Below are 144,179 nucleotides of genomic sequence, written 5' to 3' on the forward strand. Positions count from 1 at the left end.
AGGATTACATCACCTGGGCAGGGAGGCTGGGATCTGCAGTTCCCTGTCTGCAGGTTTGGTAAGCAGCTAGCCATTCTGTGCCACACCATGTTTTGTGTTTTGTCATATTTGTGTAGCATTACATGGTGCCTTTGAGGATTTTGCTGTACCTGAGTCTTACAAGTACTATTATTTCCTTGGTATGTTTTACATTCACTTGCTTTTTATATTTCAAAAGATTTATTTAAAGAGAAAGCTATTAAAACTGTAGTTGGAAAGTCAAAGTGAAATATCCATGAATAGGACTTAACTATAAAAATAAATGTACTGAAAACAAAAATTTGTGCACATGGTGAGGAATGAGAATGCTTTTTGTAAAAGGGAAAGGAAGTTGGACAGGTTGTCTTAAAGCATTCATGGCTTTTCATTGGCTGAGTCCTAGCTAGGAAAGTATGGTGTCTTTCTTTTTCCTGTTGGGTTCTGCCATCATTACCATCATTACAGGCTTTGAGAGCTCCCCCTTCTGATCTTTAGGCTGTATTTTGATTGAGGTTTCTCTTTATTAATTTTTAAATTTGTCACCCTTCTCTCTGTGACTTTAAAGAAACTGAAAGTACTTAGATAAGAGATTTTCAACAACTTGATTTTTGAGTTCTTCAAAAATTGTTTCTGATTACTTGTTGCCAGATCCCAATTATGCGCATATGGATTCCAATCAGCTATTTAGTTCTCAAATACGAATGAGCATCTATGAATCACTATCTACTTAAATAATGTTTCCAATTAGGAAGAGATAGATTAAATTTAAGCAGTCAAAATAGAAGAGCCTGGAAGAAAGAAAGACAGTGCAAGAGCAGAAGAAAGCTTTTAAAACATTAGTTGTCACAAGATAGAATTCTGCAGTCATACACCTGAAATGGGGTGCTATGAAAAGAAAATGTTCAGAAAACAAGATAGGGGTCTTAGAAATCAAAAACAGGATGGAATAAATGAAGGAGAATAAATTATCAAAGAAATAATATGAATGTAATACAAAATAATATGTATTCCATTTGTTTCCTTGGAGACCTTCTTTCCTTGCCCTCTTTCCTTTTGTGCCAACCTGAACCTGTTTTTCTGTAGATTCAATACAATTGTTATTGTTCAGTTGCTAAGCTGTGTCCAACGCTTTGTGACCCAATGGACTATAGCATGCCAGGATCCTCTGTCCTCCACTATCTCCCAGAGTTTGCTCAAATTCATGTCCCTTGAGTTGGTGATGCTATTTAATCATCTCACCCTCTGCCATCCCCTTTGCCTTTTGCTTTCAGTCTTTCCCAGCATCAGGGTCTTTTCCAAAGAGCTGGCTCTTTGCACCAAGTGGCCAAAGTATTGTATCTTCAGCAACATTCCTTCCAATGACTATTCAAGTTGATTTCCTTTAGGATCAAAAAAGCAAGAGAGTTCCAGAAAAACATCTATTTCTGCTTTATTGACTATGCCAAAGCCTTTGATGTGGATCACAATAGACTGTGTGCATCACAGTAGACTGTGGATCACAATAGACTGTGGAAGATTCTGAAAGAGATGGGAATACCAGACCACCTGACCTGCCTCTTGAGAAATCTGTATGCAGGTCAGGAAGCAACAGTTAGAACTGGACATGGAACAACAGACTGATTCCAAATAGGAAAAGGAGTACGTCAAGGCTGTATATTGTCACCCTGCTTATTTAACTTACATGCCGAGTACATCATGAGAAACACTGGGCTAGATGAAGCATAAGCTGCAATCAAGATTGCCAGGAGAAACATCCATAACCTCAGATATGCAGATGACAACACCCTTATGGCAGAAAGTGAAAAAGAACTAAAGAGCCTCTTGATGAAAGTGAAAGTGGAGAGTGAAAAAGTTGGCTTAAGTTCAACATTCAGAAAACTAAGATCATGGCATCCGGTCCCATCACTTCATGGCAAATAGATGAGGAAACAGTGGAAACAGTGGCTGACTTTATTTTGGGGGGCTCCAAAGTCACTGCAGATGGTGACTGCAGCCATGAAATTAAAAGACACTTACTCCTTGGAAGGAAAGTTATGACCAACCTAGATAGCATATTCAAAAGCAGAGACATTACTTTGCCAGCAAAGGTCTGCCTAGTCAAAGCTGTGGTTTTTCCAGTAGTCATGTATGGATGTGAGAGTTGGACTGTGAAGAAAGCTGAGCATTGAAGAATTGATGCTTTTGAACTGTGGTGTTGGAGAAGACTCTTGAGAGTCCCTTGGACTGCAAGGAGATCCCATCAGTCCATCCTAAAGGAGATGAGTCCTGAGTGTTCATTGGAAGAACTGATGTTGAAGCTGAAACTCCAATATTTTGGCCACCTGATGGGAAGACCTGACTCATTTGAAAAGACCCAGATGCTGGGAAATATTGAGGGCAGGAGGAGAAGGGGACGACAGAGGATGAGATGGCTGGATGGCATCACTGACTCAATGGACATGAGTTTGGGTAAACTCCAGGAGTTAGTGATGGACAGGGAGGCCTGGCGTGTTGCAGTCCATGGATTGCAAAGAGTTGGACATGACTGAGTCACTAAACTGAACTGAACTGAGGATTGACTAATCTCTTTGCAGTCCAAGCGACTTTCAAGAGTCTTCTCTAGCACCACAACTTGAAAGCATCAATTCTTCAGTGCTTCTTTATGGTCCAAGTCTCACATCTGTACACGACTACCATAATATTGATTATACGGACCTTTCTTGGCAAAGTGATGTCTCTATTTTTTAATATGCTGTCTAGGTTTGTCATAACTTTCCTTCCAAGAAGCAAGGGTCTTAGTTTCATGGCGGCTCTCACCATCCACAGTGATTTTGGAGCCCCACAAAATAAAATCTGTCATAACTTCCACTTTTCCCCATTCTATTTGCCATGCAGTATTTTGGCTGCCTCATGCGAAGAGTTGACTCATTGGAAAAGACTCTGATGCTGGGAGGGATTGGGGGAAAGAGGAGAAGGGGACGACAGAGGATGAAATGGCTGGATGGCATCACTGACTCGATGGACGTGAGTCTCAGTCAACTCCGGGAGTTGGTGATGGACAGGGAGGCCTGGCGTGCTGCAATTCATAGGGTCGCAAAGAGTCAGACATGACTGAGTGACTAAACTGACCTGATCTGATCTGATTTGCCATAAAGTGATGGGACCAGATGCCACGATCTTTGTTTTTTGAACATTTTTTCACTCTCCTTGTTGTTGTTGTTCAATGACTAAGTCATGTTTGACTCTTTGTGACTCTGCTAAGAGTCACTGCAGCAAGCCAGCCTCCCTGTCCATCAGCAGCTCCTGGAGCTTGCTCAAACCATGTCCATAGAGTTGGTGATGCCATCCAACCATCTCATTCTCTGTTGTCCCCTTCTCCTCTTGCCTTCAATCTTTCCCAGCATCGGGATCTTTTCCAAGGAGTCAGTTCTTTGCATCAGGTGGCCAAAGTTTTGGAGTTTCAGCTTCAAATGAATATTCAGGACTGATTTCCTTTAGGATGGACTGGTTGGATCTCCTTGCAGGCCAAGGGACTCTCAAGAGTCTTCTCCAACACCACAGTTTAAAAGCATCAATTCTTCAGCACTCAGCTTTCTTTATAGTCCAACTCTCACATCCATACGTGACTACTGGAAAAGCCATAGCTTTGACTACACGGTTGTTGGCAAAGTAATATCTCTGCTTTTTAATATTCTGTTTAGGTTGGTCATAGCTTAAAAGAACAAGTGTCTTTTAATTTCATGACTGCAGTCAGCGTCTGCAGTGATATTAGAGCCCAAAAATATCAAGTCTTTCACTGTTTCCATTGTTTCCCCACGTGTTTGCCATGAAGTAATGAGACCGGATGCTCTGATCTTCGTTTGTTGAGTTTTAAGCCAGCTTTTTCACTCTCCTCTTTCACTTTCATTAAAAGGCTCTTTAGTTTTTTGCTTTCTGCCATGAGGGTGGTGTCATCTGCATATCTGAGATTATTGATATTTCTCCTGGCAATCTTGATTCCAGCTTGTGCTTCATCTGGCCCATCATTTCGCATGTTGTACTCTGCATATAAGTGAAATAAGCTGGATGAGAATATACAGCCTTGATGTACTCCTTTTCTAATTTGGAACCAGTCTGTTTTTCAGTGCCCCTTTATAACTGTTGCTTCTTGACCTGCAGAGAGATTTCTTAGGAGGCAGGTCAGGTGGTTTGGTATTCCCATCTCTTGAATTTTCCGCAGTTTGTTGTGATCCACACAAAGGCTTTAGTATAGTCAATGAAGCATAAATAGATGTTTTTCTGCAATTCCCTAGCTTCCTTTATGATCCAGCAGATGTTGGCAATTTTTTCTCTGGTTCCTTTGCCTTTTCTAAATCCAGTTTGTACATCTAGAATGTCTCAGTTCACATAGTGCTGAAGCCTAGCTTGAAGGATTTTAAACATTACCTTGCTAGTGTGTGAAACACGGGCAATTGTACAGTAGTTTAAACATTCTTTTGCACTGCCCTTCTTTGGGATTAGAATGAAAACTGACCTTTACCAGTCATGTGGCCGCTGCTGTTTTCCAAACTTGCTTACATATGAGTGCAGCACTCTAAGTGCCTCATCTTTTAGGATTTTAAATAGCTCAGCTGGAATTCTGTCACCTTGCGTAGCTTTGTAGTAGTGCTTCTTAAGGCCCATTTGATTGCACAAGCCAGGTACATCTAAAAGTGTGAATTAATGACTACATGGAATCTAGTTTTCAATTAGCAATAATCGCGCCTCGGATAAACCTCATTGGCTATGATACTGCCACTGCGCAAAGCTTACATGGAATCTAGACATGAATTTCCTACTTAAAACTCTTGTGATCTCACAGTGAGTTGATAATATTCTGTGTTAGTCAAGGAATAGTTGTGCTATTCTTAAATAGCATAAAAATCCACAAGGGAAGAAGATGAAAAAGCATCAGAGGAGAAAAAGGAAATCAGATAGGAAAGAAAATTTAGGGACTGATGGCCGTTGGTAACAGGGAAAGACTGTATCTTATTTGTTTTGTGTTACTATTATACTAAGTATTGGGTTGGCCACAATGTTTGTTCCATGAATGTGGAAAAATGTGAAGAAACATAGTGGCCAACCCAACAGTAAAGAAACTACTGTTGTGCTATGGGGGTAAGCAAGGAGATGTTAGGTCATCCCCTAGTAGAAAAAGAGTATTCAGAAAAATGTTCATTCCACAATAGCAACCTTCATGGAGAGGAACAGAATTAAATTACCAATGATTATCAGACATGGAGTTCCAGTCCTGATATAGTGCTGGTTTTCTGAAGTAGGATATTAAGGTGTTACATAGAGAACCTACCCAGTGATATTTTATGACATTCATCTTATTATCCTTACCTGACAGATTAGGAAATACCTACAGGGTTTTAGCAGTTTAATATTAGATTTATATTTGTCATAGTTATTATTGAAACATTGTGTAGTAGTCCTTATAACTGCTGTAAAAAACTAGAAAATTTAGGCTATTTATAGAATACAGATACTAAAGTCATAATTTTGAAACTGATTCCCCATTACATACTTAGAAATGCATAACTTGGGGAAAAGAAAATGACTTTACTTTGTAAATATACAACTAAATTTTATGAAGGTAAATTTTAAAGAATTTAAAATGATGTATAAAAATATTTGTTCATCTATTAAAATTTTTTAGTAATCTCCTTAATAAGGTAGATGAATTATGTGATATTGCTACTCTTTACAGTTTGGATATAACTGTTATGGTAGCATGTTTCAATGAAGTCTACTATTTATTCTATGTGTGTGACACAGATAACATGTGCTTGTTTTAAGTCAACATACAAGAGTGTGTAAAACAAGGTAAATATTGCCCCCAGCCCCATTCAATACCACCACTTGTTAGTAATCTTAATCTGAATCATCTGGTGTATGTTTGTTTTTTTTTTACCACATAAAAACATATTGTGCTTTGCATAACATTGTTTTTCTCCTCCAAAATACACTTTGTATTTATATGTGCGTGTGCGTGTGTGTGTATACATATATATAAATTTAACATTGTGTCTCTTTTAATCTATTCTTTTAGATCACTCGAATAGTGTCATGATGGTGGGCTGCCATCTGTGGGGTCGCACAGAGTTGGATATGACTGAAGCAACTTAGCAGCAGCAGCAGCCAGTACTGCTGGATTCATAGCACTTGCAGTTTTTTTTATGATTATAATATTAAAATGAACTTTTAACGTGTATCTTTATACATTTGCTATTTTCTGTCTGATATATTCATAAAAGTGGAATTTGTTAGATTAAAAGGAATGCATAAAATTATTATTACTACTGAATAGGTACTAAATGAGCATAGTAAGAAAAAAATAAAGTCACTGTGTTCTATTACATATTGATTCCTTGTATGCTTAAACAGACAAGATTGTAGAATCTGTCATCTGATATATGCATCAACTCAGGAGGTTGGATCATAATCATCATTAGTGTCTAATCGATGAAGTACATCAGTGACTATCTTGACATCCAGTATTCAATGACACTTGATTTATCATGGGCATTGCAGGAAAATGTGGCAGGTTCTTATATTACAGGCATTTATATTGGTTGGTCCCATTGTTGAATAGGGCTTCCTTGGTGGTTCAGATGGTAAAGAATCTGCCTGCAATGCAGAAGACCCTGGTTCTATCCCAGGTTTGGGAATATCTCCTGGAGAAGGGAATGGCAACCCACTCTAGTGTATTCTGGCCTGGAGAATTCCATGGACCGAGGAGCCTGGTGAGCTACAGTCAGTGGGGTCACAAAGAGACATGACTGAGTGACTCACACTTTCACTTTCACTGTTGAACAGATTTTAATATAGAAATTCATATTTTATGGATAAAACACACTACCAGATTTTCAAAGGATATGAAGACAATTTGAGAATTTTCATTTTTATTGCTTCTGTACAAAATAAGACTGGGACAATCAAGATAAAATCAATGATAAGTGTTTTGTTGGTAATTTACTAGTCTTACAAGGAATTGGTTTAAAGAGGTTGGCTAGAAAAGACATTCGCTCTTCCACTCTTCTGCCCCCATCGCTGTGTTGTGGCAACAAATCTTTATTTTCTCTCATGTATCCCCAGTGGCTAGAGTAGCTTCAAGCACACGATAAGAACTAAGTACTAGTTGATTGCATATTACTCATGTTTAACCAAGAACTTGAAGCCATGAACTTTTATGATTCCAATCAAGAGTGCACCAAGCATTCATCCTAAGTAGTATGCATATAAAACAAGTGAAATCAAGTAACATGATGGAAGTCATGCCATACGTATAAAATGCATGACAAGTCCTGTTCTATTTGCTAGTTTTAATCTTCACTGGGCTAGGTTAGCTAGTCTGATCCCAGGAACATTTTTGCATCATGAGATACCATATTATAGGTGCATGCTGCTGCTGCTGCTGCTGAGTCACTTCAGTCATGTTCAACTCTGTGTGACCCCATAGACGACAGCCCACCAGGCTCCCCCGTCCCTCGGATTCTCCAGGCAAGAACACTGGAGTGGGTTGCCATTTCCTCCTCCAATGCATGAAAGTGAAAAGTGAAAGTGAAGTCGCCCAGTCGTGTCTGACTCTTAGCAACCCCATGGACTGCAGCCTACCAGGCTCCTCCATCCATGGGATTTTCCAGGCTAGAGTACTGGAGTGGGTTGCCATTGCCTTCTCCGTTATAGGTGCATAATACAACTCAATTTACACAGAAAAGGAACTATTATGAAACTCAAAAGCACATACATTCAATTGGTTTACATTTAATAAAGGTTATGATGAGATTCTTTAGGCAAAATGAAGATAAGTCTCTGATGGTTTGGAGATACTAAACTGGAAACAAGAGTATTGACAAATTTCTTAAGGCCCTACCTACCATTTTGACTTCAGAAAAAAACAAGTCAATTACTTTATAAATTCACTGAAAGTCGAAGTCGCTCAGTCGTGTCTGACTCTTTGCAACCCCATGGACTATATAGCCTGTTAGGCTCCTCCATCCATGGGATTTCCCAGGCAATACTAGAGTGAATTGCCATTTCCTTCTCCAGGTGATCTTCCCAACCCAGGGATGGAACCCGGGTCTCTCGAATTGCAAGCAGACTCTTTACCGACTGAGCTGCCAGGGAATCACCAAAAATATAAATTCATTAATATTTTACAAATAGCAGTAAATAGGACTATTTGCCCTCAAAACTATGTAAAATAAGACAGTTTCCACTTCTATACATTTTCCTCCAGTGCTGAATAAGGATATAGCAAATCTTTCAAAATCCCACTAAAACTTATGAGATGCAAATTAGGACCTTGTCTTCCATTGTTAGTAGTTCTAAAGGTAGAAAATTATAGTATGTTTCCAATTAAAAGTACTGATTAAGTGTATTTAAATATTACCTATATAATTTTAGGGGAAAGGGGCTATCTGTAGCTATGATGTGAATTTGATTTGACAGAATGTATGCTTTGATACTGGGGGTAAGGACCAATAATCCTTCAGAGATGTAACTAGTAGGAAAATAAATCTATACTCATAAAATTTTATTATCTGTTGGAATTATGAAATATATGCTGCTGTTGCATCGCTTCAGTCGTGTCCGACTCTGTGTGACCCCACAGACGGCAGCCCACCAGGCTCCCCTGTCCTTGGGATTCTCCAGGCAAGAACACTGGAGTGGGTTGCCATCTCCTTCTCCAATGCATGAAAGTGAAAAGTGAAAGTGAAGTCGCTCAGTCGTGTCCAACTCTTAGCGACCCCATGGACTGCAGCCCACCAGGCTCCTCCGTCCATGGGATTTTCCAGGCAAGAGTACTGGAGTGGGGCTATTGACCCACAAAACAAAACATGCTTTCAAAAAATTCTGAAATAATTTTTGAAATTTATTTCTAAAAGTCACAGAGACAAAACTTTAAAAGCAACAATTTATAGTAAGTATACATGCATGAGCAAAAAAAATAAGCAAGGGAATACACAAATGAACATAGTAAAATTTTAATGAATACAGTATTCTGGATATAAGTAGAATACCACTACGTAAGAACTGTATTTACCTCAGAAATCTATGGTAGTATGGATTGAGATAAACCAGGCTTAGGATAGTCACTTCACTATTCACATTTTAATCAGGGTGGACTAGAAGCCAAAACATTTTAGGCTAAGATTCTCAATTAAATTATAGAATGAATTTTCTATTTAATAAACATGTTTGAAAGTCATCTGTACTCATTTAAAGGCAGCTGGGGCAAGTCAAACCACAGAGAGCCCTTACAAAGACTAAGCACCAAATGACAAATTGTGGCTTTTGTTTTGGGCCACCTTACAGTTTTTTAAAATGTATTTTCCATTAACATTTACATACAGATTCTTTTCAGGCAAAAGATCTGACTGTGGAACTTTCTGCTTGAAGATCTTGCCAACTGTCACTTACAATAGTTTTTAAGCAATGAATACTTCTGAACAATCCCAAGCCGATACTTAATTGGTTAGTTTTAAGATGCAGAACTTTAAAGTATTTTGGTCCCTGAAAAGTCATTAGGGCCAAATGCCTTAACTGGAAGTAGCATTTGTTTAAAATAAAAGAAGTCTTACTCAAAGATGATAATGAATAAAATAACTATTTAGGCTCCAATACGCAATCTTTCTAAATTTTCACCCTGTAAGAAATGATTATAATGTCTTTCAGGCTTGCTATATGCCCCAGAGAATCAAAAGAAACCAATAAGGAATTTAACATTTCAACAAGTTAGGAACTATTTACTGTAAGCATATAGTGAAATTCTGGAAGACATACTACCATACTTTGAGAAAACGCTATTTTAACAGGTAAGCATGTGTTGAAGGCAGTTTATAAACGAAACGTAACAAATCTTATCTTTATGCATACAACTTATAAAATAGAAAAAAATGTGCTATTTTTTTCCAATAGTATAGCATCACACTAACACTATAGTTAAGATTGAAAGCGTCTGTACACATGTCCACTACACGCCACTGCAGCATATGCCTCTTAGATATTGTTTGTTATCCAACGTATGCCAACCATGGTTTCACAGATTTGTACCAGTTTGAGCAGGCTAACACAATCATTCTGCCTTATCTATTTAACTATGAAGTAAAGTTAACCAGTTTCAGGGAACGAAAAATTTCACAATCAGTAAAGAAACATATTAAACCTCCACAACAGGATGGAAAACGCTTCTAAGGACATGATATAATTCTAACAGGATAGATTATGCCTCTAGATATAGTGAATGTGTGAAAAGTTAGGAGCCTGGAGAAATACATCAAACTATAGGGGACCTAAATGACTACCAAATTAGGTTTAACTACTAAATACTCGAATGTGAACTACTGGTGTTTTTCTGGTACATCCTCCAGTTTACTGCTGAGGACTACTCAGAGCTGTTCTGCCACTACGTGTTTGCTGTCAGTGCAAACTAGCATCTACATAGGGAGCTGTCTGATTCATGAGTCTTGAAAAAATCAGAATGATTGTTTATCTAACCTTATCTTTGTATTCCAAAAAGAACACTATAAAACTCAATTATTTTCCTAGCTTTGTAGATCTTGTACCATCTTAGATAATTCAAATCAAACATGGTTGCCTGCAAACCTTTTATTAGAGGAAGTAAAAACAAAGTACATTTTGGTTAGGTTTTGCTGCTGGTCTCCTCTTGCATGTGCTTTATCAAGGAGAGCACTATTCTGGGCATTAATTGTGCTACTTTAACGTAACTGAACATGAGAAAATCTGGTAGCTCAAATTTTGACAAGTGATTTTTTTTTTTTGGTGGCAGGCTTGTTTAAAAACAACCAAAAAACCTCACATAAATCTAAAATCAGATGGGCACTTTGACAATCCAAACTAGGAACTTAAATCTACCAAAAAAGATATAGAAAGCTGTTTCTGAAAAACATCTTTTTCTTACTCACTTTGGCTTTTTTAAAATGAAGATTTGCGGTAAAATGATCTCAAGGATAGCTCCCTCTACATCACATAGGGCATCAATTATCAGTGCTTTAATAGAAATATATTTTATAAACCCTTTTAACTTGAATGTTTTCAAAGAATTTAAGACTTTTTTCTTAAAGCTCTAGTCCAAGTTTTCCGCTGTTCAATTTTTAAAAAATATATTTTGGGTATCCAACAAAGATGACAACTGGGCTAAGCTACTTTAATAACCTTACAGGATAGTGAAGTTCAGATAGAGCTCATTTCCTGAACATGGTTGACCTTTAACAGAACTGATTTATTTCCTCACCCAAACAGTTATGCAGGATACTGCCAGATCGCCACTACAAAAAAACCTTGCCAGTATTTCTAGACAATGGTTTATCATCTATGTTTAAAAACCTTGTACCACCAGAGGCAAAGCACATAGAAATGAAAGTAAGTACACTTATTTCTAGTCTATTTATCTAAACTTTTATAAAATCATATGGAAAATTAACGCATAAAAAGTAATCTCCTTATTATCTGATTTGTCAGCCAAAAAGTAATTGCTAATTCTCTGTAAAAACAGGAAACTCAATCATAGAACATCTACTTGTTTAAATTAAAATGCCAATCTTGAAGTTTTTTAATACCATGACATAAAAAAAGAAGTCTGCAAATTAAGGATGACACTTGAAATGAAAGCTATGTTTCAAAAATCTGTTTATAGTTAGAGACTAAAATCGTATCACTGCAAAATTCCCAGTGGCTTTGGCACTGCCAGTAAGATTTCAGTCTTTTGGTCACTTGAAGCTGCTACTAAATACAACAAGAAGCCTTAAAAAAAAAAAAGGGGGATAAAGACAGTGAGGAACTGAAGGATAGTTAAGGTAACTATATCATATACAAGTAAAGCACAGTCTGCAATAAACAGTCTTTTTCTGCTAGGAATCTGAAGATGTAAGAATAGTTTCCCACCCTCCCTTCTTTTTTGAGGATCCTCTAATCAGGGAAATAATTTCTTTAAGTTACTGTGAGTGGTATTGCCTGGCAGCAGCTTCAATTTCCTAAGCTAGTCGTCAATCCAAGTAATTAAGTAATCTCACAAGGAATAATTATACATGGCAACAGGGTAAAAAAGCAGGGCAGTTCTTCCATGCACAAACATTTCAGGAGAAAAACCATCAATTTTAAAGATAACCATCAGGTTCCAGGTATCCTAGCACACTCTAAACCCTAAGTTTTGCTTTACACCATTGGTGACTAAAATTAACAATACATTTTGCAGTGAGTTTTTTTTTTTTAATTTTTTGCCTGCCACTGTATATACATTGCAAAACTATTCTGCATCACATGATTTAAAATGAAATAAATATAAAAATGAACCACACAATCAACACATAACTTTTAATACTCCACATTATTTATCTTGATCACAATGGTGGTAACCTCCTTGTCAACAATCTTGTGAGTTAAGGAGCTGATTCTCATTCTCGTATCCATCAGGCAGGTATGCTCTCCTCAGTTGGTCTGACTTGGGTATGGAGCCTCCATTCTTCACATGGCGAGACAGGAAAGCACGGACTGCTGGATGATCAGCCTTCTCAAGTGGGATATTGGCTTCCAGGCACATTTTCACAAAGTCCTGGATAACACTGACTTTCTCTGTTTGCGCAGTACTGTTGCACTGAAGCGATGCAGTTAGAGGCCTCTGCTTCTTTCTCACATTCTGCTCTTCAAATTCTGCCTTCCTCTTGGTATGAGTCTTTGACTTGAGGTGGTCACTAATGGCAGACTTGCGAACATGATTCAGAACCACATTGCAAGAAGTGCAGAAGAGCTTTCCTCCATCTTCGTGCAGCTCACCTCCAAACTCAGTGACTCGATCCAGGGGGGTCACATACAAAGCAGTCTTAGAACGGTTTCGAGCAGGTGGTGCTGTTACTACAAATCGTTCCATTCTGACTTTGAATGGGGTTCTTTTAAGATAAGAGAAACAAAGGTAAGCGTTATAACACTTCATGCAGGAAGCAAAAATAAAAGGTAGGTTTAAACATTTTAAGATTAAAAGCTTCAGAAAATTTAATTCAAATTATTATTAATAGACTTGTCTATTAAGTTTTAACTTACCTGAAATATGTTAAGGGAAGGGAAAACCAGAGCAAATTACTAGTAACAACTAAGTCCATTCCTTGATTTTGATGACATTAAATTCTAACCATTAAAAAAGAACTCCAACTATCATAGATGTCACTATCCTTTAGAAAAATCTAACCACAGGTCTACATTAATGGTATCAATTGTATGAATCTGAGCTAATTTAGATGTGTGTTCAATTTTAAAAGAACTTTGTTCCTGTCACAATTCTGGAACGACAGATTTTAGGAAAACAACTGCAAGGAATTATGTACAAAATTTATTCAAACAGGTGAGCCATTAAGCTGGTATAATTCTATATGGAGATGAATATAATTTCTAAAGTTGTTCTGAGAATAAAGAAAGTAAAAGTCAAGAAAGGACACAGGCCAAATGTGATTAAAAGCAGCAACAATGACATTAAATTTTACAGTCAAAATATAGAGCTCAAATTAGTCTAATGTATATACACCTCTACTAAGACACCTTTCCAAAAAGTGATAGTCAAGCTATGCAAAGTAGCTTTTCTAACACTTTTGTTTACATCAAAGAGTAATGTTTATATTTGCTAATATTTCATTTATTAACTATTAAGTTAGACCAAAACTAAGAACTTAACACAGTATCTCATACATGATGGATGCTCAATCACAGTTTGTTTGATATGGGATAATAAGTGATCATTTTCACAAATATTTAACTCAGAAACAACTTAATAATTTCTCAATTTATCCCAACAACAGATTTTTCTGATCATTGCCAAAATCATAAGGTTATGGCCACTGAAATCTTGAGATAACAAAGGTTGTAAATGATAACCATTTGTTGGATTAAACTCTTAAATTAGTCCAGATAAAAGAAACTGAAGTGAATTTCATAGATTTCAGGACGGAATTCTGTTCCGTTTAAATAAACTAGAGAAAAATTCCCAGGTGTGTTCTGAAGAACTATGCTTTATAAGCATAATAAAAAACATTGGAGTATTCCATTAATCTATGCTACAGAATTCATAGCTGATTAACATGAAATATCTCAAAAGAATTTATGTATTAGACACCTGTGGACATAACCTCAGAGAACTCAACATTTCCCAGTATTCTTGGAAAGTTTAGGCTGTAATAGGTTTAATTTTTTTTTCCAATAAAAATCTGTTAACCCAAGGCTTTCATGTGTCAAATATTATTTAGGATATAGGTTTTCAATTGCAGAAGACAATTCCTGCGTACTTAACAGTGAATTACCACTACACATATTTGTACTTTATGGTATGTGTTGTAGAATCTTATACCAAGTCAGTCCCAATTATAATGAATGGTTCCAACCTCTTTATGGAAAACATTACATATTTGTGACTAGTGATGCTTAAATCATTCTATGTTTAAAGTCTATCTTTGGATTTCAAACTGTAAACAATTAACCTGTTCGTTATTCTCTGAAGCATAAAACACGCAATCACTTGTGTTAATATGAAAGGCCTATTCATTACAAAATCTTGTAAGTTTTTTAGTACATTTGTGTTACTGCAGAGGCAAGTATCTACCCAGTAGAGGTTGCTCGAGTTTACAGAACCGAAGAACAAAAGTGTTTACCATAGAAGTAAAGATATTTTAAACGAGGAAGTTAAAAAGTTAAGGCCAGTAATTGGCCAACAAAAGAAAAGAAGCAAATCATTTACTGGATAAAAATAAAACTCATCAGAAGTTTTCAAGTTTAAATGTTTACCGGATGAGTTTCCAGTTTTTTTCGTCTTGATACCTAGCAGTGAAGGGTCTCCAGCGCAAAACCAAAGACGCATTAAATCCTGGCACTTTCCGTTTGTTCAAACCCGGATATGCCTTCAAATCAGTTTTTCAACAAGTGGTGATGGGGAAACAGTTTCTGGGCTTGCACCCTATTTTCCCTGAGGTGCTGGGAAGTCATGCCTTTACTGTAAAACACGAAAAACAAATGGAAAGAAAAAATGGAGGGGGGGAAGAAGAGTGGATGAAAAAAAACGAAGAACGTCCACAACAGCCACCACGCAGGTGTGTTTAAAATCATCCTAGTTAAGTCCATAAATCCGGATCCCAACGTTTACCCCAGCTCTCCTCAGCCCAGTCCCTCCTCAGTCGTCCGCCCCGATCTGAGCCTCCTCGAGTGCCCCAGCCCCAGGGATCGGGAGGAGGGAAAGGCGGGGCTCGCGACGCTCCCGGCGTCTAGACTCCCTCCTCCCGCGCGGAGCCCAGCACGCCGGCGTCTCACCGCCCCTGCCCGCTAGCTGGGTAGGGCCGAGTCCCAGCTGCCGGCCGTGGGCCCGGGAACTCAACAGCCGAGTTGGCGGCAGTCTCAAGGGAGGAGGCGGCAGGCGCCTGGCGGAGGCGGCCGCTGTCAGGTTTCCCGTCCCCTCCCTCTTCCTCCCGCCGACAACGGCGCCCCGGCCCCGCCCCCGGCTCCCGCTCGGGACGGAAGGCCCCGGGCCCAAAGCCCGCACCAACGGCCGGGCCCACCCTCGGCCTCCCTAGCTTCTCGGTACCGTAGGATCTGGGCCGTCGCTAGGGGAAGTGGACGATACACGGCCGGAAAGGAAAGGAGGAGGAAGAATAGGAGGAGCAATAGGGAGAGGGAGGAGGACCAGCCGCCGCCGCCACCGCCGCCGTCGCCGCCGCTGTTGCACGAACGAGCCCCGCGGCGGCCGCCGTGTCCCCCGCCGCGCCCCGTCCTCCTGTGCCGCCAGTGGCAGAGCTCGTAGGCGGCCCCCAGCAACCGCCGAGCAACATTGACCAACGGACTCCAAGTCTATCAAACAGACGGCAAATTTGACCAATAGTGGTAGAAGGGCGGACATGTGCATGATTGGCGGCTAGCATCCTCCAATGAAAACCGGGGGCGTGGGTGGGCGGAGCCGGAAGTAGAGCCAGCCGAGAGGCCCCTGTCCGGCTGGGGAGGAGAGAAGGGGGAGGGAACTAGAGGAGGAGGAGGAGGTTAGCCGAGGCAGCTACAGCGGCGGCGGCGCAGGGGTTGGTACGCGCTGGGCGGCGAGAGCCTCATGGCGGAGGAAGAGAGCGACCAAGAGGCCGAACGCCTCGGAGAAGAGCTCGTGGCCATTGTGGAGTCCCCGCCAGGCCCAGCCGGGCTTAGAGCTGCGAGCGACGGCAGAGGCGGCGCTGGCGGCGGCAGCTGCGGTGGTGGCGGCGTCGGGATCAGCAGTCGGGATTACTGCCGACGCTTCTGTCAGGTGAGGCGCCCGTCGACCGCCCGCCCGGACTTGTCAGCGGTCCTGGGCCTCCCTGCCTCTCCTGCTCTTCTCGTCTCCGAATCTGGGCTGTGTCCGGCGCTCGCGCCACCGGCGCAGCGAGGAGCGTTGAGGATGAAGCTCCCCCCTCCACCTATCCGGCTTGGGGTGGGGGTTGGGGGGCGGGGAGCGGGTTCGGGATGACCCGCGCAGGTTTAGGGTTGCGGAGAAAGTGAGAGTTTGTCCCGGGTGGAGGGGTTGTACCGGAGGGTCAGCTGGCAGGAAAGCTCTGTACTGACATGCCTCCCCTGCCCCAGACAGACCCCTTTCTGCCCGAGGGTCCCGCCTTTCTTGTGTTTCCTATCCTGTTTCTTGTCACCTCATTTGGAGTCTCTGGCAACATATCTTGCCTTCCCTTCTCCGCCCCTTGCCCCCCGTATTCTCCCCTTTTTCGGATATGGAAGGCGTGCCATCTCTCTACCGCCCCCTCTCCTGTCATCGCCACCCCTCCCCCTCTGCTAGGGTCTCCTGTCATCCCCTCACGAGATCCCGCTGGGCTAGTTCTCCAGTTGGCTTAGGCGCTGACCCACAGTGATTTAGTTACTTTTTTGGAAGGTGGGGCTAAGGCCATGGGATTGTCATCTTTCCTTTTCTTACTCCTTTCCCCGATACACACAAGCTCTTTTCTAATAAACTGCTAATAGAGAAAGTAGCTTTCCTGAAACTATTGCTCTGGTTACATCACCACCACCCCCTCTTCCTTTAAATTATAGTGTATTTTATTTAGCCTGTGAAAAAAAACAACAAAACAGTGTCTGAACAGTGACAGTAAATTACTTACTTGGTCGACAGCCACAACGATTTGATGTATTTAGAACGTTTAAGCATAATCAAATATTAAAGTACCATATTTGTGCAGGGGTAGAATTTATGTAACGTATACATTTACATCTGCATATATTTATAGTTTAACATTTTGTTCTCTTTCATAGCACTATTATTTTGCAAACTCTTGGGAAAAAATTTAATTGCTCCTTTTCCATCTCATTCCTTTGTTTATTATCTTGGATGTATAGGATTCAAATCTTGGTTCCACTACTAGCTGTGTTATCTTAAACAGATTACTTAACCTCTTTGTGCCTTAGTTTCTTTACCTTCAAATCCGGATAGTAATTAAACGAGTGAATATGTGAAATCCTTTGGATCCTTTACATATTAAAGTTAGCCATTAATTTCATTCTGGTAGCAAGTAAGAAAGCTAAGCAGAAAGGAGCATCATGTTTGCTGAAATTTGATTTTATGTCTTTCCAAGCATTGAGAGATTGCTTAGAAAAAAGGGTGGGGTTGACATTTTCAGGGAGATTTCATCCCCTTCTTCTCCAAAATAGATAAGTTTGTTTGATGGTGGAAATTGTCTTGTTATACGGGATATGTGAGTTTTCTTTGGCATTGCTCTCTATTTAGCAACTTTCTTAAAAAAATTTTTTTTTTGTATTGGCATTCAGAATTTAAAGGTTGTATCTTTACAGAGCTTGTCCTCTATATTTTACATGTAGAAACCATGTTTTCAGTAGATTATTTACCTGCAGGAGTTTTAAACGGCTGTAAAATTGTTACAATTGATCTTTTTAATAGCATCACAGACAGAAAGTATCTTTATCTATATTTTGCTTTTTATATCATTAATGAGCATCTTGGCTTTGGTTACATTTAGCTTTGTAAATTTATTTGCTGTAGAATGCAAAATTTAGTTTGAGGGCCAGAACATTTTTGGAGAACTTTTAATTACTTTCCTTCTATTTCTTGAAACTAACTTTAAGAACAAATGAATAAATTTAGCTTGTGAAATACAGTGTCTGAATAGTGACAGTAAATTATTTTAAGAACAAAAGAAGTTGACTATTTTATAAAACCCCACTACATCCTAAAATATCCAAGGAAATAAAAGTAAACAGGAAGAGCTTTATATTGCTAAATTATGAGTGTTATACTGACATACTTTCATGTTACCAACTTTTACCTGAAATCTCATAACATATTTTATAATACTCTACATTACCAAAAGATCTCTTCTTAGGGTTCCTATCCTGGTTCCACCTTGGAGGTGAGCTTTGTGAAGTACTTTTTTGTGTTAAAACTTCAAGATGGAATAAAAGATTACCTGAATTAAGTTGCATTTTAAGACTGATTAATAGAATTCTAGTATAATAATTATGCTTTATTTGCTAGTAAGGAAATACAGTGTAATTCCTAAAGATTGTTTATTTTTAAATATTTGGTTTCCTAATATTCGCTAAGGGTAACTTGCCTTCATTAGTAAATTACTAGTTGTGAGTAATCCATAAAATGGATAACACGTACTTGAGTTGGTGACAGTTAACTCAATACATGAATTAAACACACAGCCTTGTAAAGTTGAGAAGAAAGGCTCTAATTTTTCTTCCTCCTATTAGAGAGAAATATGAATCAAAATTTCTTGGCAGTTAGTTGTGTGGGTGAAAGGAGAGGAAGGAACACTTCTTTTCAAGAATAGTTTTGTGTCTTACCACAGGGAAGAGTAAAACAGAAGAACTGTAGATAATAAAAGTGAAAAATTAGGCATGCATTCAATGCATTTGATGATAAACTTTCTATTTGAGAAACAATACTAGTAATTTAAAATCTCAAACTAAGGGGATAATCGCTTAGCCTATAACTGATTTTTGAGATGTTGGATTTGGGAGACTGAAAATGTTCATTTCCAGTTGCATTGGAATTGGCCCTTAGCTGATATTTAATTTGAGGATGAAAGGAAGAGAAATGTAATTTTTATTGAGGGCCTACTAACTCTTAAGGCCTTCATATAGGTCTTGTTACGCAAGTTACATTGTTGAAATTGAGGCCTGAGCAACTTAATTTGTCAGGTGAACAAGCTGGGATTTTTGGACCCAACCTTCGATTTTTTCTGAACTATAGATTGAAATTACAAATGAATCCTCAAATAATTATAAAGTGACTTTTATTTTTTTTTGGTCAAGTTGTACAAGAGAGAAGAAAAACTTACTGAAGAACTCAGGGAATAATGGATGGAAAATTTTTAAGGTATTCTTTCATTATGCCACAGTATAAAAAATATTCCAAGTAACAGTTAATTATCTCCGATTTCTTAGGGGCTGTGAACATTTCCCCCATACCTGAAGGCTGTGGTAATTCAACTTAATTTTGTTGCTAGATACATTGAAAATTTTTATCACAAATTATAAATTAAGTAAGTTAAAGATACCCTTCTTAGTTCAGTGCTAGAATGGATATAGTGAATGATATATAAGTATTTCTGAAAGCACTTCAATATGTTGATTAAAATAGACTTTAAAATCCTTTCTTATTATAGTGGGGTTAAATAGCCATCCCATGAGGATGTCATAAGTATAAAATGAGAGAGAATGAACGTGAGGTTCTCAGTACTATACCTAGCACACAGATAGGCTTAAATAGATAGAGGCTATTAATATTTCTCACATGTGAAGTCCTCTGAAGGTTTAAGAGGAACATTAGAGATAATCTAATCTGTAGGTCACTTAAAGTTTGTATCCTGCAGTAAACCTGAGAGGGAATTTAGAAATGTTATAATTCTAAATTGTTAATTAACTAGAAAAGCCAAATGTTCCTAATGAAGCACTAACTGATTTGCAAAAATGAGTATATTGTTTTTCAGATTTTATTTCTTGTAGCAGACATTGGGCAACATCTGGAGCTATTTGTGATTGTCTTACTTGGGGGCTTGCTATTGGCATCTAATGCGAAGAGGCCAGAGATTCTGAGCATCTTGCAATGTACCGGGCAGCTCTAACAGCAAAGAATTATCTGGTTCATAGTGGTCAATAGAATCATCGACAGAACTATCTGGTGCCAAAGTTGAGAAACCCTGCTATAACATTACTTTGGAACTCTTAGTGGATACTCTGTCTTGAAAGAAAGTATTTAATCATCTCATCAAATAATTTTAAGCAGCTAGCGTGCATCCTGGGTAGCAAGAAGGGCTTCCCAGGTAGCTCAGCTGGTAAAGAATCTGCCTGCAATGCAGGAAACCCCGGTTTGATTCCTGGGTTGGAAAGTTCCCTTGGAGAAGTGATAGGCTACTTATTCCAGTATTCTTGGGCTTCCCTAGTGGCTCAGATGGTAAAGAATCTGCCTGCAGTGCGGGAGGCCTGGGTTCGATCCCCGGGTTGGGAAGATCCCTTGGAGGAGGGCATGGCAACCCACTCCAATATTCTTGCCTGGAGAATCCCCATGGACAGAGGAGCCTGGTGGGCTACAGTCCCTTGGGTCGCAAAGAGTCCCACCCGACTGAGCAACTGAGCACAGCACAGTGTGTAGCAGGCACTTTAAACAGATAAACAATCTAACAGAAAAAGAGTTCACTTCATAGTTTTACAAACTACATGCTCATGCCTCTTTAAATTAAAACTTAATTGTTTTAGGAAAATACAACCCTATCTCTTAGTCTTGGTATAAAGTTCACATAATATAGTTTCTTGAGCAGTTACTAGGAGTATAATAATACATTTTTACTATTCCTGGAATTATTTGTTGATTTAGTTTTAAGTTTTTGCATGTGCTTTGTTTATTAATAAGTCATATAAGACTTAAAATTGAGTTATTGCATTTTGCTGCTAGAAGAAGTTCAGTTCAGTTCAGTTGCTCAGTCGTGTTCAACTCTTTGCAACCCCATAAACCGCAGCACGGCAGGCCTCCCTGTCCATCACCAACTCCCGGAGTTTACCCAAACTCATGTCCATCGAGTCAGTGATGCAGTCCAGCCATCTCATCCTCTGTCTTCCCCTTCTCCTCCTGCCCCCAATCCTTCCCAGCATCAGGGTCTTTTCAAATGAGTCAACTCTTTGCATGAGCTGGCCAAAGTATTGGAGTTTCACCTTCAACATCAGTCCTTCCAGTGAACACCCAGGACTGATTTCCTTTAGGATAGACAGGTTGGATCTCCTTGCAGTCCAAGGGGCTCTCAAGAGTCTTCTCCAACACCACAGTTCAAAAGCATCAATTTTTCGGCGCTTAGCGTTCTTCACAGTCCAACTCTCACATCCATACATGACTACTGGAAAAACCATAGCCTTGACTAGATGGACCTTTATTGGCAAAGTAATGTCTCTGCTTTTGAATATGCTATCTAGGTTGGTCATAACTTTCCTTCCAAGGAGTAAGCGTCTTTTAATTTCATGGCTGCAATCAAGATCTGCAATGATTTTGGAGCCCCAAAAAGTAAAGTCTGACACTGTTTCTACTGTTTACCTGACTTAAATAGTTTAAATGAATACATATTTATTTCTCATATGAAAAGTCTTGAATGGTTAGTAGGAATGATATGGTAGCTTTATCATCATTTGTTCTTTCTTACTAGTCATCTTTATCGTCTATCCAAGTTTGCCTCATGATCCAAAATAGTTGCTGAAGTTCCAAGCATCAAATCTCAGTTCCATGTAGCAGGAATGGGGTGTCTCTGGGGTAAGCCAAAAACATCTTGCTGTAAATTCTACTCAGTAGCTTTGATTTCCATCTTGTTAGCTAGTGCCATCTGAAAAGAATGTTACGATATATTTTTGTATTTTTCTCCTGGATAAACACATGCCTATGATTCCCTTGTGGATCAGCTGGTAAAGAATCTGCCTGCCATGCGGGAGACCTGGGTTTGATCCCTGGCTTGGGAAGATCCCCTGGAGAAGGGAAAGGCTACCCATTCCAGTATTCTGAACTGAAGAATTCCATGGACTAAGTCCATGGGGTTCCAAAGAGTCTGACAGGACTGAGCAACTTTTACTTTCACATGATTCTGTTAATAAGGAAGGAAGAAAATAAGAATGGATATTGTAGAGGCAACCTTTTTTTGTTTGTGTTTTTATTTTTCTTTTTCCTATTTTGCCACAGATTATAATAAAAAAATAGCGGTCATACTCTTGTCCTGTTCCTTCCCCACATAGTCCCCGGAAGTAGTCACTTGGCAATTCTTTTAACAAGTATGATGTTTACCTCCATGTTATTTATTTATTATAATTATTGTAATAATGAAAAACAAAACAAAGTGAATCCTAGACCTTGTTGGCTATATTTAGGGAGCTAAATACTTTGCTATTTTTTATGCTTTTTCTTTCCCCCTGGAGAAGGAAATGGTTACCCACTCCAGTATTCTTGCCTAGAGAATCCCATGGACAGAGAAGTTTGGCGGACTATAGTCCATAGAGTTGGACACGACTGAAGCAACTTAGCAGTATGCTTTTTTTGGTTGACTTTCAGGTTGACTTTCAATTCTTTCAATTATGAAAGGTAGACTTTCAGCATTCAGTTCCGTTCAGTCGCTCAGTCGTGTCCGACTCTTTGCGACCCCATAAATCGCAGCACACCAGGCCTCCCTGTCCATCACCAACTCCCGGAATCTACCCAAACCCACGTCTATCGAGTCGGTGATGCATTGAATACTACTAATTGTTCATAATGACATTATTTGTAATAGCACATTATTAAAAATTAGCTAATAACAAAAGTTAGGAAAATGTTAAATTTAATGGAATCCTTTCTCCTAACAGTCATGTGTTGTTGTTTAGACTCTTGTGATCCCATAGAATATAGCCTTGCCAGGCTCCTCTGTCCATGGGATTTCCTAGGCAAGAATATGGGAGTGGGTTCCGATTTTCTTCTCCAGGGTCTCTTCCTGACCCAGGAGTCAATCCATGTGTCCTGCCTTGGCAGGCAGATTCTTTACCACTGAGCCACCTGGGAAGCCCCTAAGAGTCATTGTTTAAGGGATATTTATTCATATGGGAAATTGTTAGTCGCATTATAACAACAGAAAAAGACACTGAAGGCAGGTGATATCACTTTTGTAAATAAAAAGACCAAAAAAAAATCAAATTGTAAACAGTGGATAATTTATTAGTGATATGTTTATAGATGAATATTTTTCTTTACATTTATTTTATTTTTTTGTGTTTACTTCATTAAATCTACTATCTTTATAATCAGAGGAAAAATAAAATATAAAAAAACTTTTTATTTTCTCCCTATTTCACAGATTGCTTATTTTCTGTGAATAAATGCAAGAATATTTTGAGCATGATGAAATTTGAACTCCTTTGTTTCTCAAAAATATGTGAAATGCTTTTTTAAAAAAAATGAATTGGTTTATAATTTTAGGTTAACCAATGACAGCCTAAACTTAAATAACTTCTTTATATACAGTCTTGCATTAAAATATATATTCATTACTGCTTTCTAATAATCACCCATAACATTGGGTTAAAGAAATTTATTTCAGTTTTTGTAGATAAAATGGTAGAAGAAAATACTTTTAAATGAAGTCATTGCTTTAAAACTTCGAGTGATACCATTATTTTACAGTTCTGCCAAACAGACGTTAAGGCACTAATTGTACTGTTATTGTTGGCACTGATCTTTATTTTCTTGCCAAAATTTGATAAACTATACCTTTAGCAATTACAAATAAAAGCAAAAAAGAAAACTTTAAAGAAAGATATGGTAAAAGGTGTATATGTATTTGAAAAATAAAATATGATCAATAAAATATGGTCAATTAATATGCTATTTAAAATGTATATTGGGATTCCCTAGCAGTCTAGTGATTAAGACTCCATGCTTCCATTGCAGGGGGCATGGGGTCAGTCCCTGGTCAGGGAACTAAGATATCACATGGCTTGCAGCCAAAAGTTGTTGTTTTAATAAAGTATATATTAATATGTAATGAGCAGGATATTAGGCCATTTGAAATCTAATATAATTTATTAAAATACTAACTCTAGTTATATTTTTACAATATCTAGTCTGATTTGGAGAGTATTTTTACAGTTTGTAATTTCAAAGGAATCTAATACAAGGAAGTCTTCAGCTTCCATGTAATATGTATCACCTTTATTTTTTAGCTTATCTCTGACAGGTTGGTTCATCATTTCAGCTGTAAACTCTGTTCAGTAATAGGTCAGCTCTCTGGGATGAGACCCAATCAGCATCACCTGTTTAGCACTGTGGTGGAACACTTGGTGGCAACTAAATATGAGAGGAGGTCAATCTGTATAATGTGTGACATAAGATCCTAAAGTTCAGTATATTGACACTCATATACCAACCACTTAATACCTTCAATTCCCCAAAGCAGTGGTGAACATGAAAAACAGTTGAAAGGCTTTGTGTTTAAACAGTAGAAAAAAAAGTGATTGATGTTAGGGTTGATGCTTATTGTTTATAAAATTGGCCCTCCATATCCATGGCTCTTTAGCCCCGAGTTCAGCCAACCAGAGATGAAAAAATATTGGGGGGAAAATTCCAGAAAGTTCCAAAAAGCAAAACTTGAATTTGCTGCACACTGGCAACTATTTACATAGCATTTACATTGTATTAGGTATTTAAGTAATCCACAGATGATTTAAAGTATTTGGGAGAATATGTGTAGGTTATATACAAATACTATACCATTTTAAATGAAACACTTGAGCACCTACAGATTGGGTATCTGTGGGTGGGGTAGAGGTTTTGGAAATGATCCTGGAACCAGTCTCCCAAATCCTGATGAATGACTATATAAGGCATTGGTCATATAGTGATAATCAAACAGGCACTGTCCCTGTTTTAGTGTATAGCTATAACTTTGATCAGGTCTATGAAGAAAAAGTATATATAAAATGCAGGCGCCTGCATTCTCGGGCAAGTTGACTTTGACTGAGATTCTTTGCTTTAGTTTGTTGAATTTAAGGTGTCTCCAAGGAGAGATCTTAAAGATGATTGGCTTTACATAATCCGGAGCTCAGAAGTGAGGTCTGGTCAGTCATAGTTGTGTGGATGGTATTTGAAGCCATGCATGTGAATGAGCTCACATAAAAAGATAATACAGAGAAAAAGACTTAGAAGTGAAGAAACTCCACAGTTAAATGGCCTATTAGAAATATTGAGACTTGTTAAGTCTGAGAAAGATTAAAGAGCTTGGAGAAAACCAGGTAACTATGGTGAAACAGAAGATAAGAATGAAGGATGAAGTGAATGGTAATTGGCATCGAAAACTATTGAGGTCCAACCATTGAATTAACATGGAGATCTTTGGTGACTTTAAGCAAAGCTCTGTTTTCATGTAATTGATGGGAGCAGGAGTCAGACTGGAGTAGTTTGAGGAGTGGGAAGCAAAGATGTAAATAGTAATATAGATATAAAGGAGATGGGAAGATATGGGTGGAAACTGGAGAAATTGTGGCTTGAAGGTGAAGTTTTTTTTTTTATTTTTCCTAAAATAGTTGAGAATTTGTTGTGCTTAAAATTGGATGAGAATGATTCATTTGAAAGGAAGAAATAATGAAAGAAGAGATAATCTGTAAAATAAGATCCTAAAAGGGAAAGGATGATAAGATTCAAAGCACAAATGGAAGAGGTGCTTTGTATAGGAGTTTTGGGGTAGGTGGAAGCTTCATCTCTTGAGAGTATATGGGGGTGGTTAGAGATTTAAAGTGAACAGAAGTCTAAAATGGTAGCTTCTTAAAGAGATAGATTTAATTGACCTGCAGAACCATTTGAGTTTGCTGATTTTGAGAACAGAGTGACCATTAGTCTGTATTTTTGTTCCTCAGGGCTTGTCTGGGTAGGTAAAGGCATGGAGAACTTGATGAGCTGTATTTATTCAGTGTTGAGTGATACACTAGAATTGATTAGTTAATTAACTTTGAGAGAGAAGGGGACATCCTCCTTTTCTGGCTACATTTATGGTAAAAGAGAAGTGAAAAGAGAAAGAAATTAGAGAAGTAGTTGTATCAGTAGATATTAATAGATGGGTACACAACATTGTTCTTTGTACCTTATATATGTGTGTATGTATTTGATACTCTGATAAAACATGTACACAATTTACTAATACATAGTTCTATAACTGGAGTTTACTAAAATTAACCCATATCTGTTTTAGTTACCCTGAAGTTAAAACATTTTAAATATTCACTAACCACTTGTCAATGATTTGCTATGTGTGTGTTATATTTTTAGTTATCAGAAAGGTTTACTTATTTTATTGAAGTTTATGAATATAAGTGCTATTTTGAGTGTTTTATGTGTGTCAGATACTGTGATAAGTGTTTTACCTCTTCTGTCTCATTTAATCCACTACCCTATGTGGTATGTGCCATTATTCTCATTTTAAAGTTTAGAAAATTTTAGACTAAGAGAGATGAAATGGCCTAAGTCAGATTGGAATCTTGGCCAGTCTGTCAAGAGCCTGTATACTTAACCATTCAAGTATACATATATATTATATCTAGGAATAAGCATTCAGTATCTATTATAGTATCTGTGCATATATATCAGTATATACTATACTTAAGCAATTATTGAGTGGAAGTAGTGATTTAAAAATACTCAAGGCAGCAGAAACTAAAGATGTTCATGAATGCGAAAGAGAGAAAAAAACTAAACTTAAGCTATCAGAAGTTCTCTCTAATAAGTGATTTTCAAACTTTTTATTTTTTCCCCCAACCCACTTGAATGGGATATGCTTCTCTCTGAAGCAGTGGCTCACTGTAGTGGTCATTTTTAAAATGCAAGAGTTAGTGATGATTACAAACCTAGTAGTTTGAAGGCTGGAGGGTTATGGAATATATTTCAGATGTTTTTCTTAATGATTAAAATTTTAAAGTTTGTCTCTCCATATTATTTAGATTAACCTTGAATATCTTGAAATTTTACTAACGTAGAGCAGTGGCTGTGCATTTTTAGACTTTATTATCCTTTGCCATGTTTTGGAAACTTGCCAAAGATCTCTCAGGTTATAGAACTCATCAGTAAAGTCATATTCCATACACAATGAGGGTGTGGTGAAATGGATATCTCATGTTCAAATGATGGGAGCAGAAATCACCACAAGCTTTCTGAACCATAATTCATCAAAATAGATTAGAAACATTAAAAATAATTTGTACTTTTTGACTTACAACATTAATTTCTGAGAAATATAAATTTGGATATAAAGCAATTCATTGTAATATTAACTGTAATTAAAGGAATGAGTTGAAAATGAAAACGCAACCAGAACAGCTAAAACAGCTGAACATTTTTCAACCTCGTAAACTATTCAGCCTTAAAAAATGTTCTCAATGACTATATAATGACCTAGGAAGATAAAATATAATGACTAAAAAATTAGGTGGAAAAATTTGTTTGTAGGAAGACTATACAGTTTGAATATAGGCTGGTCCATTCTCACCAGATGCACTGTATTTTAGAGGGGGGTGGTGCTGTAAATAAAAATCAAATGAGCTACTTCACTAGAGACAGGATTTCTTGAAGATAAACTATAGGAGTCATTTGTGACTTCAGGAAGTCTGTGAACTCTAAAAGTATTTGCAAAAGAAGTGTACTTGCATTTCCTTGGTGAGCAAGTGTAAAGTTTTTGTTTTTTTCTCAGATTCTCCTAAGAATTTCAAATCTTACTAAACAAATACAGACCACAGTCATTCAGATACACCAACAAGTTATGAACCTTTGCTGCAAGCCATTGTGATATAAGCAACACTGCCTGCTTTTGCAAATAAAAATTTATTGGACTTTGCCCGTTCACTTCTGTATTTTCTATGGCTGCTTTCATGATATAACAGGGTTAAGTAGTTGAGATGGACAATGTGTGGCTCATAAACAGCTTTCTGGCCTTTTCAAAAAAAAGTATCTCAGCCCCTGTGCTACTTTCTTATTGATTCTTTTCTATAATCCTGTGAGATAGGTACTGTTTTTAATCTTCATTTTATGAATGGCACAGATGAGACTCAGAGAGGTTAAGCAACTAACCCCAAGTCACACGCTAGAAAAGAGAAATTACCAAGATGTTAATAGTGGTTATATGTGGGCAGAAAATGATGGATGATTTTTTTAATAATCCAGATTTACTACAGTGAGTGTATATAATTTATCAAGAGGGGAGGCAGTTGAAAAAAAAGTAGAACTGAGTTAGAATCTTAAAACTCATTCATCCTTTTTTATTATTTTAATTTCCTCCATTTCATCCCATGCTTGTGAAGAGCAAATATTCAATTTCTGCTTCCCTTTATGGGACTTAACTCTTACTATGCAGTCCTTTCTTAACTTGATTTTTTTGAAAAAAATATTCTATTTGTAGTTTCTTTAAAACTCTATATTAACTGAAGCCATTTTGTCCTTTAACTCCTTTTTTTTATTATTGTTTTAAAATTTTATTATTTTGAATTGCTAGTCTTTTCTTTTATTGAAGTATAGTTGATGTACAGTGTTGTACCAATCTCTGCTGAACAGCATAGTGACTCAGTTTTACACATATATACATTCTTTTAAAATATTATTTTCCATTATGGTTTATCCTAGAAGACTGGATATAGTTCCCTGTGCAATACAGTAAGACCTTGTTGTTCATCCATTCTATATGTAATAGTTTGTATCTACCAACCCCAGATTCCTGGTGCACTCCTCTCCCCTGTCCTCTCCCCTACTATAAGCCTGATCTCTATGTCTGTGAGTCTAGTTCTGTGTTGTAGATAGGTTCATTTGTGCCATGTTTTAGATTCCACATGTTTTGCCCTTTAACTCTTGAGATTCTTTGTATTCTCTTTATATTTTGAACTTAACTTCAATAACTAGTAAGTGCTCATAACTCAATAGGTATTTATAAAATGCTGCATATATGCCTGTCTGACAGTATATATATATATAACTTATTTTTTCTTAGTATCAATCTATTGAATTATCCTTAATTATCTTAGGCATAGATCTAGGTACATAAAGTGTTGTAGAAGGTATTCCTAAAAAAAAAAAAAAAAAATTGGCTGTGTACTATGTGGAAAGTTTCATCCTAATGATTATAGGAGATTAAAGAAGGAAAAGTTCACATCCCCTTCCTTCAAGAAACCATATCATCTAGTAAGGGAGAAAAAGTTTATCTGACTGCTGCAATCACTGTCACGACCTTGATCCAAGCCATAGTCATCCTTCCTCTGGGAAATTTTATCTCCCTGCTTCTAGTTTTCTTGGTTCTTTTCTCCACAGAGCCAAGTGATCCTTTTTTGTGTGTGTCGGGTTATATATTTATTAGCTTGTAACATATTGTTTTTCTTGCAAAAGCATGAACATTTTGGAAATCTGCATTTAAAAACATAATATGTTCAATCATTTGTAAGTTTATTTTCCTTTTAATGCTGTTACTGTTTGATACTACTTAATTTTTTTTTAATTTTATTTTATTTTTAAACTTTACAATATTGTATTAGTTTTGCCAAATATCGAAATGGATCCGCCACAGGTATACATGTGTTCCCCATCCTGAACCCTCCTCTCTCCTCCCTCCCCATACCATCCCTCTGGGTCGTCCCAGTGCACCAGCCCCAAGCATCCAGTATCGTGCATCGAACGTGGACTGGCAACTCGTTTCATACATGATATTATACATGTTTCAATGCCATTCTCCCAAATCTTCCCACCCTCTCCCTCTCCCACAGAATCCATAAGACTGTTCTATACATCAGTGTCTCTTTTGCTGTCTCGTACACAGGGTTATTGTTACCTTTTAAAGACATAAGAGTGAGGTCTCTTCTAAACTAAACCTTCCATGTTTTTCTGTCTTAGGGTCAAAGCCAAAATTCTTGGAGTGGACTGCAGGGCTTCATGATCTAGCCTCTGTCTAGCTTTTTAACTTGTCTCCTATTACTTTTTGTCTCTGCTACTTACCTTCAGCTACTCTAGTGTTTTTGCCCCCTCCTTCAGCTTGAATAAGTATTCTCCTGCCTCTTGTTATGTCTGCCAGAAACACTTCATTTGGATCAAATGAATGGTCTCCTATGATTAATTTCACTAAGAGAAATTAAAGTCTAGAGTCCCAAACAGGTTAAGATACCAAATTTCTGCCTTCCTGGAATATTGCTTAATCAGAGCCATTGTGCCTGTCTGGTTAGGGCTGGGGAGTTTTCAGGAACTGTAGCTTGGTTGTCTTCTCACTGGGAGTGGCTTCTTTTGCACCTCAAAAGGAAAATCATTTAACCTCCAACCATACTTTTTTAAGAATCCAGAAGGTCAGTAGGGCAAAGGCTCCTTACACTACCCAGCCAACACCCGTTAAACTGAGAAACAGTAGTAATTCCTTGAACTTAGTACATAGTACAGTTGACTCACATCACTTTTGCCAGTAGGATTTAGTGGTATCACTAAAGATGAATATTAAAGGAAAGATGGGTGCACAAAAATCAAGGTATCAAGTCAGTTTTGGTTTCAACCTCACCAGGGTGCTAGTCAGTTATAGCAACTGCCAGTGTCTATAACTTGTAAAGTTTTACTGGGAACACTCATCAAACAGTTGTGCCACTCTATGCTTATGATAATTGTTTGAGAGGTGGAAGCACTTTACCTGAACATTTCTGCTTTCTTGAAAGCTGTTTCTGATCTTCTGTCTTGCAAAGTTATATATTTCATGAATGACAGCCCCAGGCACCAGGTCATACTTGATGTCTCTTTCTTAAGGTTTCCTTCATATTAAAAACTTTTAATTTCTGTTTTTTTATGTATTGTCCTGGAACTCCTGTGCTACAGTAAGTATAGATTCTGTTTAGTGGTATAGCTTCTTTACTGCCTTTTGTAAAGAGTATATCACTTACTTGTAGTGTGTAAAGCTCAAAGTACAATCTCTGCAAGGCTCCACAAGACTCGAGCCTTGCCATTACCATAGCTCTGATGTTCTGCCCTCGTCTCTGGATTTCTCTGTCCCCAGCCTGTGCCAAAACATTTTTAGCCTTGTGTTACTATGACTTTTGCCACTTGCCCTGAAATTCTTAGGCCTATTGAGCTAAAATCATAAAAGCACTCCTCTTGTGCCACATATTTGTATTATTTGGACAATAGCCATAATGAAATAAAGCTACTTTTAATATTTCTGATGTCTGTACTCATTGAAGATAGTATGTCTTCTGCCACTTGCTCCTCTAAATCCTTTCTTTATTCTGCTTTTAACTGTTCTGTTGTTGTCGTTCAGTCGCTCAGTCATGTCCGAATCTTTGTGACCCCACGGACTGCAGCACGCCAGGCTTCCCTGTCTTTCACCATCTCCTGGAGCTTGCTCAAACTCATGTCCATTGAGTCAGTGATGCCACCCAACCATCTTGTTCTCTCTCGTCTCCTTCTCCTCCCACCTTCAATATTTCCCAGCATCAGGGTCTTTTCAAATGAGTCAGTTCTTTGTATCAGGTGGCCAAAGTATTGGAGCTTCAGCTTCAGCATTAGTCCTTCCAATGAATATTCAGATTGATTTCCTTTAGGATTGACTGGTTTGATCTCCTTTAACTGTTCTAGACCTTGCATGATTTGTTCTACCTCACTGGCAGTGTAAACATTCCTTTTTGTCACATTCCTTTCAGCAGTGATTGTTGTTATTTAGTCACTAAGTTGTGTCTGACTCTTTTTGTGACCCCATGGACTGTAGCCCTCCAGGCTCCTCTGTCCATGGGATTCTCCAGGCAGGGATACTGGAGTGGGTTGCCAGTTCTTCCTCCAGAATTCCTGATCCAGGGGCGTTTCCTGCATTGGCAGGCAGATTCTTTACTTCTGAGCTACCAGGAAAGTCCTTCAGCAATGATAGGATATGCCATTTCATATAAACATTGTTGGTTTCTGTTTTTGTTTATATTTTAGCCTATTCTTAAGTTGGTTCCTCCTGTCTTCCTTTCCCTTTCTGTTTGCTTTTGGGCTTAGGTTTTATTATTCTTCAGTTATCTGTTATCTTCAGTAAGATCTCCTGTAATACCAGAGATGAAAGTCAAGGAATAGGGAATTTACTGAAAAGCATTCACCATGAAACAGATTTTGCCCATTCTTATCTCCAAGATTTAAGGAAATCTTACCAGCTCAACATCAAACCAAGGTTTAACCTCTTATTTTGCTTTTCTTCAGTTTTGCTTTTCCTGTCCATTCCCTGAGGCCTAACTTTGAATTCCTGGGGCATTTTTCTTTGTGACACTGTGCCATATCCTACATTGCCTCCTATAATAACTAGTAATTTGAAACGCATCTGAAATGCTTCAGGTATTCATTGATAATCTCTCAGTTGTTTTTTTTTTTTAACCTTTCACATTTGTACAGATTTTATGTTACTGAATAGCAGTCTCAGTCTTCATGGTGTGTGATTTTTACACTTACTCTTATTATGTATTTTCTATTTCTTTAAAATACTGTTTTACCATAATTGGATTTCCATTCTGATTCACTGCGACTTCCACGCTTCAGTTTACCTCCTGTACCTCTGTTAGATACTTTTGGAGTCAGTCACTCTTCCTTTCTGATGAGTAACAGCTAAAATACATTTCCCCCCCAATTCCATCTTTAAGAATGCATAGTTCTGGTATATATCAGTATATTCTCGTTTTCTTTTTTCATATCTGACTAGTTTAGTTTCTGAAATTGAATTCATTCTTAAGAAAGTCCCACTTTTCTTCCATCTTAACATGACCTCCTTTTATTTTATTTTTTTTAACTCTTTCACTGTTATTTTGATTGAAAGTTAGTCACCTTTTAGAAACAAATTTAGTTCTTGAGACTAACCATACCTGGTATCTAAAGTTATTGTTAACCCTTTTTAGTTTCTGCTTTGAATGTGTAGTAATTCCATTGAGTTTTTCTTTTGCGTCAGTCTAGGAAAGTGATTTATGCCCCAAATAACAATTAAGATTGACCTTTCTTTATTTCTGCACTTAATAAAATCCACTGGACATCTTCATTGAACTCAAATAAAAGTTCATGTACATATCATTCTCAGAAGTTACTAGAGATCATATGACAGTGACTCTAGAAGCCTTTGGGCAAGTCACATGAATATAAGAGCTTTTCTCTGAGAACAAAATTAACAGGGATCAAAATAAGTCAGCTCATCTAAGACTAGTATTAATAATTTAAAGTCTAGACATTCACACACTAGTGTTCTAAGACCCATATGGAACTTAACTGGTTTTTCAGTTTAATTCTTTGGCTTGTGGACTTTGTTGAGAAACCAGACAGAAGGAACAAAAAAAGATTTCCACCTACTAGTATCTAAGAAACGTGTATAACTAAAGGACATTTGAAAAATTCAAAATATAATTATTGCCTCAACAACACCTGCAATACCATCATGCCAGGTCAGGCTGATTTTTTAAAATTGTAGTATAGTTGACTTAACAGTAGTTTGTGATAGTTTCAGATGTGCAGCATGATTCAATATTTCTGCAGATTATATTCCATATAGGTTATTACAAGATAATGGGTATAATTCCTTACACTTTATGGTATATTCTGTTGCTTATCTCTTATATATAGTAGTTTGTATCTGTTAATCACACACCCCTAATTTGCCCCTCCTGCTTTCCCTCTCCCATTTGGTATCTACAAGTTGGTTCTATATCTGTGAGTCTATGTTTTGCATAAACATTCATTTGTATTATTTTTTAGATTCCTTATATAGTATTTGGAATATTATCATATAGTATTTGGCTTTCTATGACATATTTCACTAACCATAATATTTTCTAGGTCCATCCACATTGCTACAGATAGCAGTATTTTTTTTTTAATATTTTTGTGGCTGGGTAATATTGCCTTGTATATATATGTCTCATCTTAATTTGGTCATTTGTTGATGGGCACTTGGGTTGCTTTCATATCTTGGTTACTGCAAATAGTGCTGTGGATATTGGGGTGCATTTATCTTTTCAAAGTAAAGTTTTGTTTTTCCTTTCCAGATATATACCTAGGAATGGAATTGCTAGATCATAGGGTAATATGGTATTCTTATTTTTAGTTTTTCGAAAAACCTCCACACTGTTTCTCATGTTGGCTACATCAATTTACATTTCCACCAAGAGTGTAGAAGAGTTTCCCTTTCTCCATATCCTCTCCAACATTTGTTACCTGTAGACTTTTTGATGATAGCCATTCTGACACGTGTGAGGTGATACCTCATTATTGTTTCGATTTGCATTTCTCCTATAATTATCTTTATTGAGCATCTTTTCATGTGCCTGTTAGCCATCTGTATATCTTAGGAAAAATGTCTATTCAGGTCTTCTGATCATTTTGTGATTGGATTTTTGTTTTTAATTGAGTTGTATGAGCAGTTTGTATATTTTGCATACCCCTTGTTGGTCACATAATTTGCATTTATTTTCTCCAGTTCTGTAGGTTTTTTCCTTTTGTTTATGGTTTCCTTTGCTGTGCAGAAGCTTTTTAAAAAGTTTAGGTCTCATTTGTTTATTTTTGCTTTTATTTCTTTTGCCTTAGTGGCCATGCCAAATTGAAGTCAGATGCAGGGTTCTGCTTAGCCCATGCTAGTTAAGACTTTGTCATGTACACACACATCTGTGGATATCACCAGGTGCAGACAAATGAAGAGGTCTGTTCACTCCACATGTTAATTTGATATTCATATACATTTCCACATATTTTGGAGTTCCCTTGTTTTAATGTTTACACAGGAAGTTTTATGCCAGTTTTCATGTTTATACAGGGAGCATTTAGTATATTGCTTTCCCTAGTGAGTTTGGAATCAAATGAAGAATTGAAAGGTACCAAAATCTATTAATAGCTATTCAGGCATGAAGTTATTTTATTTGTATTACTGTATCTAGGATATACTTTATTTGTCAATGAATATTGAACAAAATAGTTGAAACTCAGCAATAGCTTTTGAATAGGTTTTATTTGTGAGTGACTTATATGCTTACTAATAACAGTGAGTAAAATTTGTTGTAATTTTACATCTGGAAACAGTTAACCAGTTCATACTGATGCATTGAAATAGTCACCAGAGTAAGCTTAAGCTTGCTGGCTATTTTTTGAAACAAAGTGTACTGGTAATAATAGCTATTTGTTATTATCCTGGATTTTGACATATTACCTTAGTTCTTCAATAGCTCTGTGATTAATATTAAATTCATTTTACTGCAAACTTAGATTGAAAAGGTTAATAACTTCGCTAATGTTACACAGCTAATAAATGACAAAGCCTAATCTGTCTTGATTCCAAAACCTGTATTCTCCCCACAGTGCTGGCAATCTACCTGATTTATTTTTCTATCTGACTACAAATGAAACCCATAGGTGAGGGTAAATCTTGGTGTGTAGTTAGGTAATAAGATAAGGAAAGTAAATGTATTTATATTATAAAATAGCATCCAGAAAATAAGTGAGAACATTGAAATCTGAGGGGAAAGTTTGGAACAAAAAATTTTGTTTTTAAACCTAAAAAGTGAACTAATTTTATATTTGTAGAAAAGAATACACTTATCAAGCTCAGGAAAGTAACATTGTATAATATCCAGTAAATTACAGCCCTTATTAGAAAGTTACCAGTTTTGCCACTGTTGCTCTTTTTTTCCTTTGTTTCAGGATGTTATTTCTGATCTCGCATTGTGTTTAGTTATTAGTGTCTTCCACTCTCTAGCAGTTCTTCAGTTTTTCCTTTCATGACCTTTGCATGTTTGAAGAGTACTGGTCAGGGTGGTGTGTTTTTTGGTTTTTTTTTTTTTTTGGTAAAATATCCTATAGTTTGGATTTGTTTGAGGATTTCTCATAATTAGAATTAGGTTTTTGCATTTTTGGCAAAATTACCACAAAAATGCTTTTGTCTTTCTTGGAGCATCATATCAAGAGGTTTATGATAGTATGCTTTACTAGTTATTGATGCTGTTTACCTTGATGGCTTGGTTAAGTTTGTGAGGTTTCTCCACTTAAAGATACTATCTTTCTGTTTTTAGTTGATAACAGTCTTGTGGGAATTGCTTTGAGATGGCAAATCTTCTCAAATTTTTCACCCACTAATAATAGCATAGATTTGTGGTTCTTGTCTGCAACATTCATTGCTATATATAGTATTTGCCTAACGGTGATTCTCTGTTTCTCTCTTTTTATTGATACGTATTAATTGGTATTCTGCTGTGAGGAAAAGCAGTCTCATCCCTAACTTTTATTGATTAATTAGATTATTTCTATCAGTAGAGACTCATGGATACCATCATTTATTTTGTTGCTCAAATTGTTCTAGCTTTAACTGCTCAGAGCGCCTTCAGGTTGGCTCCCATCATCTTATATTCCATCACTGTTTCAGCATTTCAGTACTTTCTGGCAGCACAAAGTGTTCAGGTCTTATCTTGATATTTTCCCTGTTCCATCTCTCCTGGAGGAGGGCTTGAGCAGCCCAAGTTCTTTGTGCGTGAGGAGACCCAAGGATATTGGAGAATAGTGTTTAGAAACAAAGATTTGGGTCCTAAGTATGTGTACTTCTACTGAGGTGTCATTGCTCCTAGGCCCTCTCAATGGACAGAGCTAGGAAATATATTTATATATACACACATAAATATATGTGTGTATATAAGCTATATTATAAATGAATAACCTAATGATACTGAAAGGGTTAGGGAAAAGACTATTTGTTACAATGTTTATTTTAGGTATTTAGAAGATTAAAAGATTTATTCAGTGCATAGATTGGGATGTATTATAACCATTTTTTGAAGCTCTTAGAGTGATTGTGATGTGGCTTAATCACATGACAGAGTACTAACCACTAAAAGATCATGGCCATGGTATGTTAGATTTAAAAAGTGGGTGGATTCACTGTAAGCAAGTAATGAAATTAACATTAGTGAACAGCTCTGTTGACACCTGTGAAATATATGAAATAATGTTGATGACAGTGGGAGGTTTCAGGTAGGAGAGTGACATGGGTGCGAATGGCCAGCTAATAGAAGTAAAGTCATCCTGGATACTGTGTTAATGATATTAGTCTATTATAACCTGGATTTAGATATTGGGATTCTTTTGCTTAGTGACAAACTAGTGTTTGGCAGTCTTCACTGTTGTGTTAGAAAAAAGGAGAACTCAGTTAAGAAACATAATCTTATTTTAGTTGATCACCTTATATTTTAGGGGTTCTTAAACTGCTGCGTTTGTGTTATTTTTATACATTTGTGTGTTAGGCAGCCCTGGCTGCTATAACAAAATATCCTATTTCTAAATACAGTCACACTGGGGTTAAGACATCATTCAATACATGAACTTTAGGGGAACACATTTCAGACTGTAGTAATTTGGATGATGTATTTTAATGTTCTTAAATAAAGTATGTAATTCTCTATACAGCAGTTCTTTATAGAGTGACAGTAAAAACAGTTACTTATTAGAATACCAAAGAAAATGACAAATATAATAAGGTGTGTTCCTCGCTGCACAGTAGCTGAGTAGAGTACCTTCATATTATAATGTCATGGGATCAGCTCTCATTAGTTAAGTGCTTACTAATAAGTTATAGTGCAGGAGAAACATTTCAGAATAAAAAGACAATGTAATGTAAAGTTTTATATATTTTAAGGAAAATATTTATACAGAAGTGTTACAGTGAATATTATAGTACAGTATTAGTATCTGGCATGACATTAAACGGCGTAAGAAGATTGTCAGTCCTCCATATCTATGAGTTCCACATCTGTGGATTCAACCAACTGTGTATTAAAAATACTTGGAAAAAGACCCAGAATGTTCCAAAACACAAAACTTGGATTTGCTGTGTGCTTGCAACTATTTACATAGTACTTACACTGTATTATGTATTATAAGTAATTTCAGAGATGATATGCAAATACACTTTTATATAAAGGACTTGAGCATCTGTAAATTTTGATATGGGGTGGGCGATCCTGTCATCTGAGTTAAATTCACCCATTCCAGTCCATTTTAGTTTGATGATTCCTAAAATGCCGATGTCACACTTGCCATCTCCTGTTTGACCACTTCCAATTTGCCTTGATTCATGGACCGAACATTGCAGGTTCCTATGCAGTATTGCTCTTTACAGCATCGGACTTTACTTCCATGACTAGTCACCTCTACACCTGGGTGCTGTTTTTGCTTTGGCTCCATCTCTTCATTCTTTCTGGAGTTACTTCTCCACTCATCTCCAGTAGCATGTTGGGCACCTAACGACCTGGGGAGTTCATCTTTCAGTGTCCTATCTTTTTGCCTTTTCATACTGTTCATGGGGTTCTCAAGGCAAGAATACTGAAGTGATTTGCGATTCTCTTCTCCAGTGGACTATGTTTTGTCAGAACTCTCCACCATGACTCATCCATCTTGGGTGGCCCTACACAGCAGTTCATTATAGGGGACTTGAATGAAAAAGTAGGAAGTCAAGAGATATGGAGTAATAGGCAAATATAGCCTTGGAGTACAAAACAAAGCAGGTCAAAGGCTAACAGAGTTTTGCCAAGAGAACACACTGGTCATAGCAAACACCCTCTTCCAACAACACAAGAGAAGACTCTAAACATGGATATTACCAGATAGTCAATACTGAAATCAGATTGATTATATTCTTTGCAGCCAAAGATGGAGAAGCTCTATACAGTCAGCAAAAACAAGACCAGGAGCTGACTGTGGCTCAGATCATGCACTCCTTATTGCCAAATTCAGACTTAACTTGAAGAAAGTGGGGAAAACCACAAGACCATTCAGGTATGATCTAAATCAAATCCCTTACTATTATTCAGTGGAAGTGAAAGATCTATTCAAGGGACTAGATCTGATAGAGTGCCTGAAGAACTGTGGATGGAGGTTCGTTACATTTTACAGGAGGCAGTGATCAAGACCATCCCCAAGAAAAAGAAATGCAAAAAGGCAAAATGATTGTCTGAGGTGGCCTTACAAATAGCTGAGGGAAAAAAAAGATGCAAAAGGCAAAGGAGAAGAGAAAAGACATACCCATTTGAATGCAGAGTTCCAAAGACTAGCAAGGAGAGATAAGAAAACCTTAGTGCGAAGAAATAGAGGAAAACAATAGAATGGGAAAGACTAGAGATCTCTTCAAGAAAATTAGAAGATACCAAGGGAACATTTCATGCAAAGATGGGCTCAATAAAGGACAGAAATGGTATGGACCTAACAGAAGATATTAAGAAAAGATTGCAAGAATACACAGAACTATACAAAAACGATCTCCATGACCCAGATAATCATGATGATGTGATCACTCACCTAGAGCCAGACATCCTGGAATGTGAAGTCAAGTGGGCCTTAGAAAGCATCACTACAAACAAAGCTAGTGGAGGTGATGGAATTCCAGTTGAGCTATTTCAAATCCTAACATGATGCTGTGAAAGTGCTGCACTCATTATGCCAGCAAATTTGGAAAACTCAGCAATGACCACAGGACTGGAAAAGGTCAGTTTTCATTCCAATCCCAAAGAAAGACAATGCCAAAAAATGTTCAAACTACCACACAACTGCACTCATCTCACATGCTAGTAAAGTAATGCTCAAAATTCTCCAAGCCAGGCTTCAACAGTATGTGAACCATGAACTTCCAGATGTTCAAACTGGATTTAGAAAAGGCAGAGGAAGCAGAGATCAAATTACCAACACCTGCTGGATCATCAAAAAAGCAAGAGAGTTTCAGGAAACCATCTATTTCTGGTTTATTGACTACGCCAAAGCCTTTGACTGTGTGAATCACAACAAACTGTGGAAAATTCTGAAAGAGATGGGAATACCAGACCACCTGACCTGCCTCTTGAGAAACGTGTATGCAGATCAAGAAGCAACAGTTAGAAGTGGACATGGAACAACAGACCAGTTCCAAATTGGGAAAGGAGTACGTCAAGGCTGTATATTGTCACCCTGCTTATTTAACTTATATGCAGAGTAAATCATGAGAAATGCTGGACTGGATGAAGCACAAGCTGGAATCATGAAAGTGAAAGAGGAGAATGAAAAAGTTGGCTTAAAACTCAGCATTCAGAAAACTAATATCATGGCATCTGTTCCCATCATTACATGGCAAATAGATGGGGAAACAATGCAAACAGTGAGAGACTTTATATTTTTGGGCTCCAAAATCAGTGCAGATGGTGAGTGCAGCCATGAAATTAAAAGACACTTGCTCCTTGGAAGAAAAGTTATGACCAACCTAAATAGCATTGTAAACAGCAGAGCCATTAATTTGCCAACAAAGGTCCATCTAGTCAAAGCTATGGTTTTTCCAGTAATCTAAATGGATGTGAGAGTTGGACTATAAAGAAAACTGAGTGCCGAAGAATTGATGCTTTTGAATTGTGATGTTGGAGAAGACTCTGAGACTCCCTTGGACTGCAAGGATATCAACCAGTCCATCCTAAAGGAAATCAGTCTTGAATTTTCATTGGAAGGACTGATGCTGAAGCTGAAACTCCAATACTCTGGCCACCTGGTGCAAAGAGCTGACTCACTGGAAAAGATCTGATGCTGGGAAAGATTGAAGTCAGGAGGAGAAGGGGATGACAGAGGATGAGATGGTTGGAAGGCATCTCCAACTCGATGAACATGAGTTGATGGAAAGGGAAGCCTTGCATACTGCAGTCCTTGGGGTTGCAAAGAGTTGGACATGACTGAGCAACTGAACTGAACTTCGGGATCCTATAACCAAACCTCTGCAGATACTGAGGGCCAACTGCTTGTAAATTTCAACTAGTTTTATTTATTTTCCTTCATGTGTATTATGGGAAGCCTATTGGAAGTACTGCACACAAGTAGTTTTATTATTTTGGATTCAAATGGATCAGATGGGGTATTAATAGCTGAATCTTGGTGAATAAGGGAAGCTACAATGATTATAGAACCTGAAAAAGTAGAAAGGTTCTCTTCTAAGGACATAAACCCAGCCCATAAATAGGAAGTGAATAAGGTTCTAAGTAGAAATGTATTAGAGCAAACTAAAGATAGAAAAATGTGAGTTTGTTAGGTACCTATTTTTAATGTGGCACCAGAGAGGTGTTATGTGGGCCAAAAAAAAAAAGGCAATAAAGTTGGTCAAACACTTTAGTGAAGAGAAAATTTAAATCCAGGAAACCACCATTTACATGTTCCTCCTTTGTTTTGCCTATGGTGGTTTGGAAAAATCTGTCCTACTTGGGATCATCATAGTTAGTAGTAGTTTTTAATTCCCAGGTTAAGAAGTACTAGATAATAGAAGGGGGATACAAGTTCATACAGCTGATGCTCTCTAGCTTTCTCCTTTATCCACACATGTTCCTAGAAATATTAGAGACATACTAGCACCTGGTATGAAAATTTGGAATTGTCAAAGAACTGTGAAAAGTCAGGGATTTTATCTAAGGTAGATTGCCATAGTTTCACAAATGCCGGCCAAAGAAGTGAAACTCCTGGGTTAGAGATAGCAGACTCTTGTTACTTTTATAGCACAACAAACAACATGAGCTTCAAGTTCATGGTGGTTCCCTTTGCTTCTCAAGTATCACAAAGGTAATGTGAATGGTCCAAGTGAATCCTGAACTCATAGTATGTTTATATCACAGCTTAGGAATCCAAGCTTCAGTTCAGTTTCAGTTCAGTCTCTCAGTCGTGTCCAACTCTTTGCGACCCCATGAATCGCAGCATGCCAGGCCTCCCTGTCCATCACCAACTCCCGGAGTTCACTCAGACTCACGTCCATCGAGTCAGTGATGCCATCCAGCCATCTCATCCTCTGTCGTCCCCTTCTCCTCCTGCCCCCAATCCTTTCCGGCATCAGAGTCTTTTCCAATGAGTCAAGTGACTCCTAATCTTAAATCCCATGGATAGAGGAGCCTAGTGGGCTACAGTCCACAGAGTCCCAGAATAGTGGGACACAACTTAGTAACTAAACAACAACAAACAACAGCAATATTTTATAATAGTGGGCAAGCATATCTGCCTGACCTTTGCTCCAGAGAGAGCCATTGCTTTGAAGACAGACATCATCTCTGTATTTCAAGGCTGTTTCCTATAAACTTCTTTGAAAGGATGAAGGCAGTCTGGGTCTCTTTTAAAACTAGAAATACAAGGACCCATGGAAAATTACCTCTAACAGGAAGTGATGAGTATGAAAAGTCCTTGAGCTCTAAATGTTCATGGCTGTTCTACTCTTCTCTAGTTTTACCAGCTTTAAATCAGGAGTTGGCAAGCTTTTTCTGTAAAGGAGCAGATATTAAATATTTTAGACTTTATTAGCCATATGATTTCATCATAAAGACTCAACCTGTTATAGCAGGAAAGCAGCCATAGATTATATAATATGTAAATGCATAAACCTGGTTATGCTGCAGTAAGAGTTTATGGATATTGAAATTTGAATTTCATGTAATTTTCATGCATCACAAATATTTTTTCAACCATTTGAAAATGTAATGCCCATTCTTAGATTGTAGGTCATACAAAGATGGTGGTAGGCTGACTTTGGCCTACATGCCATAGTTTGCCAACTGGTTTTATAAGATGAATTTCTAGAATATAATAGTTTGCATACAGTAGTCTTGCATGTGAGAGATCATGATTAACATTTTATAGCAATTGATAATTCTAAATTGTTGTCTCATAAATTGTTCCCAGTTTAGCCTTAGAGTAAATCTGCAAGATAAGCATTGTTATCTTCATGTTATGATCAGGAAACTAATGCATAAAGAAGGTAGATGACATACCCAAATTCATAAACTAGTTAAGTGACAGAGCCAGGACTGATTTTATTTTGTAATCTTTTCCCCATAATATGGTACAGTTTATGAAAGAGTATCATACCACTATATCTTTAATACTCATTTGTTGCCAGAATGTTTAGTTCAGTCCTATATAAATTATAATAATGGATGCTTATTTCTAATTTTATTTATTACTATCTTCTGTCTAGCTATTTTAATATTTGATAATTTGTACTTTGGAAAAAAGCTAGACATAGGATGTGAAAGCATTTATTACAACATTTGGTAAAGATTTGGCAGTTGAACCATATGGTCTTTTATATATTATAATTTTTTCCCACATTTTCAGATAATAGTTCATTTTATTTTCAGATGTATACAATGAAACTAAACAATAAAGACAAGCTTCACTGGTGACTCAGTGGTAAAGAATCCACCTGCCAATGTAGGAGATGTGGGTTCGAAGATCCCCTGGAGAGGGAAGTGGCAACACACTCCAGTATTCTTGCTTGGGAAATCCCATGGACATAGGAGCCTAGTGGGTTACAGTCTATAGGGTCACAAAAGAGTGGACATAACTTAGCAACTAAACAACAACAAACAATAAATAACTTTTTTCCCTCCTAAATCATTTGTGTTCATGCTGAACTAATGTTTTATATGGTAAGTTTTATCCAAATTTAACATTTTCTCTAATAATGTACTTTTTGGATTGCTTCCTTATCAGGTGGTTGAAGATTATGCTGGAAGATGGCAGGTCCCTTTGCCACAGCTTCAGGTTCTTCAGACGGCACTTTGTTGTTTTACATCAGCCAGTGCATCATTCCCAGATGAATGTGAGCACGTACAATATGTTTTGAGTAGCCTTGCTTTGTAAGTACTCTTTACTTCTCGTCAAAGTATTTTTTTGATCTGAGAATTGGTTTTTGATTTTTTTTTTGTTTTTTTTGCAGACAGAACCTTTCTTAAAGTCTTCCCTCAAAAAGAAAATTCCATTTCTTCATGTAAGGGTTTAGATTTAATTTTGGACATTTAGCCATAATTTTACTTTTAGCTTTAGACTTAAATGGAATAGTTATAAGGATTTTTAGGTTTACTATTAGTGCTTTCCTTTCCTTTTTAATTCTCCAGAGTCTCATGGCAAACTTTAATTGTAAGTCCCAGTAGCAGTTGAGGCCGTCATAGTTAGCAAAGGGAACTTAGGTCAGAAAGAGGTTAGGAAACTTTGGTTTTTAAAAACACTTGTAAAGGACTTTGAGTTAAAGATCACAAACTGAGCACTTGTATTTATCCTTTTTGCCCTCCTAGATTCTACTAAAGTAGTAAAGAAGTAGAAGAGGGAAATACAGTGAAAAGAAAATAGAGAAGAGTCATCAGTGAATGAAAAGATTGCAGCAGTTTTCTTTGGGAAAGAAAATAGAGGAGTGGTCTTTGAAAGATGGCAGAGCAAGTCATCACTTAATTTTTTAAATTATTTTTGGCTCCTTAAATTAGACTCATATCACATTAGTGGGTTGTGAATTCATTTATCAGCATTGCAAAATACAACAGAAAATATCAGAGTGTGTCTCATAGGAAAAGTATTACTTTGTGCAACTCTTGTTGTTTTGTATATTTACTTTTATGTACATGTATACTTTATTATTTGTAAAACATTTTTTGAAACTGTGGGTAGCTTATAAAACAAAATTATCCTAGCCTTATAAGATGGGAGGAAGACTATCTGTTATACCTCCCCCTTGGAATCCTAGGGAGGTATAGACTTTGAATATGCAAGGCGTGAAATAGAGAGTAGGGAATGAGATACTTTGGGAGAATACAGATAAAGGAATTAATTGCAGTTTTTCCATTCAGGTTACTCACCAGACCTTAGGGCCTGTCAGGTAGGGAAACAGCGTTGATATTTTCTTTTTTTCTCTAAAGAAATTAAATGATTTTGGAGCAGTGACCTTTGTATTCTGGCAATTAAAGGTTTTTCTTTGAGACAGCTCCCTCATCACTTAATTACCCCAAAGAAAAAACTTATCAGTCACCAAACTCTAAACATGCTCATAAGGTTCCCAATTAATCCTTAGATATTAATGGATATTCAAAAATTGTCAGACATTTGGGGGATGACTTCATCATGGACAAAACACAATTGAAAACAAACTAAAAAAATTCTGGGAGAAATACTGTTAATGTTGAAAACAAAAAAATTAGAAGGGAAATATAAAATCTGTAATTTGCCTTTTCAGAGAGAGTTGAGATTTGTAGGACATTAAAACAGCAACATATCATGCTGTGTGAAAGGAATACTGATATACCAAAAATAAGTTTGTGGAAATTAAGAAAATATGATGGTTAAAATTTAGAATTCTCTAGGGAGTTGGAAAGTTGAATAATCCAGAATGTAAAACAAAACCAAAATGAAGGAATGTATCAGAAAAAAACTGATGCAGTGACCTCATGTAGGAGGTTCATTATTTAACTAATTGGAGTTCCAGAAAAAGAATTTACAGAATATATGTTGGAGGAAATTTTCAGAGATACAATAAAAGAATTTCCCAGAAACAAGTTTAAACTTCCAGATTGAAAGAGCCCAAGAAGTGCTTAGCACATTGACTAGAAAAAAATACTCAGATAAATACATCATTTTGCAACTTGGAAATACCAAGAATGAAAAAACAGATTTGAATACCTTCTAGAGAGAAAAAACTAGGTCACCTAAAAAGAAACGAATATCAGATTGGTATCAATTTTCATACAGCCAACAGTGGGTGGTAGAAAATAATAAATCAGTGTCTCTACCATTTTAATGCGGACTTACTTTCAGTGTAGAATTTTATACTCATACAAACTGTCAGTGAAGTATGAGAGTAGAAACAGTATTTCCAGGCACGTAAGGACCTGGGAGATTGAGTTGTCCACATTTTATTTCTTAAGTTATTAGAGAATGTGCTCCAGAAAAATGGGTTATAATATAAGAAGATCATATGACAGTGGATCTAGAAAACAGTATTTTTTACTTAAAAGAGGAGAGAAGTTCCAGGGTCACTGCTGAATAGGAGGTCTTACAGATATGTCACTTCAAGAGCAAAGTATTCAGTAGGAGATTTGAAACTAACTTTGAGATTTTGGAACCATTTAAGGTAATTATATGGAGAAGGCAATGGCACCCCACTCCAGTACTCTTGCCTGGAAAATCCCACGGACAGAGGAGCCTGGTAGGCTGCAGTTCATGGGGTCAATAAGAGTCAGACAGGACTGGGCGACTTCACTTTCACTTTTCACTTTCATGCATTGAAGAAGGAAATGGCAACCCACTCCAGTGTTCTTGCCTGGAGAATCCCAGGGACGGGGAATCCTGGTGGGCTGCCGTCTATGGGGTCACACAGAGTCGGACACGACTGAAGCGACTTAGCAGCAGCAAGGTAATTATATAAGTAGACAAGGTAAAGGAAATAAAAAAGCAATTAGATACTCCAGGAAAATTAAAAATAATCTGAATAGGAAAAGGATAGAGTGATAACTCACTTACTTAAATATGCACTGAATGTTATTTATATAAATATTATTTATATATTCTTCATATACATGATGCTTAGGGTACTTCCCAGGTGGCCCTAGTGGGAAGGAACCCACCTGCCAGTGCAGGAGACGTAACGGGCGTGGGTTCAGTCCCTGAGTTGGGAAGACCCCCTGGAGAATGGCATGGTAACCCACTCCAGTGTTCTTGCCTGGAGAATGCCATGGACAGAGGAGCCTGGCGGGTAATGGTCCTTAGGATCGCAAAGAGTCAGATATGACTGAAGTGACTTAGTGCACATGTACAAATACATGATGCTTATTGACTTTAAGCTTATAAAAGCACAAATAGTTATAGTTACAGAACAGAGGAAAATTATTAGCCTTTCAGTGTAAGACTATTTAGTGGAAATTGTGAGTTGAAAATGAAGGACAAGGGCACTAATAGCCTTCCTTTATTTTGTATTTTACAAAATGGAGTTTCAGTAGTATAGGAAACCATAAATAAAAGTGTAGGTAAAGTTACAGAGATAAATAATAGAGGAATAATAATGAGTAACTGTTGGGAGGATGAAATTGGTTGTGTGAGGAGTTAAATTCTTTTTTATCATAGCAAGAAGTTAAGAGATAATAGTTAAAATTGGTAAATCAAGAAATACTAGCAAAGCTTATTGTCAGTAACTATTAAAAATACTGAAGTTGTTAATTCTGGGGCATTGGCAGTAAGAGACAGGGTTGAAGCGTTTCTGTACACTTAGCATTTTTAAATCTCAAAGATGTGTAGATTTCATATATACGAACTTTATGGTTTTTTGATTTATATATATGATATATACATATACATTTTAAAGAGAGCATGTATATTATGCTTCTTTAAAAGTTTATATGTATTTAAAGTCATAGGAGCGAGCTATATGAAGTGATGGATATATTAACTGGCTTAATTATGATTACTGTTGTATGCTTTAAATATATACAATTTCTATTTGTCAGTTTTACCCTGCTGCTGCTGCTGCTGCTAAGTTGCTTCAGTCATGTCCAACTCTGTGCGACCCCATAGACGGCAGCCCACCAGGCTCCCCCATCCCTGGAATCCTCCAGGCAAGAACACTGGAGTGGGTAGCCATTTCCTTCTTCAATGCATGAAAGTGAAAAGTGAAACTGAAGTCACTCAGTTGTGTCCGACTCTTAGCGACCCCATGGACTGCAGCCTACCAGGCTCCTCCGTCCATGGGGTTTTCCAGGCAAGAGTACTGGAGTGGGGTGCCATTGCCTTCTCCTCAGTTTTACCCTAGTAAAGGTGAAAAAAAAAATTGTAGGTAGGAAGAAGAGTTTAGAGAATGATGTTGTGTAGACTTTTAAGAGCATAGCAGTTATAAAAGTGTGTGTGTGTATAACTTAATAACGTTTATTTTTTGTGATACCTAAATGGATATGGGAAATATTAGGACTTCTTGATTATAATTGACAAATCTTTACCCAGGCTAGCTTAAACAAAATAAGGAGGGTGTGGAGGAATTTATTAGATGACTAAACCATGGAAAAGCAAGGACTAGAACTAGTTTCAGGATTTTCTGAATTCAGAGAATAAAATATCTAGAATTGGTCACTTTCCATCACTCCTTTTTTGGCTTCATTCTCTTGGGCTGATGACAATTCTGGGATTAAGTTACTTTAACCAAAGGAAAAGAAACCCTCTGTTCCCACTTCTATTTCCCAAAACATTTTGGGAACTCGGGCCTGGCTGAGGTTGTTTGCCTGTTGCTTGAAGCAATCACTGTGTTGAGGAGAGTGTGATAAGAGTTTTGCCTGTCTGATAGTAAGCACACCCCATAGCTAGGGGAAAAAGTGGAAAGGAGGATACTACATTGGCTGCCACATGAGGACCATAGATTTGTGGAAGGTAAGGAGTTTACTCAAGAAGTGAATGAGGTAGTGAGATAGAGAGCTGGCTAGGTAGGTAGACAAAAATAATGGATGTCATTTCAAAAAATATTTGTATATGATACTTTGAAAGCTATCAAAACATTTTCAATTATTCTCTGCTGATTTATGAAGAAAAGAAAATAAATACTGATAGAAATAGATTAATTTTAAATAAGAAGTACTATTCTTGATTCAGTGTTTATTTGGATTATTTCTCCCAATTTGGATTATTTCACTTTCATTTAAATAATATTTCACTTTTTTATTGTAATGTGAAAATGTTTTTAAAGTTTTCAAAAGTACTTAAACAGATTTTTAAAGTCATTTGTTGACTTTTATTCCTTGCTAGCTTTTTTTTTTTAACTACCGCACATGAAAAGAATAATGTATTAAGCAAAAGTAAATCGTATCTAAGATGGACAGTGCTAGGCAAAAGAAAGTAAATTATCTTAGTGGTTTGTTAAATAGTAATGTTTCATATAGGGGAAACTTTCTGCATTATTTGAATTTACTTTAGCAGAAAAGATAATTGTATTTTTAATATCAGAAAAAAAAAATGGAGAAATAACCACATGGTGGTACCATTAAAAGAACAGTGAGTCTGTAACAGTATTCTATTTTATTGGAATATTTGAGCCAGAAAACTATTCTAACAATTATTCTATAATTATTCATTCATTCCTTCTGTAAATCTCTGTGCTTCATTCTAAGAGATAAAATAGAAAATAAGAGATGAAGTCTTATTTTAAAGATCTTATAGACTTACTACATAAGCAACTCCAGTAGCATATATTATAAGTATAAAAGAATTACATGGTGTAGTGAGAGAATGTAACAGGGGACCTGACCTGGTTTGGGAGGTCAGGGAAAATATGCTTGGTGAACTAATACTTTAGCTAAATTTTAAAGGAATGATGGGAGTAAATTAAAGAAGCAAAAGAAACTTCCAGGAATGGCAAACAGAATGTTCAAGGTGCTTGGACAGGATGTCAGGATATTAATGTATTTCACTATAACTCATATTTGTTTGTAGAATTCTTATTTATGATATATATCATGTAGTTTCAAAGTTTTATTCACTTAACAAAACATGTACAGGCAAGCTAAAGTAGTAGTATCTATAACATTATGTTTTATGCGAATATATATTATGTATATATGTAATATGTTAAAATCACTATATTCTCTGGTAGTATTGTCCTGGTCTATATATGTTCACTTTCATAAAAACCAATACACACCTTGTAAATTAATACATATGTGAAGATCTACCTTCTATAGGCTGGGAGATTCTAAAAACTATAATTTTTCTAAGATGTTCTTTATAGAGAAGAAACTGGATTCTGTTTTTTGGATTCTTACCTGAGTGTTTTTTTAAATTCTATAGAAATGAATAGTCATGTAGGGAATTTTCTTAAATGGACTAATTATAATTTTTATCTGGGTTGACTTTCCTTGTAAGCTGTATTTTCTAAAGAAATGAAAATTTTGCCGTGTGTGTACATATGTGTTGGCACTAAAAAGGACCTCAAATTAATTCCTTTTTATAGATAAGAAAACTGAGAACTGAGAAGTTCGGGGATTTTTGCACATCTAAGCTAATTAAATTCTGTTTATTTTTTCCTATTGTTTTCTTGTTTTAGATCAGTTAAATATTGATTTCTAAGTTTTCCAAGTAGAACAAAGCCAAACACCTTTAACTAAGTGGGCCTTCAGACAGACAATGTAAACTTTATCAGTTTTATATAAAAGCAAACTTTAATGTTGCCTTTCTGGCCTCTTTTATCTGGGCAGAAAGTAAATGTTGATAATTTCAGCATTCCAGGTAGGGTTCAGTAATGGAAGTAATAATTTGCTTGGCAGCCATTAGGTCTAAAAGGATCCACATGATCTACTGGAGGCAAGAACTAGTTCAGCTAGCAGCATTTAGTATATACATCGGCAAACATTAAAAGTATATATGCCAATTTGCATAGGGAGAGAAGACCAAAGGGCCTTCTTTTTCATGAAACTTAAGTGGGTATACTGTGCCTCTTAATAAGAGTGGCTAGACTGTCATGAGGAGAAGGCAGTGGCACCCCACTCCAGTACTCTTGACTGGAAAATCCCATGGACGGAGGAGCCTGGTAGGCTGCAGTCCATGGGGTCGCTAAGAGTCAGATAGGACTAAGTGACTTCACTTTCACTTTTCACTTTCATGCATTGGAGAAGGAGATGGCAACCCACTCCAGTGTTCTTGCCTGGAGAATCCCAGGGACGGTGGAGCCTGGTGGGCTGCTTTCTATGGGGTCACACAGAGTTGGACACGACTGAAGTGACTTAGCAACAGCAGCAGACTGTCATGGGCCACACATATAATGAGAGATCAGTGACCATTTCTGATTATGTTGCTGTATTGTACCACACTTCAAATATAGGCTTTGAGCCTAACTTCAGTCTCTACTGTGTTAAACTATGTTTTATTTGGTTGCATTTATGACTTAAGGCCAGGTTTCAACTAATTTAGGGGATAGCCTAGAAATCAAAGGAAGAAAGGCTAATTCTAAAGGACTTTTTTCTGGGAGGGGGTGATGGTAGGCCCCACAAATGGAGAAGGGAATGGCAACCGAATCCAGTATTCTTGCCTGGAGAATCCCATGGACAGAGGAGCCTGGTGGGCCACAATCCATTGGGTCACAAAGAATCGGACATGACTCAGTGACTAAACAACAACAAAGGCTCCATTAAAGCTGTTAGTTTTGTAGGCCTCAGTCAGTATATCCTTTCTCTACAACATGTAACACTTCTATTACTTCTTGACTCTTCAACTATTTTGAACCTTCTCCAATTTTGTATTCATTATCTTTACTAATCATTTGTGGCAGGTGAACTTTATTTATTTTATAGAGAAATGAAGATTGTCTAGCCTTCTATTTCTTTATTTTCTCTCTCTAAGGAAGAAATCCCTTTTGAGCTCACTGGGGGTCTTACTTAAATTCCCTTGCTAAATTCTCTCAACATTGTTTTTTCTTTGCTATTACATTAGAATATTTTGTTTTCAGGATTTGTCATGTTTAAAGTCAAATTAGACAAACCTATACGCATTTACTTACATTGGCCATGTTTAAATGTTCAGCATTTCATTTGGTGCTATATGTGGACTGGCATCTTTTTTCCTAGTAATTTGGTTTTTATTACTCCTTTTGTTAATTTTGGAGTGAAGTCGTTGAGACTGTAGTCATCTTAAAGGCCAAAAGATATAGGGATTATTAACTGGTATATTGGTTTTCGCAGAGGTGAAGTGATCAGATGACATCCTCTATTCTCACCTATAGTACCTATTAAAATCTAGAAGGATGAATGTGTGTAGTTTTAAAAATGGTATTTATTTTTTTCTAACTAAAGGAAGGAAAGCTTGATAATTCTTTTGATTTCCTTCCCATAGTAGCTTTGGTTGACAGAACTAGACTATATCATTATACTGTCAGCTTTCACTGTGGAATGAAGTCAGAAGAAAAAACAAAAAACAAATAAGAAATACATCTTTGGTTGTTGAAAATTTGACAAAATTTTGCTCATTGCTCCTTATACAGAAATTGTAAACTCCCTCAGATGCACCAAAATACATAAAGCACATATTAATAGACCTAAAGGGAGAAATAGGCAAGCAGTACAATAGTAAAGGACTTTAATTAATTGGTGGATCATCCAGACAAAATCACAAAGGTAGCATTGGCTTTGAATGACACTTTAGACCAGATATACTTAACAGACATACAGAATATTCTATCTAAAAGCAACAGAATACACATTCTTCTCAAATGCATTGTATAGATAGATCATATGTTAGTCCATAAAACAAGTCTTAAAACATTTAGAAAAATGACATCATATCAAGCATCTTTTCTAACTACAATGATACAAAAGTAGAAGTCAATTACAAGAAGAAAATTGGAAAATTCACAAATATGTGGAGATTAAACAACATGCTACTGACAAAGAACAAATCAAAGAAAAATTAAAAAGTACTGAGAAAAGTGAAAATAGAAATGCAGCATATCAAAACTTATGGTATATGGCAGGAGTTCTCAGGGGAAAGTTCATAGCAATAAATATTTACATCAAGGGAAAAAAAAAGATCTCAAACAGTGTTGCCTCACTTTATATTCCTAGGAGTCAGAACAAGAACAACAAATGAAGCCCAAAGTCAGTAGAAGGGAACATGTAACTAAAGATGAGTGGAACTAAATGAAATAGAAACTAAAAAGATTGATGAAACTAAGAGCTGGTTCTTGGGGAAGATAAAATTGACAAACTTTCAACTAGACTCACCAAGAAAAAAAAGAGAGGACTCAGAGTCAGAAACGAAAGAGGAGTTGTAATAGCCAATTCCACAGAAATGAAAAGGATCATTGGAGACTACAGATGTCTCACTGCATCCGTGGGAGCATGGTTCCAGGATTTCCCCAGAGATACCAAAATCCACAGATGCTCAAGTCCTTTATATAAAATAACATGGTATCTGCAATTATGTCTAGATTACTTATATAGTACAATGTAAATGCTATGTAGATCATTGTAAGTACAGAATAAAAGCTATGTAAATTACTGCTGCTGCTGCTGCTGCTAAGTCATTTCAGTCATGTCCGACTCTGTGCGACCACATAAACAGCAGCCCACCAGGCTTCACCGTCCCTGGGATTCTCCAGGCAAGAACACTGGAGTGGGTTGCTAGTGTTCAGCAAATTCAAGTTTTGCTTTTTGGAACCTTCTGGAATTTCCCTTCCCTTCCAGTATTTTCCATATGTGGTAGACTGAATCCATGGATGTGTTGTGTGTGTTGTACCTATGGATATGGAGGGCTGTATGTACTATGAAGAATTATACCCTAATAAATTGGACAACTGAAGAAATGGATAAATTCCTATCATGATAGTGCCTACTAAGAGTGAATCATGAAGAAATAGAAAATCTGAACAGTATAGTTACTAGTAAGATTGAATCAGTAATTCAGAACCTCTCAACAGACAAAAATTCAGGACCAGACAGCCTTACTGGGAAACTCTACCAAACATTCAAACAATTAATACAAATCTTTCTCAAACTCACCCAAAAATAGAAGAGAAGTGGACATTTCCAGACTCATTTTATGAGGCCAACATTACCTTAGTATCAAAACCAGACAAGGATATCATGAAAGAAAATTACAGGTCAATGTCCAGTGAAAACAGATGTATAAATCCTCAATCAGATATTAGCAACAATACCTTAATTGTTGCAACAGTACATTAAAATTTTGACAGAAATAGAACTAACCATTCCTAAAATTTGTATGGAACCACAAAAGATCCCAAATAGGCAAGGCAACTTGAGAAGGAAAAAGCTGAAGGCATCATACTTTCTAATTTCAAACTACATTTGACCCTTGAACAACGAGGAAGTTAGGGGCACCAACTCTCCCATCCACTGTGCAGTGAAAAGTAACTTCACCATCAGCCCTTGCATTTGAAGTTCCACATCCACAGATTTCAACCAACCAAAGATTGTGTAGTACTATAGTATGTATTTAGGGGAGAAAAATCCAGGTATAAGTGGACCTGTGCAGTTCAAGGATTGTTCAAGGGTCAACTGTATGTTACAAAATTATAGTAATCAAAACAGTATGGTATGGACATAAAAGCAGACATATAGGTCATCGAACAGGATAGAGAGCTCAGAATTAATCAACACATATATAGTCAATTAATGTATAACACAGGAGCCAAGAACATACAGTGGGGATTGGAGAGTCTCTTTAGTAAATGGTTTTCAGAAAACTGGACAGCAAAATGCAAAAGAATAAAACTGGACCATACGCAAAAATCAATTAACAGTGGATTAAAGAATCAAATGCAAGACCTGAAACTATCAAACTAGAAGAAAACATAAGTGGTAAGTTTTCTGATGTTCTTCTTAGTGATAATTTTGTTTTGATTTGACACCAAAAGCAAATGAAACAAAAGGAAAAATCTACATGTGGGACTGTGTCAAACTAAAAAGTTCCTTCACAGCAAAGGTAACCATCAATAAAATGAAAAGCAACTTTATTGAATGAGAGAAAATATTTGCAAATTATATGTCTGATAAGGGGTTGTTATGCAAAATATAAAAGTATAAAGAATGCATACAACTCAACAGCAAAAAAGAAAAATCAGATTAAAAAAAATGGGCAGATAAGAATAGATAGTTTTGCAAAGAAGACATGAAGATGGCCAGCAGGTATATGAAAATGTGTTCAACATCACTAATCATCAAGGAAATGCAAATCAAAACCACAGTGAGATATCACCTCACATTTGTTAAGAGTGTCTATTATCAAAAAGACAAGACGTAATAAGCATTGCAAGGATGTGGAGAAAAGGGAATCCTTGTGCACTGTTTTGGGGAATGTAAATTGGTACCAGCACTATGGAAAGCACTACTATGGAAGTGCCTCAAAAAGTTAAAAAACTACCACATGGTATAGCAATTCCATTTCTGGGTATTAATATGAAAGAAACAAAAATATTAGCTCAAAAAGATATCACCACCCCTATGTTCATTGCTGTATTATTTGCAGTAGCCAAGATATGAAAGCAACCTAAATGTCCATCAGTACAGGAAAGGATAAAGAGATGTGATATGTATGTATATGTGTATTCATATGTCTATAAACACTAACTCATCAGCCATAAAAAAGAATGCAGTTTGGCCATTTGTGACAATATGTATGCTAAGTGAGATAAGTCACACAAACACCATAATGATTTCAGTTGTGGAATCTAAAACAAAACTGAACTCATAGATAGAGAACAGATTGGTGGTTGCCATAGGTGGGGGTTGAGGGTAGGCCAAATGGGTAAAGATGGTTAAGAGGTACAAACTCCAGTTATAAACAGGTCATTGGATGTATGTATAGCTTGGTTACTAGCTAATATTTTATTATAAATTTGTAAGATGCTAAGAGAGTGGATCTTATAAGTTCTTACCATAGGGAAAAAACATTGTGGCTATATGTGGTGACGGACGTTAAGCTAGACTGTTGTGGTGATCATTTTGTAATATATGCAAGTATTGAATTATCATAGTATATTCCTGAAACTAATATAATGTTATATGTAAAAATATATCTGAATTTAAAAAAATTCCAGGATGAACGCACCAAGGACAAACTCATATTTTTAAAATATTTCATAAAAACAAATTTGTGACTCATCTTGGCTGTATCTTATTGGTTATATTTTTCTTATGCCATTGACTTTTGAAAAAGTTTTCCATTCTAATTTTGGAACTGGGGGGATGGAATATAATTTCCTGCTGGTGATATAGGGAATAATCACAAGTAAATTTATTTTTGTCTCCGGTCTTCTTTTTGATTAAGATAGGTTTATATTGTTGTTTAGTTGCTCAGACGTGTCCTACTCTTTTGCAATCCCATGGACTGTAGCCTGCCAGACTCCTCTGTCCATGGGATTTCTCAGGCAAGAATACTAGAGTGGGTTGCCATTTTATTCTCCAAAGACACGTTTAGCAGGTGTAAGATTTATAGTTTATTTAAATCAAGATCTAATTAGGGAAATATAAATCATGCTAGATAATTCAGTAGAGGGAATTTAATTTAATTTATAGAACCAGTTTCATAGTTGTTGCAAGATCTGAGAGAACAGACCACGGAGAAGAGGAATCTAGACTTAGCAACTAGTAGTTAAGTTGCTGTTTCCCTGGAAATAGAAGGACAGAGGAACAAAGATGGAATGCTAGAACTCAGAGACTGGAGATGGTTGATGAGGGGAAGATGTATTGACCTTTGTGAGAGGAGACCTTGGAAGAGATATAATTACTGCTAACTAGGACCCAGAAGAAGAAGAGCAGGGGGAAAAGACCTCTTACTGCTGCTCCCTTCCTCCTTCAATTTTCTACCACTGCCTCCTTGGTCAAACCTAATCATTAAGCAGTTGCCTTCTGCATAACTGACATAGACGTCTGGGGTTTTTACTCTCCTCAGTTTAGGTAATAAAAATGTATTGAGAAGTCCTGGGATGGTGGTTATTGCCTCCCAACCTTGAGGGAGGAACCCCCACTGTAGGAAGTCACTGAAAAATAACATGCTGTTCCAACACTTCAGGCCACCACAGTGAGAAGGAAAGTCATGCCTCTGAAAATGGGTCAGTCTTCGTTTATCCAAGAAGGGTGGAGAAGACTAGAGCAGAGAGGACCATCACTTGAACTGGGGACAGGGTGGGGTTTGCTGGACCCCAAGCTGACTCCTCAAACACCAAGGAAGGGAGAGATTTGTTTCTTCTCCAGCAGCAAACTCCTCTTACCCTTTATAAAGCTTCCCTGGGTGAAGCTTTCATCCTGTAGGTTCATCACAATGTTGTCAGCATTCAAACAGATATGCTACTGTGGTGTGGTGGTGTGCTGATTGTCATGGAGATGAAAGACCTCTGTTTTTGAAAGGTATTTCCATTGCTTTTATATTTGGTTGATAGGATTTTTTTACCTTAGTACTTTAAAAGGTGTCTATCCATTGTTTTCTGGCTTGTGTGATTCTTTTTTTTTCTGATGAAAAGTCTGGCATCCTTATTTTTGTTACCCTGTATATAATGTACCCTTTGGGGGAGCTGTTTTTAAGATTTTCTTTGTATCATTTTTTAAGTTTTGAGTAGGTTGTATAATACATGTTTGTGGTTCAAAATTCAAGAAGTATGGTGAACACACAAAGAGATATTGTTCAATTTATATTCTTCAATTTTGTTTACAGTGAAAACGTCCTCTAGTTTCCATTTCCATACGCAATCAATGTAATCATTATCTTGGGTTTCCTTCCAGAGATACTTTATGCATATACAAAAAAAATCATGTTTCCTTTTCCTCTATTTTACAAAAATGCTAAAAGGTGCTATAGTATGCACCCTTTCTTCATTGGATATCTTTTCCCGTTATAGAGGACTATCATCAGTCATTAAAATGACTGTAGAGTATTTATATGTTATGGAAATGTAAAAGTTTTAACTAACTGGTACTCTGTTAATTAGTGTTTAGATTTTGTTCCAATCTATTGCTATCAAGAACCCTTTATCAGCAACCCCTTAATTAATTGCCATGTATGAATGGCCCTAGGAATATATACAGGCATATTTTGTTTTGTTGTATTTTGCTTTATTTGATTCATAGGTAACTATTGTTTTACAAATTGAAGGTTTCTGGCAACCTTGCATTGAGCAGGTCTGTTAGTGCTCAACAGAATTTGCTCATTTCATGTCTCTTTGTCTTATTTTGGTAATCCTCACAGTGTTTCACACTTTTTCATTATTATTATATTTGTTATTATCATCTGTAATCAGTGATCTTTGATGTTACTGGTACAGCTCACTGAAGACTCAATGATGGTTAGCACTTTTTAGCAATAAAGTATTTTTAAATTAAGCTATATGCATTTTTATGCATAATATTATTGCACACTTAATGGACTGCATATTATAGTATAAACATAAATTTTATGTGCACTGGGAAACCAAAAAAATAAATTCATGTGTCTTGCTTTATTGCAATATTTGCCTTATTGCGGTGATCTGGACCTGAATCTGAAATATCTGACTTCAAGGATTTTTGCATATTGTACAGGTATCCTGGGAGTAGAATTGCTGGATCAGAGAATGTTAGGTTTATCATTTTGATAGTTAGTGCGAAATTTTCTCTGTTTAAGTTGAGCCAATATATAATATTACCAGCCATATAAGACGGGACCTATTTCCCTACATCTCTGTTAATGTGGCATTTTATAAATTTTTAAGATTATAACAATTCAAACCTACACAGAATTAAAAGGAATAGTATAATGAATTGCCCCTCACCAGCTTTAATCATTATGAATATATCATCAGCCTTCTTTTATCTCTACCTCTGCACTCCTTACCCATTGCTAGTTATCTCTTTTATACCTTTATTGAGGCATAATTTCCACTAAGTTCTTGCAATTTAAGTATTATTAATCAGTTCCTGGGTTGGGAAGATCCCCTGGAGAAGGAAATGGCAGCCTACTCCAGTATTCTTTCCTGGGAAATCCTATGGACAGAGGAGCTTGGCAGGCTACAGTCCATGGGGTCGCAAAAGAGTAAGATATGATTTAACGACTAAACAACAACCCAGTTTACAGTAAATTTGTAAAGCTGTGCAGCCATTACTACAATCCAGTATTACTATGATTCTCCACCCCTAAAATATCCCTCTTGCATACTTTCAAACAATCCTTAGTCTCTCCCCAGCCCAAGGAACATCTGTTTTCTATCTTAATTTTATAGCTGCTATACCTAGACATTCCATGTAAATAATATATCATAACATGTAGGCTTTTACATATGAGTGCTTTCATTTAGAATAACATTTTTGAAGTTCATGTTTTAGCACATCAGTAGGTCATTCATTTTTGTGCTGAATAGTAATCCGTTTTATAGATACAGTACATTTTGGTTTTAAAATCTAGTAACTGATGGATATTTGGACTGTTTGCAGTTTTTTGGCTATGAACATTTGTGTACAAGTGGACAAATGTTTTTGTTTTCTTTGACTAGATATTTAGGAATGGAATTGCAATATCCTATGATAGTGTTGTGGGCTTCCCTGATGGCTCAGTTGGTAAAGAATCTGCCTGCAATGCAGGCGACCCCGGTTCTATTCCTGGGTCAGGAAGATCCCCTGGAGAAAGGGATAGGCTACCCAGTCCAGTATTCTTGGGCTTCCTTTGTGGCTCAGCTGGTAAAGAATCCACCTGCAATGTGGAAGACCTGGGTTCAATCCCTGGGTTGGGAAGATCCTCTGGAGAGGGAAAGGCTACCCACTCCAGTATTTGGGCCTAAAGAATTCCACAGACTGTATAGTTGATGGGGCTGCAGAGAGTCGGACACAACTGAGCGACTTTTACTTTCTTGATAGTGTTAGTCACTCAGTCGTCCAACTCTTTGCAACTCTATACAAGAGGAGCCTGGTGGGCTCCTCTGTGGAATTCTCAGGCAGGAATACTGGAGTGGGTTACCATTCCCTTCTCCAGGGGATCTTACTACCTCAAGGATCGAACCCAGGTCTTCTGCATTGCAGACAGAGTCTTTATGTTTAACATAGAACTGCCAAACTCTTTCTAAAGTGACTACGCCTTTAAAATTCTAACCAGCTATCTATACGGGTTTCAGTGTCTCCGAATGTTCACTGACAAACTTACTATTTGTCTTTTTCATGATAGCTATTCTAGTAGTTGCCTAGTAGTATCTCAGTTTTGGTGGATTTCCTCAGTGCTGTTGATGGTAGATCTTTTCATGTACCTTTCTTCAGTGCCTATCTTCTTTAGTAAAATGTCTATTCTAATCTTTTGCCCATTTTTAAATTGGATTGTTTACTTTATTGAGTTTTAAGGGTTCTTTATACTAGTTATACATTCTTTATCAGATATGTGATTTGTAAATACTTTTCCCTATACTGTGGCTTACCTTTTCATTTTCTTATTGGTGTCTTTTGATCTTTTGAAGTTTATTACTGGTTTTAAGAAATTTGATTGTAATTTTACACAGTAGTTTCTCTCACTTTTCTTACTATTAAGCTTCTTGGAAGTTTGGGTTTGTACTTTTTCCCAAATTTGTAAAATTCCTTTTGAGAATTTTTTTAGAAACAACCATTATGTTTTCTTAAAGGACACCACTTGAAGGAAATCCACAGTTGACTCACATACTACTGACTGTTCTGTTCATTTTTTTCAGTCTTTGTGTGTGTGTTGACACTGTCTTCTGCAGTCCAATCTGACATTAATCCCATACAATGTATTTTCCATCTCAGACATTGTATTTTTTTATTTCTAAAAGTTTCAGTTGGGTCTTATGTGTTCTGTTTCTCTGCTTAACATGATTATTCTTTACCTCAGGAGTTGGCAGACTGTGGCCCATGGGGTCAAATGCTGTCCATAGCTGTTTCTGTTCTCTTTTTTAATATGGCTCCCAAGCTAAGACATACTATATTTTTAAGCAATGGTATTAAAACAAAATGTGACATTGGTGGCAGTGGGGACGGGGAAGGGGGGAGGGAAAAAAAAATGGGAGAGAGACCTTAATGTGGCTCAGAAAGCCTAAAGTATTATCTGACAACCCAGGCTCCACCTTCAACACAATATGACAGTGGAGGAATTTGAAGCCAGTGGTGCACTGAAGGTCATGATAGCAACAACCCACATGGTAGCAATAACACAAGCCCACTTAGCTCATGACTAGATTTATTTAAATGCCCCACAATAAAGGCTAGCAGAAGAAACGGCATGTCATTTTCCAGGCACCAGTTTAATTAGTATCTGTCTTTACTTTCACAATCATGAAGTCTAGCTTTCAGCCAAGAATTATGGACACATGAAAAAGAAAAAGAAAAAATAATGCACTATCAAGGGACAAAGCAGGTTGTAGAATCAAATTCACATATAAAGATCTAGTGGTAAAAGTGGATAACATGATTTAAATATATTGAGAATTTCACCAAAGAGCTAGGACGCTTTAAGAAAGATTCAAATGGAAATGCTGGAAATAAAAAATACAATAATAGATGAAGAATGCCTCTGATGGGCTCATCATAGAGTTGGTACAATACAGTTAAGGAAAGAATAAAGGAACTCAAGTGTAGGTCAAAAGAAATTACCTAAACTAAATGTCAAGCAGAAAAAAAGAAAATAGAACAGAGGGTCTAAGAACTTTAAGAAAATATGAACCTGTATAACATAAGTTTGTTAGAATCCCAGAAAGAGAAGCAAAATGAGGCAGAAGAAATACAAGACAGTAGCCGTGAATTTTTTCAAATCTACTGAAAGACATTAAACCATAGATCTAAAAATCTCAGAACAATGAACAACAAACAGAATAATTTTAAACTCTCTCTCAGCCTGCCACCTGTATCACCTAGATGCATCACATTTAAACTTGGAAAATCACAGAAAAAATCTTGAAGGCCACCAGAGAAAAAAGACATTACCTAATTTAGAATACCGCAGCAGACATCTCAGAATCTGTGTAAGCCAGAACATAGTCAAGTGACATCTCTAAAGTACTGCAGGAACAAATCTTTCAACTATTAATTCTTGAGGGAGAAATAAAGATGTTTTCAGGGAAGCAAAAGCTGAAAGATTTTATTCCCAGAAGATGTGAACTACAAAATGATGTAGCACAAGTATGATGCCAGACAGAAAATCTCATCAGTATTCTTACGCTGCTCCTGACTTTTGAATCATGATTAAGAAAATTTTCTCTATAACCAAGTTGTATGTGATTATTTCTGATATTTGTATTAATTTTTTGATCCGTTTTGAATTTTTTCTTATGTTTGGAAGTTGGAGTGAAGCAATTTTGTCTTTTAATACTGGGCTGTCTGATATGAAGCCAACATTTTCCCTGATTTGAGATGCTGCTTCTGTCACATATTCACTTCTCCCATGCAACTGTCCTATTTTTGGATTTTCCATTAAATTTCATTAGGCTGTTTGTTAACATGCCAATATAATGCCAGTTCAATTATAAAGGTTTCAAATGTTTTAATATTTCAAAATGTTTTCATATTGGCTAGTTGCTTTTTGTTGCTCATGCTATTTCATGGTTTTCATGGATATTAGTTTTGTAATCAGCTTTCTTCTTTCAGGTATACTAATATATGAATTACAAGAACTTAGTACTGAAGTATATATTTTATATGCTTTTTATCTTCCTTTAGCTCAAGAGCACTAGAACACAAAGACTGAAACTTCTCATTCCAGTTTTAATGCTATTGATGTTTTATATTTTTACTATGATTTTTAAAAGCCCAGATGAAATTATTATTATTGCTTCATGCTATCAAATTTTTTAGTCATTATATGCTTATTAATTTGCATTAGTGAATTAACATCTGCTTCCCTCATGGCTCAAGCAGTAAAGAATCCACCTGCCAATGCAGGAGGCACAGAAAACGCTAGTCACTAGTTTGATACCTGGGTCCAGAAGATCCCCTGGAGGAGGAGATGGCAACCCATTCCACTCTCCTTGCCTGGGAAATCCTATGGACAGAGGAGCCTGGTGGGCTATACTCCATGAGGGCGCAAAAGAGTTGGACAGAACTGAGCACACACACACCGTACTAATTTGCATCTTAGACTCTTCTTGCTCATTTAATTTCCCATGTCTTTTAAATAGTCTATTTTTTTCTGGTTGTTTATACATTGTTCTTTGGCATTTTATAAATACTATGATTAGGTAGGTATAGATTAATCATTATGGAAATTTCTTGGGCTTTCTAGATCTGATATCTTTTATCAGTTATAAAAAATGCTTACTTAGTTTTTGTCTTAGCTTCATTCTCTCTCTCTCTCTTTTTTTGTGGAAGTATGATTAGTCATGTTAGAATAGTACACTCCATTCCTCATGTCCTCATGTCTTTAACCCTTGTGTGTGTTTTCCATTTCTTTGTCTCTCTGTATTGCACTTTTATTTTTTTGCAGATCTTTCAGTATACTAGTTTTACTAGTTTTTTTCTTCACCTGTGTCTAACCTGCAGTTAAATGTGTTCATTGACTTTTAATTTTGTTGATTTTATTTCTATAAGTTTTTGACTGCTATTATCTTTTTTTATAATTTTTAATATTTCTTTATTCTTTAAACATGGAGTAGGAAATGGTAATTCACTCCAGTATAATCCCATGGACAGAGGAACCTGGTGGGTTACAGTCCATAGGGTTGCAAAGAGTCAGACATGACTTAGTGACTGAATAATATTCCTTAAACTATATTATCCTCATTTTATATTCTAGATCTGGCTTAAATATATAAAGTCTTTGTGGATTTTCTTTTGCTTCTTGCTTATGATGTTGTCTTTCCTTATATAGGCTATGATTTTTATTGACATCATCATTATTACTAATATTTACAAATACTACAATATTTACAAATTGTGAATTTGTATTTTCTTGGAATAAATTTATTTGTAAAAATTGAAGCCTGGGTTTGAAGTGGATATTTAGAAAGGATTTACATTTGTTTCACCCAGAGACCTGGAGATACTACTAGCACAGGACCAATCTTAGCTAAAGTCTTAGCCTGAGAATTTTTGGACCATCTACAGAATATGAATTCAGGTGAAAACCTGTATGAGAGGATTTTAAAGTTAGTCTTTTTTTTTTCCCCTTTCCTGTGTAATTCAGTGTGCAAGCAGGCAGTTTTCCTTACAGGCTTAGAAATGTGATGAAACTGATCGGAGGAGCATATTAGTATAACTTTTAACTTTTAGTCAAGGCAAAAGCCAGCTGTTTTAGCCAGCATTTTACTTATTTTCAGAGGATGAATCACCAAAGGTGGTGATTCATAATATAGAAAAAATAATGTACAGTTTCTTTATCTGTACATATTTGAAAAAAAAATACAGACCTTTTCTTCCCTCAGTAAAGACATTACTGAAGAAATTGTTTTGAAGATAAATGCATTCAAATGGTTGAGTATGACTAAATGCTCTTTGTTAAGCTTAAGTAGCATTTAAGTTGAGATATCTATATGATCAAAGATTTAGAATTATCATAGAAGAAATTGTTAAAAATCGAGAGTTTATAACATTCTATTCTATTCTTCTTTAATTCACGTAGAATAGACCTAATTTTATTTGGCTTAAATTGCTAAGTGGATTTCTTGTATTTGGGTAGTTAAGCATTATAATTTACTGGAATTTTCCTGTGGTACATAAATGCAGAAATCCACATTCTTGTATTTCATTGTGAAAATTACTTAATCTGCTTCAGAGACCCAGAAACGAAAAGTAAATCTGGTCATAATTATCACAGTCTATTATTGTGTGCCTGTGTATTTTAGGAAGTACCTTATTACCCCTTGTAGTATATGTGAAAATATGATCTGAATTCTAAGACCAGAATATAGTTTGTTTCATAAATGGGGACTCTAGTGGTATTCTAGTTATTTAAGCTTACATAGCTAATAGGAATATACTGTTTGATAAAAGTAAAAATGACTATAAAAGGTATGCTGCTGCTTAGTTGCTTCAGTTGTGTCCGACTCTCTGCGACCCCATGGAGTGAAGCCCACCAGGCTTCTCCGTGTATGGGATTCTCCAGGCAGGAACACTGGAGTGGGTTGCCATTTCCTTCTCCAATGCATGAAAGTGAAAAGTGAAAGTGAAGTCGCTCAGTCGTGTCCGACTCTAGCGACCCCATGGTCTGCAGCCTACCAGGCTCCTCCTTCCATGGGATTTTCTATGCAAAAGTACTGGAGTGGGGTGCCATTGCCTTCTCTGATAAAAGGTATAATTTTTTTAATTAAAAAGGCATGCCATCTGTAATATACTCATCCCACTGCAAATAATTTGTTTTTATATAATTAACTTTATTTAGGTATTTCTAATATGAATAATTATTTCACTTTAGTTAAATGAACTGTAGGTAACCTATAATTAGGACTAGTACTAATTATAATTGGCTAATGTATAGACCGTTACATATTAAGCATTATACTAAATATATAGTTTATCCAAATATTAAGCATTGTATGAAACACATTCAACATTTCCAGTATTACGTTATACAATAATACATTTTTGAAGAAAAACATCTTGATGAATTTTTTTAGATACCTTAAAAATCTTCATAATTTAAGTAAGGAAAAATTGGTGTCTTATATTTCAACAAAACTGACATATGCACAGCTGGGAAAAACTCATGTGTGAAGACTTTAGGTTTCCTCTTAGATTGTTGAAGGAAACTTTGATGGCAATATTAATAATAAAAATAGTTCTGTATTATTATTAGCAAGCACCTATATAGCATTGCCAGGGATTGTTTTAAGTGCTTTACAAGACATAGCTATTATTATTGTTCCTGTTTTATAAATAAAGAAACTGAGACACAGAGATACTAAGTGACTTGCTCAGGGTCACATTTAAAGGAAATAGTGGAGCTGAGATTGAAACCCAGTGTTGGCTCTAGACCATGGTTGAGTAAAGGGCCAGATAGTAAATATTTTTAGGCTTAACTAGTAAGGTCTAGTTGCAGCTACTCAGTTTTTTTATCTGGTGTGAACACAGCCATAGTCAATATATAAATATATGGATGTGGCTCTGTTTGAACAATAATGTAGTTACGGACAATGATATTTAAATTTCATGTAATATTTACCTGTTAGGAAATACTATTCTCTTGCCCCCCGCCTTTTTTTTTTTTTTTGGTTTTTAACATTTAAAATTTTAAATTTAAGTGTTCTTGTCTCATGTATTATGAAAAATAAAAAACAAAAACAGTAGTTTTCCAGCTCTGCTCTAGACTACTCTATATTTTGGGGAGTCCTACCTTGTTCTAGGGCTTCCCTGGTGCCTCATTTGGTAAAGAATCTTCTTGCAATGCGGGAGACCTGGGTTTGATCCCTGGGTTGGAAATATCTCCTGGAGAAGGGCATGGCAACCTATTCCAGTATTCTTGTCTGGAGAATTCCATGGACAGAAGAGCCTGGAGGGCTACAGTCCATGGGGTTGCAAAGAGTCAGACATGACTGAGCAACTAACCACTATATCCCTCTGAAAAAAAAATTAGATTTTGCTTTTCTCTGGGGTCTGTTGTACTGGATTCAAGTGAGACTATGATTTTTTAATCATTTGGATACATGTAGCCATATTTTTGCCACCTGGTATACCATTGCATTTTCTCTCCCTGGTTGCAAAACAGGAGACCTGAGTTTGATCTTCTACAGAAGGGAATGACAACCCACTCCAGTATTCTTGCCTGGAGAGGATCCTGGCAGGCTACAGTCCATGGGGTCACAAAGAATTGGACACAATTGAGGGACTAACACTACTCCTACTACTAGACTCAAGTAATTCTATTGATATAGAACTTCAGTATATTTCTTTTTATTGTAATTTTACCAAAAACATAACATGAATCCTAAATGATTAATGGGCTTCCCTTGTCGCTCAACTGGTAAAGAATCCGCCTGCAATGCCGGAGAGACCTGGCTGGATTCAGTCCCTGGGTTGGGAAGATGCCCTAGAGAAGGGAAAAGTTACCCACTCCAGTATTCTGGCCTGGAGAATTCCATGGACTATATGTAGTCCATGGGGTTGCAGAGAGTCGTACACGACTGAGTGACTTTAACTTCACTTTACTTCAAATGATTAATAGTTTTTCAAAGCCAACTATTTTAAAACTAAATATCTGATATTATATAACTGTTATTTCTTGATAATCTTTAAATTGGGGCAAAAAAAATCAATCCATTCGCTTATTCTTTCTAGGAGTTTCTTTGAGTTGCTGCTGTTCTTTGGAAGAGATGAATTTTATGAAGAGCCCTTAAAGGATATTCTTGGATCATTCCAGGTAAAACAGTTTATTAATTTCATTTTAATATACCTTTGAAACAGACCCTTTTGCTCCACCTGAAAACAGTATATTGATTATTTATTGATTATAAGCTTCTAGATTTCCTAATGCGACAATGCTTAAGATTCTGTTACATTAGCAGAAAAGAAAGTTCTTAAAATAACTTTTAGCTGTACTTCTAAGCAGTTCATACATTAGATTTTAATTCCTTATTTGCTAGACTGGAGCCTGCTGCCACCACCCCCTGTAGCTTCCCAAGCATATCCTTTTATTGCTAGCATGCTTTTTATTGCTAAAGGCTTTTGTTGCAAAACCCCATGCATAGCCCTTAGCCATAGAAAAAGCACTCTTTTTGCCTAGACTAGAAGCAGGCTGTCTGTCCCCATGCCACTTTTCCCCTTGGCTATTTTCTGATTTTCTCATCTATTTCCTTAATAGCCTTCCCAAGAGAGGAGGCAGGGGTTTTTTTTCTTTTTCTTTTTGCATACACTTTATGAATGAAGAGTAAATCTAGAAGGGAATGACTAAAGATCTAAGACCTCACCTGTAGATACAAGATCATTTGATGTTTTTTTTTACCATTTTGTTGGGAAGCAATATATAGTACTGTGGCTCACTAATGTGTCCTTGGCAGTATCTCATTGCCCTTTTTAGGGGTGGAATAAAGGAAGATGTGGGGCTTCCCAGGTGGCGCAGTGGTCAAGAATCCTCCTGCTAATGCAGGAGACATAGGTTTGATGCCTGAGTCGGGAAGATCCCCTGGAGAAGGAAATGGCAAGCCACTCCAGTATTCTTGCCTGGGAAATCCAATGGACAGAGAAGCCTGGTGGGCTGCAGCCCGTGGGGTCGCAGAGTCAGACACAGCTGAGTGACTGAGCACACACACATAAAGGAAGATGGACTTTGAGCTCCCCCTAGGGGTATAATTGTTGAGACAACATACTGCATTCTACATTGAGGAAGGAAATCATGAGTCACAGAGAAGTTGTGCAATGCTTTCTCTCCCCTATAATTTGTATTTCATGTTTACTTAAAGTGTTTTAGGTTGAATTAAAACAGATTTTTATGATTGATCATTCTGGTACATAAATAAAATAGGAAGTGAAGTGAAAGTCGCTCAGTTGTGTCCGACTCTTTGTGACCCCATTGACATATAGTCCATGGAATTCTCCAGGCCAGAATACTGGAGTGGGTAGCCTTTCCCTTCTCCAGAGGATCTTCCCAACCCAGGGATCAAACCCAGGTCTCCCACATTGCAGGTGAATTCTTTACCAGCTGAGCCACCAAGGAAGCCCAAGAATACTAGAGTGGGTGGCCTTTCCCTCCTCTAGCAGGTCTTCCCGACCCAGGAATTGAACCAGGGTCTCCTGCATTGCAGGCAGATTCTTTACCAACTGAGCTATCAGGGAAGTCCTAAAATAGGAAAACTATAAGCAAACTTAATTGGCTAAAGTATATCTAAAACCTTTTCACACTCAGAATCTGACTCTAGAATTGCTTTTCATCTCCAGTCATCAGTGTCTGTTTTTCTACACTGTTTTGTCTTCAGTGGCATCGAAAGTGTTGGTGATGTAGCATTTCCTAAAATAGTTAATAAAATAACTAGAAGTCATTTGTACTGGGTTTTTAAAAGCTTAAAATGACTTACAATAAGTTCTGTTTAGTCACCTTTTGACTCCTGTTTCAGGGGTATTAAGTTAGATTAATTATCTGTACCTATACCATTTGATATCCAAGAGTTAAAAGAGTGCTCTGCTAGTCTCTTGGGTTTTATTCTGAGTCACCAGTAAACCGTCTGGCAAGGTTTCATGCTGTCTTTGATGTCCTTGCGTTCAGAATGACAACTATATCATAACCATTACCAGGCTGACATGGATTCAGATAGTATTGTAAAACAATATGATCTTAGTGTTAAAAAAAATATGAAAAAAACACATCTTAGAATCAGTTACATTTATATTGAACTTTCTATTGTATCCATCCTTACATTGAGCAAAAGAGGTAAAAATACTTGTTCTCATGGAAACTGCATTCTAACTAGAGTCTATATTCAGGTATTTTAAAATAATTTTCCATTCCATTTTTCCTTCGACACTTGTGTCCTTAGCAATCTATTCTTGAATTTTTGCTTCAGTAAATATTTATTTAGTTCCCACTGTGCGCTATGCACTAAGCTCTGGCAAAAAACTGTAATAAGCAAAACCAGAAAAACCTTGCTATTGTGGGCTTTAATTCTAGTTTCGAGACAGAAAGACAAGAAGTCAAACCTTTGTAAATTGCAAGTATTTTAGAAAGTGACAAATGACTTCAGTGGGAAATACTGAAGTGTTTTTAGATTTGATGAGAGACAGTATTTGACTTCTGTTTTAAATGTGTGAAATCATAATATTTGTGAAGGGTATATCCTTTTTTCGCTTTGTCAACAGAGTTTCCATTCAGTTATCTCAATAATTAATCACTCAATAGAGAGTTCCTCAACCTCAATAGGTTTGCACAGTTTTCTGTTTCCTCAACAAATTCTAAAACCCACCCCTTCTTCTGTTTGTTTTCAGTCTCTACATTTCTGCTACTTGTGATATTGTGGCCCACTCCTACTCTAAATTTTCCTAAGCCTCTAATTTCTGTCTCCTTGGAGAAATTTCACCTTTTGTACCCATTTTAGCTTTATCTGGAGAATAGTCTTCATTTTCTAACTGAACCGCTGCTGCTGGTGCTTCCCCAGCCATGTGCCCTAAGGGACTCAAGAAAAGACAATATGTAGTCCATCATGTATACTCCTTTAAAACCTCACATTTGTAAGCTTGTGAATTCTCCAGGCTTTAGACCAACCTTTGATAATCCAATGACGAACCCAATGTCACCTTTTGAATTTTTTTTTTTAATACTTTCTACTAGTACAAGCCCTAGTTCCCAAGTGGTACATTTCTATCCATCTTTCATACAGATTCATACCAGCTAACATCATGCTCTTCTTTGCAAGAAGTAGGACAAACACAGGTGCTCATACTTTAGTGTATGGGAATTTTGTTAAAATCCAAGTTAATGATTCAGTAGTTCTGGGTTGGGACCTGAGAATCTGCATTTCTAAAAGCTATGAGGTGATGCTGATGGTGCTGGTCCCTAGATCACACTTTGAATTAGCAAGGGACTAACATTCTTGGCAGATTTGAGTTAATTGTTCATTCTCTTCCCCCACCCATTTCCTTCCCATTTCCCGACTTGCCACTCTGTCATCTTGGGCAAGTTACATAATTTCAGTGTCAGTTTCATTGTTTGTTAAGTGGAAACAGTAACTGTATTTGCTGTATAGGGTCCTCCGTTTGGCGTTGTTCTTAGAAAAATGATCAGGTTTAAGGTCTAAGGAAGGCCTATAGCCTGTCTGGTGAAGTATGTGAACTCATGAAGTCATATTATTAGGATTTCTGTTTTTTCATGATGAAATCAAAACCTACCTCTTAAGCTTATTCTTTTCTTCTGTGAATTTCAGATTTCCTAAACCTTGAGTTGTTTAGGTAGAAATTACTTATTCTTCTTATCCATTGACTATATTTTACTCTGCTTTATTCCAAGAGGAAACTTCATTCTTAGAGCCAGATGTTCCATATACAGATTGTCCCCAACTTACAGTGGTTCAACTTAGGATTTTTCAGCTTTACGATGGTGTGAAAGCGTACAATTCAGTAGAAAGTGTACTTCACATGTTGAAATTTGATCTCTTCCTGGCTAATGATATGGTATATGGTGCTGTCTCATGATGCTGGGCAGTGGCAGCAGCTCCCAGTAGCTCCAATTAGCCATGCTATCATGAGAGTAGACAACCAGTACACTTAAAACCATTCTGTACCCAGACAGCCATTCTGTTTTTGACTTTCAGTATAATCAATAAATTACATGAGGTGTTGAACATTTTATTATAAAATAGGCTTTGTGATAGATGACTTTTCCCAACTATAAGCCCAGTAGAAGTGTTCTGAGCATTTTTAAGGCCGGCTTGGCTAAGCTATGATGTTTGCGAGGTTAGATGTATTAAATGCATTTTCGACTTATGGTATTTTCATCTTACAGTGGTTTATTAGGCCTTAACCCCATTGTAAGATGAGGAGGATCTGTGCTGGCTCCTAAAAGCTTGCTTTCTTGGAACTTGGCCTCTGGTAATTTTTCTTTACCTCAACATAAGATGACACATTTCTTGTGTGATGCACCAACTTCATTATTATTATTTTTATTTTAATCTGTTCATTGGTGAGCTTTCCATAGGCTTGTAATTGAATTCATTACACTTGGTCTCCAAAATCCATTAATTTTATTAAACAGACTCTCAATGAAATGACAAAAATAATGTAAAATTTGGAAAAAAATTCCTTGTGAATGCTATAAAATCGGCAGTTGGTTAACTGAATGTGATTAAATAGGGAAATGAGAGACAGAGATAAAAGAGAGAACCATCCAGTGCTATCCAGTAATATGTGGCTCCCCCCACCAGCTTGTAACAGTAGAGGCCAGAGGAAATAGCAAATAGTGGGTCATTTGGTATGTGGCCAATCTCATTCTGGTTGGTGCTTCCTGAAAATACACTAGGTGTGCAGCAGAACCAACAGAACAGGAATTGTGATGTGACTGTTAAATCTACATTAAAAATGGCATGTATGGCTCTGCATGAGAGCATTCCTTTCATTGAGAGAATGATGGTATGACCCAAACTAAATGCAGCCTGTCCCAATACCCAGAGGTTAAGACCGTTTTCTGAATAGCTCAGCTGTACAGCTCCAGCTGTAGCTTCCTCATAATTTACTGCCTCACAGGCCATTACTCTTAACAAATCACAGTTAGAAACTTTTACCTTCTCTGTTTGGACTTGAAAAATTTGACAAAGACCTATTTATCCATTAGTAAAACAGCTCTCTGTTATAAATACTCTAGGTAGAGATGAATGAAGAGACTAAATAACATGAATTACCATCAGTTACATGGTAAGATAAAAGGTGTTTTCTTTTTTTTGTTTGTTTTTTAAGGATCAGTTATGTTCTTGCTGTGGTTGAGTCTCAAGTATCTTCTGTGAAACTGAAGTGAAATTTAAAAGAAAGGACAACCTCAAGGATGTATGGAAGTAAAATACTATATGGAGAGGAAACCACTAAATTAAAAGTGTAGTGAAGGCTATCAACAGCAGACTAGCTCTAAGAAAAACCAAACCAGTGAAGTAAATAATTTTTAAAAATTAATTTTCAATTCATGGTTACATACAGCCATATCTTATTACAGTCTTCGTTTTTAGGATAAAAAAAACTCCTACAGATGCAGGACTCACATAGAAAAACTAGGGTTCTCATAAAGGAAAGAATAAAATCAGGTCTGCAGTGAACTTCTTCATTGTAACAAATGGCAGAACAAATAATATCCTGAGTTTTTAAAGGGAAAAAGTATTATTTAATAATACAGATGCCAAGCCCTGTAGTTTATGAGAGAGGGCAACAGAAATAAATAGTCCAGATACTTAGAAGACAAACCAGCTACCTATCTTTTATCAGGAAAATGAAAGAAAGAAACCAGCTGATTTAGAAGTGATCAAAGCAAAGAATTTACCCAGAGTGGTTATGGGAAAAAAAAATAGGACTGATCTGAAGAAACAAGTAAAAGTAAGCACACTATTGTTAATATGTTGTTATGAAAATCCTATTAATATCAGAAATTATTCTGAAAAAAAGAAACTATAAATTTTGAATAAAAGTACACACACAATAATCAACAACTGAGATCTCAGATTATAGTACTGATTGGATGGAAGTAAGGAAAATAAAGAGGAATCAAGTATATTCTTGGGCATTTAAGCTGAAGTAACCATGTATGTGCTAAGTGACTTCAGTCCTGTCCAGCTCTTTGCAACACTATGGACCACAGCCCACCAGGCTTCTCTGTCCATGGGATTCTCCAGGCAAGAATAATGGACTGGGTTGCCAGTTTCCTTCTTTCAAATAACCACGTAGAGTAGTGCTATTCACTAACTGAGCATTGATCATATGGGGAAGAGGAAGATCTAGAAAGAAGATAAGTTCCATTCTAGACGCAAGAGTTTTAAATATCTTTGGAATATCCAAGTACTAATGATGCCCAAAAGCAGAGACATTACTTTACCAACAAAGGTCCATATAGTCAAAGCTGTGGTTTTTCCAGTAGTCATATATGGATGTGAGAGTTGAACCATAAGGCTAGTGCCAAAGGATTGATACTTTTCAACTGGAGAAGACTCTTGAGTGTCCCTTGCACTGCAAGGAGACCAAACTAGTCAGTCCTAAAGGAAATAATAAGTCCTGAATATTCCTTGAAAGGACTGATGCTGAAGCTGAAGCTCCAATGCTTTGGCCAGCTGATGCCAAGAGCCAACTCATTGGAAAAGACCCTGATCCTGAGAAAGAAGAAGGCAGGAGATGGTGACAACAGAGGATGAGATGGTGGGATGGCATCACCGACTCGATGGACATGAGTTTGAGCAAGCTCGGGAGTTCATGATGGACAGAGAAGCCTGGCATGCTGCAGTCCATGGGATTGTAAAGAGTTGGACACAACTGAAAATTGAACTGAACTGAACTGAAGGATGCCCAATTAATGGTAGATTTATGCGTTTTTATGTATATCTCTCTAATTTGTTTCAAGTCAAGACCATGTATCATTTTATTAATCAAGAGAAAAATAAATGTTATATAGATTTTTGTTCACTTGTTTAATTTAGGGGGGGAGGGAGAGATTGACCCTGAAGTAGTCAACAAAACCCCAACCTGTAATCTAAACGCATTACTGCTAGAGCTCTGTAGAGATGCAGGGTTCAATCCCAGGGTCAGGGAAGATCCCCTGGAGGAGGAAATGGCGACCCACTCTAGTATTCTTGTGTGAAGAATCACATGGACAGACGAGCCTCGCAGGATACAGTCCACAGGATTATAAAGAGTCTGACACAACTGAGCGACTGAGCAGAGAAGTTGGTCTTAATTAAGCTTTTTTTTTCTTGGTACTCTACCCTATTTTTCCATCTGTTTGACCTTCTTTGTGTGAGTAGGGAAAGGAGGTGGAGGAAATAGGGGACAAAAACTCACAAACAGGAGGAGGCCCAAGGCTATCTTACTGTAATAGCATCTTGAAGAGCAAAAAATAATCAGAAGTAAAAGAACCAGCCACAAGAGAGGAGTGTAAATAGCTTGTTATGTCCACCATGTTTTACTGGGGCAAATGTTGATCTCCCCTGAGAAGTTAGAGTGGCTTCACTGGTGGCTCAGATGGTAAAGCATCTACCTGCAATGCAGGAGACCAGGGTTCGATCTCTGGTTTGGGAAGATCCCCTGGAGAAGGGAATGGCAACCCACTCGAGTATTCTTGCCTGGAGAATTCCTTGAACAGAGGAGCCTGGCAGGCTACAGTGCATGGGGTCACAAGGAGTCGGACATGACTGAGCAACTAACACACACACAAAAAGAAGTGAGAGTATATATTCATCATCTTCATAAGACCAGTGTGTCTCCCAGATTTTATTATTTTAGCTAATAGGAATAAGTTTAGAACTATTGACATTCCACTAAAACCTTCTCAAAACCTAGATCATGTCCCTTCCCTAGACTAATTGGAATAAATTTCCCAAATGATTTGGCAAATTTCTCATCTTGGTATTCAAAACTACCTTTGTAACTCTGGTTAAAAGGTTTTAAAATATAACTCCAAGTTAGGCTTCAACAGTGCATGAACTGAGAAATTCCAGATGTATCAGCTGGATTTAGAAAAGGCAGAGAAAAAAAAGAAAAGGCAGAGGAACCAGAGATCAAATTGCCAACATCCATTGGATTATAGAAAAAGCAAGAAAATTCCCAAAAAACATCTACTTACGCTTCATTGACTACGCTAAAGCCTTTGACTGTGTGGATCACAACAAACTGGAAAATTCTGAAAGAGATGGAACTACCAGACCACCTTACTTGCCTCCTAAGAAATCTGTATACAGATCAAGAAGCAAGAGTTAAAACCGGAGATGGAACAACAGACTGGTTCCAAATTGGGAAAGGAGTAGATCAAGGCTGTATATATAGTCACCCTGCTTATTTAACTTATATGCAGAGTACATCATGAGAAATGCTGGGCTGGTGAAGCATAAGCTGAAATCAAGATTTCAGGGAGAAATATTAATAACCTCATAATTATTGAAGATGGCACCACCCTTATGGCAGAAGGTGAAGAGGAACTAAAGAGCCTCTTGATGAAAGTGAAAGAGGAGAGTGTAAAAGCTGGCTTAAAACTCAGCACTCAGATAACTAAGATTATGGCATCCAGTCCTATCACTTCATGGTAAATAGATGGGAAAACAATGAAAACAGTGAGAGACTTTGTTTTCTTGGGCTCCAAAATCACTGCTGACAGTGACTGCAGCCATAAAATTAAAAGACACTTTCTTCTTAAAGGAAAAGCTATGACAAACCTAGACAGTGTATTAAAAAGCAGAGACATTGCCGACAGAGGTCCGTCTAGTCAAAGCTATGGTTTTTCCAGTAGTCATGTATGGATGTGAGACTGGACCATAAAGAAGGCTAAGCGCTGAAGAATTGATTCTTTCTCGAACCTTCTCTGTTGGAGAAGACTGCTGAGAGTCCTTTGGACTGCAAAGAGATCAAACCAGTCAATTCTAAAGGAAATCAACCCTGATTATTCATTGGAAGGCTTGATGCTGAAGCTCCAATATTTTGACCACCTGATGCAAAGAGCCAACTCATTGGAAAAGACTCTGATCCCAGGAAAGATTGAATGCAGGAGGAGAAGGGTATGACAGAGGACGAGATGTTTGGATGGCATCACTGACTCCATGCAATGGACATGAGTTTGAGCAAACTCTGGGAGATGGTGAAGGATAGGGAAGCCTGGCATGCTGCAGTCCATGGGATTGCAAAGAGTCAGACACAACTGAGTGACTGAACAACAAATATCAGCTTAAGAGCAAGACCTTCTGTGAGAAGCAGTTTCAAAATTGTGTTCCCATATTATCTGAACATATTAATACCTAAAGTAATATATATTTTCCCAGATAAAATATTTCTAAATAAATCATTAAACCAAAGACTTGAGAAATTTTATTCATTCATTCAACAATATTTATTGGAGCTTTAGTAACTTGTCAATTTGTAACATAACCCATATTGTGACCTGTTCTCTTGACTGACCTATTCACGGAGTCATATTTTATATTTAGTTTGCCTAGGAACCTGTGTTCAAGTAAATCTTGCAGCTACCCTAATTCTGCTTCAGGGTCTGTCTTACAGGTTAGAACTGTAACAATAGCACTTCTCTGATGGCCATATCATTTCATTACTTATTTTAAATTATTGATAGTAGGGTAGGTTGTACTTTCACACTCAGATAACACACATAGAAATATATTTCTTTGTAATCTTCAGACTTGCTATGTAAAAATAATTTTAAACTAAATTAGAAGTAAATGTTTCTTAATAAGATATGCAGAAATTAAATTTTCTGTCTTTAAATTGAAAGTGCTGTGCTGTGCTGTGCTTAGTTGCTCAGTCATTTCCTACTCTTTGTGACCCCATGGACTATAGCCTGCCAGGTTCCTCTGTTCATGAGGATCCTCCAGGCAAGAATACTGGAGTGGGTTGCCATACCGTCCTCCAGAGGATCTTCCCAACCCAGGGATCAAACCCAGGTCTCCCACACTGCAGGTGGATTCTTTACCATCTGAGCCATGAGGGAAGCCTATTATGGCAACTACCAATTAATTCTGAAATCTGATTATACTGAGTTGGTGGTTTTACTTTATTTATGATTGATTTCCCTTCAGAAAAAAACTAAGTAACATTTACATTGTTACCTAAAAATTTTTAATGTAAAAAAATTTAATCAGGTTTATTAAATAGGAGATAATAACTCATAAATATTTTTATTTTTTCAAAAGCCCCAATAGTTCACTGCTGCTACTGCTAAGTTGCTTCAGTTGTGTCCGAGTCTGTGCAACCCCAGAGATGGCAGCCCACCAGGCTCCACCATCCCTGGGATTCTCCAGGCAAGAACACTGGAGTGGGTTGCCATTTCCTTCTCTGATGGATGAAAGTAAAAAGTGGAAGTGAAGTCTCACAGTCATGTCCGACTTTTTGCGACCCCATGGACTGCAGCCTACCAGGCTCCTCTGTCCATGGAATTTTCCAGGCAAGAGTACTGGAGTGGGGTGCCACTGCCTTCTCCGAATAGTTCACTTATAAATACATAATTTCTAGTTATTTTTAAAGTGAAATATGGATAATTTATATGCAAATAGTGAATTTTTTATAATTTTAAGATGACAGTCACCTTAGAAATTTAATAATTCCTTGTTTTATAGATCAGAAACTTAAGCTCAAATGAGTTGAGGTTTATAGAATCCTATTCTCAACTCAGCCTTCTTTCCAGTGTTCCCTAATCTACTAAATGATGCAGCCACGTGTGTGCAATAATGTATGGGTCAAAAGAATAGGTTTAAAGAAATGTTTTTATTTATACTATCTTAAATGCTTCATGGTCTTAACATTTTAAAGCCTTTTCAAGACCACCTTAATGGGGAGAGAGAGAAATAAGAAACTTTACTGCGGCTATCTGAGTGATAGCAGATGAAGGCATCGACTAGAGTACAAACCTATTAATGGCAAAGAAGAAGCAGACCAGGAGATGTTGAAGAAAACTGCCAAGCCATTAGGATCAATAGAAGAAGATGAGTTTTATAACTGATACCAAACACAAAATAAATAAATAATACCTAAAACTAGGAATCCTTAGACTTCTGATATCATACCCATTCAGACTTTTTAAGTTTGAACATATATCTCCAATATGTGTATAGGTGTTATTTTATGTACATGTACTAATACTATAGTATTTGGAAATATTCCCTGTGGCTCAGATGGTAAAGAATCTACCTGCAATGTGGAAGACCCAGGTTCGATCCCTGGTCCCGAAGATCCCCTGGAGAAGTGAATGGCAACCCACTCCAGTATTCTTGTCTGGGGAATCCCGTGGAGAGAGGAGCCTGGTGGGCTACAGTCCATGGGGTTGCAAAGAGTGCGACACAACAGTGATGGACACTTTCACTTTCATTAATACTATATGGGCTCCCAGGTGGCTCGGTGGTAAAAAATCTGCCTGCCAATACAGGAAACATGGGTTTGATCCCTGGGTCGGGATGACCCCTTGGAAGAGGAAATTGCAACCCACCCCAAAGTTCTTGCCTAGGAAATCCCATGGACAGAGGAGCCTCTTGGGCTACAGTTCATGAGGTTGCAAAAGAGTTGGACATGACTTTACCAACTAAACAACAACTATTATAAAACATAAAAATATGAATAAAAAATTTGCAATTTGCAATTTTTTTGCAATTTGACTAAATTTGTTGTTTCTGAAATCACTGTTTTCTTGAACAGTAACCATTTTTAAACAAATAAACTGAAAACTCATTAAAATGCTCCAAATGAAGGATGTTTTAAACAGAAAATTCTAATTACATTTTTTTAATGGCATAAATACAAGCATTATAGTTGGTATTGAATTGGGGCAACAACAGTCATGTAATGATGTAAATACATCCAGACATCTATTTTAAATGATCATCTCTTAAGAACTTTCTTTTTCAGAGTAATAACTTTCTCACTGTATACTATTCTTTCTATATTAGAAAACTCAGAATGCTAATTTTTTCAAAAACATCAGATAAATACTTCTCAGAAACCTCTCACAGAAAAGAACAGCAAATTTGTGAGAACTGTCTTTTTGTAAAAGAAAACTGCATAACATCTTTGAATTTTACCCGTTTTGAAGTACTTTACCACAGCTAATGAAAATATAGTAATAAAAGATATGATCCTTCTCATTTCCAAGTGTTATAAATTATAAAGAGTTTGCTGTGTTTTAAAGTCTTTGGTTTTATAAATCAATCACATTGAATACCTTTTACATTTTTGCTTTGATCTGCTGCAATATCTTGCTTATGAATGAATTTGACGTGGTATTTTATACTTAATTCTGGAATCTGATTTCATTCAAAATAAGACATATTTCATAATGCTTCTGCTTTCACAGATTTCTATAAAATCCTAATTTGATTTTAAAAGTTATCTATCATTTAAGAATATGTCTTCTCTGGTATACTTTCCTTTTCTGACTGAAGAAACTTTTAACTACCTAGGAAGTAAGATGATGGCAACACCTACTCAGTAATGCACGGCCTTTCTCCTATATAATGAGTACCAGAAGAGTGGAGTTGTACAGATTTTCAATACTGCTGGAGAATTATTATGGATTGAGGTAGCTAGTGGAGGCTTCTCAGTGGGAAGACAGGAGAAAGTTGTAGGGAAGAGTGGTAGAAAAGGCATAGGCAAGGAAGTATGAGATAAGCTTAGGAGACGTTAAAAACCAGGCTGGAGAAGCGGAGTCATGGTGTTCATTCATAGGTGAATGAGTTAGGTTGGTAAATTCAGAGGTCCTTAAATACGAAGTTTAAGTATTAAGAACTTTTATACTATGATAAACAAAAGGATTCAGATTAAGTTTGTGTAATGACCAGAACACTGACCTGCAGCTACACAGACATGCAAAGTGACAGCAAGTTTGTGAAAGAAAAGTCTTCTGGAACTAAACAGATTATAAAAGAAGAGTGAGGAAGTTATGTTTTCTCTCTACTTTGGTAAAGACACAAGGCTGAATGTAAGTTTCCAAGGGAATTATATTTAGTACAATGCAGTGAGTAAATAAAGGATTAAGTTAATATATAGGTCCAAGTTAATATATAGGTTTTTTAATTAAATAAACCTCCTAAAAATACAATATAAATATACTCAGAAAAGGTAAGTTGTAAATCTAGAGTGATTTAAGTATTTCCTTTTTCACTTGAGAGCTTTTAAATTGAAAACCATTCACCATACTATTTAAGGAAAAATGAGCCCAAAGATACTTAAAAACTTTTCTTTCATTCTGTGTCTTATTAAATAGACCAAAGTGAAATCTTTATTTCATCTCTATTTCCTATCCAGATTTACTTCCCCATAGAAGTGGTCTCCAAAATATGTTGTATTTGACTCAAGGAATGCATGCACCAAAAAACAAAACTTTCACTTAAATATAATTGTATCTTAGAAAATGAACTTAATCTAATTTACTAATTTTAATAGAAGGATTGGTAGGAGTGCAAATATATACTTTATACTATAAACATTTATGATAGTGCACTTTAAATGTAGGAAGTACAATGAAAACATATGCCAGAGCTTACTGAGGGCTAGCTGTTGTTAAACATACAGGTTATTAGGGTTTTCCCTTAGAAACTTTAAATTATAATAATTAAATAGTAGGTTTAATAATTAAAACAGTAGGTTTGAATTGGGGTCTGGGAATCATCTTTTAACAAGACCTCCAAGTGTTTCTTATTTTCTGCCAGGTTTAAGATATTAGCAGTAGATCTGTTTCATCATCTTTTGACTTGAGACCCAAGTCCTGTTTTAGGTCCCGCAGTGCTAAGTGCTATATTATTGGTGCCTCACCAAGAGTTCCACAGCAGATTGAAAGCCTCACCAGTGATTCATGGGCTGGCATCCAGCTTACCTTATTTCTTGTGCTTTGGACCAAAAGCCAGCTTACGGTAGCTTAATTTGTATGGGCAATGATACATATGTCTAGAGTAATTTAGGAATTTATTTACCTTGAGGTTTGAAACTGATTATAATTTTTATCCGTTAAGTCATTGCCCAGATCATTACTGTGTTCCACGTGTTTAAAAAATCATGGCTGATCAATAACTTTATACCTTATTTTTATGAGTGCTATAACATGCTGACACATGGAAATATAGAAATTAATTTTATGCTAAGCAGTTGGGTGTCCTAAAATTAAATATTTATTCAGAATCTTTAAAAATACTAGAAAAAAAGTAACTTGCACTTATTAAGTATTTGTTATGTGTCAGGCATTGTCCCAAGCACTTTTCAGTACTATGTGTTATTTAATCCTCACAACAATCCTATGAAGTAGGTGTTTTTAGTATCCATTTTGTAGAAGAGTTAACTGAAAAAGCAGAAAGGTTAAGTAATTTGCCCACTGTTTATAGGGTTTTTGTTTGCTTGCCTGCTTATTTTAATTTGGGAATTCCATAAGTGACTTTTAGAGGCTATTTTCATGTTTGACTTAGTGGTACTTCTTGGAACGGTTCTTTGTCTTGAAACTTAATTTCTTCTGCTGCCTTGTTCTCTTAGAAGACAAAGCCTCTTTCATGTATTTTAACAATGAATGAAAAGTGCCAATAAAAGCAAAAAGTTAATTGCCACCTTGAATATGTAGCCTAATGATTCATCTAAGTAAAATTTGTAAATGTATGTGGTTTTATCCTAAGCTTCGCTTTATAACTAAGTTTTTCACGTCTGAGGGATTTTTTGAGCACAGAAAAAAATTTTGACAGTTGTTTGTGTTCTAAGTGATGTGCATTTTATTCCAGTTTTTAGCACTGCCAATGTCAGTATCTAGTTTTTTCTTAAGGCCTTAAGTTCAATTTATGCATTAAAAAATAAATCTATCTATACCTTCACTAGATTTTCAGTTAATCTTTATAAATTATAAGATTCCATGAAGTGTTTTAAAAAACACCTGACAAAGTACATAATGAATCTAAAATGCCTAATAAAATGATTAAATCATGTAAATCTAAGTCTAATAAATAAATTCAGTAAACCAAGTTCTCTTTAACATTGTTTACAAACTTGTTATATAACTCATATTTTAATCACCAGTCTATAAAAACATTTTAAATATCTTTTGTAACCCCCACAAATGCATAGACAAATTATCAGTTAATGCCCAACTTATCAATAGTATCTTTACCTTAAATCTAATGCAAAGTCTTCATATTATAGGCTAGATTCATTCCTTCAACCTGTCATTTCTCATCTCAAGACTCTAAATCTACTTATACAACAAAGTAGAATAGAATTTCCATCTTCCAGCCTCTGCCACATCTAAGATTCTACATCTGGGATCAGGGACAAGGTCCTGTACCTACCTGCCAGCCAGAGTCTGCATTGGACAGGGACCTCTTTATTCCCTTCTTATTGTCAGGCCTGCCATTGTTAATGTAAACTTTATGAGCCCTCACATAACTGAACATACACGTTTTATATTTTTGCAACCTGGTTCTTTTCCTAGGAATGATGCATCCCTTATGTTTTTCCCTTAGGTTACACTTTATCCCTGCTATAATGGGATTTTCTAAGTCCAATTTTGTATAAACTGTGTAACCTTTGGCATTAAAGCCTATTTGTGTACTAATGGGGTTTTGATACCCTAATTAGGTTACTGAAGCAACCCTTTCTCTTTCATAGTTTAACAGCTGCCTTATTGACCATCAGTCATTTTATTGACAATGATGATCAAGTTTAGTTTTTAACCCCTTTAAATTCACAAAGCCAAAATGATTTTTCTCTCCTAGGAATGCCAGAATCACCTCCGCAGATATGGAAATGTGAATCTGGAACTGGTGACTCGAATCATTAGAGATGGTGGCCCATGGGAAGATCCTGTGTTGCAAGCTGTTCTAAAAGCCCAGCCCGCATCTCAGGAGATAGGTACTACAGGAGACTCAAATCTAAACCTACATTTGTGAGAAACAAACACAATTTCATTTTCTAACTAGAGCAGTATTAGTGTTTTTTATTTACAGTACTGAATAAGAGTAATGTATTTTCACATGAAGTGTGTTTAATTTGCTATATTAACCCAGCCCAAGAGTGATTTGACACAAGATTAGGTAAAACTATCTCTAGTAATTCCCTATTAAAATTCAGAGTGTTAACATATTTAGTATCCAGATGCTACTTATTTACAAAGAGTTTGTATTTGTCACTTCAGTTATGTTTTTAAAATCTATTTAAGTAGGAACACCCTTAAAAAAAAAAACAACACCCTGCTTAAGCACATGGAATCTCCCTTATACAGGAAACTCTATGAAGGATGGAGCTCCTTTAGCTTTTGTTTTGATAAACACTAACATATCCTACACCTAGCCCAGTGCCTGGTACAGAGTAGTAGGTGCTAAGTATCAGTACTTGTTTATTGAATGAATGACCACATGAATGCATAAGTGAATGACTAATTAAATGAGTAAGTAAATTTCAGTTCCAAATACTCTAGAGCAGTATTTCCCAAACTTCCTTCATCAGTAGGAGTTTTGCCTCATCCCCTTACTATCTGCATACCTTTTTGACATCACCTTCTCTTTAATCTATATTCCAATGAGCCAAAATCTCCTTTTGAAGGCAGGAAGCTCTGTCAACTATTTCTAATTAATTCTTCAAAAATATATATATATATTTGCTGTATTATTTCTGAGCCCCAGAATATTCGGGTCACCGAAACTTAGAATAAGCACAAAAGTCTGGACACATTTGAGAGCATGGGGAGAGCCTATGGAGTGCAGTTATAACATGGCCAAAGGGAAAAGACAAGACCTCTGGAACCATTCAGACATTGGGGAGAAAACATTGCCCACCACCAACTGCCTGAGTATGTTAGGATCTTTCTATTTGTCCAGGTAAAGGGGTGGGAGTGGGTTGTGAGTAGAACTGAGTGGGGAAGGGGCTATGATTCTAGGGCTTACAAGCAAGCTGACCCCCAGATACAAGCATAGGGGACAAGAAAAGATGTGAGAGAAGATGAAAAGAGATAAGACCAGGAGAAATGAGAGTGGTGGAATGAGATGGGAAGTAGGACAAGACTAGAAGGAAAGAGCTAAGGTACATGTGGCAGTGGTATCACTGTATAAATATAAGGGATAGAAAGGAGAACTAGCACTTGATGTGAAGGTCTCAGAAAGGAATTAAAAAAAAACAAAACTGAAGACAGAGGCAGTAGTTGCATCGGAGGAGGAAGAGTAGGATTACTGAGGGAATGTATGAACCATCAAATTTAGGGAAGGCAGGGGTGACAGCTTTGAAGGAATCTGAGGAAGCTGGGGAATGTGGCCAGAGGGTACAGGAGCTGGGCAAAGACAGATTCATACAGAGTGAGAACAAGAGAGAAGAGTTTGGATTTTCAGATAACTTTTAGGTTTCTCTAAGTAGGAGCTAGAACAAACCCATTGTTGGTCGGTGTGAGGCTGATACCCTTTATATACACAGTTTATAGGTTTCTCTGGTGGCTCTGACGGTAAAGAATCTGCCTGCAATGCCTCAGACCTGGTTCAGTCCCTGGGTTGGGAAGATCCCCTGGAGGAGGGCATGGCAACCCACTCCAGAATTCTTGCCTGGAGAATTCCCATGGACAGAGGAGCCTGGTGGGTTATAATCCATGGGGCTGCAAAGAGTCGGACATGACTAAGCAACTAAACACAGCACAGCACAGCACATACTATGTATAGTTCTTTGATACATACTCCTTTTATACTTACCCTAGCATACTTCATTTTGGGAAAAGCTGCTCTAGAAGCTCATTAATGTGGATGCCTTGACTCTTGTGATCATTAGGGTAAAGATCAGTCTGAAGTTTATTTTTGCATTAACTATACAAATCATATTTGTATGCTGTTCATATATTATAAACAGAGTTGCAAGGCAAATGTTGAAGCCCAAATAAAACATTACTCATAGGCATTTCAGAAGCTATTGATTAAATATATATAATTAACTAAAACATTTTTGCATTTGAAATTATGAAATATGGGTTCCATTTCCTGCTCTGCCACTTATTTAATTAATTCTTTGTCCTTGGGCAAGTCATTTGACCTCTCTGAGACTCAGTTTTGTGATCTGTAAAACAAGTATTATATCTGTCATGAGGTTGTTGTTAGGTCTGAATAAACTTATGTAGCTAAAGGTGTTTATATATTTTAAAACTGTGTAAAAGCAAGTATTAAGTTTAGTAATTATCCTTGGGCATATATTAATGGACATATATTAATAAGCAGTCCTATTTGACATTACATTTAGCTTACTTTTTTGTTATAAAGTAATAAAATGTATTTCTTTTATGACCAAACTTTTCACTAATTCAAATTATATTTTGCTATAATTAATATGGTTTTAATGGCAGATTAGGATTTAGCCTTCTAATCTTACAGTAATGAAAATAATGGTAAGAAGACAAAGTACATAATCTTAGACTAGAAAGAAATTCCAGATCCTGTGCCATTTGAAACATATTTTAACATTAGAGAACACAAAAAAAGAGTATTTCATGTTTGTTTGTTTTTCTAATTTTGCTTCTTTATTTAGATTGAGAAAGAATCAGCAAATATTTCTTGGGCATAGTTTTGTTGTCTTTTATTGCCATTTTCCCAATCATTTAACTGATATATTCTTTTCACAAACTCCTAATAAGGAAAATGCTATTTAATTAAATAGTTAATTTAATTAGATACTACATGTTAGTGCTGAAGTGTCAAATAAAAATGTTTGAGACAGTCTTTTCTTGAGAGTAATAAGAGTCTGTTTTCTTTTTAATATAGTGAACAAATATTTAAGTTCTGAAAATCCACTATTCTTTGAACTACGTGCCAGATACCTAATTGCTTGTGAACGCATACCTGAAGCAATGGCTCTTATTAAATGTTGTATAAATCACCCAGAAATCAGTAAAGACTTGTACTTCCATCAAGCACTCTTCACCTGTCTGTTTATGTCACCTGTAGAAGATCACCTATTCCGAGAGGTATTGTTTGAGATTGTTTGCCTATTAAACTTACCAAAAAATATGTAGCCCATTTTTGGTAAATTCCTTTTACAGTACTATCAAAGGCTGTAAGATTACATTATCTAGATTTATTCCCTTTGATACCATTTTTAAGCTCATATTGAATTAGCTCATATTAACAAATGATGAAATTAGAATTTTCATTGATAAGCATTATTCATGTTGAGCGAGTTTCTGGTGTGACAGGTTAAATAAAAACTGAGAAGCATCAGGATTTTGCATCTTAAAATGCTAAGAAATTAAATTCCAGTGTTTGTTACTTTGGTGTTTTTTTAAGATGAAAGAATTAATCTTTTCCTAATATGGACCCTACGTACCTACAAGCTATGGACATTGAGGTTAAAAGTAATCATTATAAACTGTAGGTGCTATATATAGTGAAACTATGGAAAACCATAAAAATAGTTCTGTATAATTCATTGTCTTTGTAGAAGAAAATTAGAAATCTAAATTCTTCTTAATGCTTAAACATTTATTACAACTATCTTTCTAGATATTTTTAATGATATGAACTGAGTTTTCTTTCCATCTTATAGCATTTACTGAAAACTGATTGTAAGAGTGGAATTGATATCATCTGTAACACTGAAAAAGAAGGAAAGACTATGTTAGCCTTGCAACTCTGTGAATCCTTTCTTATTTCACAGCTCCAGAATGGGGATATGTACTGTATCTGGTAAGTGTTCATAATACAGACAAAGAAATGGTGAGATGGGATGCAGAAGGAGAATTCGTTAGCAGAATTTATACCTTATTTTTTTAAAAGTTACGTGAAAATGTTAAGCCATCCCCCCCCCACACACACACACACATTTATTGTGCAAGAAACAATGGGTTGTAAGACCTAAGGGTTAAAAAAGAAAATGATCATGTGCCAGTAATAAACAGTGTTAATATTTAAGAAATGTGTTATAATGAAATAATTATGTTTTACATTACATTTAGAGTGTTAGTTTTAAATTTTTTAAGAGATTATTTTTCAGAGAAGTTTTATGTTTACAACAAAATTGAGAGGGAAGTACAGACATTTTCCACATACTCCTTGTCCCCACAAATGCATATCCTTCCCCATTATCAAAACACTCACCACAATGGTACTTTTTTTTTTTTTTTTTTTAACCAGAGACAAAGTTACATTGACATATATTAATCACCCAAAGTCCAGTTTATGTTTAGGGTTCACTCTTGCTGTTAATTGTTTTATGGATCTGGACAAACATATAATGACATATATCAGTATAATATCACACAGAGTATTTTTGCTGCCCTAAAAATCCTCTTTGCTCAACCTATTTATCTCTTCCCTCCCACCTCTGCCTCTTATCTCTATAGTTTTGCCTTTTCCAGAGTATCATATAGTTGGAATCATATAGTATACAGCATTTTCAGATTGGCTTCTTTCACTTAGTAATAGGCATTTTAGTTTCCTCCTCGTCTTTTCATTTGAGCTTGATAGCTTTCAAATGAGCTTGATAGCTCATTTCTTTTTAGTGCTGAATAATATTCCATTTTCTGGATGTACCACAGTTTATTTATCTGTTGTCTAGTGAAGAACATCTTGGTTGCCTCCAAGATTTGGCAGTCATGAATAAGCTGCTATAAACATCTGTGTGCAGGTTTTTGTGTGGACATAAGTTTTCAACTCCTTTAGGTAAATACCAGGGAGCATGATTGCTGGAACTTATGGTACGAGTATTTTTAGTTTTGTAAGGAACTGACCAACTGGTTTCCAAAGTGTCTGTACCATTTTTCATTTCCACTAACAATGGATGAGAGTTCCTGTTGCTCTACATCCTCACCAACATTTGTTATTTTCAGTGTCCCAGATTTAGCCATTCTAATAGGTATGTAGTAGTATCTCATTGTTGTTTTAATTTAGTTGTAGTTTGCATTTCCCTGATGACATATGATGTGGAGCACGCTTTCACATGCTTATTTGCCATCTGTATACCTTCTTTGGTGAGGTATCTGTTAAGATCTTTAGTCTATTTTTTAATTGGGTTATTTGATTTCTTATTGTCCAGTTTTAAGAGTTATTTGTATATTGATAACAGTCATCTATTGGATGAGTCTTTTACAGATATTTTTTTCCAGTCTTTGACTTGATACTGTCTTTCACAGAGAAGTTTTCAATCTTAATGAAGTCCAGCTTGTCAGTTATTTCTTTCATGGATCATGTCTTTGGTGTTATATCTAAAAAGGCATCACCATACATAAGGTCTTCTGTGTTTTCTGTTTAGACCATGATCCCTCCTTTTTAGTTAATTTTTGTGAAGGGTGTAAGGTCTGTGCCTGGAGAATCCCACAGAGGAGCCTAGCAGGCTACAGTCCATAGGGTTGCAGAGAGTCAGATATGACTGAAGCCACTTAACACACAAGATCTGTGTCTAGATTCATCTTTTTTTAAATGTGAATGTCTAGTTGTTTGAGCACCATTTATTGAAAAGATATTTGCTCCATTTGCTCCAAATTGCCTTGGCTTCTTTGTCAAAGAACAATTGACTGTATTTACTGTTCACTTTCGTGCACTGGAGAAGGAAATGGCAACCCACTCCAGTGTTCTTGCCTGGAGAATCCCAGGGACGGAGGAGCCTGGTGGGCTGCCGTCTATGGGGTCCCACAGAGTCGGAACAACTGAAGTGACTTAGCAGCATGTATATATATTTCTAGGCTCTCTGTTCTCTCCCATTGATCTATATGTCTGTTGTTAAACCAGTACAACACTGTCTTCATTATGTTAGTTTATATTAAGTCCTGAAGTTAGGTAGTATCAGTCCTTCAACTTTGTTCTTCTTCAGTATTATATTCACTATTCTGGGTCTCTTATTTCTCCATAGCAACTTTAGAATCTGTTTGTCCATATCCATAAAATAACTACCAGGATTTAGATTGGGGTTGAATCTGTAGATTAAGCTGAGAAGAACTAATAACTTGATAATATTGAGTCTTCTTGTCCATGAACATGGACTATCTTTTCATTTATTTACTCCTTTGATTTCACTCATCAGAGTTTTTTGTTTTCCTCATGTAGATCTCATACATATTTTGCTAGATTCATAGCTAAGTAGTTCATTTAGGGGGTGAGGGGGTGCTAATATAAATGATATTATGTGACTCTTAGTTTTTCTGAGCATTTAAAAAGCCATTAAAAAGTTGTTAGAACATATGAAGCATCCAATTACATGATCCAAGTAATCATGTAATTCAGAATGTGGTTTGAGAGTATTTTAATTTAAGACTATTTAATTTGAGAGTATTTTACTATTAGATAAAATCAAAAATAATTAGAAAAAAATCCTAATATCTTTTGCCTCCTCTACCTTAGTACACACAGACACAATACTACCACTTTTACATGTCACCAATTCTTGAGAGAAAACTAGGTCTCATTTACCTAACAAAATAATATGAAATGGTATGGGCTATAAATATTTTTTAATGAATGCTTTCAAATTTTAAGTTCTTAGATACTTAAAAGAATAGCTTGAAGGAGGTGTAAAGATAAACTTATTTAATATAGATGTTATAGACTAAAATCTTTAGATTCAGAGATGGAGTCAAAAGCTAGTTAATAGAGTTAGGTCTAGAAACTAGTGGACTTATCTTCTGTGGGACTGTAAATTAGATTATACAAATTTTTATTCAAAAGTGTACTATGTAAATTGGAGTTGCAAATAGAGAAGAGGATCAGGAGATAGTGGTTAAAACATACACTTCTAAGTAGTTTTCAAAGTATTATCATTTCTTGATAGTAATTATTTTGAAACAGTGTATAGTCATTACTGTTTAATATATCTTTTCTATGGTGATAGGAATGTTCTCTACCCTTGGCTTTATTTAAACTATTTAAGACCATCTTTAGTCTTTCATTTTGACATACTTATAAGTAAACTGGAATCACCTATAAACAAACCAAAAAATGACCAGGAAAACATTTTATTTTCTTCTTCTCTTGGCTAACCAATTTCTACTCTTTAGAGAGGAACTTCAAAAATAGAACAGAGCCTATCTTTCCTGCTCCTGGCCACAGTCACCTTCTAAAAATAGAAGGTGGGTGTGTGCCTCCCAGCTGCCTAACAAAAAAGGATTCCTTAGCCTGCTTCTTTGTCCTTTCTTCTGAGTAGGCTGAGTTCTGATTGCCTGCCCTCTTATTTCTTTTACCTCTCTCCTTTATATTTCTGAGTGCTAGGGTCTTCTTTCTTGTAAAAGTTGATTTTCACTGTAATTTAAATAGCAGGATTCTTCCAGCTTACAAGGTCTGTGTTGTCTGTTTCATTTTGGTCTTCAGCTTGTTCTTCATCTCCCCTTTCTGAGGACAAAACTTGATGTACAGTCCAGGTTTATTCTTGACTCAAGCCAATGAAACAAGCTACTAATCTAGTTCTCTCACCATCAATAATAAAATAATAATAACAGCTGCTTGTATTGGCTGAGTGCGTTCATTAATCTGTGCTTTATATATTTTTTATCTCATTTACTCCAGCAATCTTATGGGATAAATGAAGCCAAGATTCAAACCTGAGCAGCCTCTACTATTAAATATTACTTATTATAAAATGGGTATAGTATGAAAAAAATCTATGTGGTAAGGGTGGCTATAAATCATTTTATAGTCTCTCTGCAATTAGATAACTTGATGGTTATATTAGCAGTGAGCTACCTGGGAAATGTGTTTGTACACCAAGTCAGTGCTGTGAGGCTTTTTGTTTGTTATTTGCTGCACTTGGGTCTTCATTGAGGCGTGCACTCTTCAGTGTGGCCTGCAGGCTTTTCTACCTGTGGTGCGCGGGCTTTTAAGGGTGCGGGCTCTCTAACCTGCAGCATGCAGGCTCTCTAGTTGCGGTGAGGGGGTTTAGTTGCCCCAAGGCATGTGGGATCTTAGTTCCCAACCAGGGATCAAACCTGCATCTCCTGCACTGGAAGGCGGATTGTTACACCACTGGAAAGTCCCAGTGCTATGTTTTTTGTAAGGACCCTTTTTGGGAAAAGAAAACAGAAGGTTCATTAAAGTTTCCCTCTGGTCTTCATAAAGAAGACTATCAGTGAGCAATTTAATAAACATCAGTATATACTAGACATTTTACCTAGATGTTTTCACTTATCTGTCTTAATGCTTTTTATGTGTAAGAAAATTCTGGATAAAAGAAGTAAAAGCCACACAGCTATTAATAATAACAAAATGGGGTTGGAATAACTGGTTCAGGGAAAAGGTAGCATTTATTGAATGAATACTGGGATATTACACAAGCCACATCAAGGGCTGAGATATGGGTGGTCCTCAAAAATAACTGCTAACAAGGATGTTGAGATTGCTGGGGTTTTTTAAAAGTATCTCTGATCTGCCAGTTGGCTTCAGTCTTTCTTTTTGTAGACCAGAAGAATGGCAACACTCCCCAGGCTTCATAGTTTAGAGTTGAGACCATTCCAGGGTTTCTAACTGAACTGAGGTCAGTTTCCCATCCTTAGATTAATATTTCAGGAATAGTGAGGAGGGTCATATAGAAGGCATGGCCACTGAGCTTCCACCCCTGTGTATTAGGGCTATTCTTAGAAAATGATGGTTCACTGTGGACTGGGCCGTACCATCCCAATTGGTATATAATACCTGATTGAGACGCAGGCCTGGTGAGTAGGTCTCATTTATTCTCAATCCCTGTTCTTTTCCATTAGCTCCACCATACAGTGTGTCATTGAGAAGATTTACAATGCATTAATATGTGAGGAAACAGGCCTTCTAAAACAAGGAAGTTTATGAAAGGCATGAAATCAGTAAGACAGATAAGATCTGTTCTGAAATAATTATCACTTTAGTTTGGGGTATTCATGAAAGTTTTCATGAAGAGTTACTTGATAAGGACTTTGACAGATAAGCTCATCTTAGAAATAATTATTTTCCAAGTAGAGCAATCAACAAATGAAAAAGAGAATAAATAAAGCACATTAACTGACACTGAGGAAACCAACCTAGAAGAATGCCCAGGATTCATATCCTGATCCTTCTGACTCCTAAACCCATGTTTCTGTTGCTTTTAATACCAGAAAGCACACTGAACAAGTACTAAATGAAATAATCTAGGAGACTGGTAGCAGATTAGTTTAGCAACCCCTATAGAAGTACATATGGAAAATTAAAGGGTCTAAGGTGGTAACATTGAGAATGATAAAATTGTGGGCAAAAGTATAATAAAAATCAGAGACTATGAAAAACAAACAGGTTAAAACCAAACAGGTTAGAGGAATATTTAGTGTCTTTGGGTGACAGAGGATGCGATGGTTAGATGGCATCATCAGTTCAATGGACATGAACTTGGGCAAATGCCGGGAGGTGAGGGACAGGGAGGCCTAGCGTGCTGCAGTCCATGGAGTCGCGAAGAGTTGGACACAACTGAGCAACGAACTGAACTGAAATGGATTAAAGTGATAGAAACCAATCTAAATTGAAATAACCAGTTATGCAAACTGGAGAAGTCAGAGCTAGAGATTTGGGAGCATGTTATGAAACCTCATGAGCTTCTCAAAGGAATTCTGTGTGCAAAAAAAAAAAAAAAAAAAAGTGGACGGTAAACTGAAACTTAGGAACACCCACACAGCTAGTGTGAAATGGAAGTGAAATTTTGGTTTTACTTTCTGTGTTGCTTGCCATCATTTTTTGTTTTGTATTCTCTGTATTGTCTCTCTAAATAGAGTATGTGCACCTTCATGATAGTAGTCAAACTGTCCTTAGATTTAATAGCTTTAAGTGCTGGGCTCAAAGTATATAATCAGTATATTGCTTTTAAAAGAAATATATTTTCATCAATTATTTTAATACTTTTTAGACTAAGATGCTTTATGTAACTTTTATGACACTTTTCAAGGAATTCTAATTTGCTGAAATTTAATATCCAAACATTTCAACTATACCTTACAATTTCCTTTGTCTCAGAACCCATTCCTCACTCCTGTTGTTGTTGTTCAGTCACTTAGTCGTGTACAACTCTTTGTGACTGCAGCACACCAGATTCCTCTGCCCTCCATATTTTAGAAAAGAATCTACCTGTGAAATATTTTAAATGGTCCATAGCTTGTTCCTTTAAATGTACTACACTGTAATGGAAGAGTAGATGGTATAAAACATAAAATGTCAGAATCAGTGCTATAATATACTTAATACTTTTAATATGTAGTACTTTTGGTATCTTAAAAGTATGAACCATTTCTTCTTTGCAGAAAGTACAACATTGATTTCTAAATTTGCAAGTGGATATTAATTTAAAGGTCAAAGTTATTTTTTTAAGTAATCTCATTAATATTGGTATATTGAAATTAGAATGTGTTTTGATCAAGTACTAGAGATGCTTTAGGTTTGTTGGCATATGATTGGGATACATTCTGTACCATTGCAAGTCGTAATTTCTGATCTCTCCTTTTCCCCCAGCTTCTGTTAGTCCCAAACAGGTAGCTTTGGAAGTAGCTTGGAGTTAACGTAATATCCACTTACACCCACTTTGTATACATCCCAGCCAGGGCACTACAGAATAAAGGAAAGACAGGTAATGTTTGTATTTGAATAAACTGTATTTTTGATATTTCTCTTTTTTCTCATTTACAGGGAGTTGATTTTCATATGGAGTAAACTTCAGCTAAAGTCTAATCCTTCAAAACAAGTTTTTGTAGATCAGTGCTACCAGCTTTTAAGAACAGCAACTAATGTGAGAGTCATATTTCCTTTCATGAAAATCATTAAAGATGAGGTAAATAGTATATATTTATCCCTTCATTTTAAGTTAAATGACAGTTCACGGAAACTTGCATCTCATAAAATTTATTTGATCATGTAATTGAAGTAAAGAAAGATTTTAAGGCCACGTTCTCCATATATTATATACTCCCCTCCCCCTAACCTCAAACTCCCAAGACACAAAGCTTATACGTAAATGAAAATAACTGGAAAAAAAAAGAGATAAAAAGCCAATTTAGTGTTACGTGAAGTTTTATGTGGGAACAACTTGCTTCTGTAAGAAGCTGTTCTCTCTTTTCTTAAAATTAAATAAGCCTGTCACTTTTAACATTATTCTAAATCCTGTTTATATAATCTTAACTAATTTGCAGATGATCTTTGTGTAACTATAGGTAATACCTAATTCACTGTCATAGAGAAATACAGTTCATAGTTTTAAGTTTGATGTTTAGAATGAAAAGGAACAATTAATTCTGAGGCATTTTTGAAACCTAAGGACAAATTTTTTAAATGTTTATTTAAAATAAGAGTAAAAATCCATGACCTGTTTGTGAAGCAAGTTTTTCATGGGCTACTGGCAAGTGTGTACAGTTCTACATAAGATTCTTATATACACATGAAAGTAGATCCTTAGATCTTTGTACTTTTTCTCCTCAAATATTAACAGAACTTTGAATACAAAGATAGGAAAGATAAAGCTACCTTACATTTTCGATAGCTCCATTTAACTGAATCTTTATGTGGGTTACTTTTAAATACATAAGGAAGCATCCATTAAATAATATATTTTAATTTTTTATACATTTATGCATTTATCATATTTATTACTGCATTACTCATTAGATGTATGACCATGTAATGATCATATTCCCCTGATAACAAAGTTTTGTATCATATTCCGATGATATAAAGCATTGCATCAGAGGACTTTTTAGGTTCTTTTTAGCTAACTACACTAATAGCTTCATTATTAAATAGTGATTTGTCATTTAAATGCATCATCAAAGTTAACCTCTCATGCCACCAAAAAATGGGGAAAAAAAAAAATCTATGCTATAGAGTGCAAATTTTGCACTTAATATTTGAAGTGCATCAGAATCACCTATAAAACTTTTCTAAAAATAAAGATTTCTGTCTATATTTTTTAAACAAATGATTCCCATCTCAGATGGTAAAGAATCTGCCTGCAGTGCAGAAGACCTGGATTCAATCCCTGGATCAGGAAGTTCCCTGGAGAAGGGAATGGCAACCCACTCCAGTATTCTTGCCTAGAAAATCCAATGGACAAAGGAGCCTGGAGGGCTACAGTCCATGGGGTTGCAAAGACTCAGACATGACTGAGTGACTAAAACTTTCACTTTTCACCGAAAACTGAGAGACTCTTACAGAAAGTTTAAAATATAGGTGAAGTTCAGTCAATTATCTTAGAACTTTCTCAATGTCACATGCATGGTCAACCTAAGAATACATGATAAGAAAAATTCAAAGATGAAGTAAGTATTTAAAATGTGCTTAATTTCTTATACACTCTACTAAAAACATTTTTATCTGATGGAATAGATCATTCATATGCCTCAGTGCTGTGAAAGGAGGCACAGGTAATGAATGCTGTATGAGTTCAGAAGGAGATGTTACAGATAGCGTATCTGAAAAAGCTTCACAAAGGAGGCTGCTTTCAGCTGGGTGTTAAATGGTAGAATAGGATAATACTAATATTTGTAGAGGACTTCATAGTTTACAGAGCCTCTTTTCCTCATTTTATTATTTGGTTCTCATAACTGTCCAGTGGCATTAACAGGAGAGTGTGGATGGGGAAACTAATCAAAGAGTTTAGTTACTGTGGGGTTCAGGTTGCTAGAGATTCAGAAGGGACTGAATATTACACTAAAACTTGAAACAATTCCTAAATGTAGTGGAATTGTTAAAGGCTTTCAGGTTAGAAAGTAGCCTTAGCATGTTCACTTTTGTGATGATCCTGAAATTTTTTTAAACCTCAGCAACTAAGTACATTATAATTCATGAAGAAAGGTAGAGGATGTAGATAGAACTTTGGAGAAAAAGAATGAATTGTCTTGAAGTAGTGGATTTGCATTTACTGTATCTGGAAAATTTTATGCAGGTTTTGTAACTGACCATTAGAAATTATAAGTAACAATAAGAAATAAGAAATTTAAATTCAGAAAAGGATTCCAAGTTGTAAATGGTAGATTTACAGAAGACTAAAATTGGTATAATATATCTGATCTCATTCATTCTGCAAACACTTATTCAAAGGTCTTTATATGCCAACTCCTGTGCTAACCACAGAAGATAGTAACCACATGAGATACTGTCCCTGCTATTTAGGATTCTCAAAGATTGAGTAGGAGATAGGTAGGAATTTACCATCTAGGTAAAGTGATATGCAAAGTTAAGGTCTGCTTGTAGAACTGTAAGTAAGGGTTACACAGCATGTAAGGAACTCAGAGGACATGAGGATGGCCAAGTTGTGTTCCCCCCGTCATCTGTAATTTACCATATGCAGCCGATATGATACACACACACAACTGTTAAAAACAGACTATTTTATCTCTTTCTATTCAAATGAGCAGATCATTCCAAATCACTAGAGGCATTATTTATAACTTGAATTCAGGTGGATAATCAACAAATTCCCAACTAAAAGCTTGATGCAGTTATATTTGAGTCATCAGTAAAAGTTTCAAAGCTTGAGTACTTTTCAGATAACTTTCAGTACGTTCATTATTCTGATACCTTACTGATTTGGAAAGTTTGTAATTGCCTTCTTTATATGGATTACATTTCTCTGCTTATTTTGATAAATAATATTACTTAATAAGTAAAATAATATTATTTAGTGCAGCTTTATGAATGAGTTTCCATAACCCATCCTTTTTTAAAAAAATCTAGATTTGTAATAAACTTTAATCACCATAAGTTTATGACGCATTTATATTTTAATCACCATAAGGTTATAATATTTTGTATTATGGTTAGTAAGGCTCATAAACTTGAAAATTAAATAAATTGAAGCTAAAATGCTATCTTTTCCAGATTATTCTCAAGTAAAATAAATAAAAATTTATTTATATATTAAAAAAGAGTAAACAAGGCTACCCATTGAAGAAAATTGCATGTTTAGAATGCTATGTTTGTTTATTCAGCTTTTGTTTCAGAGTTGTATTTTAAAAAGATAAACTAGTAAGTGTTGATTTTTTAGAAGGTATTCAGTGGTAATTTTTCTTTTACAGGTTGAAGAAGAAGGCTTACAAATTTGTGTTGAAATATGTGGTTGTGCTCTACAACTAGATCTTCATGATGATCCCAAAACTAAATGTCTAATTTATAAAACAATTGCACATTTTTTACCAAATGATTTGGAGATTCTCAGGATTTGTGCACTCTCGATATTTTTTCTTGAACGCTCCTTGGAAGCTTATCATACTGTTGAAGAGCTTTACAAACGTCCAGATGAAGAATACAATGAAGGCACAAGTAGTGTTCAAAATCGTGTTCGTTTTGAATTACTTCCAATTTTGAAAAAGGGATTGTTTTTTGATCCTGAATTCTGGAACTTCATAATGATTAAGAAAAACTGTGTAGCATTACTGAGTGATAAGTCAGCAGTTAGATTTCTAAATGAAAGTGCACTGGAAAATTCTGCAGGTAATGTAAAAAAGGCATTGGATCAGCACAGTTTAGAGGAAGGGCTTGACTCTCTTACAGATCAGAGCCCTGGAGAGCTTGATCCTGATGATATATCTGGAGTGCAACCAAAAGGCCCTATTAACGCAAAGAAAAACCTTACAGCTCTTAATGCTTCCAGAGTAGATCACAATGTCCCAAGGCATCGGTGTATGTTATGTAACAAGGAATTTCTAGGTGGTCACATTGTAAGGCATGCCCAGGCTCATCAGAAAAAGGGCAGTTTTTCATGTGTGATATGTGGCAGGAAATTTAGAAACAGAGGACTTATGCAGAAGCATTTAAAGAATCACGTTAAGAAAATACAGAGACAGCAAATTGCTGCAGCTCAGCAAGAGGATCAAGAAAATCCTGCTTTAGAAGAAATGAATTGTTCTGATACTTTCATTTCATTTGAAAATGGGAATTCTGATAATAAAGATTTGGAAGTAGAGACTATTACTGGTTCCAGTGACAGAAACAAAGACGTCATCCCTGCACATGTGGGTGAATTCACTGAAATTCCTGTAAATGTATCAGAAGATGTTATTGAAAACATTACTGAAAATGGCAGCCCTGATACTTCTTTAAATAATGTCTCAGAGCCATTACCTATCTGTGTGGATGACTATGAGGAGGAAGAAGATGAGGAAGGTGATTATGAAGAAGATGACTATGACCTGAATCAAGAAAGTTCAGTACTTCATAAAATCAATGGAGCTGTGTGCCATCCAAAAGACATATATGCAACAGATCAAGAAGGAAATTTTAAGTGCCCTGCTCTTGGCTGTGTCAGGATATTTAAAAGAATTGGATTTCTGAATAAGCATGCAAGGACTGTACATCCAACTGATTTAAATGTGCGGCAAACAGTAATGAAGTGGAGCAAAGGAAAATGCAAATTTTGTCAAAGGCAATTTGAAGATTCTCAACATTTTATAGATCACCTTAATAGACACAGCTATCCAAATGTGTATTTTTGTTTGCATTTTAATTGCAATGAATCATTTAAGCTGCCATTCCAACTTGCTCAGCACACAAAAAGTCACAGGATATTTCAAGCTCAGTGTAGTTTTCCAGAATGCCATGAGCTTTTTGAAGATCTTCCTCTGCTATATGAACATGAAGCTCAGCATTATTTAAGTAAAACACCAGAATCATCTGCACAACCAAGTGAAGCAATTCTTTGGGATGTTCTTACAGACTCAAAATCTAATCATCAGGAAAAAGACTCATCTGGTAATGAGAGACAGACTACTAGTCTGCCAGTTTCTACTAGCAAATCAAGGAAAGATATTACAGAACCAAAGACATGTATAGAAAGTATGGAAAAGAAAACAGACAGTTTAATTCAGAATGGAAATGAACATTCTGATGACACTGTTTCTGATACAAGCTTGACAGACCAAAAGATGCCTGACATAGAACCAAATTCTGAAAATAATTGTAGTATTAATGATTTAGTCAATGGACACAGTGGAATAGAGCAGACACCTTTAGTTTCATCAGATCCTGCTTTGAAAATTGATACAAATAGAATCAGGACAGAAAACGGTTCCATTTTACCCAGTGTTGTACCACAAGAACACAATACCCTGCCAGTATCTCAGGCACCTTCCAAACCAAATCCGACGAGCGAACACACTTCATATGGCTTAATTTTAACAAAGCCATATGTCAGACCATTGCCTCCCAGTTACCTTGATGAACGGTACCTTAGTATGCCAAAACGCAGAAAATTTCTGACTGATAGGGTAGATGCCTGTTCTGATCAAGATAACGTTTGTAAAAAATCAGTGAAAAGATTAAGATGTGGCAAATGCCTGACCACCTACTGTAATGCAGAAGCACTTGAGGCTCACCTTGCACAAAAGAAATGTCAGACCCTCTTTGGATTTGATTCAGATGATGAAAGTAAGTCTGCTGTCTTCTCAGTAGGTATATCTGTAGAAGTAGAAAATGCCATAAATCGTCATAAGGTTAAAAAAATTAACATTTGTATAACACAGATAATAAAGCACTACTCCATACGTTATTTCGTGTAATCCATATAACCACCATAAGGTTCTGTTCCTGTTTTATATATCAAGCAACTGACATTCACAAGTAATTTGCACAGGCATAGGCCTATGAACTTGTGGAAGCCAGAACTTAAACACAGTTTTTTCATACTTTTTGGATCATACATTTTAACTACCTGAGGCTTTTCTTCATTCTATGTTTTTATGTAATAAGAAATCTGAAGACAAACTAATTATGATGAAAATGTTTTTCATCTGCATGCCAGAATATAAAACAAGTGAAGCTGAGCCTCTATTACAAAAACAAAAATTTTTTTAAAACAAAATAATTGAAAAACTGAGCTAAAGAAGAACATACTTTTCTACTAATATTAATATTCTTTGAATGAGTAAGGGTATAAACAAACAGGAAATCTAACTTAGAATACTAGATGAACATCTATAAAATATGAATTAACAGACGTGTTCTGTTTTACAGGTGCCTGATAAAAATGTTTCAGAAAGATCTGTCGATCAAGCAGTAGTGTGCAAAATGCACTACAAGAAAATGCATCATCATTTTGCTATTTCCCTGATGGCCTTAATTTTAGAGCGATCTTGGATTACTAAAGATAAAGACAAAGCACATTTTCTAGAATGAACCCACAGAGGAGATGTGCTGGTTTAGACTCCAAAAGGGTTATTACAAAACTCCCAAAGTACCAGTTATCCAGAGAAACCACATTTTTTTTTTTAAAGAAGTTGATGATGATCAATAGCAGCATGTTCAGTTTCGCTTATGTGAGAAACATGTTCAGGCAACCAGTCAAAAAGAATAACCAGCTATGGCCTTACAGAAAGGGAAGAACTAACCCATTATATATATATATATAAAAGAAGGAGTGGTTTACAATAAACAATTTAAAGTATTCTACAAATAGGATTCTTGTCATGCGTAATCAGATTTTGTCCTTCTTTTGGATCAAACATGCTTTAAAGAACCATTTCTATTTGGTTTATTATTATTTAGAAACTGACAGAATAAAACTTACCACCATCCTAGCCATAAAAGATTGTAACTTGTTTCCAGAGGATTGATTAGGTCAGAGTTCAATGAATGACATGCCAGCATTGAAAATTAACAGGAGGCAAAACAATAGTGCTTTGCTAATGAGCTCTTGACAGAACCTTCCACTTTCCATTTTTATAATACCAATGAGCTGTAAGCAGCAGCCTCAATACTAGCGGTAACTCTGGGGAGAGATGGGAGGAATATAAGACCATTAAAGGCTGTCTTAGATGTCTTAGTTGAAAGAAAACACTGAATTGCAAATTTTTCAATGTGAATAATGGTATAAGCACACTGGGATATTTCTATTTGTATATAGAGTAGTGTTAGGACATTGCTTGATGATTCATAGTAAGGTCCTTTAGACATTAATGTGAGTTATCTAAGTACAGTCCTATGAAAATAACTGGCTGTAAAAAAAAAATACGCAGCCAAGAATCAGGTCAAGAATTCATTGGTTTTATTCAATTAGAGTTTATTCTAAAATAAGCCATATTACTCATGCTTTCTTATTTATTTCTGATAAATTTGGCCTGAATAGTGATTTTTATATATAAAAGGAAATATTTACACAAAAACTTGCACAGCAAGAACACAGTAAGATATATTGATGCATTTATTTTCTTTGATGACCAGTAATTTTCCTAAGGAAGATTTTAACTTAATAGCCAATAAATTGTTTAAAAAGTTTTTAAAAATACCCTCTCCGATGTGTTCCACTTATATAGTCTTTAAAAGAAGAAGCTTAAAGACTTCCTTTTACCTAATAGGGTATTAATCTATAGCAGGGGTAAAATGAACAAAAGCTGCAAAGGTAGATTCCTTAAAAACAGAGCTATTAACGTACAAATATGTCAACCAAATATTCCAGTTATTCCAGCTGGTATATTCTTGTTCAAAGTATATAATCTCATGAGACCCTACATTATAAATTTTTGGATATTAAAGCTTCTTAAATGAAGCCACTAAGGAAGTGAGACTTTTCTTCGTGGGCAGCATATTAAATTAGGATTTCCAGGTCATGGTAAACCAGATATCTAAAATAATGTCCCAATTTTATTATTTATCATAGGCATTTACTACTATGCAATTGATAGTCATCAGTCCATTTCAGTCAAATCAGGTTTTTGTTTTGTTATGTAGCCTATATTAGGCTATGGATTTTACATTTAAATAACATAAGATAAACAACTTGATCAGATTTTTATGTCTTTTAAGGTCAACTAAAGAAAAAAACCATTTTCCATGCTTCCTGATACTAAAATATAATACTTGAGTTCTATTTCGGTTCAGTCATGTAATAAAAAAGCCTGTTTGGAGACTAGTTCATATGGGCAATGAAGTTATTTTGAAATATTTCTGCTTTGTATCTTTTCCAGAAGTTTAAAATCACAGCTTAACATTTTATCACATTTTTAACTTTTTATTTTTTATAAGTTGTAACTATTGACATAAATCCATGTCTGCAAATTGTTTTCACTCATTCTGTAGTTCATACCAAAATATTTTAAACATATTCCACTTGTTATTTTTTTGTCTTTAATTTGAGGTTTTATTTCTACTTTTGTTTTACTAAGGGAAAACTTTCTGAAAGACTGAGATCAAATTGGTTTATACATCAAGGGATTGTTTTATAAAATTCTATTGGACCACACTGTTCTATTTCTAACCTCTTATCAAATAATTGCTATTGAAAGAATATGTGCATTTTCTTATGTATGCCTTATAAAACTTACATCATTTTGCTTTTACGAGGTGCATAAACTTCTAACACTTTTAATGTGGGATTCAGAAGACAAGGAAGCTTTCTTCTTTTTCCTCAAAATCTTCTCTTTTTCTTCTCTACTCCTTCTATTTTAAGGGTGTGTTTATCTTACATGGACCAGGTTTCAATCCTTCATTGTCAAATAAAAATTTCCATTGAAATATTAAATACTAGCTTTCTGCCATGTTTCAGTAAGGTCAAAAGAATAGCAAATCTGAAATTTTGCTGCTCAGATATTATGGAGAAGATAGAAAAGGAGACCCTTCGTGGACAAGGACACTGGTACTTTGGGCTTTAGCCATATTTTTTTTCTTTTAAACCACCAATTATATAATGAAAAGATAACTTATAACATCAAACTTGTGATTCTCTTCAAATCACACTTGAAAGTACAGCCGTACTCCTTTCATATTTGGTTCAAACTGTAGTATGGGTGGAAAAACCTAAAAAGAATGGTAGTGTTTATTTTTTAATTTATTTGGTACTGTAAAACACCTTTTCAGAATGACTAAATGCTGCATATGCATTTTGGAATTGTTAATATGTGAAAGGTATTACAGATTCAGCAAGAAAGGAAATTTGTGCTTCCTTGTTGAACATTAAATTATTTTACTTTGCATTTTATAAGAGTACAAATTAAAACTGAGCCATTGAACTGCAATAAATCAACAATAGTGTCTCATTTCAAGAAATTTTTTGTACTGTACATAGATTTGTTCAATAAAACATTGTCCTTGTTGGTAATGAAGTGTTCAGTTTTATGTAGCACATTACTTCAAAAGGAATTAGGCTTAAGGTAAATGTTAAATAAATTTATGCTTCATAAGAGAATGAGGTATTTCAGTTAATATTACTATATTCAGATTATTGAGTGATTTTAAAATACATGGAAAACAAAACTCTAAAAGTTTACACAAAATAGATATTTTTAGACATTGTTTAAACTAATGTCCATATGCAGGAATTACAAGTTGATAGAACACTGTTTACTAAAGTTATTTCAGGTAAGTAGTTTCAGTATGAAATAGTAGCCTCTGCAAACTTAGTACATGAAAGACAAATGTCAGAACTCTCCAGGACAGTGGATGGACTGATCTACATTGGTAATTCTTCAGAGATGAAGAGCCTCTGGTGGAACTTAAAGACTGTGAAGTCATTTTGAAATAAGATGTACATTATGATAATTGGTTCCTACAGAAGCACCTCATTGGGAACATGTTTAAGCCAGTAATCTGTACCTAAAAGGAGGTCCTTGGTCATGAGGGCTTCTACTCTTTTGGCTCACTAACAAAGGTAAACCTCCTATACTTTTTGCTATAATTTTCAACTTAAGTGAGAGCTGAAGTAGAAAGAGAAGCTCTTTGATGCGATGATAGCACTGCAAATGAAAGAATAGATATTCTGTTAATTATGGTGATTTGCAAATATTACAAATGTTATGCTTTGAAAAACACTATGAGAAAGTTATTAAAGCGTTCCAGAGCTGAGATCTAGGATTCACCATCTATGATTCATGGTCATATGATCTTAGATGATTAAATAAATGCATTGAGGTATTTAGATATAAAGTTACTGGGGTTATCTCAACTTCCTATTTTTTCTTTTCTGAATTTGAGGAATGCTGGGAAGCAATCGAATGTTAAATACATTTCCAAGGCAAATGAGTTAGATTGCTTTCATAGCATAAAATTCATACTGATTTCAAGAATCAACCGATAATGAAGCCAGAAATTTGGGCTGTATATCTACCCATACCGGAAATGGAGGCAATCCAGTATTACTTCGAATAAAAACTGAAAATGGGAGAGAGATCTATGCCTTATTTATGGGTAATGCAAATGGAGAAAAAATTACTGTGTACCAGCTTACTTTATGTATGTTACCTCTAATTGTTAACCCAAATACGGTTAGCAGCAGTGCTTTTTAGACACGAAGGCTCAGGAAGGTTAAGTAACCTGGCTAGTCACATAGCTAATAAATGCAGAGGTGAGAATGAAAAATCTGATGTTTCCTCCTAAAACCACGTCATGTAGTTTCCATTCTGCCATGCAGTTTTCCCTACAAATGTGGGGCACAAGTGGATCTGATAATATCCAAGTGGAAGAGGGTTAGACTTGCCTGAGGATCAGTGATTTCAGAGACAAGGATGAAGTCTGGTAGACATGGCTGCTTGATGTTTCATTCTCTACTAGCAGTGATTCTTAAAAGTGTGGTCCCCAGAACAGCAGCATTATCACCTGAGAACTTATTAGAAACGCTAAATTTGGGGGACTTCTCTGGCAGTGCAGTGGTTAGGAGTTGGCACTTTCACAGGATTCCGTAAATTACATTGTGCCCTGTCCCCAAGAAAATAGAAATGCTAAATTTTTGATCAGCTGAGGGACCAATCTGTCCTTAAGTCATCTAGGTGGGTTGGATACACACTAATGTTTGAAAACCACAGATCTAAATCAACAAGGTTCTTCATATTTCCCTAGCAGGTAAACTATTAAATGTATAGAGCCTTCTTAGAAACCCAATTTCCAGGGCATTTAAGGAAGTCACCTTTAATAGGTTTTAAACAACTACTGTTGAATGAATATTTTTACCAGATCTTATACCCCAAATCTGCTAATCTAGAAAACTTTTTTTTTCCCATGAAGTATTCAGTGAAACTACCAGAATGTAGTTAAATGAGAAAAGCTCAAAGATGTGAGATCAAATGTATTCAAATTCTAGCATGATAGCTTTAAGGCAACTAAGCCCATCCCACAGAGCTGAGACTTCCATGTCTGTTAAAAGGGGAGAGCCAATCTTCAAAGTTTAAGAATTAAGTGCCTGAAGGGCCTATTGCTGAGCCCTTCCTGTTACAATTTTACTGACTTTACTTTCTTTTCATGTTATGGCTCCTGTACTGTCCTTGTTCTAGCCAAAAACAGCCATGTTGTTCCATGCAGTTTTCACTGCTACTCCCTCTACCTGTACTTCTTTTCCTGCTTCACTCATTCTTTGCTTAATCTTCTTGAGCATCATTACACTCTCCAGAAAGCAGATCTCTCTTGATAGTTCTGGATTTCTCTATTGAAACCTATATCTCCCAGTCTTCCTCCTCTCAGTAGACAGCAGTTCCAGTTGCTCAAATCAAAACTTTCCAGTCATCTCTGACTTCATGTTTTCCACTCTCACCTGGACTATTAATCTTCTAGTTGAGTTCCCTGCCTTTCTGGCAGTCTGTTCTAGACAACAGCAGCCAAAACGATCCAGTCTGATTATAATCCTCCAATGGCTTTACAGTTCATTCATTTATTCAACAAATATTTATTGCATACTATGTGCCAGCCTGTTTATAGACAATAAAAAAAAAAAAATCCCTGAATCCCAGAACTCACATTCTACTTGGTGGGGGCGGGGGGTGGGTAGGTGCAAAAGTACAATATAAATGTTATAGAGAAAAGTAGGTAGAGAAGAATAAGTAAGCATGGCATTGTAGGTGGTGATTTTAAACAGGATGATAAGAGATGATGATAGCACTTTAGATAACTGCTGAGCAGGGGAAATAATGAAGTAAGGGAAAGACAGCCACTCGGACATCTGAGGGGATGAAGAATGTGCCAGGTAAGAGCAAAGGCTCTGAGGCAAGTACCTGCATGGTAAGTTTAAGACATAAAAAAACAAGAAAACCATTGTGACTAGTCTGAAGAGACTGAGAATAGGAAATACAGACTGAGGTAAAAGATTAAACCCAAAGTCTTTACAACGGGCTGTAAGACTCTAGACTGCACTATTTGATACAGTAGCCACTAGCTACAAGTAACTTAAAATTCAAATAAAATTTAAAATTCACTGACAGCTATACTAGCTGCCTTACAAAAGCTCAATGGCTATGTGTGGCTGGCTGACAGTTACTATATTAGCACAGATGCAAAATAGTTTCATCTTAGAAAGCACTTTTGGAGAGGTGGTTCTGTATCAGTGGTTCTAAACTGAGGGAATTTTGCACACCACCCCGCCCCCCACCCCAAGGAAATATTTGAGGAAGGAGATATTTTGGCAGCCCAACTAGTGGAGAAGGTGCTACTGGCATCCATTGGGTAGAGGTCAGGGATGCAGTTGGGCATCCTATAATGCACAGGACAGACCCACAAAAAAGAATTATCCTGCCCAAAATGTTAACAATGCCTCTGTTGAGAAACCCTGCTCTAGATCAATCTTGACTACAGCTCTAACCTCACTTCTTACCGCCTTCTCTTTGCACAAGCTGCTCCAGCCTCCTGGCCTCCTTCCTATATGCCAAGCATTCTGTTCTTTCCTCAGAACCTGTATTGCTGCTTTTTCCTAGAACACTCTTCTGTGGTTCAGTCTCTCTTACTTTTTTCAGATTTTCCTTCAGTGTCACTTAAAGAAGCCTTTCATCACAGCCTGTATATACTATCAACATCCTCTCCTCCATCCCTCTGACTTCTCGCCATAGAATTTCCTGGCATTATTACATTTCTGTCTCTTACTAAAATGCAAGCTCCAACAGGACTGGAAAAGGTCAGTTTTCATTCCAATCCCAAAGAAAGGCAATGCCAAAGAATGTTCAAACTACCGCACAATTGCACTCATCTCACATGCTAGTAAAGTAATGCTCAAAATTCTCCAAGCCAGGCTTCAGCAATACGTGAACCTAGAACTTGCAGATGTTCAAGCTGGTTTAGAAAACGCAGAGGAACCAGAGATCAAATTTCCAACATCCGCTGGATCATAGAAAAAGCAAGAGAGTTCCAGAAAAACATCTATTGCTACTTTACTGACTATACTAAAGGCTTTGATTGTGTGGATCACAATAAACTGTGGAAAATTCTGAAAGATGGGAATACAAGACCACCTGACCTGCCTCTTGAGAAACCTGTATGCAGGTCAGGAAGCAACAGTTAGAACTGGACATGACTGGTTCCAAATAGGAAAAGGAGTTCATCAAGGCTGTATATTGTCACCCTGCTTATTTCCCTTATATGCGGAGCACATCATGAGAAACGCTGGGCTGGAAGAAGCACAAGCTGGAATCAAGATTGCTGAGAGAAATATTAACCTCAGATATGCAGATGACACCACCCTTATGGCAGAAAGTGAAGAGGAACTCAAAAGCCTCTTGATGAAAGTGAAAGAGAGTGAAAAAGTTGGCTTAAAGCTCAACATTCAGAAAACGAAGATCATGGCATCCGGTCCCATCACTTTATGGCAAATAGATGGGGAAACAGTGGCTGACTATTTTTGGGGCTCCAAAATCACTGCAGATGGTGATTGCAGCCATGAAATTAAAAGACGCTTACTCCTTGGAAGGAAAGTTATGACCAACCTAGACAGCATATTAAAAAGAGACATTACTTTGCCAACAAAGGTCCGTCTAGTCAAGGCTATGGTTTTTCCAGTAGTCATGTATGGGTGTGAGAGTTGGACTATCAAGAAAGCTGAGCGCCGAAGAATTGATGCTTTTGAAGTGTGGTGTTGGAGAAGACTCTTGAGAGTCCCTTGGACTGCAAGGAGATCCAACCAGTCCATCCTAAAGGAGATCAGTCCTGGGTGTTCATTGGAAGGACTGATGTTGAGGCTCAAACTCCAATACTTTGGCCACCTCACGTGAAGAGCTAACTCATTGGAAAAGACCCTGATGCTGGGAAAGATTGAGAGCAGGAGGAGAAGGGGACGACAGAGAATGAAATGGCTGGATGGCATCATTCACTTGATGGACATGGGTTTGGGTGGACTGCGGGAGTCAGTGATGGACAGGGAGGCCTGGCGTGCTGCGGTTCATGGGGTCGCAAAGATTCAGACACGACTGAGCGACTGAACTGAACTGAAAAGACCTATAATTGTTCCCAGCATAAAGAACAGTGCCTGGCAAGTTAAAGTGAGCGAGTAATGCTCAGTAAATATGTTAAACACACACACACTTTGGGCATGTCTTTCATGTGGCTCCGCACCAGTATCATGAGCACTTATCTCTTTATTTGCAACACTCCCAAAGGCTTCTCGGAGAAGAGTATGTGTCATTTCTCATGGTAGGCGATCAACGCTTAATGAAAAACGAAGAATTGGTATCTGATAACTAAAATGTACCCTAAATGACATCCACTGGCAAGTCATCTGGATATGCAAGTGTGCACATTTTAGCTACTAACTGGCAATAATCTAATTAATGTTAATAAATCTAAACGGTGGCTAAAACAACGGAAGGAGACAGAAGCCAGTGACAGTGCATTTAAGCCTCTCGTAAATGTTGACACTAACATTTGTAAATTAGTAAATGATGAACTAATACATACTGGGCTCTTTCTAGGCGCTACGGTTCTTCACCCTCCTCCCCCGTTCCAACAACCCCATCAGGTAGGTATCTCTACTGTATCTATTTCAAGAAAGAAAACTGGGAGACCAAAGAGCTTGCTCAAGGTCACAGTTAATAAATGACGGAATAAAATTCTGGCAATCTGGTTTTCAGAGTCCCCAACATTAAACCATTCCCGATAATGCCTCGACTAAAGCCAAGCCGGCGAGGATCAGAAGAGAAGCAATAGCAGACCCCAGCTTGTTGGCGAGTGAAGCTGAAAGGCGGACAGGCGTGGCATAGGGTAGGTGATTTTCTTCCTAAACTTTTCCGAGTACAACGTTAAACAACGCCAGATTGTTTCAACACACAACTATGTAACTTAAGAATATAAAACTTCAGGTGTACCACCCAATTCTGAAGTAGCCACAGACAACTTTTGAGCGCTGCCGAGGGGCCAGCCCCGCGGGCGGGGAAGAGACGCCTCCATTGGTCGGCCCCGCTGCATCTCGGGAGCTCGCCTTGCGCGGGGGCCGACGCCAGCTTTCCACGCACCTGTACTGCGCAGGCCTCCCAGGAGCTCTTTTGGAGGCGTGACTCCTGAGGAATTGAGGGTTTCGTTTTATCTTGTGGAAGGCCGGCGTTCCGGTGTAAACGCGGAGCTTCCCTAAAGTGAGATGCGAGATACTTCTCTCAGTTCCCAGCAGCCCGGAACCACCGATCGGAGCACCGAGTTTCCTGAGTGCCCTCATTTACTACGACTTCCGCCCACGGGTCTGGAATACCCGAGGCTCTTTAGCGGTGAACGGCCGGAAAGGCACTTCCGGTATCTGTTGCCAAGGCGCCGGCCCGCTGGGCCTAAGGAAGCGACATTGTTGGCGGCGTCCTCTCCCCCCATTCTGGGGGTCGAGATGACGGGGCTCAGCTACACGGAGATGGAGGGCTGTCGTAACCTGCTCAGCCTATTGGACAACGATGAGATCATGGCCCTCTGCGACACCATCACCAACCGTCTGGTGCAGCCTGAGGACCGCCAAGGTAAGGGTAGACCCCACCCCCCAACCCCCAAAGGGTGGCCATCTCTCCTCTGGCCTCGCTCGGCCCACAGCTTGCCGGAGTGTGTGAGTGGAGGCCGTGGTAGGTCTCGCTCACGGCCGGTCCGCGACTGCACTTGGACGGAACCCCCGGGAATCGTGGCCAGTATAGCTGCTGTGTTGCCTCGTAGCCATCCATGGCTCATCCCCGCCTCGCCAAGCACTGGGGGAAATGGTGGGCTGAAAATGGCGCTGCTTTCCAGGTTTTAATCCTTTAAATGTTATGGGCAAATGCTGCTTGTTTCGTTTCGAAAATTCAAGGTACGTGAATAGTGATTTTTTAAAAGAAATTTCGGGAAGTCGGGTGTTCTCCTTTTTCAGTTTCGATCAGGGGAGGAGTATCAGCTGCTGCTTATTTTCTTGAGCTTGGGGAGGATATCAAAAACACTATCAGTCTGCTGCTTTATGAGCTTAAAACAACTGCTGTGATAAAAGAGCAGTAGACGGTTTGAATCTAAGTCTCTTTTTGGATCCAAATTTTTTCAGAGATGATTCTGTGTACTAGGACTACATTCAGAACCAAATAAACATTTCGATAGAGTAGATTTCATGGATTACAAATATTGTTTGGTTGTAATGTAATGAGTAGCTTGAACGTTAAGCCTTTATCATTTTGTATATTACCTGACCAGTTTTATTTTAAATTTGCTGAAATTTACTTTAAAATGGGAAAATTTCTGACTCCTATATTGCTTATGACTTAAGTATCAGAGTCTGCCTCTTAAAATTGCCTTTCTCTTTTAAGACCTTTTACGTTTTCGCCGTTTAAGATCATTCATTTGAAAGTGAACCATGAACACCAAATGAATTTCTAAGACGTTAGACTGAAAATAATTTTAGAATTAATGTAGTTCTTTGGCATTTATGTATTTTACATGGTAATCACCTTCTAACACTATTGATGAATAGATTAAAATATAATTGATGGTGGATCTAAAAGCAAACAAGAAATGAAACTACCTCATACAAAAATGTTAGGTTGATGTGAAGAATCATTTCTGGGGTGGTGGAAGGGGCGGGGAGAGCATAAGAAAAGATAGTCAACATCTTTAGAAAGAAATGAAATAAAATCCGAAAATATATGGTCTCTTTTATATGTACCAAATTTCCAAAAACTAAACATATAAACTTCAAGTATTGTTTATCTTGTGAAGTAAGTCTTTGACAACTACTGGGGAGTGTAAATTGGAACTACTACTTTGGAAAACAAGTTTGATATTATCTCCTAAAATGGAAGATTGCTTACCCGAGTGTTTCAAACTTAAATGTGCCCATGAATCTCTCAGGGATTTTGTTAAAATGCAGGTTCTGATTCAGTAGTTTTGGAGCAGGCCCAGAAATTCTACCTTTGTAACAGGTTCCAGGTGATGATCATTCTCCTTGCCCTTCTGGGCTGGGAGACATTAGTGTACTGGGTAGTTTCATTTCTTGTTTGCTTTTAGATCCACCATCAATTATATTCAGCATTTTAATCTATTACAGTTCTAGTCAAATTCACCAATAGTGTGGGAATGTTCAAAGCAATAGTGTTTGTATTTGGATACACATAATAAGTCTATAAAACAAAAGTAAATGCCTTGTGGCATAGTCTGTAATTACCTTGGGTAGAGTACTGGAAATCAGTTGACTACAGCTGTGTTTATCCACATAGCTTAATCTCAGAAACAATAAAATTAAAATTACAGTAATATAGTGATGGATTAGGTTTATAGACCATTCAAAGAAATACCAAACTATATTCTGTAGGGATACATGGTTGCGTTGTACTACTATAAAGAAAATTGAGGGAATTCCCTGGTGGTCCAGTGGTTAGGACTCTGTGCTTCCACAGCTGGAGGTCTGGATTCAATTCCTGGAATTCCTGGTCGAAGGACAAAGATCCCACAAGCCCCGAGGGGCAGCCAAAAAGAACGAAAATCGAGGAAATGATAAATAGCAGTTAGGAGAGTATCTACGTGTAAGGTAAAGAGAGAGAGGGAATAGCATTATGTAGGGAAAGGTAAAGTGAGGACCTCAAAGATACTAATTATTCCTATGTCTTAAGCTGTGTCGTGTGTATATAGGAGTTCATTTTATTGCCATTCTGTATACTTCATACGGGCTCCCCTGATAACTCAGTTGATAAAGAATCCACCTGCAGTGCAGGAGACCCGGTTCAGTTTCTGGGTTGGGAAGATCCCCTGGAGAAGGGATAAGCTACCCACTCCAGTATTCTTGGACTTCCCTTGTGGCTCAACTGGTAAAGAGTCCGCCTGCAATGCCGGAGACCTGGGTTCCGTCCCTGGGTCAGGAAGATCCCATGGAGAAGGGAAGGGCTACCCACTCCAGTATTCTGACCTGGAGAATTCCATGGACTGTATAATCCCATGGGTCACAAAGAGTCGGACACGACTGAGTGACTTTCACTACTTTCATACCTCACACATATAAAAATAATGTTTAGTCTGTTTAACAGAAATTCTCTAAAAAAAAAGAGACGGTCTTGGCTCTGCCACTTCTTACAGGTATGATGATTGATGCCTTATGTATCCCTGACTTTCATTATTTGTAGAGTAAGGAGATTGAACTGAAAAGAATTGTAATTTTGTCTGTTTTTAGAGATTGTAAATGAATGTAGGTCTATTGACCTTATTAGAAAGAATTTTTTTTTCTCTTCAGTTTTTTTCTTAAAATACAACTATTCCTTAAAATGCTTAAATTCACAATATCTTACGAGAAGTAAAAGGAAGGAGGAATTTTAGGTAGGGAAATTTATAGAGAAATTTTTTTTAAAACCCAAAACCTGACAACCAGGTTTTTAAAAATGATAACCATCTCATACAAAAGCAATAATGCCATGAGAAGAGTTTATAAAATATCATTTGATAGTGTTTCTGCTAACCCTGGACAAATTTACAAGTGACTCATGATTTTCTGCTAATCTTTACAATTTTCTTTTAGATGCCATTCGTGCAATATTAGTCTACAGTCAAAGTGTAGAAGAACTTTTGAGGCGAAGAAAAGTCCACCGAGAAATCATATTTAAGTACTTGGCAACACAGGGTGTTATTATACCTCCAGCTACTGAAAAACACAATCTTATTCAGCATGCAAAGGATTACTGGAAAAAGCAGTTACAACCAAAATTGAAGGAAACACCAGAGCCAGTTAAGACAGAGGACATTAGACTCTCTGAACAGGTAAAACAGATTTCATAGTAATATCCTAAACCATAGTTTTGTGTAAGAATCTTTAGCTAATCATAGATCTGGGGTGACATGGTTAATTAATGTTTATTTTTTATAATTTTAGCTTTATGTCTTTTGCATCCTAAAGAAAGAGCAGTAAAGCACCAAAGACAAAGTATTTTAAAAAATTGTCTTTATTGAAGGATAATTGCTTTACAGAATTTTGTTGTTTTCTGTCAAACTTGAACATGAATCAGCCATAGATATACATATATCCCCTACCTTTTGAACCTTTTTTTTTTTTTTATATTTAGTAATGTATATGTGGTATTTTGTTGATTTGTGAGGGAAAAATGTTTTGCAGCCCTTTATCAAATGGAGACTTGATTTTTAAAGACAGTAGATAGACTGCATGCATGCATGCTAAGTCACTTCAGTCGTGATCCTATGACTAGCCCACCAGGCTCCTCTGTCCAAAGAATCCTCCAGACAAGAATACTGGAGTGGGTTGCCATGCCCCTTTCCAAGATAGACTGCAGGGTCAATTTAATTTTAATTTAGCTTCTGGTTCTCTAATTTTTTTTTCTCCTTCTTTAAAAGAATGCTGTTGTAAGCCCTTTCTTATTTTGAAGACTTTCTTTGGCATTAAATTGCATAAATGAAAGAAATTTTTGTTATTTATAAAAAAAAGTCCATTTTAGTAACTTCCTCCAACTGACATTGGCTGTTTGTATTTCTTTGTATTTCTACTGTGCATTTTAAATACTGTGTGAATATTTAAATACCTATTGACCCTTTAGATAACTTGAAGTTTTTAAACTACACACTTACATTAAATTAAGTGAGAGATGTTTGCCTTCACAGTAGGAAAGGATCTTCTAGGGCTTCCTTAATGTACTGAAAAGAGTGTTAACTTTGAAATCATATAGATGTGACTTCAAATTAGGGGGCCTTGTTTTCTTTATAAAACAGGCATAACAATAAATCCGTGTCATAAGACTTGTGAAGATAGAAGGAAATAGCACTTAAGTGCCAAGCAGTGCCCAGTACATTTAGTAGGAGCATGTGCCCAGTAAATATAAGATCTTAAACATCTGGGTGAAGTACTCTGCTCTGGAATACATGGTGACTAGAATGGTAGTCTATCAGGTGTATTTTTACAGTATTTCCTTTGGAAAACATACTTCCTGTGTATGAAATTAATCCCAATCATAGAAAATAATGTATTTCAATCAAATTTAGAGGTGTCTTTTAAAGACTGGTTTTATTATAAACTTTGCTGCATATGAAATATACCACAGTAGGTGTATTCATTTAAAGCAGTTTGAAAGTTTTGACAGGTAACATACCTGTGATTCACTGCCACAATCAAGAGAAAATGCTTATGTAAATCATTATTATTGACTTAATTTATGCTGATATTTTAAGAGACTTGGTTGAATCTTAATTTCTTAGAAGTGTCAGAAGTTTAAACTGAGAGTTTCTTAAATGGCCTCCCTGTTTTGAGAAAGAATGTACTATCATTGAGTTCATAGGTGGTTCATTTCCTTTCTGCTACAACTAGTACATGAAAACTTGACTCTGAAATAGCCTAGATAGAAAATAAGTATGAGAATTAACCTTGGTTTTATCAATCAGCAGGAGAAAGAAGAAAAAAACGCCGAAAAGGTTGATTTTCGTCGATTAGGTGAAGAATTCTGTCAGTGGTTCTTTGAACTTCTGAATTCTCAGAATCCTCTTCTGGGACCACCTCAAGATGAATGGGGGCCACAGCACTTCTGGCACGATGTCAAGCTTAGGTTTTATTACAACACATCTGAACAAAATGTGATAGACTACCATGGAGCAGAAATTGTGAGCCTTCGTCTGCTGTCACTAGTGAAAGAGGAGTATCTTTTTCTCAGTCCCAACCTAGATTCCCATGGACTAAAATATGCTGCTTCTCCCCATGGTCTTGTTATGGTTGGAGTTGCTGGGACTGTCCACCGAGGAAACACTTGTTTGGGCATTTTTGAACAAATTTTTGGACTCATCCGCTGCCCTTTCGTGGAGAATACTTGGAAAATCAAATTTATCAACCTGAGAATTATAGGAGAGAGTTCCCTTGCTCCTGGAAGATTAATGAAACCGGCTATTACATTTGAACCAAGTGACCTAGAAGCCTTTTATAATGTAAACACTTTATGTGGTCCCGTGAAGTACAACTCCATGTAAGGCAGGCACTGGACAGTGGGATTGGAGACCAAGATTCATCTAGTGGAAGTTAGGCACTGTTGACCAAAAGAGAACTAATTTTACCTAGCCCTTAAAGCACTGAGTACACTGTCAGTCTGAAAAAATCTTCTATACAGAAATTCATCCAAATACTACATCAGCAATGTCTAAGTGATTTCATGTTGGGGGGTTGACAAATTTTAGTTGAAATGTCTTTCTTGACTACAAGCTAACATAGTATGTGAACACTTGCCTCTTTTCTACTTGAGTTGCAGCAAATATTCTGAAAATTTCACAGAATTCGTCAAATAAATCCCACTTGAGATGTTGTAACTAACAATGTGCCTTCGAAACCAGTTAATATTGTCACTTAGTGGGTATTCTGCTGCTATCTGTACTTTTCATGTGGGGAAAAAATTAATAGTGTTCAAGGCTTCCCCTTTAAGTTTTTCAGTTACTTTTGTCTAAATCTAAGTAATTTTACAAATGCATCTTATGACAGTATTGCTTTAAAAAGAAGTACATATATTAGAGATGTTTAAAGTCAGGGGTTATTTTAGAAATTTGAATGACATTCTCATAGTAAAAGTACAGAAATTTAGCTGGTGGAGAAAAATTTAATTTGCTTTTTAAAATATTTAACGAACGTTTTTCAGAGTTATCTATTGTCCAAGCTAAATATCTTATAATATGCAACGTTTTGTGAAGTATTTTGGGTAATAAGTGCTGTTCTTAAAACAGAATTTTTTCTTTAAGCTTTCAGCTAACAGTTTTATAGAGCATTTATTATACTGTTGAAATTTTTTAAAAGGTATATCCAGTTTCTAATTTAAATGAATTTTTTCTCTTGAATGATCTTAGGTGACCAATACCCCACATTAAACATATAGTGAAATATATTCCCACATCATAAAATTATTAGGATTTTTTCACTTCTAATTTGTTTTACTGGATTTGAGTTACAAGATTAGATTGCCAGATTACACAGTTGCTTTCAAGTTAAAATTCCTTATCACCCAGCAGCTGCTTGCTGAATCTGAATTTATTTAATAATTTTAATTTGCAGAAATGTCATTTGGAAAAAAATTCAGCTGGGAAATGTTGTGATGAGGTACTTGTACATATTAATTTTTTAACTTTAACTCAGCTCATGATCATCTAGGGTGACTTACAAAATTTTGGAAACAGGAGGAAAAGAATGATCTTTGTAATTTTTTTTTTAGCGCCATGCCTCTTAGGAAGAGTACAAATTCATACATCCCCAAATAAGAACTTAATAAAGGAGGGAAATCCCTTTAGTCTGCTGTAAGAATAGTGCTTTGTTTAGGTTTTTTTTTTTGTACTTTAAGTTTGAAGTATCATTTTAACATGTAATTGATAGATATCCTTAGTAAAGGATAAAATTTAAAATTATTCACGTATTCTTTGTTCTATTGCTGTCAAATACTGTAGAAATAATACCAAAGGAAGATGCTCAGGATGGGCAGAAATTACCTGTAGGTATGTTCAGTATTGAATTTTTGAATGTGTAATGTTCAAGTTAGGTTGCAATCTGCATGTCCCTTCAGTCACCCTTTAAAAATGTGAAATCTTTCTGATACACTAAATGAGAATTCCCCTGGAGAAGGAAATGGTAACTCCAGTATTCTTGCCTGGAACATCCCATGGACAAACAGGGCTACTGTTCATGGAGTCACACAGAATTGGACACAACTGAGTGACTAAGCATAATTAGAGCTATATTTTATTTCCTTTGAATCCCCACAGCTGGCTACACAGTGGGACCTAATGTCCAAGTGAATGGGTGAATGAATGAGTAAAAGACATTTAACCTACTGTATAAAAGACTTTTTTTGCATCTAGATTTTGTCTTTGGTTCTAGTCATTAGTGGTGGTCTTGGGGTTATATAATCTGTTGGAATTTAATATGTGGATGCACAAACTTTTAGGCCCCAAATTAGGATAAAATTTTAACTTCCCATTAAAATTTACTGACATAAAGGTCAGAGTAGGATATACTGGAGGGCCCTAAGATGGCTTGGAGAAGAAAATGGCAACCCACTCCAGTATTCTTGCCTGGAGAATTCCATGAGCAGAGGAGCCTGTCTAGCTACAGTCCATGGGGTCGCAAGAGTTGGACATGACTTAGTGACTAAACCACCACCACCAGCAAGATGCCTAGAAACAGTTTTGGGGAAGTGTGTATTTCTGTTCTGAGAAAGATCTAGAGGAATTGAAATTTGTTCATGACACTTAAAGCTTGGCCAGGCCTTTGAGAACATCTAAAAGTGCACTTAATTCATAGTCATTCAGTGGTCAAACCAGGGGATACCTGGTCTGTTTACTGGAGGCTGATTTGCTGTAGCTGACAGTGACACATCAATATCCTTTTTTGTTAAAATGAAAACGTATTTGTTGTATTTGGATGTTTTACTAGTATCTAAAATACCAAAAAACATATTTCATGTGTCTTACTAAAATATCAAGTAATAGAAAAAACCCTCTCTAGTTTTATTAAATCAACTTGAAAATGGCAAACACAGGAAAACATTCTTGGGCTATCAGAAAGGCAACATTTTCATGCCAAAGGAAGACTAGTTAGTTAAGCCCAGTTAGTGTAGTAGCACTCCAGAAAAGGACTGAAAGAATAATGGTATAACTAAATAAAAAAGATAATCAGAAACATTGGATTTTAGCAAAAAGCTCTTATGGCTTAAAAAGTCATAAAAATGAGTGAAAACCGTTTCTCAGCATCTATTTTAGATGCCCCCCCCTTTTTTGTTTTCTAATTTTATTTTATTTTTAAACTACATAATTGTATTAGTTTTGCCAAATATCAAAATGAATCCGCCACAGGTATACATGTGTTCCCCATCCCGAACCCTCCTCCCTCCTCCCTCCCCATACCATCCCTCTGGGCCGTCCCAGTGCACCAGCCCCAAGCATCCAGCATTGTGCATCGAACCTGGACTGGCAACTCGTTTCCTACATGATATTTTACATGTTTCATTGCCATTCTCCCAAATCTTCCCACCCTCTCCCTCTCCCACAGAACCCATAAGACTGTTCTATACATCAGTGTCTCTTTTGCTGTCTCGTACACCGGGTTATTGTTACCATCTTTCTAAATACCATATATATGCGTTAGTATACTGTATTTATGTTTTTCCTTCTGGCTTACTTCACTCTGTATAATAGGCTCCAGTTTCATCCACCTCATGTGGTACATACACACAATGGAGTATTACTCAGCCATTAAAAAGAATAGATGCCCCTTTTTAAATTTGGGTTGTGGGGGACCTTTTAAAAAAAGGGAGCTATATTCTCTATAAAAAATATGTTTGCATATGTTGGTGTTCAGTCACTAATTCGTGTCCAACTCTTTGCAATCCCGTGGACTGTTACAGGTTCCTCTGTCCTCCGCTATTTCCTGGAGTTTGTTCAAATTCATGTTCATGGAATAGGTGATAACTATCTCATCCTCTGCAAATATTATTATTATTTTTGCATAATTCAGGGAATTCTTGGACTTGCCTAAAGCACATCTGTTAGTCCTGTAGGGATCCTTGTACTTGATATCCAAATCCTGCCATAATAATTTATTTCCTGCAGACTTAAATTATTTTTAGAAGATTTTGTGCTCTTACCAAAGTCCTTAAGCTAAAAGGCTAAATCTTATTAAGAATAATCTCTAGAAAGTCTGTTGTTTATGATAGTTAACTTGTGAGTTTTTCTTTTTCAGTAGGTGTTAGATGTTATGACAAAACCTACTAAAATAGTATCAAGTGAAACAAAAATATTAATGCAGGATTCATTTTATTTTGACAAGATAAGTTTAATGGCCATGCTTTGGAGAAAGTGATGAAATGTGTATCTAGCCAGTTTGAATGCACGTAGCACAGCTGTGGTGCTGGAAAATGAGACTTTCTACATCTGGGTTTATATGCATGTATTTATTGAACATCTGCAATCTGTAAGTCAGTGAGTCAAGCATACGAGAAAACAATACATCAATAGATTGATTTACCTAAACTTATTTTGAATTCACCTCTCTGGTTTTAGATGTCTTAAGGTGAGAACTGCATTAGGCCCTTTGCTAGAGTTGGAAGGAAAATATTTGTGCGTTGTCGAAGAGTGCACTAAATCCTTTCAACTTTATTTTTCCTAGTTTGAACCCTTCCTATAGTCTTTCAGTAAAGTGTTGAGTGATATTTACTGTGAATTATAATGTGCCCCACATTATTAAGCCAGAAACTCCAGAGTTCCTTGTGTATAGTCATGAATTGTTACTGGAATCCCTGGCCTAATCTCATTTACTTTTTCAGTGAGTCACTTAGTGAGGGTTCTTTGGTTGGCAGACTTCATCTTAAGTTTTAAAACAACTTAAATCTCAAGTATGAAATTAGTAATATTTGAGTTAATGAGTTTAAGCATTGAAGGAATCTCTTGCTGTTCACTGCCAGCTGTGTTATTTATCTGATGGGATGTTTTCTGAACAAAGCATCATAACTACTTACAGCCTTTTTGCTTGAAGCATTTCATAAACTTGAATTAATCTTTTCTATTTCTGATCTTGTACTAATTGTTCTCAAGTTGTTAAAGGTACTTTTGTCTCCCTAAATAGTTCCTGGAATTGATGATTCTTTCTTATTTCACAATCATTCCCACCTGTGCCTTGCACAATATAAATAATAGCTAAATTGGGGTATTTATTATATGGCAGTTACTTTTCTGTGCATATTGTGTGTTTTAATTCATTTAATCCTGTGGACAGCTATCACTTATTGGAAAATAGGGTTGAGTAATTTCCCGAGCTTTCAGAGCTGATGGTAGAGCCTAGGGTTAAACCCAAATTTTAGAGTTTGAGAGCCAGTGTGTGGTAACTACTATACATAGTGCCTTGTATCTACAGTAGGTTGTGGGTTTTGTGTTTTTGGCTGCATTGAGAAGCATGTGGGATCTTATTAATAGTTCCCGACCAGGGATCGAACCTCTGCTCATTGCAGTGGTAGCATGGGGTCTTAACCACTAGACCACCAGCTAAGTCCCTAAAGTAGTTTTTGGTGAATCTTTTTTGACCAACTGTCATTTGCTGTCACATTTCCAAAGCAAACATGCCTTTGAATTGTTCACCTGGATTAGGCAGGAGTGTCAACACATACTGTTTCCTCTTGTAATTATATTATACCTCTTGAGTTGCTTGTTTAGTTGTATAAAACCACCTGGAAGAAAGATAAAAGAATCTTAATGTATGCCAGTGTTACTTATGAAGAAGGATAAATTGGATAATTGAGAAATTAAAATAAAATTTTAAAAATGTAAGAATTCATATCAGATTTCTTGAACTCCCTGTGTCACAAGCTCTGGTTCTCTTTCCTTCCTGTTTGTGACACCCTTGTGTTTTTGGCCTTAGAGATAGTCTTTGTTTCATACGTGCAGTTTCTTGCCGTGTCTGGATGTAGCATATCTATAGTACTGTTTTCTGTTTTAGCTGCTGAAATTAGACCCTCTTTACCTAACCCTTGTTATGTAATAATTTATTTCTTTGCTTTAATCTTTCTTGCATATTTGTGACATTAAAATTTCCTTAAAGTACTACATCTTTCATCATATTTTCCACATTCAGATATTTCACTGGTGTTACATTGCCTACAAAATAAAATCCGGATACCACAGTCTTCTTTTTATCACTGTCTAGCTTTGATTCCATTCATTTGGACACACTGTTTGGTCCAGCAGACATCTATAGCTATGTAGTCTTTGTATTCATCCTGTGCTTACTTAGCTCTTTGCTTTTACTGGCAAGTATCCAAAGTTGTAGAATTTAATTTTTTTGTTGCTTCAGACAGCCTTATTGTAGAAAGAAAAGGACTCCAATAGAAATGGAGTTTAAAAACTGAAAATTTCTCCGTAAGTCAAACTTTATTTTCTCTTGAGTTTTGTGTACCTTGTCTTATCACGAATAATCTTTCCCCAGCTTTATGTATGGCTGCTTTTTCATCTTTGAGGATTTGGCTTAAATATTTTCTCAAAAGTGGACCCTCTTTATCATATTGGTGTTTATCAGAGCACTTTGTTTCAGTTTTAGCACTTTAGATATTGTTGTTGGTTGAATTTCCCGTACTAAGATTTTAAGCTGAAAGCAGGGATTGTTTTACTTTTCCATTGTATTTCCATTGCTTGCACACACGGTATTCAATAATGTTTATTAAAGATATAAGTAAGGGAACAAATGCTAGTTTTTATTCAGAGCTTTATAGGTTCCTAGTCCTTTGTGTATCTGCTAAAGACATTGCCTAGCACATAGATACTCAGTAAATTTCTAATGAATAAAGCCAAAGTTATTTTCCTGAATATGAATTCAAATTAACAACACTTTGGTCGACAGAATTATTAAAGTCTATGCTTTTGTAAAGATGAAGAAACAGGCCCCAAAAGTTAAATAACGTGCCAAAGTTCACATAGTTTTGTTGTAGAGACTTTTTTTCACTCTGGCTTTTTATTTTTTTGGTTTATTTTCTTTTTAAATTACAAAGCCTATTTTTTTCTTGCACTTTAAGTCCAGTCTAACTACTGCTACTTCCTTATTTTGAAGGAATTTCAACTCAATTGCTTCACATGTAGAAGTGAACCAGATGATTTCTAAGGTCTGCTACAATTTTTTTTAAAGTTACACATGATTTTGTGATTGTATACCTTCTCAGCAACTTACAAATATTTTAACTGAATTTGCAGTTCATTGTTAAGGAAATTATTATTTTGCTTCTTCATAAATCATGCTCATTGAAAAACACTTTGCATTGTTTTTTCCAAACATTTTTAAGGATGTCTGTGCAGTATGTACTTCTGTTTACAGAGGAAATATACATAAAAACATTACAGATCATATCTAGAATAGAAAAGGGAAAAAGTATGAAGCCTTTAAAATACTGTCTTACTTTCTAATCACTATAAATGCTTAAATGTGAAAAAGTGTTCTGTACAACCTTTTGCTTTGTTGCATATGCTTAAAATATAAGTCCATGTCTTAGTTCAGAAAAGTGTAAAGTGGTTGACAGAAGGGCAAATTATAGACTGCCAGTTCAATTCAGTTCAGTCTCTCAGTCGTGTCCGACTCTTTGCGACCCCATGAATCGCAGCACGCCAGGCCTCCCTGTCCATCACCAACTCCTGGAATTCACCCAAACTCAAGTCCATCGAGTCAGTGATGCCATCCAGCCATCTCATCCTCTGTTGTCCCCTTCTCCTCCTGCCCCCAATCCCTCCCAGCATCAGGGTCTTTTTAAATGAGTAAACTCTGCATAAGGCGGCCAAAGTACTGGAGTTTCAGCTTCAGCACATGAAATGTTCCCTTGGTATCTCTAATTTTCTTGAAGAGATCTCTAGTCTTTCCCATTGTATTGTTTTCCTCTATTTCTTTGCATTGATCACTGAGGAAAGCTTTCCTATCTCTCCTTGCTATTTGGAACTCTGCATTCAGATGCTTATCTTTCCATTTCTCCTTTACTTTTCACTTTTCTTTTCACAGCTATCTGTAAGGCCTCCTCAGACAGCCATTTTGCTTTTTTGCATTTCTTTTCCATGGGGATCGTCTTGATCCCTGTCTCCTGTACAATGTCACAAACCTCCGTCCATAGTTCATCAGGCACTGCTGTCTATCAGATCTAGTCCCTTAAATCTATTTCTCACTTCCATTGTATAATCATAAGGGATTTGATTTAGGTCATACCTGAATGGTCTAGTGGTTTTCCCCACTTCCTTCAATTTAAGTCTGAATTTGGCAATAAGGAGTTCATGATCTGAGCCACAGTCAGCTCCTGGTCTTGTTTTTGCTGACTGTATAGAGCTGCTCCATCTTTGGCTGCAAAGAATATAATCAGTCTGATTTCAGTGTTGACCATCTGGTGATGTCCATGTGTAGAGTCCTCTTGTGTTGTTGGAAGAGGGTTTTTGCTATGACCAGTGCGTTCTCTTGGCAAAACTCTATTAGCCTTTGTCCTGCTTCATTATGTACTCCAAGGCCAAATTTGGCCTGTTACTCCAGGTGTTTCTTGACTTCCTACTTTTGCATTCCAGTCCCCTACAATGAAAAGGACAACTTTTTTGGATGTTAGTTCTAAAAGGTCTTGTAGGTCTTTATGGAACGGTTCAACTTCAGCTTCTTCAGTGTTACTGGTTGGGGCATAGGCTTGGATTACCATGATACATGGTTTGCCTTGGAAACGAACAGAGATCATTCTATCATTTTTGAGATTGCATCCAAGTACTGCATGTCGGACTCTTTTGTTGACCATGGTGGCTACTCCATTTCTTCTGAGGGATTCCTGCCCACAGTAATAGATATAACGGTCATCTGAGTTAAATTCACCCATTCCAGTCCATTTTAGTTCTCTGATTCCTAGAATGTCGACATTCACTCTTGCCATCTCCTGTTTGACCACTTCGCTTTGCCTTGATTCGTGGACCTAACATTCCAGGTTCCTATGCAATATTGCTCTTTACAGCATCGGACTTTGCTTCTATCCCCAGTCACATCCACAAGTGGGTGTTGTTTTTGCTTTGGCTCCATCCCTTCATTCTTTCTGGAGTACTCCACTGATCCCCAGTAGCATATTGGGCACCTACCGACCTGGAGAGTTCCTCTTTCATTATCCTATCATTTTGCCTTTTCATACTGTTCATGGGGTTCTCAAGGCAAGAATAATACTGAAGTGGTTTGCCATTGCCTTCTCCAGTGAACCACATTCTGTCAGACCTCTCCACCATGACCCGCCCGTCTTGGGTGGCCCCACAGGGCATGGCGTAGTTTCGTTGAGTTAGACAAGGCTGTGGTCCATATGATTAGATTGACTACTTTTCTGCTATTATGATTTCAGTGTGATCGCAACACCTACTGTGTTCCTTGGGTTTCTCTTACCTTGGACGTGGGTTATCTCTTCACGGCTGCTACAGCAAAGTGCAGCCACTGCTCCTTACCTTGGACAAGGGTTATCTCCTCACCGCTGCCCCTTCTGACCTTGAACGTGGAGTAGCTCCTCTCAGCCCTCCTGGGCCCACGCAGCCGCCGGTCCTCGGACGTGGCCTGGCGTTCTGGGTCGCCGCCCCTGACCTTGGGCATGGGGTAGCTCCCCTCGGCCACGCTTCCTGTGTGGAGACTGCTAGTAATCCCCAGTAAAAATAAACATGTTAATAATCAAGTATTTTTGACTCTAAGAGATTAGTGGTAGTGACATTGGAGACAAGTGGCAGATTTGGGATAGGATTTTGCTGAGGGAAGCATGGCTCCGGATGGGTACTGGCTCCTGCTCTTAAGTTATTCCAGGAAGTGTAATGGAAAACATTTGTAGAGCAGACAGAAGGTTTTGCAGTACTGATTGCACTTATTAGAGAAGTACAGCTTTATGATAAAATGAGTTTAGAGTACAGAAACTAGATAACATTAGAAAATTTTAGCATGTCAGGAGCTTTAATGCTGGAACTAGTAATAGGACAATCAAAATTAATGAACAGTGGACTCCTAGGAATTATCAGAAACGTAGAATAAGCCATTTTAATTCTGAGAGCAACCTTATGCTAGAGCAAGAGTTTAGGACTGAGGGGAAAAGTTGATTTTAAATAACATTGGTGTTTTCTCTTAAATGTTCTTTGAATTTGGTGAATGTTTATTGAGTTCTTACTATGTAGCAGGTATTTTAACAGAAGACAGTTGGTTCATAAAGTAGCTTATTTGTTCTAGTTTCTTAATGATTTTCTCACTTTAACTTATATAAAGCAATGATTACTGGTTAATAGTTTATTTTATTATTAGAAGGTGGTTCTCTGTGATATCTCATTGATGCCCTTACTACTTTAACCATTGACATATTTTAGTGCTTAATCTGAATTGTAGGTAAAATCCTAATTTTCAGATTAGAGCAATGCTGCTAAAAGAATGGAGACCATAGTAAACAGTTTCATAGTTCAGAAGGAAAAAAATGAAATATTTTTTAAAATGTATTTTTATAATTTTTTGCACATAATTCATGTTTTCTAAATTTTAAATGTAAGATATGGTTTTCATAGAAAATCTCATTTTTAACTATGTTCTTTCTAGTTATTAGATACATATGTATACAAGGACTGTTGGTCAGTTTACTTTAGCCTGCATGAAGTCAACAAGGTATTCATCTTCACTAAGGTACTTTCTATTAATTTTCATGTAAATTAGACTTACATCTTACAGTTGATACTTATTTCCAATTCACAAAAATAAGTAACTGAAAAATGATTGAATAGTAATGAATACTACTATTCATAAAAATTCCATAATGTAAATAGTAGAAAGAACTTCAGCGTGAATGGAGTTAGAATCTGTATGTTCTGTGCAGGAGCTTTTGTGTGATGTCTTCAAAACATCAACTAAACCATATAAGGAAGAACAGTAATAAACCTCTGAAAAAACTTTTTGGACTGAATCTATTTACCATTGGTCAGTAGCACATATATTTGCATGTTGCTGAAGTCTTCAGATCCTTTTAAAACATTGATTTCTCTAGTAAATGAATTTAGTTAGGTGATTTTATTTTTTCTGAGTAATTATAAAATATCTCAGTTTAAAATGTTACACAAGACGGAGGAGAGTCCAGAATTACAGAAGCATCATCCTGAATTGCATTCCTTAAGGCCAAGTGTAAGAGACTGTTGTCAGTTTCTGTCCCAGGCACCTGGCTTACAGCTCACTCAGCACCTAGTAGTGTGAAGCCGCCTCACTTAAGATTAATAACTTAAGTCCCTGCCTTAGGAGGGTCCCCACCTTAGATAAGTCTCTTGGACACTCAGGCACATTTTAGCATCTCTTAATGATTATATCCATCTGTCCTGTGTTTCCTGCCATCAGATGTAATCCTCAGAAGTTATTGATGTATAAAATTATATAGTAACACTAGCCTCCCAACAACCGTGAAGCAATCCATTACATGTGGGTCTGAACTTGTAGACTCAGTTCAAACGTCAAATCTGTAACAGTAATAGCAATAATAATAATATAAAAAAAAGACTTGTCGAAAGCTTGTTAAAACCAGTTTCAACATTAATAACATATAATCAGGACAAAAGTGGTACTGGAAAAGTTGTATCAGAAAGTTCTGTAATTTAGTGACAACACAGAAGAGTAATTCCTTTCATATGTGTTCTAGAGGATATTTTCAGACCCATTATTGGGTATATGTGTATTACATGTATTGAGAGAGAAGTCCTTAACTTGTCCTAATTCATCCCTGAAAATCTGTGTATTTAGAAAATAATAATATACTGGAAAATAAATTTTGGTGAAGACTAAAAAGGATGTCTGCACCAAAATTTATTTTTCAGTACAGGATGTGGGCTTCTCTGGTGGCCCAGTCAGTAAAGAATGCCTGCAGTGCAGGAGACCTGGGTTTGAGTCCCAGGTTGGGAAGATCCCCTGGAGAGGGGCATGGCAACCCACTCCAGTATTCTTGAATGGAGAATCCCCATAGACATAGGAGTCTGGCAGGCTGCAGTCCATGGGGTCACAAAAGAGTCGGAGACGATTGAGCAACTAAGCAGACACACACAGAAAGTATGTAGCATGATCTTTTAATGATGGAATGCCAGCTCCTAGGGCAGCTATGAAGATGGTGGCTAGGTAAATTAACGTGTTAACGCAAAAAAAGTCAAACAACTCATCTTGTTAAAAAAGAACAGTTAATTATCAACTATGAACTGTCTAGATGTTGATCCAATGCTGAAGGGGAAAGAAAACACCAAGTTTTATCTTTTAAATCTACACCATTTTTATAATGCAAACACTGGGCATGAGGTGAAAACTTTTTCCTGTATACTTCCTGTTTTAGAGGAAAGGTGTTCACATGAGGTTTTGAGATCAGAGCAGAGTTTAAAAGTATTTCTTTCGGACACTGTTAATGTCAGTAAATGGCCTTTCCTTGATTTTAGGTGCCTTGCTCATGTGGCATACTCAACCTGTTGACCTACTTTCTTGAAGAGACATTCCTCCAGGTCCATAATGTTAATTGTAATACAGAAGTGTTTTGCAAATGGCTTAGTTGTATAGAGCTTTATCCCCACCTAACCTCCATCTTATTTTCTTGCCTTAATTCAGAAACATTAGGTATATTAGGGTATTGCAACATAACATGAAAAAGTTCTTTCTTGAGCTGCATGCAAAGGACAGGTTGGGAACCCATTTAACATTATCTGCAGATAGATTTTTCTTATGATGACTCAAAAAGATTATTGTGAGAGAAAGTATATGACTAAAAAGAAATTTGGTATGTGTATTCATAAAAACAGGAGGTTTGGGGCCTCACATGTCTATTAGAATACCAAAGCAGTGACAAACTTCTTTGTTATGAACGTGGTAATACAGAACAGATTTATGGGATAAATTGCTTATATATAATTCTTATAGAACAAGTTGTATACTAAAAGCTTATGCTGACCTGATTTTCAGTTCAGTTGCTCAGTCGTGTCTGACTCTTTATGACCCCATGAACCGCAGCACGCCAGGCCTTCCTGTCCATCACCAATTCCCGGAGTCCACCCAAACCCATGTCCATTGAGTCGGTGATGCCATCCAACCATCTCATCCTCTGTCCTCCCCTTCTTCTCCTGCCCTCAATCTTTCCAGCATCAGGGTCTTTTCAAATGAGTCAGCTCTTCACATCAGGTGGCCAAAGTCTTGGAGTTTCAGCTTCAACATCAGTCCTTCCAATGACTGATTGGACTCGTTGGATCTCCTTGCAGTCCAAGGGACTCTCAAGTCTTTTCCAACACCACAGTTCAAAAGCATCAATTCTTCGGCACTCAGCTTTATTTATAGTCCAACTCACATCCATACATGACCACTGGAAAAACCATAGCCTTGACTATACTGTTTAAAAAAAAAAAACGAAAAACAAAAAACACAGTAATCACCTTTTCTTGCTAACAACTAGAATCATCATCATTTTTTGGCAGCTAGTCAATGCTCTTATTTTCTATCCTTTTATAATCCATATTCTGGCAGTTTGTCAGATCAATTTAACTATCTCCTTTTACTTTCCATCCAAATAAACTTCTTTGAAACATTTTCAGTAGTAGAGTGAAAAAATTTTAAAAGAACCTATTTTCAGGGTTCAGATCAAGATGGTGGAATAGGAGAATGGAGCTCACATTCCCACACAAACACATCAAAAATACATCCACAAAGAGAACAATTCTCTTGGAAAACTAATTGGAAACTTGTGGAATTTTTTCACAATGGAAGCTTTAAGAAAAATCACATACTGGTAGGATGGAAGAAGAAGAGTAAGGTTGGGACCTCAGACCCTGAAAGGAATGTGAAAGGAAGAAATAGTCTGCATGGGTGGACCCTCGCCCTGGGGAGCAAGGAGGCTGAGCCACAGATTGGGCAGCCCAGTCATAGGGTCCTCCACAGAGCAGACAAACCCCCTTGGATGCTGGGGAGAACTACTGGGACCGATAGAAGGGCTCAAGATGTGTAGACTCATGAAAAGTGTGGAAATGCTGGCTATGAAATAAAATTCATTTTATAGAAAGACAAGGATTTAAACAAATTTATTTCTCTGCCCTTTGACTTCCTCTCTCCTCTCTACTGTGCATTATGTATCTACATTATGCATCAACCAAACCTCCCCCATCAGCAGAAATAGTTGCTTAACCATAAAGAGCAAGATTCCCCTAGCATCAAGGAGATAACTCCTTAAAGATAACATTCCTTCTTGATCTTGTAAGGAGCTACAGAGTGCTTAGCTCTGGATTGTGTAAACTGTCAATAACCTATCATTCAATGTACAGTTTTCTGTCTAAAAAAACTTGTATAACTGCCTTCTGATGGGTAGAATGGTTCTTGGAACTTTGTGAGATATTCTTCCTGGGTTATAGTCCTCAAATTTGGCTCAAAATTTTCCATTTCTTTCTTAGATTGACCAATTGTTTTGTTGACATATGCTTAGTGCAGCTGCCTGGATATCAGAGACATTCACCAGAGGACACCTGGAGTCTACCTGGAACTGGCGCTCAGTAAGGGCCCACTGTGCCCTGCTGGCTTCTTGGTACTCCTCACGTGTTCTGGTGAGTTCTCCTCAGATATTTGGATCTCATTGTTTGGGTGATGATCCTGAAATTTTATTTGAGCTTGTTTTCACTGAAGACTACTCCAAAAAATTGAAGAGGAGGGAGTATTCCCAAATTAATTCTATGAGGCCACCATTACCTTGATACCAAAACACCACAAAAATAGAAAATTATAAACTAATATCTTTAACAACTGTAGATGCAAAAATCTTCCACAAAATATTAGCAATCCAACAGTGTATAAAAAATACCATACACTATAATCAAGTTGGATTCATTCCAGTGTCATAGGGTGGTTTAACATACACAAATCAGTCAATGTGATACATCATATTAACAAAAGGAAAGATAAAAATCACATGATCATCTCAATAAGATGTCAGAAAAGCATTTGACAAAATTCAACATCTATTCCTGATAAAAATTCTTACCCAAGTGGATACAGAGGGAATATAGCTCAACATAATAAAAGCCGTTTATGATAAACCCACAGTCAGCATAATACTCAACAGTGAAAAAGCCTTCCCACTAAATTCAGGAACAAGACAAGGATGGCTACACATAGCTTCTCATGATGCCTACTCCCATAGTATCAGAAATCTTAGTGACAGAAATCCAACAAAAGGGATAAAACTGTTACTATTTGCAGATGCCGTGTGTGTGTGTGTGTGAGAGAAAGAGTCGCTCAGTCGTGTCCCGACTCTTTGCTGCCCCACAGACTGTAGCTCATCATGCTCTTTGTCTATGGAATTCTCAAGACAAGAATACTCAAGTGGGTTGCCGTGCCCTTCTCCAGGGGATCTTCCTGACCCAGGGATCAAACCCAGGTCTCCTGCATTGCAGGCAGATTCTTTACCAGCTGAGCCACAGGGAAGCCCTGGTGATATATAGAGATATGTAGATATGATACATAGAGAACTCTAAAGTCTCCATACAAAATCTATTAGAAGTAACAAATGAATTTAGCAAGGTTGAAGGATACAGGATACAAAGATCTGTTGCATTTCTTTATAGTGGTAATGAAATTTTAGAAACAGTAAAAGAACAATCCTGTTTAAAATGGCATCAAAAATAAGTAAACCTAGGAATAAACTTAAACAAGGATGTGAACGAGCTATATGCTGAAAATTATAAAACATTGATAAAATTGAAAATGATTCAAAGAAATGGAAAAATATCCTATGCTTTTGGATTGGAAGAATATTGTTAAAATGGTCATCCTATCCTAAGCAATCTACAAATTTAATCTTCATCAAAACACTCATATTTTTCACACAGCTGGAACAAAAAATCCTAAATTTATGTGGAACCACAAAGGACCCAGAATTACCAAAGCAATCCCAAGGACAGAACAAAGCTGGAGGCATAACCCTTGTAGACCTCAGTGTAAAAACATTAATCAAGACAGCTCATGAGGCTTAATATCATCAAAACAATCCAGTCAAAAAATGGGCAGAAGACCTAAATAGACATTTCTCCAAAGAAGACATACAGATGGCCAAGAGACATACGAAAAAATGGTCAACATTGCGAATTATTAGGGAAATGCAAGTCAAAACTGCTTCTCTGATAGCTCAGTTGGTAAAGAATCCACCTGCAATGCAGGAGACCCCCTGTTCGATTCCTGGGTTGGGAAGATCCACTGGAGAAGGGATAGGCTACCCACTCCAGTATTCTAGGGCTTCCATGGTAGCTCAGCTGGTAAAGAATCTGCCTGCAATGCAGGATACCTGGGTTCAATCCCTGGGTTGGGAAGATTCCCTGGAGAAGGGAGAGGCTACCCACTCCAGTATTCTGGCCTGGAGAATTCCATCGACTATATAGTCCATGAGGTGGCAAAGAGTTGGACACGACTGAGCAACTTTCACTTTCAAGTCAAAACTACAATGAGATATCACCTCACACCAGGTAAAATGGCTATCATCATAAAAAAAAAAAAAAAAAAATCCACAGATAAGTGCTGGAGAGGGTGTGGAGAGAAAGGAACCCTACTATACTGTTGGTGGGAATGTCAATTGATACAGCCCCCATGGAGAATGGTGTAGAGGTTCCTGAAAAATCTAAAATAAGTTTTACCATATGACTCTGCTATACCACTCATGGGCATATACCCAGAGAAAAGAAATAGGTATCCAAAAGGAAACCTGCACCCCAGTGTTCACTGCAGCACTGTTTACAGTAGCCAAGATATGGAAGCAATCTAAATGTCCATCCCAGAGGAATGGATAAAGAAGGCGTGGTACATATACATATATAATGGAATATTGTATTCCATTAATATTCAGCCATTAAAAAGAATGAAATAATGCCATTTGCAGCTACATGTGTGGACCTAGAGATTGTCATGCTGAATGAAGTAAGACAGAGAAGGAGAAATATGATATCCCTTATATGGAGAATCTAAAAAGATGATAAAAATGAACATATTTACAAAACAGAAACAGACTCACAGACTTAAGAGAACAAAATTATGGTTGCCAGGGAGGGGAGAGAGAATGGGGGTGGGGGAAGACAGTTAGGGAGTTTTGGATCCACATGTTCATACTGCTGTGTTTAAAATAACCAACTAGATCCTACTGCATAGCACAGGGAACTCTGCTCAGTGTTAGGTGGCAGCCTGGGATGGGAGGGGAGTTTGGAGAAGAATGGATACTTGTATATGTATGGCTGAGTCCCTTTGCTGTGAAACTATCATCGCATTGTTAATTGGCTTTACTTTTATGTAAAATAAAATGTTTTTAAAACAATAGTGTGGTATTGACACAAAAACAAATATAGATAAATTTAACAAACTAGAGAGCTCAGAAACAAACCCACACACCTTGGGTCAGTTAATCTATGACAAAGGAGACTGTGACAAAGAACAGGCAATGGAGGAAAGACAGTCTCTTCAGCAGTTGATGTTGGGAAAGCTGGACAACCACATATAAATCAATGAAGTTAGAACACTCCCTCATATTATATACAAAAATAAACTCAAAATGACTTAAAGACCTTTATAAGACATGACACCGTAAGACTCATAAAACAGAACATAGGCAAAACGTTCTCTAATGTAAACCCATAGCAATATTTTCTTAGATCTTAAGGATAAAGAAAGAAAAGCAAAATAAACAACTGGGACCTAATCCAATTTAAAAGGTTTTGCACAGCAAAGAAAACCATTAACAAAACTAAAGACAACCTATGAAATGGGTGTAAATATTGGCAAATGATGTTACCAACAAGGGGTTAAAATCCAAAATATACAAACAGCTGATACAAATCAATATCAAAAAAACAACCAAGTCAAAAATGCAGAAGACCTAAATAGACATTTTCCCAAAGAAAACATACAGATTGCCAACAGGCATATGAAGAGATGCTCAACATTGCTAATTATTGAAGAAATACAACTCAAAACCACAATGAGGTATCACCTCACACCAGTCAGAAGACTATCATCAAAAAGTCTTCAAATAATAAATGCTGGTGAGGGTATGGAGTAGAGGGGAACCCTCTAACATGATGGGAATTAAACTGGAGCAGCCACTGTGAAAAACTGTCAGAGGTTCCTTTAAAACTAAAAATAGAACCTACCATACGATCCAGTAATCCTGCTCATGGGTATGTATCTGGAAAATATGAAAACTCTAATTCAAAAAGATACTTGCACCCTAATGTTCATAGCGCACTATTTCAATATCTAACACATGGAAACCTGAGTGTCCACAGTAGACAACTGACTCAGGAAGAAGTGGTTCTATACACACACGATGGAATATTACCCAGCTAAGAATATGAAGGAGCTATTCCCGTTTACAGCAATGTGGATGAACTTAAAGAATATGCTTAGTGAAATAAATTGGAGAAAAGACAAATACTATATGATATAACTCATATATGTGATCTAAAAAATAATGGCAATGAATCTATATACAAAACACAAAGAGACTCCAGACTTAGAAAACAAATTTTTGGTTACCATAGGGGAAAGGGAGGGGAGAAAGAAGGAATTAGGCGTATGAGTTTAACAGATACAAACTACTATACATAAACTAGAGAAGCAACAAGGGTTTACTATATAGCACAGGTCACTACACTCAATACCTTATAATACCTATAATGAAATATAATCTGCAAAAGAAATATCCCAAACGTGAATCACTTTGCTATAAAACTGAAACTAACACAATGGTGTAAATCCACTATACTTCAATAAAAAGTTAGAGATGACATAAAAAAATCCTATTTTCTTTCATTCACATTTTATGAATTACAATTATCAACATTTTCAGAATGTTATCATTAATCAGTGAATATTCTTTTAGATGTATGTTGAGCAAGGGTGTGTTTTTGCATGATACATGGATGGCGGTGGATATTTTCATCAGATGATTTTCATATTCTTTGTTATTTCCTAGCCAAAATAAAGCATTCATTCATTATATTTAGTTTTTTAGTTATTATATATTCATTCATTATAATTAGTAAATAGGCAAATCTATGTTATTTATATCACTACATTCAGATGGCTTGTTGTGATATCTTTCTTCATTTTATAAGTTAGTCCTTAAAAAGCTGGGTCTTCTGAAACTCTTGGGTTTGCACGTTAGAGAAAGTCCCAAGACCTATACACAGGTAACTTTAAAATATGCCTGTTCCTAACTGCTAGACTTTGCATAGTGATTAGCTTAACTTCTACTGGTAATAAATGTAGCATGCCAATAAACAAGTTCTCAAAATACCTAAAGTACATAGTGAGTACTAAAAATATACATCACTCTTAAAAAACTAAGCAATCGCTAAGTGCTAAGTTTTCAAATCTGAGTGGACTTGCATTATAAAAAGTTTTAGGGGCTGCACAGCTATGTAGATGAATAAACAGATTTTCTAAGGTAAATCTGATGAAATGAATAGGTTTATTTTCATCCACAAAATGTATTAATTTTCTAGGAGTTTTAATAAAATACTTATTTTTACAAGATGTTCCATTTTAAGAGTACCCTACTTTACTAAATTTTAATTCCATTTAAAGTTTATTGGATTACATTTTGCTAGAAACAAATTAGTATAGGCTCAGATAGCATAATACTGCAAAAACTATCTTGCTTGTCTTCATCATCCTTTCTTTCCCCATCACATTTTTTTCTTTGAAATTAAGAAGGCATTGAGAATACTTTATCCCCCTCTTGTTTAAAACTCAAATGTTGCTGTTGATTATTTTGAAGTAAAGAAGCTTGTAATAACATCTTAAAGTAGAACATGGAATTTTAGTGACATCTTGTGGCCAAGGCTTTTCTCTGAGTATTCTATGTCTGTCATAGAATGGGCTGTGTACTAGTGGACTTCCAACAGGAGAATGTACTTCTGAGAGTACCTGAAGACTCCAAAAATTTAAACTGATATAAAGGGTCTTACGGAGAAGGCAATGGCACCCCAGTCTAGTACTTTTGCCTAGAAAATCCCATGGACGGAGGAGCCTGGTAGGCTGCGGTCCTTGGGGTCGCTAAGAGTCGGACACGGCTGAGCGACTTCACTTTCACTTTTCACTTTCATGCATTGGAGAAGGAAATGGCAACCCACTCCAGTGTTCTTGCCTGGAGAATCCCAGGGACGGGGGTAGCCTGGTGGGCTGCCGTCTATGGGGTTGCACAGAGTCGGACACGACTGAAGCGACTTAGCAGCAGCAAAGGGTCTTAAGGCAACCAATTTCCTAAACTTCAGTACCGGCCCTCTCCCTATACTAACTGGACCAGGCCTGTGGTCTAGGCACTATGCCATTTCCTTTTTTCCAACCTTCCTTTTACAGTTACTCTTACCGCTCCTGTGCCTCACTGTAGTGCATTGCTCTGTGGTATCAAAACCTCAAATTTTAAAATCAAAATTTTTAATTAACTGGTGTAGGGAAAGGGAATCACTACAATTATCATTCAACAAAAGCTTTGCAAGTCAGGTGGTTGCTAAGCTTTCATTAAAATTAATTTGGTTTCAACACAATTAAAGAAAAATATCATCAGATGATGATCTAACATCTGATCATTTATTAAAATGAATCTTGGCAATAAATCACGTTTTTTGCCTTTTGATCTAAAGTTTATATACACTAAAATGTACAACTCTTAGAAAATGTCTCAACTATTATAATTTCATTCCTCTCTACTTATTAGTGTGAGCGTACTTTCTCATGCTTATTTAAAAGACAAAACTGATGACAAACTGATTTATATAAGAAATAACCTACTTCATTAAATCATGGGTTTTCAGTGAAGTGTGTGAATTAGTTACAGAATTTTGGTCAATTATATAAAACTAAAAATTATAATAACCAGAAGACATGTTTAACACTTTAAACATAGTAAAATTTTTAAAAATTGTGATTTTTTTCCTGCATAGAAGCGTTATACAGTGATTAATACGTTTTTAAAAAATAAAATATATTAAGATAAAATTCTATGTGACAACTGGAATACAAATTAATACATATGCAATGAAATATTACTCAGCCATAAAAAGAATGAAATAATGACATCTGCAGCAACATGGATGAACCTAGAAATTATCATACTAAGTCAATTAAGTCAGATAAACATAAGTAACATGTGAGATCACTTATATGCAGAATCTAAAATATGATACAAAAGATTTACAAAATAGATGTAGACTCACAGACATAGAAAACAAACTTACAGTTACAAAGGTGAAAGGGATGTAGGGATAAATGAGGGATTTTGGATGAACAGGTGTTCAGTTGCCCAGTTGTGTCTGACTCTGCAACCCACGGACTGCAGCATACCAGGCCTGGATGAACAGATACACACTACTATATATAAAGCAGATAAACCACAAGGACCTACTGTATAGCAGAGGGAGCTATATTCAGTATTTAATAACCTATACTGGAAAGTAATCCGAAAAAGAGTATTTATATATAGCTGATTGCTGACACCTGAAACATTGTAAATCAATGTTCAATAAAAGAAAGCGGGGAAATAAAGTACAAATTAAAGGAGTGCAAGTAAAATTTCTAGGTGTAAAAGTCTGTAAATGTTTAGATACTGCTCGGTAGAAAAACAATTAAGTTGGATAGATTTTTAAAAATTAACACTTATTTAAAAATATAAATTACTTCTTTTCAGCTATTTAATAATATAATATTTCAGATGTCAACTCAAAATTTGTGAGGGAGTAAATTTTACAAGCATTCTTTCAGGGGATATGCAGGCAAACAAGTTTGAAGGGCAGGACTCATATCATTTCTACTTGACTTTTATTTCATAGACTCAGATATTTGGGAGAAAAATCACTTAAATTTGTGCTTTAGATTATGGTAGTATTTTCTGAAACTAAAAATAGGACAAAATCTGAGTGCTGTATAGAATATTTCAAATCAAAACCATATTCCTAGATCTAGGAAGCTGTGGTCTGCTAAGCTCAAAATCAAAAGAAAAATTTGTAGAAGAATTATTTTTCCTTTTTCTGATTAGAATCGAAGTGTCCTGGCAGAAAGTGAAGAGGAACTAAAAAGCCTCTTGATGAAAGTGAAAGAGGAGAGTGAAAAAGTTGGCTTAAAGCTCAACATTCAGAAAACGAAGATCATGGTATCTGGTCCCATCACTTCATGGGAAATAGATGGGGAAACAATGAAAACAGTGTCAGACTTTATTTTGGGGGGCTCCAAAATCACTGCAGATGGTGATTGCAGCCATGAAATTAAAAGACACTTACTCCTTGGAAGGAAAGTTATGACCAACCTAGATAGCATATTCAAAAGCAGAGACGTTACTTGGCCAACAAAGGTCTGTCTAGTCAAGGCTATGGTTTTTCCAGTGGTCATGTATGGATGTGAGAGTTGGACTGTGGAGAAAGTTGAGTGCCCAAGAATTGATGCTTTTGAACTGTGGTGTTGGAGAAGACTCTGGCGAGTCCCTTGGACTGCAAGGAGATCCAACCAGTCCATTCTAAAGGAGATCAGTCCTGGGTGTTCTTTGGAAGGAATAATGCTAAAGCTGAAACTCCAGTACTTTGGCCACCTCATGTAAAGAATTGACTCATTGGAAAAGACTCTGATGCTGGGAGGGATTGGGGGCAGGAGGAGAAGGGGATGACAGAGGATGAGATGGCGGGATGACAGAGGGTGAGATGGCTGGATGGCATCACCAACTCAATGGATGTGAGTTTGAGTGAACTCTGGGAGTTGGTGATGGACAGGGAGGCCTGGCGTGCTGCAGTTCATGGGGTCACAAAGAGTCGGACACCACTGAGCAACTGAACTGAACTGAAGAGTCCATTGATTGTAAGCTGCACCACTGATTCAATTACTTTTTGGTGCCAAAGCCTGGCATCACACTCAATGGATGTATAGAGTTAAGAAAAATCTAATGTCAGAAATGTTAAATAATAGAGTATGTGGAGGGGCTGAGGAAATATCTTAGGATGAAAGAAATAAGCTAATACAAAAACATTTTTAAAAAATAGCAGGTCTTTAATTTTTCTTTTTATAAGGTACGGTTAAATGTGATATAACTAATGTTCATCAAAGTTATTATCAGTAGTGACAGAAAACAGCAAATGCTGAGTGTCTAGTATTGACAAAATGTGCTGGTGGGGTTACACAGAAGTACAAAATATGGTCATTTTTGTTATATAAACAGAAGAAAGTTTGATAGGGAGAAGATGGCACAGTTGGTACTAACAATTTGGAAGCACTCACAGAATAGACTGAATTGTAAATGAAGAGCAGGATTTACACCCATGTAGAACAAAGGGTGGCAAATTGGCCCCGGAGTCAAAGTTCACTCAACATCTGTTTTGTATAATACATCGAGCTAAGATGGCTTTACTATTTTTAAATGGTTTTAAAAATAAAATTTGGTAATGCATGACTATTGTGTGAAATTCATATATTCCTGGAGCACATCTATGTTTATTCCCTTACTGTTGGGCTCATTTTGTATCTACAGGGCAGAGCTGAGTAGTTGTAACAGAGACTGTATGATTTGCAAAGCCTAAAGTATTTGTTATCTGATTTTTTTTTAAACACAAAATGGTTGCCTGTTTCTGATGTAGAGGATCATCTTTATATGTGAATTGGTGACACTCACAAAGGCTAGGTGGTGGGAGCACAAGGTGATGACATAGAAGTAGTAGAAGGAAAGTCTGTAGAAGTGGGTTAGGGCCAGTTTGAGAGACTTTGCATTAGGCACCAAGATGCCACAGTCAATTTCTGGGGCATGATTGTCATAGTGCTCTGTAGAAAGATTAATTTGGCAGCAGTTTGTAAAATAGATTAAAACACAGTATTAACAACTGGAGTAGAGAAGCAATTTAGAAAATTAAAGCAATGGTATAAATATAAGGCAGTGTATATCTAGAATTCAGTGGTGATTTGGGAATGGAAAGAAACATAATTAACTCTGCTGCTGCTGCTAAGTCACTTCAGTCGTGTCCGACTCTGTGCGACCCCATAGACGGCAGCCCATCAGGCTCCCCCGTCCCTGGGATTCTCCAGACAAGAACACTGGAGTGGGTTGCCATTTCCTTCTCCAATGCATGAAAGTGAAAAGTGAAGGTGAAGTTGCTCATTCGTGTCCGACTCTTTGCGACCCTACGGACTGCAGCCTGCCAGGCCCCCCTGTCCATGGGATTTTCCAGGCAAGAGTACTGGAGTGGGGTGCCACTATCTTCTCCATAATTAACTCTAATAATTATTAATAATTGATAGCAATAAGATGTTAAATATATCTTAATCTGAATTTTATCTTAGGTCTAGTTCACATAACTTGACCCAAATCTGTTATACAGAACCTTGTTCATAGTAAGGCATCTCTCCAAATGTGAAATTAAACCAATCACAACATGCCCACTTGAATGCAGTGTTGTTAGCTTAATCATCTATTAAAGCATTTATTCACAAAGAATTTATTCTTTGCCTACTATGATCTAAGCACTATTCTTGGTGGTGAATGCAAGAGCAGTGAACAAAAGAGACAAAAAACTGTCACTAAGATGGCAGACAGAGCTCACCTCTCCCTATGAACACATTAAAAGTACATTTACCTGTGCAACAATTTCTCACAGAAAACTAACTAGAAACTGGCAGATCTACCACATACCACAGTTGCAAGAAATATCTCCATGTAACTGGGCAGGACAAAAAAAAAAAAAAAGGCCTTAGGTTGGGACTTGCACCTCTGGGAGGGATTGCTAAGGAAGAGGTGGTCTCCGTGGGTGGCTCCTTGCCCAGAGAAGGGGGCATGTAGACTCACAATCTAGGCATCCCAGTAATAGGGTACCCTATGGAGAAACAAAGCCCTTTCTTTGCCTGCTGAGAAATCTGCTGAGACAGACAGAGGTCTGGACAACCCTAGACTCTACTTGTGAGGAGTGTGCATGTGCTGGCTTGCTAAGTCAGCAGAAAGAGCCTTGTACTGGTGGCTGCCACCTCACCACATTTCTCAGTCTGAAAAGCCAAATACCTCAGCTCTGCTCATTCCATACCACAGGCTGGTGCTAGATCAGGGCAGAGTTCAATCTAGCTACAAAGAGAGACAGTGGCATCTAGGGTGTGATCCAAGAGGAACCCTGGAGACCATGGTCAGCATGTACATGGGGGTGGCAGGCTAGGCCAGGCCGACGGTTGTCAATGCATGCAATGGGTGGCACCATAGAACACGCAGTGGCTAAGCACTAAGTCTCAGGCAGAGAGAGCACTCTGTCTAGTTCCATAGAAGCAGACTGAAGGGCCTGAGTGGAGCCACAGCAGTGTCACAAGAATGAGCTGCAAATAAGCACTGAATCTCAGCCTGACAGCCCCTGGGCAGGGGAACACAGAGATTCATTTCCCAGAGAGAGTACCCTGGCTCCACCCACATCACTCTGCAACTTACCCTAGCTCTGGAGCAGACAGGTTCTGGAAGGAGTCTACACAGTGGCACTCCAGAGTCTAGCCACTAGCAGGATAGCCACCTCAATTGCTGCAGGCACAACACCCTGACACTCAGCCTAATCTACACCATAGCCTTGCACTGGACCTGGGATGAACACAACAGAGAAAGGGATGAAACCTTATGCTGCTTCTGGGTGGAACTGCCAATGCCTCTACAGGTGGTGCCTAGGTCTGCTGTGACTTGCTTCACCAATCACCTTCTTTCTGGCAGGGCATGCACTCAAGGGCAAGTTTAATCCAACCCACCCACAGGGCTTCTACTCCAACAAGAGTGGACTTTGCCCTGGACAGGGTGGTGACACCTTGGAGCAAAGATGAAGCCTGAACTCACATCCAGCTTGGGTTCTACACACTGCAACACTAGTCACCCATCAAGGCGACAATATCCAGCATAATCCGAGGAAAGAGATGGCTGACATCCATACCAAAATCAGCCCCCATATAGAAAATATTGGACACACAGCAATACAGAGGTGCTCCCACATAAAAACACTCCTTCAAGACCAAAATAGATAACTGTTTCTTCTAAATTCATAAAGACAGAGAAATTTAAATAAAATGAAAAGGCAGAAGAGCCTACTGCCAATTGAAAGAACAACTGAAATCCCTTGAAAGAACAAATAATGAAACAGACCTCACCAGTCAACTACACTCCAAGTTCAAAAATGAGGTGATAAAAATGTTTAAAAAAATTAAGAAAGATTACTGATAGAAGTGCAGATCATTGTGACAAGGAAATAGAAACTATGAAGATGAACTGATGAAAATTAGAAAATTGAACTACCAAGATAAAAACCAATTTAGAAGCAATGAATAGCAGACTAAATGACACAGAGGAATGAACAGGTGATCCAGAAGACAGAATAATGGAAACCAACCACTCAAAATATCAGACAGGAAGACAAATGAAAGAGAAAGAAAGCAACATACATGATTCATGGGTTATTATAAAGCTTGCAAATCTATCCAAAATATGGGTATCAGGAGAAGAGAAAGAAAAGAGGATTGAAAATGTATTTGAAGAAATTATGGCTGAAAACTTCCCAACCTAAAGAAGGAAATATATTAAAGTACAGGAGGCACAGAGGGCCCCAAACAAGGTGACACCAAACAGACCCACACCGAACTTACTGTAGTTAAAATGACAAAAGTGAAACAAAAAGAAGATTCTAAAGGCAGCAAGAGAGAAATAAAGAATTATTTACAAGGGAACCTGCATAAGGCTATTAGCAGATTTCTCTGCAGAAACTCTGCAGGCCAGAAGAGAGTGGCATGGCATATTCAAAGTTCTGAAAAGGGAGAATCTGCAACCTAGGATACTCTACCCAATAAGATTATAATTTAGAACAGAAAGAGATAATTTCTCAGATGAGCAAAAACTGAAAGAATTCATCAATACTAAATCTACGCTAAAAGACATATTAAAGATCTCTAAGTAGAAAAGGAGCAAAAATCTACAGGAAAGAGAAAAATCACAATAGGATGGGCAAATACATAAAAGAATTGAAACACAACACTTTAAATTAACTATACTCCAATAAATTTTTTAAAAAGGATTGAAGATCATTTAAACAAGCCAGCACATAGATTTTAAACCTAATCAATAAACTTTGTAAAAGCAAAACAGAAACAGACTCATAGAAGATAAATTTATGGCTACCAAAGGGGAAGGGGATGCAGGATAAATTCGGAGTATGGCAATAATAAGAACAATATATATGTATAAAACAGATAACCAAGAAAGATTTACAACATATTCAATAGCTTGAAATAACCTAAAATGTAAAATAATATGAAAACCAAATATAACTGAATCTCTTTGGTGTAATAGCTGAAACTACACGATACTGTAAATCAACTATTAAAAGTTCAGAGATTTTTAACTGACATTAACAAGAAAAAATTAAAATGATTATAACTACAATTAACAGTAAAAGAATAAGAATGAAAATATAAAGTAGAAATCAAAATCACAAAATGTGCAAGAACCAGAGAGGGTACTGGGGCAGATGCCAACAGTGGGACTTAACAGCTGCAGTGATGCTGCAACAAGGGAAAGCTTTAATCACTATTCAGGAAGAGTCTAGGGACAGCATGGGACCCAGACAGAAGGAGGGACATTGAACCAGCAATTTTTTTTGGGGGGGGGTGGGGGGAGGTACTATGATTATCCACATCATTCTGGTTTCTCTTTTCCAAATTAATGTTTTCTGTTATATTGCTGATGGATGAAGGGTATCTGCTGAAAAGAAGTCTGGCATGCCACCCTGTTTTATGCACACTCAAGATTTAAAAAAAAAAAAAAAGGATTCTGCCCGTTCAAAATAACTAGTACTCTGCTGGAATAGGATGTATTCTGAAAAAATGGGTAACAATTTAAATATTAGTGAAAGATTTTATAGCTAGTCAAAGTGGTAGAGGTGGGAGGAAAAAGATTTGTGGTGAGTCAATGTTTAATGGTCTACTACAGGATTGGCAAATACTGAACTCATCCACCCTCCTATATCCCCAAACTGTAGTGGACACCAGTCATCAGTCTTCCCATTTTTTTCCCACTGAGCTCAAAGAGGGTCACGCATTCTTCATTGCATTTTTCCAGGCACCATTCATAATCAATTGACATTAGAAAGAGAAGTAAAATCCAACCATCATCTCAGATCTAGATGTCTTCTGTGCTTCATGGTAAATGCAGTCTCTGTTCTATGTTCTTCAAAGGGGGCCATGTCCTTGAATCATAAAGCTGACATTTGTGAATACTCTCAGCTCTTCAATTACATTTATTTTATATTTGACAATTAAATTTTACTGTGTTTCATGAATGTGGGATATATTCTTCAATAGTTTGTCATGCAGATATATTATATAGTGCCTCTGGTATTGGGAGATGATTATTTATGCAAAATCCTCCATGGTGATTATCGTGATTATATGTAAGGGTTTGGTTTAATAATTTGCAAACTGTATTTCTAATATCATAATTATGATATATAAACAGACTTTTAGTTAATGACATTACTCATGTCTATTATTTATATATGAATAGATATTTGTTTATGTTTTTATATTACTTGTGATTTCAATCAGAAATTATTCTTGGAAATTTAAATATCTTTAATTAAAATCACATTTAATAAAAGTAATGCATTTCATCATATAATTATATGGTTGAGAGTCTGAAGAGATCGTAGAGATTATCTATTCCTCTCTAAAAAGTAATGCAGACATTCTTTCTACAGCACCCAAATTTCTTAGACCATATTTGGTAAGATGGAAATCACTGTATCCCTAGATAGCTCATTTAATGTGCCGGCAACTACAGTTGTTAAAAGTTCTTTCTCTTTTATAAAGCAGATCCCAGATATATTATTTCACCCTTCCTTAAATACTTCAGCAAATACAGTAGTCCTCCTTTATCGAAAGGGGATTCATTCCACTAATCCCCAGTTCAGTTCAGTTCAGTTGCACAGTCATGTTCGATTCTTTACTACGCCATGAACTGCAGCACGCCAGGCCTCCCTGTCCATCACCAATTCCCAGAGTTCACCCAAACTCATGTCCATCGAATCCGTGATGCCCTCCAGCCATCTCATCCTCTGTCGGCCCCTTCTCCTCCTGCCCTCAATCCCTCCCAGCATCCCAGAGTCTTTTCCAGTGAGTCAACTCTTCGCATGAGGTGGCCAAAGTATTGGAGTTTCAGCTTTAGCATCATTCCTTCCAAAGAACACCCAGGACTGATCTCCTTTAGAATGGACTGGTTGGATCTCCGTGCAGTCCAGAGACTCTCAAGATCTTCTCCAACACCACAGTTCAAAAGCATCAATTCTTCAGCACTCAGCTTCCTTCACAGTCCAACTCTCACATCCATACATGACCACTGGAAAAACCATAGCCTTGACTAGACAGATATTTGTTGGCAAAGTAATGTCTCTGCTTTTGAATATGCTATCTAGGTTGGTCATAACTTTCCTTCCAAGGAGTAAGTGTCTTTTAATTTCATGGCTGCAATCACCATCTGCAGTGATTTTGGAGCCCAGAAAAATAAAGTCTGACACTGTTTCCACTGTTTCCCCATCTATTTCCCATGAAGTGATGGGACCAGATGCCATGATCTTCGTTTTCTGAATGTTGAGCTTTAAGCCAACTTTTTCACTCTCCTCTTTCACTTTCATAAAGAGGCTTTTTAGTTCCTCTTCTCTTTCTGCCATAAGGGTGGTGTCATCTGCATATCTGAGGTTATTGATATTTCTCCTGGCAATCTTGATTCCAGCTTGTGCTTCTTCCAGCCCAGCGTTTCTCATGATGTACTCTGCATATGAATGTTAAATAAGCAGGGTGACAATATACAGCCTTGATGAACTCCTTTTCCTATTTGGAACCAGTCTGTTGTTCCATGTCCAGTTCTAACTGTTGCTTCCTGACCTGCATATAGGTTTCTCAAGAGGCAGGTCAGGTGGTCTGGTATTCCCATCTCTTTAAGAATTTTCCACAGTTTATTGTGATCCACACAGTCAAAGGCTTTGGCATAGTCAACAAAGCAGAAATAGATGTTTTTCTGGAACTCTCTTCCTTTTTCTAACCCCCAGTGGACAGTAGCAAATCCTATGTTTTTTTCTATACATAAATATCTATGATAAAGTTAATTTATAAATTAGGCACAGTAAGAGAGTAACAACAGTAGCTAATAAAATAGAATAAGTAAAACAATATATTGTAATTAAACTATAGAATAAACTATAGACCACCAGGCTCCTCTATCCATGGAATTTTTTAGGCAAGAATACCGGAGTAGGTTGCCATTTACTTCTCTAGGGGATCTTCCCAACCCAGAGTTTGAGTCCACATCTCTTGCA

At 36.8% G+C, this 144,179-nt stretch overlaps 3 protein-coding genes, 1 long non-coding RNA gene and 1 pseudogene across 8 annotated transcripts; 2 read left to right on the top strand and 3 right to left on the bottom strand.

The window, feature by feature from the left end:
• Positions 1 to 4,678: 4,678 nt before the first annotated feature.
• Positions 4,679 to 4,785, bottom strand: LOC112448345 (uncharacterized; annotated as a pseudogene).
• Positions 4,786 to 10,793: 6,008 nt separating this feature from the next.
• On the bottom strand, positions 10,794 to 15,798 carry CGGBP1 (CGG triplet repeat binding protein 1). Its single transcript, NM_001191137.2, is given in 3 exon segments — positions 10,794 to 12,929; positions 14,809 to 15,013; positions 15,599 to 15,798. A coding segment is annotated over 1 exon segment (504 nt). The 5' UTR covers positions 12,911 to 12,929; positions 14,809 to 15,013; positions 15,599 to 15,798; the 3' UTR covers positions 10,794 to 12,406.
• Positions 15,799 to 16,038: 240 nt separating this feature from the next.
• ZNF654 (zinc finger protein 654) lies at positions 16,039 to 102,291 on the top strand. 3 transcript variants are annotated; one of them, XM_059887642.1, is made up of 10 exons: positions 16,238 to 16,300; positions 38,678 to 38,809; positions 43,508 to 43,653; positions 43,734 to 43,784; positions 66,490 to 66,571; positions 82,053 to 82,188; positions 85,065 to 85,267; positions 85,846 to 85,985; positions 92,901 to 93,042; positions 96,281 to 102,291. In XM_059887642.1, coding segments are annotated over exons 4-10 (3,183 nt in total). In that variant the 5' UTR covers positions 16,238 to 16,300; positions 38,678 to 38,809; positions 43,508 to 43,653; positions 43,734 to 43,782; the 3' UTR covers positions 98,759 to 102,291. The 3 variants fall into 3 exon arrangements, with proteins under 3 accessions (XP_005201244.2, XP_003585675.3, XP_059743625.1); XM_005201187.5 differs by lacking the exons at positions 38,678 to 38,809; positions 43,734 to 43,784 and having other exon boundaries at positions 16,039 to 16,300; positions 96,281 to 98,627; positions 99,213 to 102,291; XM_003585627.6 differs by lacking the exons at positions 38,678 to 38,809; positions 43,734 to 43,784 and having other exon boundaries at positions 16,039 to 16,300.
• On the bottom strand, positions 17,059 to 108,476 carry LOC104970809 (uncharacterized). Of its 2 annotated transcripts, none has more exons than XR_009494800.1 (3): positions 108,389 to 108,476; positions 98,576 to 98,657; positions 17,059 to 21,866 (listed from the first exon to the last, which is right to left on the bottom strand). It is a non-coding gene; the product is annotated as an uncharacterized lncRNA (long non-coding RNA). The 2 variants fall into 2 exon arrangements; XR_804123.3 differs by lacking the exon at positions 17,059 to 21,866 and adding an exon at positions 21,874 to 32,069.
• Positions 108,477 to 108,510: 34 nt separating this feature from the next.
• On the top strand, positions 108,511 to 115,721 carry C1H3orf38 (chromosome 1 C3orf38 homolog). 2 transcript variants are annotated; one of them, XM_005201179.5, is made up of 3 exons: positions 108,511 to 108,871; positions 111,868 to 112,106; positions 113,736 to 115,721. In XM_005201179.5, exons 1-3 carry the CDS (start codon positions 108,511 to 108,513, stop codon positions 114,306 to 114,308), a joined length of 1,173 nt encoding a protein of 390 aa, XP_005201236.1. In that variant the 3' UTR covers positions 114,309 to 115,721.
• The last annotated feature ends 28,458 nt before the right edge of the window (positions 115,722 to 144,179 follow it).

Source organism: Bos taurus, chromosome 1, assembly GCF_002263795.3.
Source record: "Bos taurus isolate L1 Dominette 01449 registration number 42190680 breed Hereford chromosome 1, ARS-UCD2.0, whole genome shotgun sequence".
Taxonomy (NCBI): domain Eukaryota; kingdom Metazoa; phylum Chordata; class Mammalia; order Artiodactyla; family Bovidae; genus Bos; species Bos taurus.

What these genes read in the sequence shown, in the direction of transcription:
- ZNF654 (XM_003585627.6), top strand. Translation starts at nt 16,112, where the DNA reads ATGGCGGAGGAAGAGAGCGACCAAGAGGCCGAACGCCTCGGAGAAGAG. An exon ending in GTTTTGAGTAGCCTTGCTTT is followed by an intron (nt 43,654 to 66,489) that starts GTAAGTACTCTT and finishes TATTCTTTCTAG; the next exon opens with GAGTTTCTTTGAGTTGCTGC. An exon ending in GGGGATATGTACTGTATCTG is followed by an intron (nt 85,986 to 92,900) that starts GTAAGTGTTCAT and finishes TCTCATTTACAG; the next exon opens with GGAGTTGATTTTCATATGGA.
- C1H3orf38 (XM_005201179.5), top strand. Translation starts at nt 108,511, where the DNA reads ATGCGAGATACTTCTCTCAGTTCCCAGCAGCCCGGAACCACCGATCGG. An exon ending in GCAGCCTGAGGACCGCCAAG is followed by an intron (nt 108,872 to 111,867) that starts GTAAGGGTAGAC and finishes ATTTTCTTTTAG; the next exon opens with ATGCCATTCGTGCAATATTA. An exon ending in ACATTAGACTCTCTGAACAG is followed by an intron (nt 112,107 to 113,735) that starts GTAAAACAGATT and finishes ATCAATCAGCAG; the next exon opens with GAGAAAGAAGAAAAAAACGC.